The sequence below is a fragment of the Lutra lutra genome, chromosome 10, assembly GCF_902655055.1.
Source record: "Lutra lutra chromosome 10, mLutLut1.2, whole genome shotgun sequence".
Taxonomy (NCBI): Eukaryota; Metazoa; Chordata; class Mammalia; order Carnivora; family Mustelidae; genus Lutra; species Lutra lutra.
The window spans coordinates 97,926,548-98,028,917 of record NC_062287.1 but is presented as its reverse complement, the minus strand read 5'-3'; the positions used below and the strand labels follow the sequence as shown (position 1 = coordinate 98,028,917).

General features: G+C 50.8%; 5 protein-coding genes across 65 annotated transcripts; 2 read left to right on the top strand and 3 right to left on the bottom strand.

The window, feature by feature from the left end:
* Nucleotides 1–389: 389 nt before the first annotated feature.
* On the top strand, nucleotides 390–16,030 carry MYBPC3 (myosin binding protein C3). The gene is made up of 35 exons (XM_047691878.1): nucleotides 390–477; nucleotides 1,537–1,803; nucleotides 2,348–2,467; nucleotides 2,547–2,639; nucleotides 2,728–2,876; nucleotides 3,662–3,779; nucleotides 3,901–3,949; nucleotides 4,110–4,139; nucleotides 4,297–4,350; nucleotides 4,719–4,721; nucleotides 5,048–5,059; nucleotides 5,322–5,485; nucleotides 5,713–5,845; nucleotides 6,111–6,113; nucleotides 6,242–6,366; nucleotides 6,461–6,566; nucleotides 6,699–6,865; nucleotides 7,178–7,343; nucleotides 8,053–8,159; nucleotides 8,250–8,279; nucleotides 9,422–9,561; nucleotides 9,800–9,880; nucleotides 10,533–10,692; nucleotides 11,021–11,125; nucleotides 11,214–11,402; nucleotides 12,241–12,375; nucleotides 12,508–12,675; nucleotides 13,572–13,660; nucleotides 13,796–13,991; nucleotides 14,075–14,214; nucleotides 14,427–14,586; nucleotides 14,700–14,836; nucleotides 15,123–15,309; nucleotides 15,541–15,574; nucleotides 15,724–16,030. Exons 1-34 carry the CDS (start codon nucleotides 453–455, stop codon nucleotides 15,549–15,551), a joined length of 3,819 nt encoding a protein of 1,272 aa, XP_047547834.1. The 5' UTR covers nucleotides 390–452; the 3' UTR covers nucleotides 15,552–15,574; nucleotides 15,724–16,030.
* A 1,252-nt stretch (nucleotides 16,031–17,282) lies between these two features.
* Nucleotides 17,283–57,483, bottom strand: MADD (MAP kinase activating death domain). 50 transcript variants are annotated; one of them, XM_047691825.1, is made up of 36 exons: nucleotides 56,836–57,483; nucleotides 53,540–53,686; nucleotides 52,335–52,931; nucleotides 51,530–51,833; nucleotides 51,003–51,134; nucleotides 50,267–50,380; nucleotides 49,519–49,599; nucleotides 47,925–48,103; nucleotides 47,414–47,649; nucleotides 47,080–47,236; nucleotides 45,796–45,899; nucleotides 45,514–45,704; nucleotides 44,882–45,135; nucleotides 44,495–44,634; nucleotides 43,587–43,688; nucleotides 42,036–42,095; nucleotides 41,576–41,678; nucleotides 41,011–41,197; nucleotides 40,761–40,911; nucleotides 40,255–40,461; nucleotides 38,440–38,493; nucleotides 37,373–37,464; nucleotides 36,717–36,800; nucleotides 36,198–36,356; nucleotides 33,021–33,129; nucleotides 32,676–32,738; nucleotides 32,324–32,444; nucleotides 32,116–32,221; nucleotides 29,188–29,298; nucleotides 27,443–27,550; nucleotides 23,212–23,376; nucleotides 22,910–22,982; nucleotides 22,670–22,776; nucleotides 20,496–20,565; nucleotides 18,570–18,616; nucleotides 17,283–18,256 (listed from the first exon to the last, which is right to left on the bottom strand). In XM_047691825.1, the coding sequence occupies exons 2-36, from the start codon at nucleotides 53,599–53,601 to the stop codon at nucleotides 18,152–18,154; spliced, it is 4,935 nt and encodes a 1,644-aa protein (XP_047547781.1). In that variant the 5' UTR covers nucleotides 53,602–53,686; nucleotides 56,836–57,483; the 3' UTR covers nucleotides 17,283–18,151. The 50 variants fall into 50 exon arrangements, with proteins under 50 accessions (XP_047547781.1, XP_047547782.1, XP_047547783.1 ...); XM_047691826.1 differs by having other exon boundaries at nucleotides 36,720–36,800; XM_047691827.1 differs by having other exon boundaries at nucleotides 36,729–36,800.
* A 145-nt stretch (nucleotides 57,484–57,628) lies between these two features.
* On the bottom strand, nucleotides 57,629–71,352 carry NR1H3 (nuclear receptor subfamily 1 group H member 3). 11 transcript variants are annotated; one of them, XM_047691881.1, is made up of 10 exons: nucleotides 71,214–71,352; nucleotides 64,359–64,439; nucleotides 63,662–63,850; nucleotides 62,974–63,240; nucleotides 62,522–62,730; nucleotides 62,236–62,415; nucleotides 61,994–62,093; nucleotides 59,055–59,168; nucleotides 58,747–58,841; nucleotides 57,629–58,545 (listed from the first exon to the last, which is right to left on the bottom strand). In XM_047691881.1, the coding sequence occupies exons 2-10, from the start codon at nucleotides 64,399–64,401 to the stop codon at nucleotides 58,399–58,401; spliced, it is 1,344 nt and encodes a 447-aa protein (XP_047547837.1). In that variant the 5' UTR covers nucleotides 64,402–64,439; nucleotides 71,214–71,352; the 3' UTR covers nucleotides 57,629–58,398. The 11 variants fall into 11 exon arrangements, with proteins under 11 accessions (XP_047547837.1, XP_047547844.1, XP_047547839.1 ...); XM_047691888.1 differs by having other exon boundaries at nucleotides 64,359–64,434; nucleotides 71,214–71,344; XM_047691883.1 differs by having other exon boundaries at nucleotides 71,160–71,330.
* ACP2 (acid phosphatase 2, lysosomal) lies at nucleotides 71,337–79,107 on the top strand. Its single transcript, XM_047691893.1, has 11 exons — nucleotides 71,337–71,583; nucleotides 72,176–72,271; nucleotides 72,583–72,669; nucleotides 73,703–73,855; nucleotides 73,972–74,070; nucleotides 74,152–74,241; nucleotides 74,695–74,827; nucleotides 75,579–75,661; nucleotides 75,783–75,889; nucleotides 76,004–76,179; nucleotides 78,181–79,107. Exons 1-11 carry the CDS (start codon nucleotides 71,470–71,472, stop codon nucleotides 78,312–78,314), a joined length of 1,272 nt encoding a protein of 423 aa, XP_047547849.1. The 5' UTR covers nucleotides 71,337–71,469; the 3' UTR covers nucleotides 78,315–79,107.
* Nucleotides 79,108–79,190: 83 nt separating this feature from the next.
* On the bottom strand, nucleotides 79,191–102,129 carry DDB2 (damage specific DNA binding protein 2). Of its 2 annotated transcripts, XM_047691890.1 has the most exons (11): nucleotides 101,995–102,129; nucleotides 101,742–101,898; nucleotides 100,463–100,596; nucleotides 99,889–100,080; nucleotides 83,970–84,115; nucleotides 82,607–82,706; nucleotides 82,329–82,506; nucleotides 81,699–81,841; nucleotides 80,102–80,266; nucleotides 79,915–79,960; nucleotides 79,191–79,612 (listed from the first exon to the last, which is right to left on the bottom strand). In XM_047691890.1, the coding sequence occupies exons 2-11, from the start codon at nucleotides 101,866–101,868 to the stop codon at nucleotides 79,563–79,565; spliced, it is 1,281 nt and encodes a 426-aa protein (XP_047547846.1). In that variant the 5' UTR covers nucleotides 101,869–101,898; nucleotides 101,995–102,129; the 3' UTR covers nucleotides 79,191–79,562. The 2 variants fall into 2 exon arrangements, with proteins under 2 accessions (XP_047547846.1, XP_047547848.1); XM_047691892.1 differs by lacking the exons at nucleotides 99,889–100,080; nucleotides 101,995–102,129 and having other exon boundaries at nucleotides 101,742–101,986.
* Nucleotides 102,130–102,370: the final 241 nt, after the last annotated feature.

Genomic DNA, 102,370 nt, shown 5'->3' with positions numbered 1-102,370 from the left:
TCCTACGCGGTGGGTGCTGCTACCATCATCCCACTTTATGGACAAGGGAACTGAGGTCCAGAGGTGAAGGAAGGGGCAGTGCCAGGACTCGGGGCGGCCCGGCCCCAGGATCTGTGTGCATACTAATCCATCCCACCATTTCTCCGCCAGGTGGACATACAGACAGGCTGTGGGGTACCCCTGAGGCTCACTAAGCTTTAGGGGGCAGAAGCCATCATATTGGACTAGAGGGGGAAGGGATGGGAGCTATCGGGGAACAATGTGGCCCCGCTATCTCCCTGGAGAGCCTCGCTCCCTGGAATTTGTCTATATTTAGCAGGTGGCCAGGCAGGAGGCAGATAAGAAATCCTGGGGAGGGGGAGGGCCCTTTATATAGTGTGGGGGGACGGTCCTGCTCAGATCCTCTTCGGGTGGCCTGTGTCTGCTCCATTCCTGGTGTGACCTCTCTCAAGATGCCTGAGCCAGGGAAGAAGCCAGGTAGCTCCAGGCTTGGGGTCGGGGCCGGGTGTGGGGCAGGGAGGGCCGGGACAGCTACAATTGGGACGCAGGCTTCAGAGTGAGTTCCCGAGAGTGGGGGCTGTCTTCCGGGTCTTTTCCTGACTCTTAGTTTCTCTTTTCCATCCTTCTGATAGAGTGAGGGCAAACCAGAGGACCCTTTCCCTGTCCCCACCCCATCTCTTCTGTAGCAAGATTAGGCCCGGCCTTGCCTTTTGGGAAAAGGCTGCCACAGGCAGAAGCCCGAGTTCAGTGTAGACTTGAGCCCATCTCGCTGAATGCTCTTGAGCAGGGCCATTACCTCTCCCGGCCTCAGTTTCCCTCTCTGTACAAGGAGGCGTTGGGCTGGTTCTCTCTAATTGTGAGACTCTCTGCTTTACGAGCCTGCACCCCTGCGGCCCCCACACCAGGCGGGACTCCCACATTGAGGTGATGCAGCCCGTCTGTTCTGGGAGAGGATGGTTAAGAGGCCCCAGGACCAAGGGCATCCTGGGCCAAGGGCAGAGAAAGTCACAGCCCAGGGACCGGGTCCTGGCCTGTGCTCTTACAAGGTCATACAGGGCAGGGATCCAGGCCCCCAGCCCCTCCCAGGCCAGCTTTATCTCAGTTGCTGATTCTCAGCCTGAGGCCCTTGGAGAACATATTTAGCCACATTCAAGTAGGCCGAGTATCTGCCCCATGCTAAGGGCCCTGGATTATAGGAGAGAGAGGGGGCTGGGCTCCCCCCTGCCCACCTTGGCAGGGACTGTGGGGTATCCAGAGACACATCTAGTAGAATTCTTGTGTGGAAGTTAGGAACACAGCTCTGGCTCTCCTGCGGCCTGGCTGTGTGATCTTAGATAAGTCACTTAACCTCTTTGAGCCTCAGTGTCCTCATCTGAGAAAATGGGTATAATAATTGCATCTACTTCACAGAGCCATGGGACCATTCAATGAGGTGATACATTAAAGTGTTTATCACCATAGTTAAGAGGAGAGGCTGCAGGGGCGGGGTGCATGGGACAGTCAGGGGATCCTGCAGCCTCCATGGGCTTGTCTCAGTCTCAGCCTTCAGCAAGAAGCCGAGGTCAGCAGAGGTGGCCGCCGGAAACCCTGCCGTGTTCGAGGCCGAGACAGAGAGGTCAGGAGTAAAGGTGCGCTGGCAGCGAGGGGGCAGTGACATCAGCGCCAGCGACAAGTACAGCCTGGCCGCCGAGGGCACGAGGCACACTCTGACTGTGCGGGACGTGGGCCCTGCGGACCAGGGGTCCTATGCAGTCATCGCCGGCTCATCCAAGGTCAAGTTTGACCTCAAGGTCATAGAAGCAGGTAAGACCCTGGCCAGCCTTCCATGAGGTTTCAGCATCTGGTGGCAGCCCTGCCACCTCCCCATGGCCCAGGGTATAGGAAGTGCTTTTCCACTTTCTTGCCTTTGCTTTGGCTGTGCTGTCTGCCAGGAATGCCCTCCTCCTCTTTTCTGTAGCAAGACCTCTCTGAAGGCTCCCATGCAGCTCCTTGGCCTGTTCCAGCCTTGGTGGAAGTAGGGGCAATTCAGGGATGACTAAGGCACAATGCCCTCAGGACACCTGCTCACAGATGGGGACTTGGCAGCTGTGTGTGCCGGCAGGGAAGCCCTGGTTGCTGGGGGTGTGGAGGGAGTCCCAGCCCCACCTGGGGATGGAGAGGAGGGTCGGAGCTCCGAGCTGCTGGGGCCGACCCGCCAGGACGTGGGCACAGGATCTGCAAGGGGGAGGAGAAGGCGAGATGCATACTGCTGATTCCATCAGCCCGCAGAGATGGAGGGGGACCAGGGACAAGAGGAGGGCTCTCTGGTGAGAAGCGGCCCCATGACCGCTGCCCCTGCCCCTTCCAGAAAAAGCAGCGCCTGCACCGAGCCCTGCTCCTGCCCCTACCCCTGCTGAGGCTCCTGGGGCCCCCGGAGAAACCCTGGCCTCAGCCACTGAGGAGAGAGGAGGCTCCCCGAGTCCCGAAGGTGAGAGGGGCGGTGCAGGGGAGGCCAGGGCCGGCGGATGGGGTGTCCCAGCACAGTTCTTAAAGGCCACCACCCACAGGGTCAAGCTCAGTGGTCCCTGATGCCTCCGGGGCCCCTGATGACCCCATCGGCCTCTTTGTGATGAGGCCACAGGATGGTGAGGTGACCACAGGTGAGTGTGGGCTGAGGCACCCGGGGGTGGGCTGGGGAAGGGGACAGCAGGGCATCCCCCCAGCCCAGCCTGTCGGCCCTCTGTGTAGGTGGCAGCATCACCTTCTCGGCACGTGTGGCCGGAGCCAGCCTCCTGAAGCCGCCCACGGTGAAGTGGTTCAAAGGCAAGTGGGTGGACCTGAGCAGCAAAGCGGGTCAGCACCTGCAGCTTCACAGTAGCTACGACCGCGCCAGCAAGGTGGGCCTGCAGGGCACGGGGCTGGAGGCACGGGGCGGAAAGAGGGCAGGGGGCTGCTGGGAGGCCCCAGAGACACAGGCAGTGCTGGGGGTCACCCTGACACTGAGGGCACACGGGACGTGCAAAGAAGAAACCTGGGGAGGCTGGGAAGTAGGTTGGAGGGCTGGGGGTACATGGGGAGAACAGGGAGGCCCAGGGGACCTGTGGGACCTGGGGGGCTCACAGGGCATGATCATTTCATGGGGGTGTATAAAGCTAGAGGCAAGGAGCTCAGGAAGGCTGGGGGTGAGCATCAGCCAGTGAGGATGAAAAGCCCATGGATAGATGTGTGTCAGAGCCCAAGCGGCCCTTCATTATATATAAGAAGATACCAGAGCTTGAGAGGTTGTTTTTGCTGGTCTGAGGTCACTCAGAGCCAGGCCTTGAACCTGTGCTTTGACTCCCTGCTTCTGCTCCTTCTCCCACTCTTCCACAGTCTTGGCCCAGGCAAGTGGGCTTCTGGCAGGGCAGGGCCAACATGTTCAGTTGTGTGGATTGTGCACTGCACAAAAGTGCCTGATCTTAAGCGAATGTCATTTGCCTTGTAGGCATCACAGATTTATATTTTATCATCACCCTGTGCCAGCAGATGGCAGTCATGTCTTGAAAAGGGGTTTCCTATTTACACAAAACCCTCTGGGTTAACTAAACCCTGGGGGCTGAGAACGTTGGTGGCCACGCCTCCTTCAGGAGTGAAGGGACTCCCCTTCTGGCCCCTGGTCTCTCCTGACACCTCACCTCCACAGGTCTACCTGTTTGAGCTGCACATTACAGATGCCCAGGCTACCTTTGCAGGCGGCTACCGCTGTGAGGTGTCCACCAAGGACAAATTTGACAGCTGCAACTTCAATCTCACTGTCCATGGTGAGCGGAGCCTGGCATCTGTCCTGGGATCAGGGTCCCCATGGGTCCTGTCCCCCATGTCTGCCCCCATGCCTGCTCCCCTGAAGCCCCTTCCTGGACTCACCTCCCTCTCTGCCCCCAGAGGCCGTTGGTCCTGGAGAACTGGACCTCCGATCGGCCTTCCGTCGCACGTGAGTGGTTCCCTCTCCTCAGGGCCCAGGGGAGGCCAGCGCTGGGGTCTGAGGCCCCTTGGGGTCAGGGCTGGGAGGGATGTGGGGGAAGATGAAGTTGATAGGCTTGGGGGACAGCAAGCTCTCCTGGCCAGTGAGGAACTTGTTCTAACCCCCACAGGAGCCTGGCAGGAAGTGGTCGGCGGATCAGGTACCCTGTCCCAGCCCCTACTTGTCCAGAACACAGACCTGGGAGCCCCCATCCAGCCAGTGCCCCTTCCTCCCTCAGTACCTCTCCCCACCCCCACCATCCCCAAGCCCATTCCAGTTGGCTCCACTGCAGCCTTACTGGATGTCCCTCTCCACAGTGACAGCCACGAGGACGCTGGAACTCTGGACTTCAGCTCACTGCTGAAGAAGAGGTGAGCCCCTGGGCAGCAGGGCCTAGCACAGACAGCGAGGCCCCAGTTCAAACCCCAGCCGTGCGATTTTCCAGCTGTGCGGCCCTGAGCTGGTCCCTGAACTCTGAGCTGGTTTCCTTGTCTGTCGGACGGGACCGTCCTGGTGTTGGGAAGAGCAGAGGGCTCTGCGGACACTGTACCCCGTGAACTCACATCCTCACGGGGTCGCCCACAGCCCCCGACAACTTGAGTCTATGATAGCTCAGCTCAGTAGGCTCCGGGGGACCCAGAGAAGCTGGGAACAGCTCCCCCAGTCCCCCCAGCTGACTGTGTGTCCTCTCCCTCTCTCTCCCGGACCCTGCGTTATGGCTGGTGCTGCTGCGGCGCAGAGAGTAAGCTCCGCGGGTGGGTGCTTCGGGCGGCAGGGGGCTGGTGGGACTCTGTGTCAGGCCCCGGCGAGAGCCAGGGCTGGGACTCACACAGACCTGGTGAGGAGCCCCACTGACCAGGGCGTCTCTGCACCTCGGGTTCTCCTGACACCCGCCTGCAGAGCTCAGGAGGAACAAGCAAGGCCACGTGTTTGGGGCAGTGTAAATGAAGGGACAGGGTGTGGCAGGGAGGGAGGAGGCTAGGGCCCATGGGCTGGGGCCCCAGGTCCCTGTGGGCAGGTGGCCCACGCCTCTAACTGTCCCCTGCTTTTCTGCCCTGCCTGGAGCAGCAGTTTCCGGAGGTGAGTGCCTGATGAGGCCTGCACCCCTGTCACCCACCTTCCGCAGGGACGCCCCCACACTGAAACTCAAGTCCAATGCCAGCTCAAGTGGCACCACCAGAGGGGAAGGCGCAGACGGCCTGGGGCCGCTAGGGCTCCTTGGTTGGGCCCCCGGGGAAGCCCTGCCCCAGGGGAGGGTGGGGTGGGCCTCCCTCCCCCTGTGGCCCGCCCCCCCCCCGCCCCCCGGTATCCCTTGAGGACTCTTGGTGGGACTGGGATGCAGGGACTCAAAGCTGGAGGCCCCAGCCGAGGAAGATGTGTGGGAGATCCTGCGGCAGGCGTCCCCGTCGGAGTACGAGCGCATCGCCTTCCAGCATGGGGTCACCGACCTGCGGGGCATGCTCAAGAGGCTGAAGGGCATGAAGCGGGATGAGAAGAAGAGCACAGGTGAGCCCGCCCCTGCGGCGCAGAGGAGAGGCTGAGCGGCACACACGGGGCAGGGTGGGGTGGGGGAGCTCAGCTTAGCAAGGGACCACAGCGGAGAGAACAGGGGAGGTAGGAGGGGGTGGTGGGAGGACATAGCTCTCTGGCACAGCCACCGGCTCCCAAGGTGGGTGTGAGCCTTCGGGGGTGCAGGGCGGCGGAGCAGTGGGGACAGTGACGGCGGTGCTCAGCCTTTCAGAAGAAGCTGGAGCCGGCCTACCAGGTGAGCAAGGGCCACAAGATCCGGCTGACCGTGGAGCTGGCTGACCCCGATGCCGAGGTCAAGTGGCTGAAGAATGGACAAGAGATCCAGATGAGCGGCAGGTGCGGGGGGTGGGGTTTGGGGTGGGGGCAGGTGCAGGAGCTCAGGGGCCCTGGAGGCTCCCAGCCTGCTCTCCCTGCCTCTCACTGCCGGTGTTCTCTATCTCTGCTGGTTCCTGCTCTGTCTCTCCCCGTGTCCTTCTTTCTGGCTCTAACTTCCCGTCTTTCTGTTTCCAATCTCTGTTCCTGTCTTTTTTTTCCTTTTTTTTTTTCCCTTCATCTGGCTTCTCTTCCCCGGGATGCTCCCGTGACCCCTTCTGCTCCACAGCAAGTAAGGCCGACTCCTGGAGGGAAGGCTTGGGGTGGGGGCACGGGACCCCAACAGGGGGTTGGACGGGGCACCCGGGGCCCAGGGGGTGAGTGTGGCTGAACCTCCATGCCCCGCGGCCCCGGGCCCAGGTACATCTTCGAGTCTGTGGGGGCCAAGCGCACGCTGACCATCAGCCAGTGCTCGCTGGCGGATGATGCGGCCTACCAGTGCGTGGTGGACGGGGAGAAATGCAGCACCGAGCTCTTTGTCAAAGGTGGGCCGGCACCCGGGACCCTGGGAGCCTGCAACCAGGGTGGGGGGGGGCAGGGCTGCAGAGGACAGACTGTCATGTTCTCCCCACGGGACAGAGCCCCCCGTGCTGATCACTCGGCCCCTGGAAGACCAGCTGGTGATGGTGGGACAGCGGGTGGAGTTCGAGTGCGAAGTGTCCGAGGAGGGGGCCCAGGTCAAATGGTGAGTGCCAAAGGTCACTTGTGTCCCAGGACGGGGCCGGGTCAATGGGGGCATGGGTGGGGCCGGTTGGGGGGGCACACTGGGGGCCTCCCTGGAGGAGGCCACAGCGCTTCCTGCCCACCCACCGGCCAGGCTGAAGGATGGGGTGGAGCTGACCCGGGAGGAGACCTTCAAATACCGGTTCAAGAAGGACGGCCAGAGACACCACCTGATCATCAACGAGGCGACGCTGGAGGACGCCGGGCACTACGCGCTGCGCACCAGCGGGGGACAGGCGCTGGCCGAGCTCATCGTGCAGGGTGAGGCCGCTCAGCCTCAGCGCCCGCCCCGGCCGCAGACGGGAACCCGGCAAACCCAGGACGGTGGCCCTTGTGACCTTGGGCCAGTCACCTGGCACACACGGAGCCTCACCATTCTCCTCTGGAGGGTCCCGTGGGCCTGGTTAGCGTCCCCCCACCCCCCGAGACTCCCCGTGGGCACTGTACGACCCGAGGCACGCTCGTATCACACCCAAGCCTGCGCATGCGTGTTCCTCCATGTCCGCGTGATCGCCGCGGGGATTCACGCCCACACCCACCGCCCCCAGCTCACAGCTCTGCCCTGCCCCCCAGAGAAAAAGCTAGAGGTGTACCAGAGCATCGCGGACCTGACGGTGGGCGCAAAGGACCAGGCAGTATTCAAGTGTGAGGTGTCTGACGAGAACGTGCGGGGCGTGTGGCTGAAGAATGGGAAGGAGCTGGTCCCCGACAGCCGCATCAAGGTGTCCCACATCGGGCGGTGAGTGTGGGGCCTGAGCCCCATCTCGGAGGGGGCAAATGGGGGGGGGAACACTGAGACAGAGACAGAGAGACAGGGAGAAACAGAGAGAAGAGCAGACAGAGACAGTGACTGAGAGAGAGACACGTAGAGAGATAGGGGAAAACAGAGACATAGAGAGAGCTAGAAACAGAGAGACAGAGATGGACAGAAAGGCAGACAAGCAGACCCAGGACAGAGACTGCAATAGATAAAGAGATAGAGAGGGAGACAGAGAGACAGAAGCATACAGAAGGGAGTCTTGCCGAGGCAACGGAAGTGGTGAGAGAGACAGGCTGGGAGCCCCCCAGCCTCCGACCCCCAGCTCATGACCAGGGCAGGGCAGGAGGCCACGTGGACGCCAGCCCTGGCCAGGGGCCCTCCCTCTCTCCCACTCTCTTACTCATGCCTCTAGCATCTGGGTTGGCCCGTGCTAGGCCCAAGGTCACAGAGATTAGTGAGACCAGCCCCTGCTCAGTCTCCAAGGGCCCAGCCAAGGGGCACTTGTATATTGTCCACCTCTGAAAACAAGTGAGGGACTAGAAAGTCAAAAATAGAGAAAGAAAGCATTTAAAATGCCAGACCACCACTGAGCTAGGGGTGGGGCAGGGGCCCTTGGAGCCCTGACTATGGTGAGGCTGCTGGGGGGCGGGTGGCCTGGGAGGCCCCCTGAGCCCCCACTTCTCGGCAGGGTCCACAAACTGACCATTGATGACGTCACACCTGCGGACGAGGCTGACTACAGCTTTGTGCCTGAGGGCTTTGCCTGCAACCTGTCGGCCAAGCTCCATTTCATGGGTGAGCTGGCACCTGGCTGGGGTGGGGGCCTGTGGCTGGGCTCTGCCTTCGCTCCCCGCCCCGTGCCACTTGCTCTTCTTTCTTTCACAGAGGTCAAGATCGACTTCGTACCCAGGCAAGGTGAGTGTCGGGACCTCTTCCCTGGGCCCCCTCCACACATGTCCCCTTCCAGTCCCAGACAGTGGGAAGAGTGAGGAACCTGGAGTGGGGACCCCAAGACCCAGCCCAGCCCTACCACTCACAACCATGGGCCAGTTATAATCTCTAGAAACCTCAGTTTCCTCATCTCTAAAGTGGGACTCCTAAAGAAAAAAATAATAAAACAAAGTGGGAATCCTGACAGGGCCTCCTCCATGGGGGCAGGAAAGATGAGAAAAAAAGATGTGAGATTTCATTATTAAGTCTTTCTGCCTTTATTTTATTATTATTATTATTATTATTATTATTATTATTATATTTTAGAGGGTGGAGGGGCAGAGGGAGAGGGAGAGAGAGAATCTCAAGCAGGCTCTATGTCTGGAGCCCGACTCAGGGCTCCATCTCCACCATGAGATCATGACCTGAGCCGATAGCAAGAGTCACATGCTTAGTGTGCTGAGCGCCCAGATGCCCCAAATCTTTTCTGCTTTTAGACATACCCCTCCCGCTTGTAGATTAAACACCCATCAGGCATTTAGAATCCTAACGTCAGGAAAACAGTCTGAGGCTGAGGCATGCTCGAGGTCAGTGTTTTCCAAATTAAGTTCACGGACTAGGTTACTCCATCTTAACAGGGTTCCCTGGTGAAGTAAGTTTGGGAAACACTGAACACTTACTCGGCCTCTTGCTGATTTAGAAGGTGTGCTAGCATGTCAAAGGCTCTAGAAAGTCCCGTGGTAAAAAAATGTGCTTAACTTTGTTTAATCCAGGGTTTCCTACTTGATTTGGCCATGGAAACATCTTTTTTCTTTCTTCTGGCGGGACATTGGTGTTCCCCCTGAACACAGTGTGAGAAATGCTACAGCAGGCGACCTGGGGTTACAGACCTACCCAGGAACTTCCTGGCGGGGGGGATGGAAACGTTCTACATCTTGACTGAGGCTGAGGTGTACACATTTGTCAAAACCCGTCGAGCTGTATGCTCAAACGCTGGCATTTTATTGTGTGTAAATTATACCTTAGAGTGACTAAAAATCAACAACTAGGGACACGTGCTCCTTCCAGGATCCCCCACTTTCAGGGGGCTTTCTCTGACCTACGCCATCTTCCTCCCGCCCCCCCAGAACCTCCCAAGATCCACCTGGACTGCCCGGGCCGCAAGCCGGACACCATTGTGGTTGTGGCTGGGAACAAGCTACGCCTGGATGTCCCTATCTCCGGGGACCCTGCTCCCACTGTGATTTGGCAGAAGAGCATCCCACAGGTACTCCCTCCTCTACTTCCCCATCTGCCAAATGGGTGCGTGGGACCAAAGGATGTTGGCATCTGTTCCCCACCCACATGGGCAGGGCCTACAGCTAGCTGGTCCCTGGTGGGAGGTGGGCAAGGTGGGCAGCAGAATGGGGGTGGGCAAAGGGGAGACAGAAGGGCTGCTGGGCAGGGATTCCCTCCAGGCCAGGTCAGCCCCTACCCCCACCGCTTCCCTCCTGCTCTGTTTCCAGAAAAACAAGGTCCCGGCAGGGCCAGCCCCTGACGCCACAGGGGATGCTGGTGCCAGTGACGAGTGGGTGTTTGACAAGAAGGTGAGTGCGGCTGATGGTGGGCTCAGGCTTGTTGGCCTTCTGTCGTTTTTTGCCCACACGGTTTCCACCCTTCAGTGAGGTCTCCGTGAAGGCACCACATCTGGCTAGCTGTGCTCCTGCCTGGGCATGGTCTCTGGGGGACCCTCGTGCCTCAATCAGGCACAAGTTCCCTTAACATTGCTGGGACACCCTCCTGCCTGGGGTGTTCCCTGGCTCCCGTCTTCGGGGGCTGACCTTCACTTTGTACTTCTTCCCAACCAGGCAGTGGGTTTCCCTGTAAGCCTAGCTGCCTTGGCACCACTCAGGTCAGCTCCACCTACCTGAGTCCTTTCAGGACCCTCAGCTCTGTAAGGTCATGTTATTCCCATTCAGCAGATAATAAAACCGAGGCACAGAGAGAATAGGTGATCGCCTGAAGTTCCACGGCAAAGCTGGAGCTAGAGCCCAAGCGCCTCACCCCTGTGCTTTGCCCCCAGCAGGCCCCACATTAAGGTTTTTGGACTAGGCGCTCACATGAGTGGTTTCCACTCAGGCTGCATTTACTCCCCGGACCCTGCTCTGAGCTCTGTTCCTACCTCGGGCCATTGCAGAGGCTGTCAAAGCTGCGGGGTCCGACTGGGGCCCTTTTCCCCAAGTTCCCCTCCCCCCCCAGCTGCTGTGTGAGACCGAGGGCCGGGTCCGCGTGGAGACCACCAAGGACCGCAGCATATTCACCGTCGAGGGGGCAGAGAAGGAAGACGAGGGTGTTTACACTGTCACGGTGAAGAACCCCGTGGGCGAGGACCAGGTCAATCTCACAGTCAAGGTCATCGGTGAGGCTGGCTGGCCCAGGGCCAAGAGGGGAAGACAGAGGGGCAAGCAGGGAGGGCCCATCCATTCACTCAGTTACGCCTTTGACAAACATCATAGGGCGTGCTCTCAGCTCCATGGAGAGGACTGGGATTAGGACACAGGGTGAACATGGGCAGTGGGGAACCTTAATAAAGCATCAATCACAGGCTGGTGACATGATCAGAGCCACATTCTAGAAATGTCCGTGGGGCAGAGGAGGCAGGCACTAGCTGTTGGTTGGGGTGGTGAGGGAACTAGCAGCGCTGGCCCTAGGACTGGGGAAGGGCTGATGTGGGTTCCCCCCCGCAGATGTGCCAGACGCCCCTGCGGCCCCCAAGATCAGCAACGTGGGTGAGGACTCCTGCACGGTGCAGTGGGAGCCCCCTGCCTACGATGGAGGCCAGCCCATCCTGGGTGAGTGGAGGGCATAGGGATAGAGCCGAGGGCTGGGTTGCGGGGGTGTCCAGGCTCCAGACCAGAGCTCCTGCCTGGCCCTCCTCAGGCTACATCCTGGAGCGCAAGAAGAAGAAGAGCTACCGGTGGATGCGGCTGAACTTTGACCTGCTGCGAGAGCTCAGCCACGAGGCCCGGCGCATGATCGAGGGCGTGGTATATGAGATGAGAGTCTACGCGGTCAACGCCATCGGCATGTCCAGGCCCAGCCCGGCCTCCCAGCCCTTCATGCCGATTGGTGAGGCTGCCTGGCCTGGCATGGCGCACGCCCTCCCGGGTCAGGCTACTCTGTGGGCGGCCACCACACAAGACCACATCAGGGTCCCCTTTAAGCCTCAGTTAGGGCTAAGCCTCTTCGTTTCACAGATGGAGAAAGTGGGGTTCCCAGCAGTTAAATGACTTGCTCAAGGTCACCTAGCCGGTAGGTAGGGGTGGAGCCGAGACTCACACCACTCTGACTGCTGGTGCCTCTCAGGCCTCACTTTCCACATCTATAAAATGGGAATGATGACAATATCTACTTCATGGAACTGCTGTTAGGATGGCATACAGCAGGTGCTCAATACATTTCAATGGACCCCTCTTCCTTGCTCCCTTCAACCAGGGAGGGAGGGTGATGCCTATGGGGAGCAAGCTGCAGGCCTTTCCCTTAAGGGACTGACTTCCAGTTTGCTTAACTCTTAGTGGACTCATCTAACCCCCACAGTGCCAGGAAATTCCCCGTTTTAGGCCAGTTTTTCCCGAAATGCTACATTTGTAGCATTTCCTCCATTGTCTAAGGAAGTGGCTCCTTGTAAGCATGTTCTTTCTCTGGGGTATCTTTTCTGATTTACAGCTCTCTTGTGCCCGCTCCCACCGCTCATGCCTTTAAGCCTGTGCAGAGACAGGTCTTTTGCGGGAGCGGAGCTGTTTCTGGCAGGGCTTGGAACCCAGACAGCACGGGGTGGGGGGGAGGCCGGGGTAGGGGGAGCGCCCCCGTGGGGCCAGTGGTCACTTGGGGGGCTGGGTCACGGCCCTTCGGTCTTCCTGGTGGTGCAGACCCAGTGGGGCCCCTCTCGGACTCTCCCTGTGCCTAGGCCCCCCGAGCGAGCCCACCCACCTGGCGGTGGAGGACGTGTCGGACACCACGGTCTCCCTCAAGTGGCGGCCGCCGGAGCGCGTGGGAGCGGGCGGCCTGGACGGCTACAGCGTGGAGTACTGCCGGGAGGGCTGTGAGTGCCCCGGGCGCAACCGCCCCTGGGCCACCTCCAGGCCCGCCGCCCCTCGCTGGGCCCCAGACAGCCTGGGGTGGGGCGGGAGCGGGGGTGCGGGGGCTGCGATGCCGACGCTGCTCCCCCAACCAGGCTCGGAGTGGACCGCCGCCCTGCAGGGGCTGACGGAGCGCACCTCGATGCTGGTGAAGGACCTGCCCACCGGCGCGCGGCTGCTCTTCCGTGTGCGCGCCCACAACGTGGCGGGGCCCGGAGCGCCGGTCGCCACCAAGGAGGCTGTGACGGTGCAGGAGATACTGCGTGAGTGGCCCCTGTGCAGTCACGGGACAGACCTGCCACGGACGGCCTGGCCCTTTGGATCGGCGGAAGGAGGGGCACATCCGGAGAGCTCCTGCCGGGAGGAGGGGACAGGAGAGCCTTTCTTCATGTCCCAGGCCCAGGGCAAATATTCGGAGAGGGCTCCCTGCGGTTTTCTGGGACGGGGTCTGGGACAGGAACATGTAGGCCGTCACACCATTGTCCATGAGCTCTGTTCTATGAGCCTCTCAGTTCAACGGGTATTGTCCCTGTGCCCCTGACTCGGTATCAGATTAACCCCTCTGGGATCCGCTTCTCATTCCTCTATTCCCAGCAAAGGCTCAATCACGTAAAGATTGGAAAGAGGCAGCAGCCTGGGGTGCAAACAGCCTGGGGGATAGGGTAGAGACCAAGACCCTGCATTCGCATTCTGGCCTGTGACTTGCTAGCTGTGTGACCCTGAACCACTGGCTCACCCTCTCCGATCCCTGCCTCTTATAGGGTGGTGAGGCAGAGGTGGAAGCAGGGATTTTTTTTTTTTTTTTAAGATTTATTTATTTATTTATTTATTTGACAGAGATCACAAGTAGGCAGAGAGGCAGGCAGAGGGAGAGAGCGGAGAAAGCAGGCTCCCTGCTGAGCAGAGAGCCCGATGCGGGTCTCGATCCTAGGACTCTGGGATCATGACCTGAGCCGAAGGCAGAGGCTTTAACCCACTGAGCCACCCAGGCGCCCCGGAAGCAGGGATTTTGAAGACCCTCTGGGGCTAGGGTTGGGGGATCTAGGGGAGGGGCATTTTCCTCTCTGCAGCCTTCTGGCCCCGCCTCCGAAAGGGAGGAGCTGTGGCGCTTCTGGGGCGGGGCTTTCCCCTTGCTGAGCCGCCCACTCGGTACCCACAGAGCGGCCACGGCTCCAGTTGCCCAGGCACCTGCGCCAGACCATCCAGAGAAAGGTTGGGGAGCCCGTGAATCTCCTCATTCCTTTCCAGGTAGGGCCGGCCACCCTCCCTGTGCCCCCCCGTGTGTCATCTATGCCTAGCGGGGAGACGTGTCTTGGGGCTGACCAGACCCTGAAATGCCACCCAGTCGTGCCAGGCTCAGGGGTGAGCTGTCCCTCCCCACAGGGCAAGCCCCGACCTCAGGTGACTTGGACCAAAGAGGGACAGCCCCTGGCAGGTGAGGAGGTCAGCATCCGCAACAGCCCCACAGACACCATCCTGTTCATCCGGGCTGCTCGCCGCGCCCACTCTGGAACCTATCAGGTGATGCTGCGAATCGAGAACATGGAGGACAAGGCCACGCTGTTCCTGCAGATTGTTGGTGCGTGGTGCTGGGCCCCTCCTCTAGGGTGGGGGGGAGTCCCCCCAGCAGGTGGCACCTTCCAGCTGGACTCTCTCCTGCAGACAAGCCAAGCCCTCCCCAGGACATTCGGGTCGTGGAAGCGTGGGGTTTCAACGTGGCTCTGGAGTGGAAACCACCCCAGGATGATGGCAACACAGAGATCTGGGGTTACACAGTACAGAAAGCTGATAAGAAGACCATGGTGAGTCTGGGGTTCTGGGCACCCCATATAGACCCTCCCTAGGACCACTCAGACTCCCTCCCCTGACCTTAGAAAGGGTCTGCTGCTCATCCTCCCTGTTTGACCTGGTTCCCGCCACAGATGGGGTGCAGACACCAGGGGCCCCCAAAAGAGGCCCCTGACGGGTAGTAGGGCCAGGCCCCAGAGAGCTTCCCTTTCCTCCACACCCCCAGGAATGGTTCACTGTCCTGGAGCATTACCGCCGTACTCACTGCGTGGTTTCAGAGCTCATCATTGGCAACGGCTACTACTTCCGGGTCTTCAGCCATAACATGGTGGGACCCAGTGACAAAGCCGCCACCACCAAGGAGCCTGTCTTTATCCCCAAACCAGGTGCTGTACCTTTACTCCCACTCCCAGGAGGAGCCAGGGCAGGGGGTCGGTAGGAGCAGGGAGGGGGCCTCGTGTGGCGTGACACTCTTGGTACAAAGTCCTATCACCAACAGGCATCACATATGAGCCACCCAACTATAAAGCCCTGGACTTCTCTGAGGCCCCGAGCTTCACCCGCCCCCTGGTGAACCGCTCAGTCATCGCCGGCTACAACGCTATCCTCTGCTGTGCCGTCCGGGGTAGCCCCAAGGTAGAGAGCTTGGGGCCCTGAGCCAGGCAGACTGAGGAGGCAGGGTTCAGAGGCTCCAACTTCCTTTGGTCCTCTCCCCAGCCTTTCCCTGCATTCTGTCTCACGGGGGCTCACAGCGAGGCTCCTCTCCCTGAAGAGGGCCTTGGCAGTCTCCATTGGCTCCCTGGTCATTCCCTGCTTGGGCATCACGTGGACCCTAGTGGGAGCCCGTAGAATAGAAACAGGTTCCCTCCAGGCCTCCCGTCAACCTGAGACGGTCTGCCTTCCTCCCATGACCTGATTATAGCCCAAGATTTCCTGGTTCAAGAACGGCCTGGATCTGGGGGAAGATGCCCGCTTCCGCAGGTTCAGCAAGCAGGGAGTGTTGACGCTGGAGATTAGAAAGCCCTGCCCCTTCGACGGGGGCATCTATGTCTGTAGGGCCACCAACTTACAAGGCGAGGCACAGTGTGAGTGCCACCTAGAAGTACGAGGTGAGGAGCCTGCGGGACCAGGGCCCAGGGTGGCAGAGCAGGCAGGGAACCAGCTGGGACTCTGCTGGCCTGGCCCCCGCAGCTGCTCTGGCTGAAAGAGCAGTGACCCCATTGCGTCCAAGACGGGCACTGGCTTCTGCTGCCACAGCTGCTCCCTTGGGAGGCTGGGGGGACATGTAAGGTGCTGGGAGGGGAAACACACATGTGGCGTGGCCTCCTTCTCCCCTGCAGTGCCTCAGTGACCGGCTGGCTCCCCAGAGGCCAGGTACGTACTCCCAAGTCACCCTGACGGCCCGGCCCAAGTCAGAGGCCAAGCCCTGGCCCTTGGTTTGGGGGCAGCCATCGGGAAACGGAGGCGCAGGTGCCTCTCACAGGGCTCAGTCCAGCACATTCATAAGAGAACCCGTCTTGCAGGCACCAAGGGATGCCGGCCGGTGTCCCGGGAGCCTGGAAGGACACTGCCCAAGCCGCCTTCCTGCTGTTGGCTGTGTGTGCACGAGTGTGTATCCGGGGCTGGGCTGGGAAAGCGTCAGTGGGGTGGCGCCAGGAAGATGAGCAGGGGGTGCTCCGCACAGACAGAACGCCTGAGTTCCCCCTGGAAGTTCTCAGGTCTTTGGGACAAAAAGTTGGTGGGCTCGGGAAATGGTGGTTGGGGACAGGCCTTTCTGACCTGCCACATCTTCTCAGTGGATAAGGGCAATAAAAGATGAGTGCAGTCACAGCTGGCTCTTGTCCGAAGTGTTTGTTTTCACAAAAAGCACAGGGAAATACACTTGACCTTCCGAGCAAACTGAGGCAGGTGTTCTGTCCTCCAGATGAGTTAAAGGAGGCTGAGAGGGGAATCCCAAATTCATAGAACACTAGAAGAAACCTCCGTCATTCCCGCCGCGTACGTTCTCCCAATGAGGAAAGGAAGGGGCAGTGACGAAAGTGCATTAGCAACAGAGCGGTAACTCCTGCCTGGTACCTTGTGCTCTGTACGGTCTTTGACCTGCTGACCTGTGCTCACAGCAGCCTGGATGTCAGGTGGAGCTGAACTTCAGCGTGGCTCTGTGCCCATATGGCCTGGAGAGAAGCTGCCCCAGGCTGCCCTGGGGTCCCAGTGCACAACAAGCCCACGACCCTCCCACACCTGTTTCCCAGTAGGAGAGGGTGGTCCTGTCCAGCATGAGATACTGGGAACCAGGGCCTTCCTCTGCTCCTCCCTGCTGGGAGCCTAAATCCAATCACCAGTTTACTTTTGGGAAGGGGAAGCCAAGGGGTCTGAGATGCCCTAACAGAATGTGGACAGTCTCGGGTGCCTGGGTGGCTCAGTCAGTTACGCACCTGACTCTTGATTTTGGCTCAGGTCAGGACCTCTGGGTGGGGAGACTGAGCCCCATGTGGGGCTCCGTGCTGGAGGTGGAGCCTGCTTCAGATTCTCCTCCTCCCCCCACCCCTGCGCCGCTCGCTCTCAAAACCAGCGGTTGGTCTTGCCTAGAGAGTGTCAGAAGTTTCCCAACGGCACAGAGAAAAGAATTCCAGGGAGGCTGGTCCTAGGGTTGCTCCTGTCAGAGTTCTACTCAACCCAAGGCACTGTTGGCCAAGAGCTCAGAGCCCGGGGCTCCAGGCCCGGTGGGACTCCCTGGCCAAGTCACAGCCCCGCTCGACCCCGCCCATGAGGGGCCAGGGGAGCATTGGTTCTCCTTCACAGCCATGGCTGCTTTCTCCAGTGGCCACTTCTTAGCACAGCCACTCCCTGTAGGGCGAGGGGGCAGAGGGCAGGAAGCCCCTCTCCTAACCTCTCCGAGTGAGGGGCCCTGCTGGGTCAGTGGGGTGCGAGGCTGGGGCTTCCACATATCAGGACTCGGAGGGGCATGATCTCATCTCTCTCCTTCTAGGCCTGACGGGCCTTTCTGGAGTCCAGGGACAGACCTCCTCAGGCCCGGGCCGAGAGGAGGCATCGTTAAATACAAGGCAGTCAGGAGCCCAAGGAGAGCTGAGGATATTTATTTCACATTCACACATCTGTACATTTTCTATAAATAATGTAGCGCTGAACTATGTACAATCATCTCTTGCCCACACCCAGTGCCAGGAGATGCTGCCTGCAGACACTGGCTGTGTACACTGACCTTGGCCCCATTCCACCCTGCTTCCTGGGCATGGTAGCCAGTGGTCGCTGGGACTCTCCCAGCCCAACCACTCTGCTCTCTCAGGCCAAAGGCAAGGCAGACCTTAGGGAAACTGCTGCTCAGCAAAAAGGAGCCCCTCGGTGCCGCCCCCCCTGCCTGGCAGGGGCCACAGCGGGCAGCAGCCACCAGCCTGGGAAACGCATAAGGACGAGGCAGGCTATCACTCACTATGCCCCCCCGTGACTCTCCCTGCCTTTCCCTGCCCACCTCTTGTCTGGGCGGACAGGCCTCAAGCTTCCCTCCCTCGGTACTGAGTGGGACTTCGCCCAGCACCCAGTCATGCCGGATCCCAGAGGACAGAGAGCCAGAGCGCTGCACTGGAGGGTGAGAATGCCAAGGATGAGGAACTACAACACGACTCTCAGGGACACGCAATGGTGGGCTCCTACTGTACTCAGAGTGCTTAGAAGCCACTGGCCCAAAAGACAGACAGACATCACTCTTGAGCCCTGAGGGGAGAGTAGACTGGTCTCCTGGGAATGGAGAGGGAGCAGGTAGAGGAAACCAGCGGAGCCCTGTGACAGACACTAAGACACGCTGAGACACACAACTGTGAACCAACTAAGCCACGGCTAGGGGCCTGCAGAGAACACACGCGCAGCATTGTGTCCTTGCGAACAGAAGACGCAAGGGCACCCCCTGGACTGGGGGGCTCTCAACCCCTCCCATCAGCTCGAGACGGGCCGGGGCGGGGTCCTGAGGTCTTCCTCCCTGCTGCGGACTGCAGCCACGTACGAGAAGAGACACAACACAGAGTAGCAGATCTCATGGGCCTAGAGGGGAGAGGAAAACCAGACCGATCAGATTCCTGAGACTCCGACATCACCACGTGGGGAGATGTGCCCAGCAGGAAACTGCCCTCACGGCTGGCCGGTGGGACAGGGCATCTGTGTGCGTGGGTCTCTCCCAGGGCTGAAGACTTGTTTTGGCTTCAGCTGAACCTGCGGCATCTAGACCAAGCTCAGCTCTCCAGCCATCCCTAGTCGGCCTGCCCCTGTGCCCTCGGCGGGCCCGCCCCACTCCTGTGGGAAGGTCCCCAGGGAGCCCTGCGCAGACCGGCCTGCCGGACTTGGGGGGCACACTCACCATTGGTGTCTTGTACTTGTGGCTCACCACTTCTTTAATTTCAGGAACTAAAACCGGACGGGCAAGAGACAAAACAGAAAGTTCAAAACTAAGAGCGATAGTGCCAGGATCCCCCAGGCGGCAGCGCCCGGCACCGGGGTCCCCTTTCCCACGGTGGCCTGTCCCAGTGGCTGCAGCGGCTTCTGCTCTGACTGCTCCTGCCCAGCCGCTGCCAGGTGAGAGGACATGGCCCCAGACTCCTCGGCCAGGCCTGTGCGCTCTGTTGTGGCTCCCTGCTCGATGGCTGCGACTCTAGCCACTTCTGTGAGAGCCTCAGCATGGGAGCAGGCTGGCCTTTCACCACGGCCCCGAGGAGCTGCTGTGGGGTGTCCCCCCCGTGTCGGCCGGGTGAAGAGAGTCGTCTCTAGCCTGTGCCATCACCTGAGATGCCCGAGAACTCCTCCCCATTACCAGCCCGACACTCTGTTTGTGTTAAGCATGGTTCCCTGTACTCCCAGCCCCTACACAGAGCATCCTGAGGCTGGATGGAGAAGTGGCATGACACTAACACCCAGCAGACTTGTAAGCGTCCTTCCCTGAGTGGCAGGAGAGGCCCAGGCCTGCCTGTGTGAGGGAGAGCGTCAGAGGGCTCTGGAGCAGACACACCGAGCAGAAGACAGGCGAGTACAGCACCCGGGGAGGGAGGTGACAAGGACCATCAGGCAAAATACACACATGTCCACAGCCCAGAATGCAAGACTAAGTCACCCCTGCCTCAGCCATGCAGGGGTTCTGCTTGGCCAGAGGAAGGAGGAAGGGCCCATGGGGCTCAGCCATCCTGATGGCCCCTGGAGATGGGAGCAGAGGGGCGTGGCATCCCCCTGGGGGCCAGAAAAGGTAGGATGAGAGTTGGCCACACCTTTTTACTGACCCTGGGAGGTAGGACTTGGGGGGACCCAGGGTTACCAGGGGGTAAACTCATCATAGGTAGAGCAAGAAGCCTGGGTCCTTCTCCTGAGTTGAAAGATTCCCCCAAACATCTCTCTGGCAGAAGAGGGAAGGGAGCACACAGGGGAGAAAACTCAGAACCAGTGAGCCAGCACAAGGGGGGAAAGGGGAGGCTGGGAGGAAGAGGGTGGGGAGAAAAGGGATGGGACAAACTGGCCAGTGAGCAGCTGGTCTGCTTGAAGGGAGCCCATCCCACCCACAGCGGGGCCCAGGCAGGGTCCTGCGGGAGGCAGCACGAGCCGAGGTCACTTTACCTGCTGGAGAACGAAGGTTTTCATAGCAGCGATGAGGGGCACAAAAGAATGAAGCACAAACACAGCAGGAACTCAAAGCCCCAGGGTGAGAACCCACTACCCCACCGCTCAGCGGCAGCACCTGGCTGCGGGGAGGCCGGCTCCCAGCCTCCGGCGACAGCTGCCCTGCCTGCCTCGGAGGCCCATGGGGCTTCCCTGCCCTCTAGAGTGGCTGCCCGGCCCCCACATGTCCCTCCTCCAGCATGGAGGCCAGGTGGATGCCAGGGGGGCACTGGGGTGGCTAGAGGGAGCCCTGGGCTGCTAGGAGGAGCTCAGCAGGCGACATGAACACAGCAGAGCTTGAAAACTGCCCGTCTGCTCTGCCCCAGAACTTTCTGACCACCAGCTGGCCGAGAAGGGGGGGGCGCCCGCTCACGGAGCCTCCACCGGAGCGTCTCTGAGCTCTAAACCCATCTAAGGCCACTTGCTCTTCTGCGACCCCTTCCCTAGCAGCCACCGTCTCTCTCTTCTTTCTTCCTCCTTCCCTGGCACCTCGAGGCTTCCCTTTGTTTCCCTGTCACTCCTAAGCCTCCTGACCTCTCTGCAGAGGCGCTTCTTCTCTCTGCCTCTAGTCCCTCCTCTGGAGCGCCGAGGTTTGAGTTACTGCCATGTGAGTCCAGACCTAAGAGCAAAATAGTGTAATTACCAAATTCCTCCAGGACAAAGACGCCTCGGACTGTATTGCACTTTTTAATGTGATTCAGCTCTATGAAAACCTGCAAGAGAGGGAGGGAGGGCGGGGTCAGGCCCGGAGGCTCTCCCCCTGCCCACGGCTGCCCGCTCCCCCAGCTACAGCCCCGCTCCCCGCACAGAAGACCTAGTTCCCAGAGGGAGGGCCGCAGAATCCACACACACACAACTCAAAGCGCTAAGAAGCGAAGACAGCAGAAAGGGCATGTACCTTCCGCTCCTGGCCGGAGGAGAAAGCATGGGAGAGAAATGAAGGCGTTAGTTTTAATGGTCAGACCCCACCCGAAGGCCCCTCTGCTGTCCTGGGCTGCCCGCCCATACCCTCTGCCCAGGGCAGCGCCTGGAGGACACGGTGCCCCGGGGGTCTCCCCCGTCAGCCCATCAGCTCTCTACCCTTCCATGCATCCTCCTCCGGCGCAGAGGGCTGGCACGGGCGCAAAGCTCCCCTCGGACTGTCCTTGGGGTGGGAGGTGTTGATATCGTCCTTGAAACAAAATCCAGGCTCTCCCAAGAGGTACGCGGCGAGAGAATAACGGCTATCGCTTGGGAGCACCGACTGCGAGTTCTACAATCCTATCTGCGAGCCTCACATCCATGTGGCCCAGTGTGCAGCACGACCCTCGTTTTACAGAGGAGGACACAGGATCAGGCAATCTATCTGCCCACGAGTAACGAAGCTGGACTCTGAGTCCAAGCACATCCTGACCCGGAAGATCCGTTTGTGACCCCGCCCTGGAGGACTTCACCAGAGGCCAATGCGTCCTCAACTCCAACGGACCCCACGGCCGTTCTCCTGTGATCAGTCAGGGCCTGACTCCCCCTCTCGGCAGGATCTCTCTTCTAGGGCAAAGCCTTAAACTACAGACCAGCGGCTTGTACCTATCCATGGACTGGTTAGACACTGGGCCGGTCCAGGCGGGGGGACCCAGAAGAGGGCTGGCCGCTGTTTAACAAGACCTCCTCTTCGGAAGGTGAGGCATCAGGGGAAGCCACAGCCCTACAAGGCGGTCAGAAGCCTGTTCCCCAAGAAGTGCCGGCACCTTCGTGCTCCAGGAAAGAACTTCACTAAATCTCTCCCCGGGCTGACCCTAAGGTCTCAGGTATGCTATTTAACATACTAAAGTCACAGGCAGGAAATATACTGCTGGAAATAGACTGCCTGAGCAGCTGTTTCCCACCACACCAAAGCTGCCCGCTTGGGTTCCTGAAAGAAACTACAATGGCAAGGGGAGGAAGAAAGCCACGGAGTCCAGAGGGCCACCTCCCCCGAGGGTGTGCGGCCTGGCCCCGGGGCTGTGGTGCTCACACACTCAGACCTGGCTCACAGCCTCAAGGGGAGGAACCAGGATGTCAGGGAAGGGGTAGGGAAGGCACTTGTGTGAAGAGTCAAACTGGGAACGGACCTGGGATGACGTGCTGGCCTCAGAAAGGAATTAGCTTAAGGACTGTCCACTGAGAGAAAAAGTAACACTGTGTTAAAAGACCAAGAGAAAAAAAAAAAAGTCAGCTCCTATGGTGGGATCACAATGAGAGAAAGATGGACTCTGAAGTGCTCCCCAGCCAAAAGAAGGGGAATGGGGCCTGTGGAGCAGGGGACAGAGTGGGGACACTCAGAGGAATGGAAAGAATAGGAAGAAGAATCAGCGGGAGAAATAGGCAAACACACATACTCCAGGTAAGACAGACACGAGCTCCACACACGCACACGCACGCGCACACAAGCTTCGTGCACACCAGAAACACGTGAGGAGATCAGCTGGTCTAGACTCTCAAAGCAAAACCACCAAGCAGAAGCACACCCTGGGAACAAGGGAAGGCAGACACTGCGAAGAAGGGCCAAGTGAGACGCTCCCACTCACACTGCGCTGGGTCTAATGGACGGAGGCAGCCTAGCCACCAAGGCTCCCTCTCTTTCCCCGCCTCCCACGGAGGCTCCTCCTGCACCTTCCGGGTGGTGGCCAACGTCACTGCGCCCTCCCTCTGATTTCTTTCTCTGGTCCAGCTGCTCCCATCCTCCCACTAGCCCCGAAGGCCCAGAGGCTCACTGGGAAAGCACTGGGACCTGGACACTGAGCCTTTCTGTGGATGGAAGAACAGGGCCAGGCAGCCGCTGCTGCCCCTCCCACCTACCTGGCTGTGCATGAACTTGAGATTGATCCCTTCTAGGGTGACCTGCAGCAAGCCGCCCTCACCAGTCTTCATGTCCTGCACAGGGAACTCGCCACCCAGTTCAGGGCCTGCGGTGGGGGAGGAGGTCGTCAGCTAACTGGGGCGGGGACCCCGGGCCTAAGCTCCTGGTTAGGCCTCTGACCCTCAGGACGGACAGAACCAAGCAGAAGGCCCTTGCTCGGGGAGTCACTGTCTTCTCACCGGGTTTGATGCTCTGCTGTCGGGCCGCGGCTCTCTCCATGCTGTCCTTCACGCAGTAGTACAGTTCCCGACACTGCGGCACGGGGGACAGAACATCCCGTCATCCGGGCCTCCCAGGGTCCCCCTGCTCCACTCTCTACCGTCAGCCAGGGCCAGGCCACGGAGACAGCCTGCCGTGTCCCACATGACAGCCGGACATAAAGGGGGCTCTCAACATGGATCATCGAATTTTAACTTCCTTGAAAGAAACTCAACGCTTCGCCCTCAGCACCCACCCCCGCCCGGACGGAGCTCCTGGGTACCTTCTTGGTATAGAACTTGTTGAGCTGAGTCTCAGAGCCATTTCTGCGCCACAGGCACAGCACCTTAGTCTTGGGGCAGTAGGTCATGTTGATGAGCTTCTCATACCACCAGCGCTCGTACACCGTCCCAATGTTACTCCGCAGGACCACGCAGTCATCGCACACCTGCGGAGGCCAGAGGGAGCCTCAGCGGGCCTTGTCGCCTGGACTCTCTGTCAGTCCAGGCTGCACGGCCCTGTCTCCCGGGGGAAAAGGATAGGACGGCTGGTCCTGGAAGCAACCCCACGGTCAGCTTCTCGGCCTCCCGCTTACCGTCTTCCTTTGCGGGGACACAGATATTGACCTGCCAGATGTACTGTCCGCTAGAAAGGTTACTGAAACAAAAGGAATCATGGAGAGGAGCCTGTGGGCAGGGAAGGAGGCGCAATCGGTGCTTCAACTTCCACTTCAACCCACGTCTGTCACCTCTTCTATGCTCTCAACTTAAGAGGATCTCATGCCGCCACGTGCCACCCTTAGGAATGATCTCTGTGGACGCGCAAAGGCAGGAGACTATGGCAGGCTTAAGCAAGGAGGGAAAAAGGGAACCAATGATTTTCTAATACTGGTTTAGCTCTAGTTCTGCACAAATCTTTTAAATAATTAATCACGTAAGTGACGCACGGGCAATGCTTATTGCAAAAAATATAATATAGGGAGGTATAAATTAAAAGGCAAACTTCTCCTTCACATTCTCTTTTTAATATTCTAAGTCCTTTTTAATTAACTAATTAATTTATTTTGAGAGAGAGAGTGTGTATCCGTGCATGCAACTGAGCGTGAGTCAGGGCGGGGAGGGGCAGAGGGAAAGGGAGAGAATCTTAAACAAGCTCCACATCTGGCGTGGAGCCTGATGTGCAGCTCGATCTCATGACTCGAGCCAAAATCAAGAGTCAGACAGATGCTCGACTGACTGAGCCACCCAGGTGCCCCCTTCACATTCTCTTCTTATTCAACACTCTCCCTCTCAGAGCAGACTGCGTTAGGTTCCCTGCTTCCCGTTACTTAGCTGGGTCACCCTGGACGAGCTGGCCGCGTCTGCATTTCCTCATATGGAGATGAAATAAGTCAATATGCATAGAATTCTTTGGACAAAGCTGGGCACACAGGAAGTCCCTCTAATTAGATGCTATAACATTATAATTATAATATAAAGAAGGAACAATGATTATTACAACCCCATCGATGGTTCTCAGATCTTTCTCCACACGGGGACCCATTTTCCCGAGCTCCTGACCCCATCTGGGCAGCTCGCGGGCAGCACCTGGATCTTGTCACGCCCAAATCGGAAGTTCGGAAGTCAGCTTTAGTATTGGGCAGAGCCTCCTTCTGAGTTCGCTGTCGCTGTTCGCCCAGCGGGCCAAGCCAAAAATGAAGGAGTGACGTGAGACTCCTTTTTTCCTTCTCACTACACTGAGTTCTGTCCATTTCACCTCAAATACCCCTGGAACTGTCCCCCTCCCCGACTCCAGCTGGGAATTCATACTTCTTTTAAGTCTAAGCTCCAAGGTCATTTCCAAGGGGCCATCCACTACTCCTAGATCCTCTGCTATGTATTCCCACACTGCCTGCCCCCGTGCATCTTCTCCCATAACGCTCATCATACTTCATGACACTTCGTTTCCTTAGCTGACTTCCCCAATGGCTTGTCAATCCCATACGGGCAACAGAAACCATGTCTCGCTTACTCATTGTTACAACCACATACCCACAGTATCTTGGCCTATAGTATGTGCTCCATAATTTAAAGTGAATGAAAAAGGAATACGCAAAACTACTGGGTTTTAGTCTACTATGTAGAAGTTACAGAGGCTCTAAAAGCCTTATGAAGAATAAGGTCATATAATAGCTGAGTAGAAACTAGAAATCTAGTCCTAGTCTGATTCTAGTTTTCTCCAGGTGAAAAATGAAGACTACTACCCCCCTTTCCATAACCCTTTAAGAACACCATGTAAAGGAGAGGGGCAGGACAGGTACTAGGACATACAATTTCTAGGCTAGAGAGATGACAGTAACAATGTACCTGACTCATCTATGCTGCTGGTGGAGATATAAACTGGTATAGTCTTTGGGATTGTGTTTGGCAGAATCTATAAAAATTTTAAATCTGTATAAGCTTGATCCAGAAATTTCACATTAAGAATCTATAATATTAAGAAGTCTATAGAAATTCTCATGTGAGGGGCACCTGGGGGGCTCAGCTGGTTGAGCATCCGACTCTTGGTTTTGGCTCAGGTCATAATCCCAGGGTCCCGGGATGGAGCCCCGTGTCAGGCTCCCTGCTCAGTGGGAAGACTGCTTCTCCCTCTCCGACCCCCCTGCTTGTGTTCCCTCTATCACTGTGTCTCTCTGTCAAATAAATAAAATCTTTAAAAAAATAATAATAAAATAAAAGGAAAGGGTGAGAATCAGCTGCCACCTCCTTATGGTGCAGATATCCTGCTAGTCCTCGGCTCGAGGAGACACCTAACCAAATTCTAAAACTTCACAGTGACATGAACTCTTCTCAGCTACACCAACACGCATGTGTCTGCTTCTGGGCAAAACGCCTGCCCCATGCTTGATAAACCACTCATTCAGAAAGCTGTAGGTGTGAAAATCAAACTCAACTAAACCAAAAGGAAACAGAATACTTGTAAAATTATTTAATTTTACTACTTTATATAGGAGTTATACTTGGTTCCTTCATTCATTTTAGAATTTAAAATACCTGGTATTTAAGAATTAAAAATTAAAAATTAATTCTAGAATTAGAAATAAAGAAACCATAGCCAGTTTCCTTTACAATCTTGGAATAAGGAAGGGTTTTTCTACCTATGACTCAAAATCCGAAGCTATTAAAAGAAAAAAAGACTAATTCAACTACATAAAAGTAAAAAGATTCTGCCAAGGGCTGGAGGGAGGGTTAAAAAAAAAAGTAAAACAATTCTGCATGGCAAAAACCCATAGGCAGACTCAAAGGACTGATGAGGAACTTCACAGGGAACAGGTCAGGCGGCCCATATCTACACCCATGATCGCGAAGAGAGGTGAGCAAATGGGGCAACAGGCAATATACACACTACCCATGAAGTATTCTTGCCAAAATACTGAATCTGAAACTCATCCAACCCCTAGATTGAACTACTAGTGTTTATAAAAAATACCAGTGATGAAGAAGCGTATTAACAACAAAGAGATGCAACCAGCAAAAAGTCTAGAACGTGAGGTACTCCGTGTGGCACATTTCTTCAATGAAAGAAATGGCAGAGTGGGAGGGGAACTGTTATATGTTAAGAGCTACTTCAGAGTCCTATCAGCCAAAGCCATCTATGCATTTTTCCCTTTGGTGCGGTGACAGCCTCTGCGAGCTCTTCCAGCGCCTGTGCATGTGTGGAGGGAAGCAGGCTCGGCCTCACGCACAGCAGGACGGTGAGCGACAGCACGGACGTGAAGAAAACCAAGGGCATGTATGTATTGACCGGTGACTCAACTATGGTACAACCACACCATGGAACACGACACAGCAGTAAAAAGAATGAGAGCCACAGGGAATACAGCGGATGATATCATTGTGACGTATGGTGACAGATGGGGACCACACTTATCATGGTGAGCACTACACAATGTACAGAATAGCCAAATCACTATGCTGTACACTTGAAACTAATTCAACATTGTACGTCAACTCTTCTTCAATCAAAAGAAAAAAAAAAAAGAACTCTCTTTTTGTACTGACATCGAGATCTTCAGGATATGCTCAATGAGAAAAGCAAGGTACCGATCAGTGGATATGATATGCTACCTTTCTGTGAGAAAAAAGAAAAGGAACTTAACTTTATATTTTTTGTGTGTTTGTATAAAATACCACTGAAAGATAAAAAGGAAACCACAGAAGTGGTTACCTACAGAAGGAAGTGGTGAAGGGGAGGGGAAATTGAGAGGAAAGGGATAGGAAAGAGAGCGAGACTTCTAATGCCTACCGTTTCAAGTTGTCCTGACTTACGGACAATGTGACTACATCATCTATTCAACACATATGTAAAAGAAATGATGGTGAATTATCCATTATATTACTTGCATAAGAGCCTGACGATGTAATGATAAGTGGATCATGAAGATGAATGAGATTAAGTGGGAGAAATATTCCGGTATCCGGTCTAGGAGTTCCCTGTGACTCTCAAATGTTCCTGTGAGACATATGAACATTTACCTCCATGAAGAAGATATCTCCATTTGTGTCTGTCCCTGCATGTACCACAAATGTCTGCTTCTTCATGTGCCGGCTGCCACTGGACCGGATAGCGAGATCACGTCCATTCTGAGGAAAGAGAGATCTGTTAAGGACATCGGTAAATCTCTCTCACAGAGCTCTCTGGGCCAAGAATTCCGCCCCCATCCCCCACTCCAGCAAGTAAATTCCTATCAGCTTACTTAGCACAGTGCCATCTACTGGCCACAGGCCACGAGCGATGCGTTCTCAAACTTTTTGGCCTTGGGACTCCCATACCTCTTAAATATTATTCATGACTCTGGAGAGCTTAGGTTTCTGTGAGTTATATTTATAGATATTTACCATATTAGAAATTAAAACTGAAAAAAGTAAATATTAATTTTGAAGTCATTAAGAATTCTAATAATACACCCATTACATGGTAATATAAGTAATTTTTTAAAATAACATATTTCCCAAAACAAGCAAAAAAAAAAATGAGAAGACTGGCACTCCTCCACATTTTTGCACATGTTTGTTTTTTAAAAATATCTGGATTCTCATTTCTGCTTCTGCATTCAGTCCACTGTGTTATGTTGGTTTGGTTGAGGTATGTAAAGAAAATCTGGTCTCACAGACATATATTTGGAAAAGGGAGGAGTGTTTTAATAGCTTTTCTGGATAAATATGATTATTTTTCTTTGGTAATTATAACAAAACTTGAGAAGTAACAGTTTGTCATTGTTGCAATATGAAATCTGAAAACCCATCAATGAACATTTTGTACTTTGTGGCATGAAATCCTTTTGTCTACCTTGCATTTTGATGGTATCTTTACTCACACTTGAATTTGTAACACCACACGATGGCCTTTCAGAACTATGGGTTTAAGGAGTAATGTAGCTCTTCTAAATATTGACACATTTCATTAGAGAGTATCAAAAAATCACACTGATTAATATCATCAATCTTGTCACAAAAGCCTTTAAATATCAGGAAGCTTCAAGCTTACAAGTCTGCCAAATAAATACCCAACTCCGAACAACCAAAGTTAGTCAATCCTCCTAGTGAAAATTATGTCCCATGAACGAAGCTGGCAGTTCACCTTGCAACTCAAACTGTTACGATCACTTTTTCTTGAAACAATCATATTTTGCTCTGCAGCACAATACTTCCTGTTTATTTCTCATTTGGTCACATAAAATATTAAAAAGATGTATCATCAATGATCAGATTGGTAAAATTAATGATTTGAATGCTTTCATCGAGAACATTCATAAGTGCAACTATTTTTCTTTCTCTTTTTTAAACTGAGAGTGCCCCCTCCCCTCCAATGGCTCCCAGCACGGCTTAGTGCCACTGCCTTCACTGTGTGAAGGTTACCAGCAGTTTTAGCCATCACTGCTTTTGTACCATCAGTGCAAATGTCAACCCAGGGCAAAAAGGCAAAGATTTTAGTACTATTATGAAAATAGTTTTCGGCTCATGGATCCTTAGGAGTCCACAGACCACATGCAGAAATGGCTGCAGCAAGATGGTTCAGTACAGAGAATCCTGTCACAGAACAGAGGGACTAACGCCTCATCTAGACTCAAAGCCCTATTTTCAAAACTGGGGATCTTAAAAATATAGACGCCAACAAATGACCCGTGGGGAAGCCTCTGCATTAGGTGACAAGGCCCCAGCCTGGAAGGTGACAAGTGCCAATGGGAGGGGAGCCTAGGGGACGGCCCAGGCATGCTTACCAGGTTCGCCAGCTGATCAAGCACTTCGTTGATTTGCTGGCTGTACACAAGCCCAATATGTGACTTTCCCATTAGGCGCCTCACCTTCTTCCGGATGTCATTTTTATTTACCTGCGAAGCCGAATGGGATCTTAATGAGGGCTCTGCTCTCCTTGCAACTGACATAGACATGTCATGACACAGACATAGACATGACACAGAGGGGAATGTACGAGCAAATTCCCTACCATGTGAGACAATTCTGAGTCTACATCACTGAATATGAGAGAAAACATTCAACTGTTCTGCCAACAGGCTGGGAAGGAAAACCCTGGCTGTCCCAGGGTGGCTGCTATAGATAAGTAGCTTTTAGAGCAGGTCTGGTTCAAATGGACTGGGGTTCAAGGAGACACTTCCTCCCTATCCCCAACTGTAACACTGAGCCCTGACAGGGCCGTAAGAACCCCTGGGACTCCTTGGAGTACAGTTCAGAAACGAGACTTTAGAGGAGCAACATTCTGGCTCGGCTGTAGCAGAGACATGTTCCCGGGGTTCAGGATCACCACCCTTTCCCAACCAGAGTTCACCGGGACCCCTGGAGTTCACCAGAGAAGAGAGATGAAACAAACTAAGTCAGCCTGTCAGGTGTTTTCTGTGTCGGATCAACTAAACCCTGCATGTTTAGAGAGGCTGGGAGAAACAGAAGAAACCCAGGGACTCACTCTCAAAACAACTCTCTTCTACCCATCAACCCCAAACTTATGCTTCCCTTTCAAAGCAGGACTCTTCTATTTGGTAACATAGTTCTTCCACAGCTATAACAAGTACAACCGAGTCAACCCAGAACTTGCCATTAATTTTTAACGAATAGCTCTTTTTACACCTATGGAAAAATCTGGATGATAAAGGGCTAGTGCTGAAAAATGGAATTCTGACTATCCTAAGATTTTAGAAACTATTTTTTAAATTCATTGTATTCTGTACGGAGTTCTACTGGCATCCTAAAACTACTTAGCAAAGGAAGCCCATTTAAAATTCAAAATAGGGGGTGCCTGGGTGGCTCAGTCGGTTAAGCGTCTGCCTTCAGCTTAGGTCATGATCCCAGGGTCCTGGGATTGAGCCCCATGTCAGGCTCCCTGCTCGGTGGGGAGTCTCCTTCTCCCTCTGCCCCTGCTCATGCCCTCTCCCTCTGCTCACATAAATAAATAAAATCTTTAAAAATAAATAAAAAATGAAAATAAAACTCAAAATAAACAGGGTGCTTGGCTGGCTCACTTGGTAGAGTGTACAACTCTCTTTTTAAAAAGAGTTATTTATTTATTTATTTTAAAGATGTATTCATTTATTTTTGAGAAGGAGCACACAAGCATGTGTGAGTGGGGCCGGGGTGGGGGAAGGTGGGCAGAGGGAGAGAGAAAGGGACAGAAGCAGACTTCCACTGAGTGGGGAGCGCGATGTGGGACTCGATCCCATGACCCTGAGGATCACGACCTGAGCCAAAACCAAGAGTCAGACGCTCAACTGACAGTGCCACCCAGGTGTCCCTGTTTGAGAGAGAGAGAAAGAGGTGGTGAGGGGGAGAGGGAGAGGGAGAAAGTCCCACGCAGACTCCAAGCTGAGTGCAGAATCAGACACAGGGCACGATCCCACAACCCCACAATCACCTGAGCTGAAACCAAGAGTTGGATGCTCAACTGACCGTGAGACCCAGACCTCCCAAGTGTTCCACTCTTAATCTTGGGCCTGTGAGTCCCAGTCCCATGCTAGGCACAGAGATTACTTAAAAATTTATTATTTATTTTTTATTTATTTTTAAAAAATATTTTATTTATTTATTTGAGAGAGAGAAAGAGCTAGAGAGAGCACAAGCAAGGTGAGGGGCAGAGGGAGAAGCAGCCCCCTTGCTGAGCAGGGAGCCCAAAGTGAGGCTCGATCCTAGGACTCCAGGATCATGACCTGAGCTGAAGGCAGACACTTAACTGACTGAGCCACCCAGGAGCGTTCCAAAAAATCTTTTTAAATAAGAAAATAAGGGGCGCCTGGGTGGCTCAGTTGGTTAAAGTCTCTGCCTTCGGCTCAGGTCATGATCCCAGGGTCCTCCGATCGAGCCCCGCATCGGGCTCTCTGCTCAGTGGGGAGCCTGCTTCCCCCTCTCTCTGTCTCTCTACCTGCTTGTGATCTCTCTCTCTCTCTGTCAAATAAATAAATAAAATATTTTAAAAATAAATATATAAATAAAAAAATAAAATTCAAAATGAACAAACGGAATGGAATCACCAATCATCTTTACAACATTCCTCAGTACAACAGCCTGGCAGCTTTAGACAAACAGTATGTGTGAGCTGTAGCGACCTCACATTTTCTTTTTCTTTGCTTTCCTTTTTTTTTTCTTTTTAAGATTTTATTTATTGGGGCTCCTGGGTGTCTCAGTGGGTTAAAACCTCTGCCTTCAGGTCAGGTCATGATCCCAGGGTCCTGGGATCGAGCCCCACATCAGGCTCTCTGCTCGGCAGGGAGCCTGCTTCCTCCTCTCTCTCTCTCTGCCAGTCTCTCTGCCTACTTGTGATCTACCTGTCCAAAAAAAAAAAAAAAAAATCTTAAAAAAAAAGTTTAAAAAAATTTTTATTTATTTATGACAGAGAGAGATAGCGAGAGAGGGAACACAAGTAGGGGAGCTGGAGAGGGAGGAGCAGGCTTCCAGCTGAGCAGGGAGCCTGATGTGCGGCTCAATCCCAGGACTCTGGGATCATGACCTGAGCCGAAAGCAGATGCTTAACGGCTTAACGACTGAGCAACCCAGGCTCCCCGAGACCTCACACTTTCAATCAGGAAGAGAGACCTAGTAAGATGCTCTGACAGCTTCCCAACTGCCCCAGAATTTAGGTCATAGGAACAGGGCTTGTCCTTCCAGCATCAGCAGTAGCTGGGCACAAGCAAAGTCGACATTACCTTCATCAGTAGCATGTAGGAGATGAGGTTGTGCAAAAGCGTGGCCAGCAATCGATCTTCATCATCCTCTAGGCGCTTCCGGTCATGTTCTCCCAGGGACAGGTACCTGAGCAGGAGACCAGAGAAGTCAGCTCTTAGGCAGGAGACCACAGAACTAACTTGGAAGAGGCTGAATTTGCATTTTTCAAGCATTCACTAAGTCTCATACCTGTCAATCATTTCCTGGGGACCCTGGTCCATACCCATTCCTTCTCTCTCCAACATCACAGCATCTAAGAACGCGTCTTCCCAGAACTGCATTTGGTCCCATAAAGTAGAACGTTCTTTGCCTGTGTGGAACAGAATCTTTCTAGGGGCTTATTTAACATATAAAGAATACAGCTGCCAAACCAAAGGAAAGAGTAAGCTCTAGAAAAAAGGGACAAATTCTAGGACAAAGCAAATGTAAGCCTCTCCACCCAAGAACTAACATTCCTGCCACCAGCCCCAGCTCCTCCAAGTGAGGCCCAGCCCCTCCCAAGGAGGAGGGATGAACACAGCACACAAAGAAAGGTGGTTACTTATAGAAAAGGTCTCCATAGCCGCATCCTCTAACTGGTCCCACATCGATCCTTTGTCCCTTCCTGCCAATTTGTGAGCAGGAAGAACCATGGTTGCAAGAAAGGAAAGACAGACAGACAGAAAGACAGAGGCTGTTGATTAAAACCAAAATCTAGTCTCTTCCAATGTTCACCTACTGCCTTTTCCAGACCCAATAAGTCACCTTCTGCAGATATAAACACACCCTCAAACATCAGCACTGAGATCAGCCCAGAGCTAAGCAGCTACATGTTCAGCGCTACCCTCTTCCCCAGCTGAGTCCAGCTTCCTTCCAGTGCAAGAGGCCTTCCCAGTCTGTGTCTCACCTAGGAGTCCCTCGTAGAGATAGACTCGCTGGCTTACATCCTCAGACGAGCGAACTGGGCTGCCCACCAGCTTCTCCTGGACACTTGGCTTCAAGCTGTGGGCTTTCCCCTACAAAGAGGTGACAGGTTAGCTGCCCAAGGTACCAATGGTCAGGGCAACGTAAGCCACATAGCGCATTAAGAGGCCCACACACCCATTAACCTCTGCTAACAACATGCACTCAAGCAGTCCTGCTTGTGCTCGATGCTCGCCTCAAGGACTGGACCAGATGTCAATCTGATAATGCTATTTTCTGCTATTGCCTCCTACAACATGCAATCACATTTACATTTTCCTTGTCTTTACCCTAGAGTCTCTGTAAGACTCTTTGATCTTTTTAAATGAATAAATAAGAAGTGAATCCTCTGTAGCAGCATGATGCAACAGAAGAGGACACTGGTTTTGAAGACAGACTGACCAAGATTCAGATCCCTGTCTCTTACTAGCTGTGTGACCTGACGCGTAAAACTTAGCTTCTCTGAGTCTTGTTTTCCTCACCTGTAAAAGGAAGGGTATAATATATCTACCTTGTATGACCATTACGGGAATTAAATTAGAAAATACATATAAATGCCTGGTACACGGCTGGATGGGATAATGTTAATTTCCTCTTTCCTACCATCTCTTAGAAATATCTGCCCCTTAGAAAAATCACTAACTTTACCTGCCATTTCTGCAATATTAGACTCTCTATTCATTCAAAAAAGATTTCAAATGGGTAAGAGGCAAACTTCATGCCCATTTCATAATTCATGCAACAGCATAAGCAGAGAAGCGACTGATCAAAGGTTATGAGGCAACACCTAATTAGTGTGCTACACGCCAGTCTCTGAGTTCATAGCCCAATTCTTTGTTCAATGGATCATACTGACTTAATATAACTTATTTCTTGCTAAAACAGCCTTCTTTTTTTGAGCCAAGAAATTTAGATAATTGCCCTTGGCAACTCAACTGTACAGAAACAGCCCTTGCCCACCGGCAAAGAACAAGCATGAATTTGTCCCAGGATGGTGCCAGGAAAGGCCACACACAGCTGAATGGCTTCTTGCAAGACCTCTATCCCATAATGTCTATCTTAACATCCAGAATGGAGGCACACTAGAAGGATTTAAAATACTCTCATTAAAACTTCTATTTAGACTCAAGGAGAGTTAAGGTCCATTAATTCAAATGGCTCTGATGACTCTCAGTCCCATTTTCTACCTTTGCTCAGGGATGTCATTTGCCCTATTAGAAACACATACTCAGAAAGCCCTGAGGGTGGGAATGATCACTGGTGTTAAATACTTCATTTCATTTAAATTTCATCCTCCCTTCTCCCCACACACCAAAGATAAGGACCTTTAAGCTCCTATAAGGAATACCATTCTAAGGGCTCCTGAGTGGCTCAGTAGGTTAAGTGTCTGCCTTCAGTTCAGGTCATGATCCCAGGGTCCTGGGATCAAACCTTGCATGGGGCTCCTTGCTCAGAGGAGAGTCTGCTTTTCCCTACCCCTGCTCACGATCTTTCACTCAAATAAAAATTTTTAAATAAATTATTATTATTTTAAAGATTTTATTTATTTGACAGAGATCACAAGTAGGCAGAGAGGCAGGCAGAGAGAGAGGGGGAAGCAGGCTCTCTGCTGAGCAGAGAGCCCAATGTGGGGCTCAATCCCAGGACCCTGAGATCATGACCTAAGCTGAAGGCAGAGGCCTAACCCACTGAGCCACCCAGGAGCCCCTAAAAAAATTAACAAAAAAGGATATTCATTTTCAACTCTAATAAGGTGACAAGTGTATCAGAGTGCTTAATGCTGCCTCAAGAGCCTTGCATACACCAAAATGCAGTGCGTCTAAAGGCAAGGACTAAACAGAATTACTTTAATTCCAACTGATCACTGCCTTTTGGTAGGATGTAGGGCAAGTTCTTTTTTTGCTAAGGCTTTGTTCCCCTCACCTGTCAGAAGAGATGAGTACAGCAACATGCTGAACTCCAAACTTCTTGAGAGTGAGAATGTCTTATTCACCCTCTTTCTTTACAGAATACAGCACTTAGTGAATCACTTAATAAATATTTATTAATGAATGAAAATATCAAATAACTGTTAGAAATATGAGAAAATAAAATGTTATTTTATTTATTTTTTAAAAGATTTTATTTATTTATTTGTCAGAAAGAGAGAGAGCACAGGTAGGCAGAGTGGCAGGCAGAGGTGGAGGGAGAAGCAGGCTCCCCGCTGAGCAAGGAGCCTGATGCAGGACTCAATCCCAGGACTTTGGGATCATGACATGAGTTGAAGGCAGCCACTTAACTGACTGAGCTACCTAGGCATCCCTAAAATGCTATTTTATTTTATTTTTTTATTTTTTAAGATTTTATTTATTTGACAGAGATCACAAGTAGGCAGAGAGGCAGGTAGAGAGAGAGGAGGAAGCAGGCTCTCCGCGGAGCAGAGAGCCCGATGTGGGGCTCGATCCCAGGACCCCGGGATCATGACCTGAGCCGAAGGCAGAGGCTTAACACACTGAGCCACCCAGGTGCCCCTAAAATGCTATTTTAAAGAGCTATATAAAAAGGGGCACCTGGGTGGCTTAGTCAGTTAAGCATCAGCCTTCAGCTCAGGTCATGATCCCAGGGTCCTGGGATTGAGCCTTGCATTGGGCTCCCTACTCAGTAGGGAGCCTGCTTTTCCCTCTCTCCCTGCTTGTCCTCTCCCTCTCTGTCAAATAAATGTCTTAAAAAAAAAAAAAAGTGCTATATAAATAGAGTAGTGACCAGAATAAAACCACACTTTTGGCAGAATGACACAAAATGAGAGCGGTCATTGCCCTGACATTGCCATGAAGACATCTACCACCTTGTCTAACTGTAAATATGGGAATAATTGCTACATAGGATTTGAAGCCCTAATGTGTCTGAGAGGGGAACCCAACTCATCAGTGATCCAGGAAAGGGTCCTTAAAGCCCCAGATTGTGGAGTAAAATAACTCTGAAAAAAGCCTTAAGAAACATTTTCTTTGAAGCCAAATACATGGGGATAATCCATTCTTTACTTCCTCTTTTCCTTCTAATTGTCCCTAATGTTTCATTCTTTTCTAACCCACTCCCCTCCCGTGAAAGAAATGACCTCCTTTTGTTAGTAAACAAAACTTACAAAGATGGTGCTGGTAGCAGAGTTGGTCTCAATTTCACTATCAGACAAGGTGCCCCGAGAGCTGGCCAAGTGGGCACTGCCCTCACCGCCTGGCCCATCGCCTGCGTTGCTGCTCAGGTCACTGTCTGCTCCAAGGGTCTCTCCAGAGCTATTACTCACCTGGAAAGGAAAGAAAGGTAATAAGGGATATTCCCCAGCAAAGGACTCCCAGAAATGCACAGCTGTCAGAGCTCTCTACTGCCATCAAAAACAAAACAAAACAAAACCAAAAACAAACAAAGCACTGCACTTCAAAGGTGTGTCAGAGAGCCTCTGCTAGTACCTTCTTTACAAGATGAGAAGCCCTGGGTGAAATCTCAGGGTCTGATCCCGCGCACACAGACCTATGCAGGGTGAGCATCTCCACCGTGAGAACCAAGCTGACATGAGACTAAGAGCCTCCAAAGGAGAAATCAGCCTCCTTTCCCAAAGGGGGACTCACACCCCACCCACCACGATGCCAGTGTGGTGTTCCCCTACCACGGTGCTAACTTCAGAGTCCTGACTTGAGCTTCGGATCATAACGGCTGGACTCACACCAATGACAGAGTCTGGATCAGTCCTCTGAAACGACACGGGGACTCGGACACATTAGAGGAGGTGTCCCACCCACTCTGTTTTCCTAAGAAATAATGTACCGTCTTCCTTCTCCTCAACCCCAACCTACTATCGTCATCCCTAAACAGGTCATGAGACGTTTATCTTTTTCCTCAATATAAAATACAAATGACTTGCATTGATGAAAAATAATAAACACTAAAGAAATACATGCTCGCTATAGAAAATACATGAAAATACATGAAAGAATGTGGAAACAGAAATAAGCCATAAACCTACCACTAACATGAATCACTGGTAAGGTTTTAGTATACTTCCTTTCAGTCGTCTCTACAAACATTCTAAAAATAAAATGGGAATCATACTGCACATAGCCTTGTAAAACATTTTCCCATGTCACTAGATTTTTGAAAACACAGTCTTTAGTAGATACTAACGTAGGATTACATACGTATACTACACTTATTTCATCATTCTCCCATCACTGGGCATGCATGTTGTATTTTTTTTTTTTTAAATTGAAGTATTCTGAGATAGCAAATTTAATGCTCACAATTCCCAACAAGGTTGTCACAAACCTGGGAACCAGATGTCAGGCTCACGCCACTGTCCGCGCTGATCTGGGACTTTTTCTCCTCGGTCTCAAAGATGGGTTTGATGACTTCGGGCCCTGGGTAGGGGAAAACCTCTGTCACTCCACACACAAAGGCAAGGGGCAGGCTGGTGAAGGGAGTGGGACAGCACACAGCCAGGTCACACACCTCAGCATGTCCCAGTCACCTTTCCAGGGACTGCCCCCACATCAGGCCCCACTGGAAGAAGTCCCCAGATGCCTTAAGAACCAAGTAGGACAAATGAAACCTGGCCTCAAGGGATTCTGCAGCCATCTCCACAACCTGAGAAAATTCTCAGCAAATCATTCTAAAACAGAAAGCTCCCCAAATAAATGTCTAAACCACATTCCCCCATACTCAAGAGTCGGAGCTTCACTGGCATGTGAAACCAATTAAGGGTCCCCAGGCCACTCAGTGCTTCCCCAACAAATGTGTCTAAAGGAGCTAGAAAAGGACAGGCCCAGCGAGATACAGAAACACCAGCTGTTTCCATGGATACTGACTACCCCAACCCTACATGTCTCTACGTTTGAGATAAAAACCACCCTCATTTTTTCCCCACCCACCCACAGTGGTATGGCAGAAGGACAGAATGACAGAAAGCAAGAAAGCGTGCCTAGGCAAGCCGCCAGAGAGAGCTGGGAAGCTACAGACTCAACATGGAGGGACAGCAACCATCTCTGCCAACTGCGCCCACAGGCCTTCTCACGGGTGAGGGGGTACCAGCCAATGAGGGGCACTGGAATAGGCAAACATTCTCCCCACCGACTCCGGAGCAATAGCGAACCATGTTCTAAGGGACTTTATGCAGTAGATGCCCTGATTACAGCCTGATTGCTATGAGGATGGGGGGAAGAAGCAGCCTACGAGTCACGTACCTGTGAGTCCCATACCACCTACCTGCTTTCATTCCAAATACCTCCCAAGAGCAAATTTGGGGTGGGGCTGACAAAGGGAGCCTGCCCCAACTGGGCCTGGGGAGTTGGCAGGTATGGGAGATTTGGGAACGGGAAGGGGCATTTGTTCCTTACTCTGTTTTTCCAAAGCTTTTTGCTTTTTCACTTCCTGGTGCTTGTTCCACAATTCTACCCCAGATGCAATGTAAGCAGGAGAGAAAGACAGACAGAGTCAGAGGCTGGTCAGACAGAATGGAAACCCACCACCCAAGCTGATTCAGTCTCAGGCACAGGATTACAAATCAAGAGATAAAAAGAGATCTTCGTTGGGGGGGGGGGGGGAGTTAAAAATCAAGAGATCTAGTGCCTTCCATCCCCACTCATGAACTAAAGACTCTAAATTCCTAACCTGAAACAGAAAGTGGTAGGAAGAACCCTGCGGAACACTGGAGATGGCACTGCCTTCACTCACGCTCCTCCATCTTGGTGTGAGGAAACTGACACCTCTGGAGGCTGGAGCACTTTGCTCAAGATCATGTCACTTAAGACCAGTTTAAACTTCCATCACGCCCTGCTATCTCTGCCAAAGGAGCTGGGCAACAAAAATTTTTAAAGATTCCAGACAAGACAGATGATCACCTCAAGCAGCCAAGGGGTTCAGAAGCATGAGCACCAATCTGTGTGATTTGCTAGACCAGATAGAGGCCACTCAGGCAGGCAGTCAGTATCCCTCCTTGCCTCTACCCAAAAAATCTGATTCACCCTCAGAATCAGCGTCTGCTCTGCCAAGTGACCCGTTCTTAGCCAGTCATGGAGAAAAACGCTTCCAGTAAAGGTGACAGAGAACATGAAATACTCAAGAATAGCATCTTTGTTGGGGTAAAGAAGAGAGAAAACTGATGATAGATTCTTTTCCTGGAAGAACCTGAGTATATCTACTTAATCAGATCTCCTAGTTTCCCAGATGAGGAGGTAGAGACCCTGAGAGAGGAAGTGGTTTGCCCAAAGTCTCATTCCCAGCTGGAAACAGATACGGGACTAAAACCCCAGGCCTTCAGACTTGTGCTTGGGGGCCTTTCCTAAAACGTCACATCAGGCAGGAGGAAGGCAGGGGTGATGGCCTCTAGGACACTGTTCTGCTGGCTTAGAGAAGGGAAGCTCCCCAACGAAGGAAACTGGTGCTTCATCCTCATTTATGGGAACATAAAACAACTGCTAATGGTGTGGCAAAGAAGGACCCATTAGAAGCATACTGCCCGCAGAAACAGAATCAGAAAAAGAAAGGTGCACGACCTAGATGACTCAAGGTCAAGTACAGAGAGAATCAAATGCAGGTGCCACCCAGAGAGCTCACTAAGGCACTGCCTTAGCGGGAATGGAGAAACATTCCACATAAACAAGCTCTTTATCAAGTCCAGGAAGGAGAGGGTTAAAGAAAAGCTGATTCAGAAAGCTATACCTTGAGGTCTAGAGCCCAGGGAAACGGGGTTGCTGGACACTCCCCAGAGAAGCAAATTTGAGGGTAGTGTCATGGCTGGATGGAGGTAAACTGGCCCAGATAATCATAATTTTACAGACTAAAGATGTTCTATAAACTTCCTTACAGCTTCCAGGAGCTCACATGGCTCTCCACTGTGAAGAAATCCAGACATAAATAAAAAGAGGCACCAAGAACAGAGCTCAGACTCCCTGTACTTAGAAGGCCTCACTGGCCTTCTAAGCAAAACCTCCTTCCTTCCTCTAAGATGTAGTTTGGGGTGTGTGTAAAGGTGGCGTAAGGGATAAAGAAGTACAAAGAAACACATCAGAAATGGACGCAGACCTGTCTCCCTCTCTAAAAAGCAAAGCATGGGGAAAAGAAAGGCAGGATTCTGGATGAATTGAAAGGAGGGAGAGGTATTTAAGAAGCCACAATCCTCCCTCCACCACACCAAACACAGTGATACATACCAACAGATGCTACAAAATTTTCTTCCTTTAAACTTCTGGTGTCTAGTTCTCTGGGACCCTTTCCTGCAGCACTTGGTGCCCGAGGTCCCAGCTGGGGAACTCTCAGCTGTGCCATCGCCTTTGGGTCCCCCCGCCCGGCCAGGCCAGGATCCCTGCCGACTGGGGTATTTACACTCTCTGTTGGACTTCTCTTCCGCTTGTCTGGTTCTAGGAAAAGATCAAATAGAGGAAGAGGTTGAAACAGACAGAGTGAGTGGTAATCAAGCTATGGGAGTGAGGTGAGAGAAGACAGTCTACAGGAGGATGGAGAACGGAAAAAATGCAAGGAAAGAAAAGTGGATGTCTTATTTTTCGTGACTGGAAAGTACCCACTATAGACAAACATTCATTAAAAAAATAAATCCCAAAGTCTGATAGGAAGCAAGCTTGACCCTGAGGAACTTGTAAAAGAATGAGTTCCCTTTCCCTGTAATCAGTGGGAGAGCTGTGGACGGCGCTGGCCCTACCTTTGCTATAGTAGTGGGTCTGGGCAATCTCCAGAAGCCCAAAGATGCTGGCCATGCCCCCCAGACCCGCGTGGGCGTAGGACTGCTCCAGGCTGAGCACCGTGCACTTGAGCAGGTCTAGCATCCCCTTGTATACCTTCCGACTGACCTCCTGCAACGATAAGCCAAGGCCTAGAGTTGGCAAAACTGCCCTCGGTGTCCAGGTCCTTCTTCCCACTGATGCCAGCTCCCCTCGCCCCCAGACACTGACCACGTCGGGGATGGCATCCTGCCGGGCATCGTCCTCTGACTGCACTGAGCGGTTCAGCTTGCTCAGGACAAAGACTCGCAGCTGCTCGCTCTCCAGCAGCCGACGCACCTTTTTCATGTTGAGCCAGCCAACGCCCTGGCCATCCAGCACGCTGTGGACCACCTCCTTCAGGAACTGCTGGTTCTCACTACGGGGTCCACACACCACCTCTGTGGTCATCAGCTTCTGTGCGGAGCACCCCCACCACCCTGACCCACCGGCCTTCGCCAGACTAGATGCTTGCCTCCAGGGGCGGAACACAAACCAAGTCTCCAGACGTCCAAGTCCCCTGCACCCCCTGCCCCCCTCCACCCCCCCGCGTACCCAGCACTGCGGTTCCATTCTCCTCGCCGGCGTGGGCTACTACCGTCGTGTGGGGAGTCAGTCAGAATGGGCAGTGCGCGCGAGAACGGATTTCGTCTGCCCAGCTGGGAGGTGCTCTCCCACTCCTGAGCAACCCTAGAGGGCGGCACAGGAATTGCTACCTCTATCGCAGAACTCTGAAAACAGCCCAGCCATTTATTACCTAGAATTGCTGGATCGACCCTGAGGTGATGGAGGCTCTCTTTTCACTGTTGGGCTGTGTTTAATAACAGATGACTTCTGGTCCACTAAGGCCCTCCTGTTTCCTATAGCCAGGAAGGTAGGAATGATAGACATCACTACTGTGGTCCCGCTGCCTGTCAGCACTGCCCTGGGGAGCCATGTTCCACACCCACTCCCCAGAAGGGCTGGGCAAGGGTGGCCCCGGGCCATCACACATAGGTCGAAACCAGCCATGGCAATGTGGAGGAGGTGGGGATGGAGACTCAGGCCACTCCACATGCACCAGCAGCGCCCCATGGGCAAGCACGGGCATCACGGGGGAGGGGCAAGGCAGGTCACTCATGGGACACTGCTTGCTCCGTGCAGAGGATGGCCCTCAGGCAGGCACGGAAGATGCTAGGAAAGAAAAAGATCATGCACAGCTCACGGGCAAGACCCACCTTCACCACTCCCGGGGCCGGCTTCAGTAACAATCTCCATTAGAGTATTTAGCCCAAATACTGGGACACAAAATACACAGTTAGTAGGTGCACCGTGATACCACAACCCCTGTTCCCCTCAATGGAGCTGTAAGTCAGACCACCTGAGGATTCTCCCAAAGCTTAGTGCACATAACCTTAGTTCTCAGGCACCTCAGAGCTGGAAGCCAAGAGATCAGGAAACCACCAAGGCTCTAGGAAAGACCGTCCTTAAGGCTATGGTCTCTAAAAGCCAGGGGCAGGGTAAATGACACAAGGGACCTTCAGGTACTGAACAGGCACATGCATGAAAGAGGGACTGCTGGTTTTCATGAAACATCTCGCATGGGGGTCCAGGGGGCCTGCCAGTAGGCCAAGAGAGGAGACCCATCTTGCAGATACTTTCATGCGAAGTGGGGTGGGGTGTGAGGACGGGAGGCGGATGGGAGCGAGAAGGGCAACAGATGAGTGAGACGTCCGCATGCGATGAAGGCATTTCAACCGCTTTCCTCCCCAACTACATCGCATGAAGCCAGTGACTAACCCTTTTCCTAAGCTACTGAGTTGTGTGTGGATTTGTACCACAGTGCTAGTTAGCCCCCTACACCTCTAGCTATCACGTCTCTTTGCCCTCCTACCCTATGTTCCCATCCCCATCAGAGAACACTCCTTCGATTGCCGGAGTTTTTAATCACTGGGGAGAGAAGTCAGTTAAAATATATACAGAGCTCTTCTCACTATGCTCTCTACTATAATATTTCAGCCCAGCGGCGCCTGGGTGGCTCAGTGGGTTAAGCCGCTGCCTTCAGCTCAGGTCATGATCCCAGGTCCTGGGTTCGAGCCCCGCATCGGGCTTTCTGCTCAGCAGGGAGCCTGCTTCCTCCTCTCTCTCTGCCTGCCTCTCTGCCTACTTGTGATTTCTGTCAAATAAATAAATAAAATCTTTAAAAAAAAAAATATTTCAGCCCAATAGCTAGAGAAAACAAACAAACATCAAGAGAGTAAATTCCGAAGAGCCCTTCAGACCCTCCAAGCTCACAAATGAAAATCAAATAAGGTCCTAACTGTTCTTAAAAGCCAACCAGTACTACCTGGCCCACCCACAGGGCTTATCGACGTGAAGCCAAAGTGAGAGGCTTCTTGGCTCTGTAAAGAGTGCCAGGCTCTCGCAACCATCCCCTGGCGGGCCAGCTCCCTGGGATGGAGCCCTCCTCTGCTCATGCAGCAAGAAACCGGCAGATGACTGGTGGCAGCTCATGACCCCCGTGTTCATTATGGATCCCCCCAGAAGCAGTTATCGCACAGCCGCTGTTACCCTAAATGACACAGCAGGGCCTCCTCTCCAGCTACAAAGACCATTCCCATCTGAAAACCAATCAGAGCCCATCATGTGCAGTGAAAGCCATAAGAAGCGGTATGAGGGGCCACAGCCAGATCAAATGAGCCGTCATACACAGGGTTCCTGACAAGCACCCATAGGCCTGAAATATCTCCCGGAGAATCCTGGCTCGGCGGAAGGAGGGCTGCAGTTACCTTTCAGACTGGGGAAGGGTGTGGTCTTCTCTCGCGCACCTTTGGTGGGCAGTGTGAGGTTTGAAAGACTGAAGCTTGTACTGTGGTTTCGATACAGGCTGCCTGTCAAGGGGAGGGTGTGAGAGCGATGAGTTAGGAGCACAGAGAATCAAAGCTGATGACTGTACCATCATCTCCATCTTCTTCCTTTTCAAGCATAGCCCCGGTACCTCTGATCTACCACAGAAAGGACCAAGTCTATAATTTAGGGCAACCAAAGGGGCAACTGCCAGGATTGTTCAAAACCCAGTGACAACTTTCTCTGACCACCTCCCATGGTAACAGCCAAGTCTCTCACCAACCGCTAACTCGGTGTGAAAGCTGACTTTATGCTCTTTTGGTCAGAAGTTGATGCTACCCTTAGCTGGCTTCTGAAAAAACTCAGTCATAATTATTCCTGATGCCGGCTCTCTCTGGTCCCTGGCCTGTCCTTAATCTTTAACGGACACCACCCTGCATTTCCGGCAATATTCTCTAGGCACAAAAGTCAACCTCATATACATTCCTCATACAGATTTCCAAGTGTGTTCATGAAAAAGTCCTTCACCAGGCAAAAAACGTATTAGATACAGAACCCAAATCCAACTTGACCATTGTATTTCCACAAAATATATGACGTTTAATACGACTCTCAGTTGACTGCTATCTTACCTGAGATAGACTGCAACCTCTGGAGAGAGAGACTAATCTGTCCTTGTCCTTTACTGTCCTCCCTTGAAAATACCTTATTCACTGTCACCCGAACAAGCTGGACTGGGGCTCGATACCAACAGTCCAGCCCTACATCTGAGGTTCTAAGCAGCACCCACCATGGCCAGGCTCTACTGCAGACCAAATGGGACAGAGACAGGAGAGCTGAAGGCACTTACTGGCAAAAGACATGATGCCCCCGAAGCCCTCGGTGCTGTTGTTGGAGATGGTGGAGGTGGGTGAGCTTGCGCGAGAGTCGGACTCTGCCTCGGAGTCGCTTGCCAGTTTCAAGCTGTTGGGCCGCAGCAGCTTTTGAGCCCTTGAATGCACAGTGGCACCTGTGAGCCCCAGGCAAGGGTACCTAGTCTTGGGAGTGTGGGCCTGACCTGCACTGCCATCATGGCTCCCTTCCCACAACTTGTATATGCCTAGATCAAAGCACCAGCCTGGGACGGAGGGCAACCAGAGCATTTGGACTTCTCTGACTTTCTGATTAACCCTCACCCGGGGTCCACTGCAGTGAGGTCCTTCAGTCACCCATCTAGAAGGAATCCCCAGGCTCTCACCGATTGCCATTGACATGTTGGCTGAATCGGGGAGTGTAACTTTCCCCCTGCTCATCATCATCTTCCTCAGGGGGAAGGCCATACTGGGGCTCGAAGTATGGATTGTCATAGGTCCGCCGGCGCACTGACCCCTCTCCAATTTCCGTCTGGCGCCTGTCCGTGTTCGATTTGCCCATGCTGGGAGGCACGGCAGAGAGGGGCTTGGAGACGCCTACTGCTGCCTTATCGTCCACCTCCGTTGAATCGGCAGGTTCCTAAAGGGCACATTAAATAAAAAGTAGTCACCTGGCGCCCAGCAATACCTTCCTGTATTCTCAGATTAGCAGGGCCAAGCCAGGCCTATCAGGTTCCCATCTCCTATCCTAAGGGAATGAGAGAGAGAAGATCTCTGTGACACTCCTGGTGTCTGTGCCCACAAACTATGCAAGGGGGGATCTTAGCTAAGTCCTGAACAAAGCCCAGTGAGCTCTTTCTGTGTCTCCTAGGCTCTACGCGAGGAGACCCATGGAGAGGAAGACAGGAAGAATGTGAAGCGGCAAATTAACAGCTTCCGCCTTGACTTTCTGACAGAGGTGCGGCCCACGTGCCCAGTAACAGCTCGCACTCATCCACCCTTCCAAGTCGCCACGCACAGCACTAGCTCCATGGATGACGGTGCTGGGGCTACTGCTGGCGGTGGTACTGGAGCTGGAGCGCAGTGGCGGGTTTTCCTGAGAGTTCTCGCTGTCCGGGCCCGCTTCCTCGGATTCCTTCTGGTTCTGCAGCCCATCGATCTCCACCTCGCTGGCATCCCCCAGCGCCGCGTGCGTCAACGGATCCACATCTGCCGAAACCCAAGGGGGCAGGTACAGACGGCACAGTCCCAGAGCCCCAAACCCTGCCCGGAGCGAGCCATTGTCCCCAAGTAGACTTACTGGGAGTATCACCATTGATGTCACACTTCATCATTTCACTGACAAAGTCACCAAGGGAGGAGTAAGAAGAGCTTGAGTCATCATAATCCATACTATCGCTGCCACTGCAGAGTGAAGAGCCCAAAAGTAGAAACAAAAATAAAAATACAACGGAAGGAAGGGGAAGGGAAAAGAATCAGTGATCAGCATTAGGAAAAATAAAAAAGCAAGGACTCTCATACACACACACGCGTGCGCGCACGTGCGCGCACACACACACACACAGAGGAGTATTACTTAGCCATAAAAAAGAATGAAATCTTGCCATCTGCAACAACATGGATGGAACCAGAGTATAATACTAAGTGAAATAAGTCAGGGAAAGAAAAATACCATATGATTTCACCCATATGCAGAATTTAAGAAACAAAACAATCAAAGGAAAAAAAAAAGACAAACCAAGAAAGAAATTCTTAGAATTTTTTTTTCAAGGTTTTTATTTATTTATTTGATAGATCACAAGTAGAGAGGCAGGCAGAGAAAGAGAGAGGAGGAATCAGGCTCCCCGCTGAGCAGGGAGTCCGATGCCTGGCTTGATCAACCCAGGACCCTGAGATCATGACCTGAGCCAAAGGCAAAGGCTGTAACCCACTGAGCCACCCAGGCGCCCCCAGAAAGAAATTCTTAATACCGAACAAGCTGATGGCTACTGGAGGGGAGGAGGGTGAGGGGTGAAACAGATGATGAGAATTAGAGTACATTTATCACAATAAGCACTGACTAATGTGTCGAATTGCTGAATCACTGTATTGTACACCTGAAACTAATATAATGCTTTATGTTAACTACACCGAAATTAAAATTAAATCTTTTTAAAAAGCGGGGGGAGGGGGTGCCTGGGTGGCTCAGTTGGTTAAGTGTTCAACTCTTGATTTCGGCTCAGGTCATGATTTCAGGGTCGGGGATCAAGCCCCAAGTTGGACTCTACACTTAGCAGAGTCTGCTTCTCCTCTTCTCCCTCTGCCCCTCCATGTGCTCTTTCTCTCTCTCTCTCAAATGAATAAATAAATCTTTAAAAAAAAAAAACAAAAAAAAAAACCTTGGGGAAAATAAAAGAGGAGTACTCTTAACTTGAGGCCAGGAAACAAGATAAAATAAAATAAGTAAGCTAACACAAAACAATTAACAAAAATATAACCATGGCTTCAAAGACCAATATCTAAGTCCTATGAGGCTTTGCCACTGTGCTCAATAAAGGCCAGTGAGAGCCTCCTTTGTACCTTAAAAATCAGTTCTGCCGCTCACCTGTCATCAGTGGGGTCAGAGTCAGAGTCGTGCTCTGGGGGCACGCTCAGTGCCTCGGCCAGCTGGGAGTTGCTATCATAGACTCGATAATGGATAGGCTGCAGCTGATGGGCATACCACTTTGGCTTGTCACCAATCAGGGCTGGATCAAACATGTCTACCCAAAGAGAAAGAACAAAGTTAGCAACAAGGAGAAAAAAAGACAAGAGCATAAAAGAAAGATAGGAAAAAGTCTAAAGCCAAACGGGAATGGAAGGGGCAGGTCAAAGCTGAGAAAAGGCAAAGGGAAGGGCCATCAGGGGACAAAGGGAGAAAGTGGGGCAGGTGCGCTCACTGTTGTGGATTCGCTGGAAGGCGTAGTTGGTGGGGTTCAGGATCCATTCTCCGAAGTACTCCACGGCCTGAGTCCTGGCCAGCTTCTCAGCAAAAGGAGTCTGCCGGGGACGTGAGGCTAGAAAGGAGCCAGCTTGAAAAGCTACCACGGGCCGAGGGAAGAGACGCAGGGTACGTGTGTGCATCTGGAAGCCCTGCAGCACGTTGGGGGAGTTGAAGAAACGGACCATGGCCACTCTGGGGAAGAAGGGGATGGTGAGATGATCCGAGTCCCACACCCTGCACCATAAGGACGGCTGCAGTCCGAGGTCTCAGACCACCTCCCCAAGCCAGCACTTCACAGGGAGAAGGATCTTAAACAAGCATTGATCTCTTTGCACTCAAGGTCTAAAAGGCCTGAGAGTATGAGGAACCAGTACTTCTCTTTGCTTGCACTAAGGTGGCACATGCAGCTACTGATAGAGCAGAACCCAGCTGAAGAGCACGTGATTATCCAGTCAACTTGGTCGTACCTCGTTGCAACATCCACAGAATCCACATCATTGCCATAGATGAGTGGGTTGAATTCAGTGGAAGGTGTGGACTGCAGGTCGTTAGAAGGCCTTCCCAAGAGAAGGGGGATCTCTTGGCCTTCATGGAATTTCTCCAGATTGAGGATGGGCTGGGTGTTGAGACTCATGCTGGCAAGGGCCTGCGGAACAACAGGAAATCCCCTATAGAGCGCAGATTCCTGGGTTGCTAGGAAGTCATCTCCTAGGAAAGAGTCTTTGACATAAAAATCCAAATACTCTAACCTTCAGAAGATAATCTGAATTATACAGGCTTTCAGTTTAAGCCAACCTGGCTCAAGGCAGCTTAATCAAATACGGAACCCAGGGCAATAGTTTCCAAATTGATTTTAGTCATGAAATGTTTTTCAGTCTAGACCAGCAATGCTTCTTAAATATTAATGATCACAGGAGTCACCTGGGAATGTTGTTAAAAATGCAAATTCTGGTTCAATATATCTGGGGTGATTCCACACTTTTAACAACCACAAGCAATGGTAATGCTCCTGGTCCGTGAATCAAATTTCAAGTAGCAGGGGTAAGAATACAGGATTAATGAGCCCAGGGATCTTAACTCCTATAAACATTTGAAGTACAATTCTACATATCAACCTCTCCATCTTATTAGTCATACTTAAGCAATCAGCAAGAATGAAAACACAGCAAAGGCAGGCAGAGAACTTTCTCAACTTGCAATCCTCACCAGTCCCGGCAGTAACAAGACACCGTATTACATCAGTAGGGATGAAGCAAGTGAGAGGGAGAGGGATGCTACAGAATGACCCATTTGAGCCCAAACAGATATCTAGAGGTACTGCTGAGCAGCTAAGACAACACGGAGGTTCCTAAAGACCCTTCGAATGAGAACAAGGAGTCCTATAAAGAAATATGGAGCTGTCTACTGGTGGTCCTACATAACACACACAAGAGGAAGAAGGAATGGGGCCCTGCCACATGTTACCTTCAGGTACTGTGCTCGGCATGCAGAAGAGGAAGAAAATCAATCAATGAAAAATGTATTGAAAGGATTACTCAAAGAGAGGAATTTTTGAAGAAAGCATTCTACGGGGACCTAGGGATCAATTCAAAAGGAAAATATGAAAAGAGTCAGATTGTCCAAATGACTAGCTCCTTCCTTACAAGACAGAAAGAATGCTCTAAGGCCATAAAGAATGGCAGACATGAGGGGCGTCTGTGTGGCTCAGTGGGTTGAATGTCCAACTCTTGGTTTCGGCTCAGGCCATGATCATAGGGTTGTGAGATCGAGTCCCACATTGGGCGCTCTAATCACTGGGGAGTCTGCTTGAGATTCTCCTCCTGTGCTCCTCCCCCTCCCCATGCACACTCTCTCTCAAAATAAATCTTTAAAAAAAAAAAAAAATCTAAAAGCCCTTTTTGAGATTCATCCTGATACCCAGAAATTGAACACACCTCTTCTTAGCTAAGAAAATCTAATCCACTTGACGTCTGAAAGGAAAGTGGCTCTTAGAACAGCTACAGCCTCCAGGCCGCCCTAGAGTAGCCACGGCTCCCTTCCTTTTCTTCTCTCTTCACCCACCTGCTTCAGATGCTTCTTCAGCTCTAATGATTCTGGTTCTGGCAGGGCTGGGAGCACTTCTGCATTGGTGGGGGCAATCACCTGCACCAGAAAAACAAAAAAAGGCATGACCTTGGAATTAATTGCTCAGGAGTTACTCTTACATAGAGGAAGTAACAAAAGTAGTAAGTTGTATACACGGTATTTTCACCCATATGTGAATATGTATATCATGTATCCACATATATTTAAAATACACACATATGTAAATAAAAAGAAATACACCCTGGTGTTACTGGTGACTATCTCTACATGCTAGGGCTGTGGTTTTTATTTATTTATACTTACTTGGATTTTTAGTTTTATAACAAATACATATAAGGGTTCCTGCTGAAGTCTGAATGTACTCATGCCACAGAACATTAATATGCATTTTAAGTCTGCATTGAAAGACACTTTCTCACTAGAAACCATAGCCCAGGAGAACCATCAGGTGAGCTACACTGTATGTCGTGTTCCCACGATCACAACGGCCTTACTGCTCCCAGATGCAGGGCAGCACTTCACTCCGGCAAAACTAAATCTGACACTCCTTTGAATTCTAACCAGGGCCTATTAAGCCAATAAAGCAAAAGCTAAGCATCTAAAAAAATTTTTCAATGAGTCACACAAGAGAAATCACCTAACTGAGGACCTTCCTGGGAATAATCTAGAAAAAGAAAACACAATCCTATTCTAGAATCTATAGTCCCTCGGCCAAGAACCTCACCCTATTGCTGTCCAGATCCACTAGCCATACGTCATCAGGCATTTTGAAGTCCAGTTTGTAGAGGAAGAAGCTGGCAGGGACCCCAATGATGTACGGAGTTGGAGCCAACAGCAGCTGTGGGAAGAAAAAAGAGGGTAAGAAACAAAAACTAAATCTATTTCGATCACTTAAAGAATCAGGATCCTTTTAGATAAGGAAATCCAGGTCCATAATCTCTTTTCCAAAACTCTTGAGGGTAGGTGTGTTTCTGTATTCACAATTTTTCAGATTTTAGAGAGGTAACAGTGTATATTCTGTACATTGTGTAACACCTGCCACAGTGTAGCCAGAAACCTATAATTATTAAATTTTTAAAAAATTTTTTCATTTATTCATTTGCTGGGGGGCTTGAGCAGGGAGGAATGGCAGGCAGAGGGAGAAGCAGGCTCCCTACTGAGCAGGGAGCCTGACATGGGGCTTGATCCCAGGACCCTGGGATCATGACCTGAGTGGAAGGCAAATCCTTAACCAACTGAGCCACCCAGGGGTCCCAACATTTACATGAAAGTAAAAACCAAAAATAACAAAAGTTTTGACATCAAATCAGTTCCAGTGAGGTCACGGTTTACAGACATATAAGTTATAATAAGGGAAGGAAGATGAGTACTGATTTACAACTTCTCGGCACTGATCTCCCTCAGAGCTGGATAGAGCTGGAAAGTAGAGGTGACAAAGCCAGAAAGCACCTGAAACTCACCTGTTCTGCCGATGCCATGCAGGTGGGCAGCAGTGGGATTACAGGAAACATATACTCCAGTGGGTAGATCATCGCCACAAATGCCATCACAGACATGGAGAGGGCATTGTAGTCTCGGGACTGTAGCACCACCTGCCGCAAGCCATCCCACAAGGATCGTTCAACAGCAAGAATAACGGGGATAAGAAAACAGCTTCCAGCGCTACCATTTAATTTCCATCTCACCACGCCTAGAGCCCTACAAGCACAGCTTTCACAGTGATCTCTGCCCCATGCCTTATCTTCCTGGTTCTTGTTCCCCCAATTACAGGACCACTCATTGGAACAGAACTACTGATATTTCCAGAGAATTAGGTCAGTTCAACTGAGTGGCAGACCCTCTGAATACATTCCACTGAGAGTACCTTAATCCAGCTCACACCTAGAGGGTGCCTGCTGTATACCTGGCATATGTTACCTTCTAGGGACAAAAAGATGAAAAAGATGTAGGCCCTGTCCTTAAAGGTCTAGAAAGCTGGCTCTCTCACCTTGTGCTCTAAGAGGATGCAGGTTAGCACCTGAAGACAGGCATCCACACCCAGAAGTTCCAAGGGAAGGTGCAGTGGGAAATCCACCAGGGTGAATCGAGAAGGGTCTGGAAGAGCAAAGGTCAGAGCTTGTTGGAGCTCCTGGGGTAGGACCTCAATGTCTACTCGCTTCTGCCCAGAGACGGGCACTGGGGAACGAAGCAATCGATAGATCCAGGCCTCAATCTCTCGAAGGTCATGCAGAAAGGCACTTGACTTCTCCTCCACTAGCAATGATCCAGTAAAGATGCGCCACATAGTGTCCCTGAGGAGCAGACAGCAGGAAACAGACACATAAGCACCAGGAGCTGATACCCTACTGCAACACAGTACAGTAGCCACACGGTAAAAATGATGATATCGGAAAAGCCCGATCTTTGGGCTCAGCTAGGGCTGGAGGGTATGTACAAGAGAACAAATGTAAAAATGTATACATAGGAGGACTTATATTCCTGCCTGCATGAAACATCGAACTCCAAACATTATTATGTTAGGAAGTCTAACTCTGCAGCACTTTTCCCTTAGAAAGGACTAATACAATATGCTTAAAGAGGTGTATAAAGGACCGCAGGCTATGTTTTTTAATGATTGACTGATTTCTTTCTTTTAACAAAAGTTTATTCTTAAACGTACAACACGGTCTAAGACAACACTCCGTTCTAGCCATACAAAGGACCTCAGGCTTCAGAGGAAATTTCCTGCCCCTCACAGACCGACCCATCTCTAACTGCTTCCCTCTCTTCTGAGTGTCAGCAGCAGACTGTACCTTTGTATGCCTCGAGGGATGCCCAGTTTCTTGCCCAGCAGCCGCTCGCTGCAGCGGTCCACAAGACGTTTGAGGGTGTACAGACATTCTCGGAAGGTAGAGAAGAAGGGATAGTGGCTGAGCACACACAGGGATGTGAGAGTGCTGTTGCGTGAACGGCTCCCTGCCTTGGCCCGGGGTTTGACCCGAGGAGACTGATTCACATCGGGGGCGGGGTCAGCACTGGGGGGCTGCAAGGACAGGCCAGTCTCTGAGGTCTCAGTGCCAACCTCTTCTGATGCACAGGTGGCACGGGGTCCTTCCTTCCCACGTGACCCTACCCCACCTTCCCCCTTTTCTTTAGGCATACGCTTCTGGAAGGAGCGGTAGAAGTTAACACAGATGCCATAACGAGTGACTCCAGTGTCCTTGTCAGTGAGGGTGAAGACGAAAGAAGTGTCATCCCGCAGACTCATGCGCCGCTGCCGCACACTCAGACAGCCCTCGGGCTGGCAGAAGAATACTACATCTGGGGGCAGGGGAAACTCGGAGTGGTCCTCCAAGGGGTACCGCCGTAGTAATTCAGGAGTCTGGGCCACACTATCACTGCTCGGGTGCCTGCAGAACATAAAGACAAGTTCAGCAGCCTGAAGGGATAGGATGCCATTTCAGATTTCACCACAGTCCAGAAATGAAACTCAAAATGCTATTTTGGATAAAGTGACCTAACTGCGGGACCTTGGAAAACATGGATGTGGTTTGCAGCATTCAGCCGGTAGGGTAAATGAGATCTGTACTGTCATGAAGATACCGATCTTGAAATGCAAAGAAAACTGCAGCAACAGAATTATTACTAACGCCTTCAGATGATTAGCACTTTAAAAGGTGTATTAGCTAACGAACTACCAACAGAGGGTACGTAGGTAAAGAGCACAGCCTACTTTTCTTTTTTACAAAATCGGGAAACTGAGGTGTACAGAGTACATTTGCCCAAGAACACAGGGATGCTAGATAAGAGCAATTTTGCTCTGTCTCTGCTCCTCTGGGCCAAGACTCTCAATCCACCTGACTGCTGTTCCCACAACTGGCGCCAGTGCACCTGTCACGGTAAAATAACAGGGGAAGAGTGAGGAATGCAAAACAATGTGGGTGTCAGGAAGGCAAGTAATTACACATGTTGTGGTCACTGCACGTGACAAGACAAAAACCAGTCTCCTCTTAGTTACCTGGCCCCTACGATCACTAGATAATCAAGTAACCGAGGACAGAGCTTCTTCTTTTGCACCATGGTTCCAAATTCACCAGTTCATCTCAGAGAAACTTCAAGGCACCACACAAGGAGTCAATGTTCCCAGGAGGAATTCTGATGTTATCTGAAAATTCAAGTCCAATAGGAAAAAAGTACTGATAAAATCCACTGCTGTGCCCAAGGGACTCATCCCCCTCAGCTTTATTTCAGCCAGGGTCAGAGGTCAGAAGGGCTTCTGTTTTAATCCTAAAGATGGGAGAACATGACACTTTTCCTAGTCCAGAGCTTGGTCAAGGCTGATGAACTTACAGAGCCAAATGTCAAGAAGTAGGATAAATAATGGCTCACCTCCCCCATCCCTACAAAGCAGCTCATTTCCAGCCTCACTCCTGATGCTCTGTTTCTGAAAAAACAGACCCCGTTAGTCTCATCTGGATTCAGTCATTCTGATAACAAAAACTAAGTCACTTTTAGGACAGCTCCAGGGTATCAGGATCCAACCAGACTCTAATCAGCACTAATCTGTACTCCTACCTCTGGATGAAAACCTAATTGTTTTCTGCTCTAACATTCTGCATTCAGCTTCATGTGAAACTACCATAAAAACCGTATACTTCATGCACTCAGACAATAACAACAAAGGGCTACTCTACTCTGTGCACTCTCAGATGAAGAAAATCTATGTCCCAATTGCTTCCCTAAACCATTTTTTTCTTCCCTCTTCAAGCAAGAAAGGGGCCCACGGGTTACCGCTACTAGCTCTGCCCTTGGTGCTGAATCATAGTCTTTCTCTATTCTAGCCCCAGGACTGGAATCAGGGATACAATACACACAGATGAGACTTTGTCCTTGTACCTCTTACACAAATGAAGAATTAGATGCAGAAATAACAGAATTCCTGCAAGAACAGGGAGAGGTGCTCAGAGGAATTGTAAACCATAGTCCAAAAAGCGGGAAAAGCTTACATGGTCTTAATTATAATTTATGTCCTATTAGGTCTCCATACACTTCTCTAAGCAAAATGTTTCACTCCACTACAAGGCTATCTTCAGTGCATACAGGATTCTACTTCTATACTCCACACATGGTCACACTAAGACCTCCTTTGCTACACACACAGATATTCCCATTACACTACATACACACACGCCACTCCCATGCACTCCCACACCCAGACATGCATAATCCCTGTATGCTTAAGGCTCTATTTGATTTAGATAATGAGTTCTATCTTTTTCTTCCCTGCTTAATAATAAATAGACTGCTCCGCAATACTCTTGAATCCTCAAAATACTGCTCCCTCCCTTCTCTTGCTCCCAATAGAGGAGCTGCAGGTAATAGGATTCGGTATTGTCTCCATAGCGACCCAGGCGCCCAGGACTATTTATAGCATAGCCACAGCCCCTCCCCTGCTCCGTGACCACAGAGTGCTAGCAGCTGCTACTCCAGAATCGTCCAGGGCCCATAACAATTCATTCTCCTTGAATCTAGAGACACTTCTTCCACTGACAGCACCTGCTAATTATTACGTTATCTTCTCCCCATCTATTTTTAGTTTATACTTTGTTCTAACTTCTGGATTTTGAGAGAGATCTCTTCTTTCCATGCAACCCAAACCGAGTTTACGCATGCCATATGCTCATTTCTAGGTTATCATTACCACCCAAAAAGTCCTTTGGTTCTCTCCAGTGCCATGGAGTCGTGAGCAAACTGCAGAAGGTGGGGCACTGTTATAAAGTTGATCTCTGGTCCTTGCAAGCAGAGTAAGAAAGGCGGGGGAATAGAAAAATGAAAAGGGACATGTGTAAAAAGTGTAATTCTTTAATTATATGAAAATTGCTTAGGGCGAGAGCTGATGTGTCTTAAAATAAAAAAGAATTTATGGGGCCAGAGCTCAAGGCTAAGCCTTGAAATCTATGTTTACACTGAAAACCAAGGGCTTTCCTGCCAAAATTTCAACAATCACACCTGAAGTGTCTTCTACTAAATATATTAGGGCATCAGGCCTCTAGCCTTGGTGGGATTTTAGCCCTGCCACTAAGAATCATTTGATAAAGCTCAAGTCATTATCATGCTCTACCATGTCTATCTCCCTCCGGAACTACAAGGACCCTGAGATCTTGTGACTAATCAGCCCTAGTGACAGGATAGATTTTTAGCCACACTTCATATCTCATCAACAGCCACTACCTCTGGTTATTCCGATTGCAAAGATAGGCTTTCCTCCACATTCTCTCCCCTTCCTATAAAGACTAACATCACCTATAACTCACATCCTGTCTTCATATCAACCAGACTCAGGCTCTGCCTTTTGCCTCAACCATGTTTACTAATAGGGAGTCCCTGGTTCTCAGCTCCTATGTTCCAAAGGCATCAAACGCGTACCTATCTGCTTCCCCATCCACTCCATCCAGACAGCAGATTTAGAATCCACAGACGTTTAAGTTCTCTATGTCTTTTCAGCCTACAAATGGCCAGGTTTAGCAACGCTTTGGATTAGTCCCTCGTTTGGGGCAGAATGTCATAGTAAAACCACAGGAACCGGAGAGCGAGATGACATCTTTGCTGACGTTAGCACAACAGAAGGCTCTCTCCCCTCCTACCCAGGCAGTGACCTTGCAAGCGCATCAGCACAGACCGGTCAGCGTGGGGGAGAACGAGAGCAATAAGGCAGGCAAAAGGCAGGGTTGGAAAAGAGGCGAGGACAGGAAGAGGAAGAATTTGAAGATGCGCGAGGATGGGGAGGGAAGCAGTTGCAGAAAAGATGAAATGGCATCTCGATTCTCTAACAAGCCAGTTTTGAAAAACCAAAAAAAAATTTCTTTTTTCAAAAAAACCAAACATGATCTCCAACCCGTGATCAAATATAAGGTGCACACGGCGCGCGCGCGCCAGGTGCTTATCCCGGCTCCGTCCTCGGCAAAACAGCTCTGCCCGCCCCCTCACCTGCTGGGCAGTTCTCCCCCGCCCACGCCCCGAACCAGCGCCACCCGCCAGCCGGGGCGGAATCGAGTCCAGCCACCGCGAGCTGAGCCCAGTCCTGCAGCCCGCACCTCTTCCGCGGCTCCGAGCGCGCCCTCCCTTCTAGCCCCGCCTCCTTCCCTCGGGACCCCCCCCCGGTCCCCCTCCAGACCCTACGCCCCCCATCTCCTTTAGGGCCTCTCCAAAGGTGGCTTCCCCCTAGAACCCCTGTTTCCTCTCAAAGTCCGTCTCCCCCGGGGAGCCCCGTCCCAAATACCCTCCCAGGACCCCCTGTGGCCCGGACCTTCCTACCTCCCGTTCCTAGGGGAACCAGCCAGGCCCAGCCAGACTGCCCCCGGCAGCGGAGTGTCGGAAGCTCGCCGGCTCCAGCGCGGCTTCGAGCGCGCGCCAGTTCCGTGTCTGCACCGGGGGGCGCGTACCACTCGGAGCCAGTGAGGGAGGGGGAGGTTGAGGGGGCCGGGGGCTGTACCACGCACCACCGGGGGGGTGGTGGACAGGGCTGCACCAAGCCGAGGGCTGAAGGGTGGAGCTAACCTCGGGAGAAAGGCGGCTACGCACACACCTATCCTTGTGGGAGTGGGACGGCGATGGGGAACGCTGGGCCAGCCCAGTGCCAAGCGTGCCACGGGGAGGACCCAAAGGAATACATTTTGTCTAGGTTGCACGAAGAGATTTTAATTTCACATGGTAATAGAGCCTATTTCGACGAGATGTGGATTAATCTGGAGGCGGCTTCTCAAGATAACACTGCTCCCGAGACTCTCTGAGCGTCCCCCACACCTCACCCTCCCTCCCCCCGCTAGCGGTTTGGAAGTGCCCAGCAGCCTGGGCTGCAAAGCCGGCTGCCCCGGAGGTGGAGCCTACCAATTCAGGGACGGCGGGGGGACCGATGCCGGAAGGCGCGGCCTCCGTCTCACCTACACGGGAGCGCGCCGAGCGAAGGGGGCGTGAACCGTGCCGCGGTGTCCGCTGGGAAACGGAGTCCAGCCCTTCTGACAGGCCCGAACGGCAACGGGGCAGCCTCCCCATTCCACAGGGCCTGGGGCCCTACCTAGAGCACGGACTGTTGTGCCCTCCTTTTTAAAAAATTTTTAATTTTTTTTTTAAAAGGTACCAACGAGGCATTATGGAGGCGCGTGGGAAGACAGGTGCATGGCTGGGGTGTTAGTTCTGAAAATTCACCCAAGCTCCTCCTCAGAAAAGACAACCCGATCCTGCCTGGATCATTAAACGAAAAGGGCATCTAACCCTCAGCATTTCATTCACCCTCATGGGACTAGTAAGAGGAGGTCCCCTCTTACTGCCAAAGCTGTCACTCGTGACTTGTCTCCCTCTTCTGCGTCTGGAGGCAGATCTTAAACGACGGTTTCCTCCTCTGTGGCCGTGCCCCCACCCCAACCCAGAAATGGTTTCGCTCATCCTATCTTCCTTTTGGTCTTTCTGTACAAAGAGCGCCAGGCCTATCAGTGAGGCAGCCCCGAGGCATTTATGGCCAAGCCACAGAGTGACAGCAGAGAATTTCTCTGGGGGCCCTGTGGGGAAAACAGGAAGTGGTGGAGACAGGACGGGAAGGGCCTGGGAGAACCTTGTGCAAAGTGGCCCCAGGTCCATCCATTTGGTTGGGGCAGTACAGGATTCAGATGGAGCACAGTTTCAGCAGGACCCTCCACTGCCCAGCAGCCAAACTCCCAACCCTTTGACTCTCCTTTAATGTCACTCGAGGATCTCCTTTGCCCAGCTCTGAGTTATGTTTGCCCTTCTCAGTCTGCTTCACTTCGGAAGCAGCCGGGCGCATCAGCCTTCCAGCCCAGAAAACAGAAGATATGGGGGTGTGGGTGGGGGGAGGAAGAGCAGTCATTCGTGCACATCCCAGATCTCAGAGAGCAGCGGGGGAAGCTTTTTGTCCTGCAGGCGCAGTGCAAACACTTGCTCTGAATGGACACTGCTCAGTGTCCGGAGGCTCACCAGTTTCATTAGCATCCGTGGGAACATCAGTCGGTCCTGGGGGAAGGAGGGGACAAAGTACAGTTTCTGCCTCTCCCCAGGGAAGGGGGCAAGGGTAGGGGAATTGTGAGAGAGGTAGCGAATTGTCTGTGCAAGATGTAGTCAGGGAAGGATTCTTGAAGGGAAAGTAGGTGTGTCAGGGGATGAGCCTCTGGGGAGGAGGAGAAGAGGGGAGGGGAGACTCATGGGGAGACTCACATGGGGGTGGTGGATGGAGACGTAGGCATGCAGGGCCTCCACATATGTGTGTTGCAGCCTCTCTACCTGGAGCTGGTCCTGCACGTTGGGCCGGTCTATAGGTCACCAACAGAGTTGAGGAGCAGGTCTGGCCAGGGTCTTAGTTCTATACCCCAAATCACAACCCCCCAAATAGGGACATACCCCACCCAGCCTCTCCCAAAGTAGCACAGCAAGGGTTTCCACTTCCACAATTCCTGCCCTAGGGGGCCTGCAGCTCTGCTTGGTGCAAATCTCTTGCTCCTTTTCCCTCCTGCCCCTCCTCGCACCTGCAGAAAAGATGCTGATGGCAATGAGCAAAGCAAACTCAGCATCATTGAGTTGCAGTTCGTTCATGGCTCTGGAGAACTCGAAGATGGGGTTGATGAACTCCACCTGCAGCCCTGGGGAGGAAGAAGGGAGGCTGGGGCACGCAGCACAGGCAGCAGGAACTTCCTTCTCTCCTCCAGCTCCTCAACTTAGGGGAACTGTTAGGAAATCACTAAGAAGTCTCCCGGGGCTCTGCCGGGTAACATTAGGCAAGTTTCTTAACTTTTCTAAGCCTCCTCTGTGACCTGGGAATCCTATCTGAATGTATAAGACTGCTGTGATGGTGAAACCATAAAGCAGGCAAAACATGTAGGGTTGTCTTGGCACACAGGAGGTGCTGGATTCAATGATAATACTGCTGTCACTGGAATTCTCTAGAAATAGAGGCAAAGCTTCTTTCTGTTTACAAAGAAAACTTTATCACTGGCAACTGGCCTTACTTATTTGAATACCAGAGATACATTTCATGTTTCATGTCCCAGCAGGAAGACAGCAACATGGTCGAGGGCAGGGGCTGTGGCATCACATTGCCTGGGTCTGAGTCCCGGCTCGACCATTTATTAGGCTGTGTGACCTTGGGTAAGTTATTTAAGTTCCCTGAGCCTTGGTTTTTCCATCTGTAAAATGGGGATAATAATAGTACTTCACTGGGTCCTTAGAATGGTAACTACTATTTGTTACCATTTGTTAAATAAATAAATGAATGAATAAACTCAAAACATAGAACCAGTCTTCTTGCTGAGGAGAGTGAAGTTCAACAAACCGTGACCTACAGTCATGACACCTAAAGAACACTTCTCCCATCACTAAGTCTCCTCGCCCCACCCCACCCTGTCCCGGTCGGTCTGCTGTCTCTCAGCAGCCTTCTGCTAACTTTTCCAGGCGACGCTCCCTGATTAGTCACTTCCTGTACTTCTCCCCTGATGTTTATCAAGTGTCTGTTGAGACAGTTGAGACACTGAATGGACAAGAGCCATTTTATAAAGCCTTTCTTGGAGGGTTGTTGAGCCTCAAAATGTGCTGAACGGCCCCTTTGTACAGAGAGGATGAGGAGGTTCTGGAGCTGGGCCATGCGCCCTGCCAGCTCCGCTCCTGGTCACTGAGCGAGGGCCTCCGCTGCTCTTGGTCTGCATCCTGAGCTGCCCACCTCGTGCACACACAGCAGTGGATGCAGAGACGGACGGAGACCTGACAAAAGACAGCCCCTGCCCCTCCTCCCCAAGACCTCGCTGACAGAAGGAAATGAGAGGCAAACAGGATGGCAGCAAAACTGCTCACATCAATGTATCGATAACTAGGTGCCGATTCAGACAGCACGAGTCTGCAAGTGCTGAAGGAACGCCCAGGCAGGGGAAGGGCAAAGCGTTCAGAAAGCAGGGTGCTGGGGCGCCTGGGTGGCTCAGTAGGTTAAAGCCTCTGCCTTTGGCTCAGGTCATGATCCCAGAGTCCTGGGACCAAGCCCTGCATCGGGATCTCTGTTTAGCAGGGAGCCTGCTTCCACCTCTCTCTCTCTCTCTCTGCCTGCCTCTCTGCCTACTTGTGATCTCTGTCTGCCAAATAAATAGATAAAATCTTTAAAGAAAGAAAGAAGGAAAGAAAGAAAGAAAGAAAGAAAGAAAGAAAGAAAGAAGGAAAGAAAGAAGGAAAGAAAGAAAGAAAGAAAAGAAAAGAAAAGAAAAGAAAAGAGAAAAGAAAAGAAAAGAAAAGAAAAGAAAAGAAAAGAAAAGAAAAAGAAAAGGAAGGAGGGTGCTAGGAAGGAGGCAGCGGCCATGCTTTGGAAGGATGGGGATAATAAGCATTTGGGGACCAGGCAGATAAAGGGAGCTGGGCTGGGCTTTGGGAAAGCTGGAGAAAGTCATCAAATTGCCCCATCAGGTGTCTACACATGCCAGCAGCACCCGGGGCAACTGATGGCCACAGAGCTAGGGTTTAAGGGAGGCCTTCCTAGAAAGCTCACGGGCGGGCCTGTGCTGGAACAAGAGGCACGTGAGCTGCTCTCTCACCAGAAACCGAAGACTATGAGCTCTGCCCTGGAAACCAGGGCCTACCAACTCCAAGAATGAAGTCACTGCTTCAGCCCTAGTTCACAGCCCCACGCCCTCAGGTGTTCAACTCCTCAGTCTCCTGTTAAGTCGAAGTTCTAGTCCCTCCAAAACCCTCTCAGCTTCCCGTGCTTTTCCACCCCCACTCCCATAACACAAACGTTACTGGCAACTGAATATGAGGAAGCCAACACCACTTAGCCCGCAAGCAAGTAGCAACGAGCAGCACTGTGTGTGCACTAATTCTTGGAGAAAACACTCCGGGGTACAGCACGAGGATGGGAGTGGTTACTCTTATCCTAAAACTGCCCTAAAATTGCCATGTTCCAACATGTATTTTAGCTTTTCAGAAAAAGCAACTGAAGAAGAGTGGCGGGCGGGGGGAACAGTCCACACGATCCTTAAAGAGTACAACCAAGTTCATCAGTAAATACTAAAAGGCTCATTGCAGCGGTTTTCAAGCTTTTTCCCTCGCTGTGGTATCGTTTCTTCAAGCAAAACATTATGCAGAAGCACAGTATTAAGTGGGGTTTCTTGTTTGGCTACAGAGAGGATGAAGGACAGTCTTGTACCTCTCTGTTCCTCCTCTAAGGGGACACTTCTATGGAGCCCCAACCCCCTCGGGCTCCCCGAAACACTGAAAACCACTGGCCAAATGCAACAGAGGTCAGATGTCTCTTTGCAGCAGCTGAGAGAGGCCTACCACAACTCCAACTTTCTGTCTTGGAAAAACAAGGGGATCCTTCCCCATACAGCAATGCAAAAACCCTGGGCCTGTGTCTCTGTAGTCACTATGAGCCCAGTGACAGAAAGTGTCTTTCCATCCAACCCAATCCTTTTCTGACCTAAGTTCTTACCTGCTTTGGCAAAGTCTTCCCGGTTATAACTGAAATCCTTGAGGAAGGTGATACTCTCACTCCCAGGGTTGTACCTCCGAGATGTCTCCAGAAGCATCACCTGCACGCAAGGAGCAGACCTTAAACAGGGACTCAGAAGGCTGGTCTTGGCACGGGGCCCCTGTGCTCCCCACCTGGCTGTCTGGAAGTGTGGGAGACAGTCCCGCCCGCTTCTCCCTTCACCCCTCGGCCTTGCCAGCCACCTCGATCGCAGAGGTCTTCAGCAGGGCGATCTGGTCCTCCCGGCTGAGCTGCAGGAAGCCAGGTAGCTGTTTGGCAAAATCAACAATCTCCTGCACAGAGACGATGGCCAGCTCGGTGAAGTGGGCAAAACGCTGCTGACGGGCCTCCCGGCTCTGGGGATCTGGTGCCATGGGCCAAGGCTACCCAGCAGGGCAAGGACGGAGAAAACGAACTACCCTGAGTCAGCTATCAAGAAGCCGGTGGGTGCTCTGGGCACAGCCACCTCTCCCCGGTTCCCTCGGTTACCGTGACTCGAAGCCGGTCAGAAAAAGAGCGTCTGTTACACTGCTGCTGGGCAGCCACCAGCTTCTCAATCATGCCCCGCTGCTCGGGGCTGAGCTGGGGCAGGACTTGGGCGGGTGAGGACACCCTTGGGGGCATGGACATGGCCTGAGCCTGCTCCTCCTCTAGCCGCTTCAGTTTCTTCAGGCGGATCTGCTCTTCTGACAAGACACCTAAGGACAGGGTTGGACATGAGGAGGGGAGAAGAGGGGGACACAAGAAGCAAAGATGGGACAGAGGGGTAGTTTGAGGCTCTAGAAAAGCAGAGAGCACTGGGTAAAGTCAAGGACGAGATTTTAACTCATACTTAGAGACCACGTAGGAAGACCCTGTAGGCTCAGCTGCCTGTCCACTCTCACACCCCCGCAGCCCTTTCCCATCATCCTCTCCCCCGACTCCTGTCCCCAGACACTCACATTCCTCCCGCATGCCAGCATGCCGGCATTTTCGAAGACGACACTCCTGACATTTGCGACGCATGTAGGTGTCCATGGGGCAGTGGCCCCCACTGTGGCAGACATAGCGCGCCCCTTTGATGACACTGCGGCGGAAGAACCCCTTGCAGCCCTCACAGCTCAGCACATTGTAGTGGAAACCGGAGGCCTTGTCCCCACACACACTGCACAGCTCGTTCCCCAGCATTTTGGGGGCTGGCCCCTTTTTCCGCTTTTGTGGACGGAGCTCTGGAAACAGAGGAGAGACTTCATGTTCTTCTCCAAGAAGAAAACCCCTGGTGCCCAGTTGGCCACTGCGCTGAGCACTCAGTGAACTTCATCCCCTTCAGTGTATGCTGTCTAGTCTGTTATGACAAAGTAGCTCTCATGTGCCAAGTGCTATTCTGACCTAGGTACTGCCTGAACCCTTTACATGCACTGATCCTCCCAACTGTAACAGATACGTACTATTATTATTTCCATCTTACAGATAAGGAAACTGAGGCTCAGGAAGGCCCAAGGCAGAGACAAAATTCACATTCAGATCACTCAGGTCTAGTAGAATCCAAAGCCTTTGGACTTAACCATGGTCTCAGAAGGTAAACAGCCCTATGGTACCCCTCCCAGATCCCGGGGGCCCCTTCCTCCTCCAAATCCAACAGCTCCTCACCTGTAGACTCTGGAGGGGTATCCACCCCAGGGAGCAGGACTGCAGGCTCTGTTGCCTCCAGCCCTGCCCCCAGAGAGCTCCCACCGGACTGGGGAGTGCTGGCTTCCTCCCTGAGGATGCAGGTGTTGCTTCCCAGCGCCTGGCTGCTGGCATCTTGTGCATCTGGCTCCCACAGCTCCGCTGCAGAGTCTGAGCCCCGAAAAAGAGGCACAAGGGGGTCTCAGGTCCCTCCCATCCACTTCCTTAGCGTCCTTCTGGGAAATTGCTCATTTCTCTCTACCCCTAGAGGGCAGCAAAATGTTGGCTCAGGCTTCAGGACCCTGGGGTTTATGTGGGCTCTAGGGCTAGTCTCTTGTAATCCCCTGCACCTCAGTACCTTAGATGAGGATGTTAACCTTTGTGCCCTTGAAGGGCTGACATGCATCCACTTCAGAGGTCAGACAGAACTCTTCAAAGCCAGTGCTGGTAGGCACCAGACAAGCCAGCTCTCCCCAGCAGCAAGCCCATATTGAGAAGGACCAGCACCAGACCCAGCATAGAGGTAGTCTGGGCAGAAGGAGGCAAGCAATACCGAGAACAACTCTGGACTGCTCTCCAGGGGACAGTTGAAGGCAAGCAGTGAAGGAGGCTGATTCCCGAGGGAGGAGAGGAGCTGGGATCTGAGCTCAGAGGAGAGGGCTGGAGTGAAGACGCTTACCAGGAGAAGCATCAGGCATGGGGGCCTCCAGCCACAGGGACATCTCTTCCTGGAGCCCTGGACATTACCAAGGCAGCTGTCCTGCAGGAATGACCGAGGTTACCGTCTTCAGAACTGGGGTCCTCTTTGGCCTCATCAACCTTCTCCTCCTGATCCTACGAGTACTCATATACCCACCAACATTTTCTTGCTGTGTATGTATATATTGGCCTGTGCTAAAGCTTTATACGCCTTCCTCTAGATATGCCTATGATGTCATGACTATTCATAAACCCATTTTATAGACGAGGAAACTGAGGTTCAAAGAGATTAAGTAAATTGCCTATAGCAACACAGTTAGGCAACGGTAGAGCCAAGATTCCAACTCTGGTCTGACTGCAAAGTCTTAGCTGTTGGCTAAGGTGCCCACCTTGCCACCTTTTCTCCCCCAGGGACCCCTCCCGGCCATCACAGAGTGTCTGGGCACATCTGCCCAGCTTCTGTCAGAGCCCCTTCCCCTTCCTCCAGCACTGAGGACAGCCAAGTTGGCCAGGACTAGGGCATGGGATTGAGGCTCACTCACCCAGTAAGACTCACTGCTTGTTAGATAACTTCACTGCTGTCACTTTCCAGCGTCCCAGCACAAACCTCCTACCTCCAGGAGTTGCTCCATTTCACAGCCAGGACGCCCTCCCCCAGAACCCCTCAGGAATTATTCTGGACCCAAATAGAATCCTTTTGCTTCCTGGGCTGCCATCACCATCATCATCCTTCACTTCTCCCCAGAGACCCCTAAGATCTACAGGGTACCCACCCACTCCCTCCCAGACTCACACAAAGAGCCCCAGGCTAGTGCTGAGGAGCAGACCCACCGAATCCCCAGGCCACCAGACTTCCCAGCTGGGGCAGTCTCTGGAGCCCCCTTGCTGGGAGGGGAGGGCGGTGCAATCTCCTGTCTGGAGACCTTGCACTGGGAGCCGGAGCTGAGCAAGTGAGGGACCGGAGCCCCAGGGAAGTAATGTGGGGAAAGGCTGAGGGGAGGGACTGCCAAGGGGTCGGGCCACTTCTCCTTCCTGCTAGGCAGACCGGAGACGACTGACTAGAGCCCTAGCCGCCATCCCCCACACCCACAGGGCAGCTTCCCCACCATGTTGACTCCTCCCCAGTGCTACCGCCTGCCCCCTCAGTCCAGCCTCACCCCTGCCCCCCCTGCCCCCAACCACGACAGTCCCATTTCTCTGTAGACCCGCCCAGTTCCACATCTCTCCCCTTCTGCTCCTCACCCCAGTGGCTCTTAGCTGCTCTTACAGAAGGACTGCCTCCCAGGCACCCCCTACCCCAATCCCGGCAGCCTCCAGAGTCACCTCGTAGAGCAAAGGTCCCGGCACTGCCTGGAATTGCAACACTGAGCCTCAGCCTGCTTTCCCAGCCTCCCTCCTCCTCCCCTGCCTCTGGGAAGGGCCAAAAGCTCTCCCCACTAGTCCCAGGCCTCAGCCAAATTAGTATAATAACTCCAGGGGTGGAGAGGCCAGTGCTCATCCAGGGAGTCTCCGAGTGGTGGTTTCCTGCAGGGGGCCACCAAGATGTGAAGAGGCCAGGAGAGAAGAGCAATGGCAGGGCTGGGATGGGGGTGGAGGCAGAGATGACAGGTGACCTAGGTGCCAGCCCAGGATGGACCTGGGATGGTATGTGGGTTCTCACATCTGGGAACCATTCATCTGAAGTGATGGCAGGTTCTATCCAGCATCTACTGAGACTACTACAGCCATAGCCATCCTGCCCTGCTGCCTGGAACGTGAGATCCATCCCTGAGAGGAGATACCATGTTTTATTGATTTTATCTTCCCTGTCGCCCATGGAACAGGGCCTAGCACAGAGCAGGCAACAGAATAGGAACTACGTTACTGATTGTTAAATGAATAGGTGAACAAAAAAAAAATAATATGATCCTCTTCTACACCTGAGTTTTCAGCACTTGAGTTCTGGGCCTGGCTTTGCCTCTGCCTCTTTCTAACTGTGATCTTGATTAAATGAGTTACATAATATCTCTGAACCTGTTTCCCTACCTTTAAAATAGGGATGGTAATAATAATGGTGTTTGCCACATAAGGTTGTCATGAGAAGTACACAACGTATTACACAGCTCGAGGGGGGGGAACATAGTAAGTGTTCAAGAAAGAGCAGCAGTTATCATCCCCCTCAACCCTTTCATCTACAGGTCTTCCCATCGCCTCGAATCTGTACACTGTTAACCTTCTAGTGCTTGTTTCCAGACACAAACCCCTCACTATCTCTTTTGGTGCTTAAAGCAGCCCCAGGAAGGAGGGAGGGCAAGTAACAGGAGCACCATTTCACAGAGAGCCCTGAGCTCATGGCAAAGCTCCTGCCAAGACCACACACAGTGACCAAGCTGCGGTCAGAATCCAGATGTCCTTGCTCTAGTCCCTGTGCTCTTTCTTTCTTCTGTGTCAGAGTCCAGGAATACTCTTGTCTGCACTCTACGGAGTCCAGTGGCCAGTGGAGCACTGAGACGGAAGAAGCGAGGACTGGTGGGCTGCAGTGGGAGCGACAGGGAGCCCTGGGGATGCTTCAGTCCAGATGTGGGAGGCAAGGAGCTGAGGTTACTGCTGGTTGTTCACCCGCTGCCCTGCTCCCAGTTTCCTGCTCCCAGGCTCTTCCTGTTTTGCTGTGAACTCCAGTTCCCATGGGCCCCACATTAAAGGACAGAAGGACAGAGGGCCAGGGCAGGCAGCCAGAGGGACTGAAACAGATGAACAGGGCACCAGGGAAGAGATGAAAAAGGGAAAGAGTGGACAGAGGGTGTGGAGGAACAGGATGGGAGAAGGACAAGGAAAGCAGAAACAGAGAAGGAGCATGGTGAGAGATGGGAGGAAGCACAGGGTGGGGTGGGGGAGTAGGCGGAGGTGGGAGAGCAGAGACTTGAGAAGACAGCAGGCTGCCTGGTGTTGCAAAATCTGCCCATGTATTCACTTTCACATTTCAGAAAAGCCCCTCCAACACCCCCCATCTCAAAGTTCTGCCTCCAGTTTTAGCTCTTGTTCCGTCTTTTCACAAGGTCATCCCCTCATAAGGCCACCACCACCCTTGTCTGAGCATCTCTGAGTCACGAGCACAAGGCTCTCCATTCCTCTTGCATGTGTTCCTTTCCTGATTTTCACAAGGCCCCAGCTGTCCTGGGAAAGTAGACACCAGGGACTCCAACCCCTGGGAAACTGCAACCATCCTGTCCCAGCACCCACACCATCCAACCGGTTCCCTTCTCCACCTTCCCCCACCCCCAGAAGTACAGCCAGAGATGCCACTGCAGCACCTCGTTACGAGGAACATGGGACGGCACGTGCTCTGGGCCTTGATGACCTATCTTCTGGGGGCTGGAAAACACCTCTCTCATCCACTCCTGATCCTTAGCTCCCTCTCCTGACACCTTAGTCAGCCCAGGACTCTGTGACCACACTCGAGCCCCACCTGGAGTCCTCTTGACCCAGGTTAGCACCAGTTGCTCAACGAACAGGGCGCCATCTTCCTCCAAAGCAGGAATCAGTTCGCTTTATCTCAAGTGGAGAAGGAGGAAGCATCAGCAGCCCTTTACTGCCAGAGCCAACCCTTCAAGGTTACAGGGGTTCAGGAGCACTGTCTCCCCCTGTCCCCCCACCCCACAATGAAAAGGGAAAGGGTGAGGAAAATGAGAGACAAAACCTGCTGGCACTATCTCACAGAGTTTCTGCAGGCCAACTGCTGGGACTTCTCTCCCAAACAGAGCAAGTAGTCAGACGATCAGCAGCTGGGGTCACATGTCTCACTCTGCCAGACCCACCCCCACAGAATGGTCCCACCAGCCCACAGGTGTTAGGCACAAAGCCTCCCAGTGCCGTGGGGCCTTTCCTAGGTTTCTTTGGCTCTTGGGGGATCCTAGAACCTCTGGGGATCTTCCAGGTCCTATTTGTGAATCCCTAGAACCTAGAACCTAGAACCAGAGGCTTTTCCTTGCAGCAAGGGGAAACTTGAAGGAAAAAAAGAGGAGCATTCACCAGTTCACAGTCATACATGAAACTTGAAAATTCCCCTGAAAGTATGTGAATTCCCATGAAGTAGGCCACAAGGTATGGTCTGGAGGGGACAGACTGGGGAAACTGGTTCTTGCTCCCTCCTTTACCATTATGGAAAAGATGCAGTGTGGGGGTCATCTTGCAGGGCACTTAAACAACTTCTGCCCAACCTCCAATCCAAAGACAGAGAAGAACCCAGGAATTTCTGCTTCCCAGGCCTACAAGTTCAGAGATGATATACCAGGTGAAAAGGAAAAAAGTAACATCTGTTACTACATACATTTATCTTTACATGTGTTATTTTATTTATCCTCGTATATAACCCTAGGAGATAGTCACTAGCAAGTGGGCCAATATCAAATCTGAACACAGGTATAACAGGCTCAAAAGCTCAAACTCATCATCAAACAAACACAAAACACCTCACTCCATTACACAAAACTGCCTCCCCAGATGGAAAAAATGGTTAACTCACCTGGACTTAGGTTTGCTTCTGACAACACAGGGTGGAACAGTGGTTTCCAAATCTGGTCTCATTTTCAGAGATTCTAATTTATTTGGTCTGGGCTAGGCCCCTGTATCTATCTATCTATCTATCTATCTATCTACATGCCTAGTTTTTTGTATCTATAGTTAGGAACCAAGGCATGGAGACCACAGAATCATCTGGTAGAAAATATGCAGAAGCTGGGGGTCAAGAAACCAGGGCTTAGCTCTTGATTCCACCATGTACTTCACCCTTCCTGGATTTGTTTTCCCTACAGAAATGAAATAATATCTGCTCCATCAATCCCTCCTACATAGGATACTTGCAGGCACAAAGGATACAGACATACTTTAGCAAGTGGGAAGAAAAGCAAAAGATGAATTTGTTCTACTCGTGAAAATTTAGTGAGCCCAAGATTTACATTCTGAAATCATAAAGGTCTGGCTACATTGCAAGAAGAGTAAGGGATATATCAGAAGAAACATTCAAGAATGCCCACTAATATGCAGAATTTTGCCCGTTAGCTGTGCCCCCATTCAACCCCACCAACGTGAAAAGGTTTCCTTTGTCAGAAATCTCTATTGAAAGTATTTGGGAACCACTCAGTATAGTTTAGCAATGCAGTTGGAGTGGCCTGCACGAAGCAGCCCATTTTATTTATTTATTTATTTATTTATTTATTTATTTATTTATTTATTTAAAAGATTTTATTTATTTATTTGACAGAGAGATCACAAGCAGACAGAGAGGCAGGCAGAGAGAGAGAGGGAAGCAGGCTCCCTGCCGAGCAGAAAGCCCGATGCGGAACTCGATCCCAGGACCCTGAGATCATGACCTGAGCCGAAGGCAGTGGCTCAACCCACTGAGCCACCCAGGCGCCCCAACGAAGCAGCCCATTTTAAAGACTAATTGGGAATCAGAAAACTTGAGTTTTAATCCCTTCTCCTAAATTCTGTGACCTTGGACAAGCTCTTCTCTTCTGGTTTTGTTTCCTTATCCTTTTAAGTAAGGGCAGTAGGTTAGATTGGGGATTCAGAGATGCTGACTTATGGAAACTACTGACATTCTTCATGAACCCTAGAGATCATATGCAAAATTCCATTTGTGTGTGTGGACATTTTTCCGGAAGGTGGGGTGGGGGTGGTAAATTTTCATCTGATTCATAAAGGTCCTTGTGACTAAGTAAGATTAACAACTATTGGGCGCCTGGGTGGCTCAATGGGTTAAAGCCTCTGCCTTCGGCTCAGGTCATGATCCCAGGGTCCTGGGATTGAGCCCCGCATCCGGCTCTCTGCTCAGCAGGAAGCCTGCTTCTCCCTCTCTCTGTCTGCCTCTCTGCAAACTTGTGATCTCTCTCTGTCGAATAAATAAATAAAGAATCTTTAAAAAAAAAAGAAAAAGATTAACAACTATTTGACTACCCATACTTCAGATCTCAATTTCTATTCACTCCTCCATAATAACTCTGTAAGGTATACATAAGTAATTGGATCCGAAGTCCTAGGGCAAAATTATGACCCTGCTTTCTCCCATATAGTGCTGATCAGGTTTTATTTCTCCAACCATCTTTAGTGATTTTACTTCCAGTGGGCAGATCTGATCAAAACATTCCAAGGGTCTAGAGATTCTGGAGCTGTGAGTCACGCCCAGCTCAGTCACAAAGCCATGAAGCCAAATTGGCTGCACCTGGATCCTAATGGCCGATGCCTGGAGGGTCTCTGATTCTGCGGAAACTCCACTTACTCCCACTTTATGATATGCTCCTTCCCCTTATCCCTATATATCTACCTCCCTATTGGTCTGAAATTCCTCCCCTGTGGATTCACTGCTTTGGTTTTTCAAAGTCTGAACATACTGTGCAACCCACTCGTTTTGGAGGAAGCATGACACCTTCCCAGGCATCCAAAACTCGGAAGTGGAAGGATGGGAGGGCAGGGAAAAAACTGTAACGGAAAGTGAGAGAGCTCCTGGAGCTTTGCTCAAAGGTACGAGCTGTAGGCTACACTGGGACCAACCTCAAGGACATAGGGAGTCCAAAGAACTGTTGACACGCTGTGCCCTGCACCAAAGGGAGCCTCCCCGGGGCAAAGGGCCAGGGCCAAGGCTCAAATTCCACCAGAAGGTAGGGGCGTGGAGCGGGGTGCCCTGTACTTCCAACCCTTGCCTGAACTCTGCAGCGGCTCTGGCTCTGAGCTCAGGCCCAGCGGCACCCCGGCCCGAGGGGGCGCTCGCTCTCCCAGCCAATGTCCGGCCACAGCAAGGCGCCACTTTGTTATTCGGTCTCCCTGGCGGGGGCCAACCGAAGCTCGGGGTTCTCTTTACCAAGACGAGGTCCTCAGCATCTTCTACCGCGCGAGGTTGCGCTACACTCCCACGCTCCTCCGCCGCGGCCGCATCGCGGGCTTCCTACACGCATTCCCTCCCAAATTCCTCCTTCTCCCACCATCTCTGCCCCTCCTTTAGCAAGATGGCGGCGAAGGCACTTCCGGCGTGTGTCCTGACGGGTGCGTCCGGGCGGCAGCTGGAGGTGCCACGCAGCGGGTTCCACCCTCTTTCTGCAGCATAGTCTCTAACGGTGATGGCGGGCAGACAGTTTGCGTGGAGCGGGGCGGCTCTTCTCCAGCTCCTTCTTGGCGTGAATCTGATAGTGATGCCCCCCACCCAGGCCCGGAGTCTGCGCTTCGTTACCTTGGTAATGAGAGATGGGATGTCCTAAGGACTCGCCAAGAGCTGGAAGGGCACAGGCCCGCTGTTAGAGGGAGGGGCGGGGCTTGGGCTGGTGTCGGGGTCTCTCCAGGATCATGAGCGGGTTTAGGAGGAGACCCCCGGCCTGGAGGGTAGGTGGCCCGGTTTGGAATTGAAGTGGAGCCCCAGTTATTTTCGGGAGGCAGGCAGGGTGTAAGTAGTTCTGTATCAGGGCATAGGTCGGGTGAGTCTGTCTTGGGAAAGGGATATGATAGAACGAATGGTCAAGAGACTCACCCTTAAGCCTTTGGTGATTTCCCCCCAAATTCTCCCACCACCTGCATTGCATTCATTTATCTTTTCCTTTTTCACCTATATCTTTGGCTTCACCTATAGTCTCCACTGGCGTTGTGTTGGCCAAATTAGAATCTCTAGAACCTGTTCAAAGTTAGTGACTTCCGAGCTGGGGTCTTTTGCAGTGGGCAGAATTAAGGCTTCACAGAAGGAGTAGGGCTTCCCTCCCCAGCAGGGCAAAGGTGGGCCCTGTGTCCCCATCGAGGAACCTTCTGACCTGGAGGCAAACTATTTTCTTTCCTCAGCTATACCGACATGGAGACCGTTCACCAGTGAAAACATATCCCAAGGACCCCTATCAGGAAGATGAGTGGCCTCAGGGGTTTGGTCAGCTAACCAAGGTGGGTCAGAGGCCAGGCCCCCACTCTGGGTGTGCTGTAGCATGAGTGACCTCAAGAGCAGGCCACAGAACTTGGCCCCACCGAACTGTCATTTCCCATGTGGCTGCTGACTTTGACCAGATTTCTCAACCTTACTTTTCTCTGTGCCCAGGACAGGTGCCATACACAATGGGCCACTTAATAAATGACTTCTGTGATCAGATTGACCCACTCCTACTTCCAGCCAGGGTAGATTTGGAAAGCAACACTGCCTAAGCCCTGTGGGATGTGTGAGCTGTCCCTTCCCTGTCAACCCTTGCATTTGTCTGCAGGAGGGTATGCGACAGCACTGGGAGCTGGGCCAGGCTCTGCGGCAGCGCTACCAAGGCTTTCTCAACATCTCCTACCACCGGCAAGAGGTAAGGCTGGGAGCCCAAGAGGCAAGGGGAAGGGAACCTGCTGTTCTCACCCTCTCCCCTCAAGGAGCCTGGGCCACTCTGGCCTCCTTTCATGCATTTTTGGTTACTCCTACAGGACAAGGCATCTCAGAGCTGTGTAGCACAGTCCCAGAGGCCAAGTTGCCCCTCTTTGACTCGGAAAGGGCCAAAACAGATCAAGCATCCAATCTCAGGGTTAAGGGCCTAGCGAAGTCTTCTGATTCTGTGAAATAACCTGGATTTCCCATCCAAGATGCTTCTCGAGTACCTACTAAGGGCAGAGTGCTGTACTAGCACTCTGCGTTAATGGTGCAGCACACAGATAGGATCTCCGTCTTTGCAGAGCTTAGAGTGTAGTGAGGGTGACATGATAAACCACCCAGGGCCAAGAGATAAAGAGCAGGGATCACGTGTAGAGAAGGCGTGTCAGGGAAGACCGGCCAGTGTTCCAGCTCCTTGAGGCCCTCCACCCCAGGGAGGGGGTTGGCTGTTCCTCTGGTTACTACTGTTGGCCATGGGCATCTCGATGTTATTGTTCCCTTGAGGGGCAGCTCTGTCCTGGTCTTGCCCTGCCCCACTGCATCCTCCTCCCTTTGCACAAGGAATTATCTCTGTTCCTTATTTCCTCTCCCTGATCTCTAAGCCACTTCATAAAGGGGGTATGTCTTTGGAGACAGTTTCTGCCTTCAAGGACCGTGATGTTGATAGGGAGATAGGCATCACTAGAAAACCGGACCGACAGACAGAACTGACAGCCTTAGTGACTAAGCACTTGGGACTGGGAGGGCATTTGAGCTAGAGCCATTTCCACAGGAGTTCTTCACAGACTGGGGACAGCCAGCCCCTAGCTGAGTGTTTGGACCTTTGCTGGGAAGAGGGACATGGAAGGTCAGAGAGGCGGAGACGGCCACCATTTGCTGGGTAACCATCAAGACAGGCCCTCCCGCCATGGCCCCTCCGAGGGGCCAAAGCTCCCACCCCACCCCCATAGGTGAGACTGGTGTTGTCATTGCAGATTTATGTGCGAAGCACAGACTTTGACCGCACTCTCATGAGTGCTGAGGCCAACCTGGCTGGACTCTTCCCTCCCAACGGGATGCAGCGTTTCAACCCAAATATCTCTTGGCAACCTATCCCCGTCCACACTGTGCCCATCGCTGAGGATAGGGTAAGACTGGCCAGCCCTTCCCTGGAGGTGGTGAGAGGGACGACTCTGGCCATGAGCCTGACCGTGATCCCCAACTCCTTCTCTGCCTCTGTTCCCCGCTCCCCTTCCGTCTACAGCTGCTGAAGTTCCCTTTGGGCCCATGTCCCCGCTACGAGCAGCTGCAGAACGAGACCCGACAGACACCAGAGTATCAGAATGAGAGTGTTCAGAATGCAGTGAGTGGGGCTCAGGCGGAGGTCACCACACTGGTCCTTTCCCCCAGGGCGGTACTGATCCCCTTGATCCATTTTTCATAGCAATTTCTGGATATGGTGGCCAACGAAACAGGGCTTACAGACGTGACACTGGAGACCGTCTGGAATGTCTATGACACACTCTTCTGTGAGGTGAGCCCACTTAGGGTCCCGGGTATGGCCTTTCTTCCCTCAAACCTCTGCAGGCCCAGGTGACCAGGACAAGTAGCATACCATGCCCGGATACCATTCCCACCGGGAAGGTCCAGGCAAGCCGCTTCTTGTGAAACCAAGGAATTTCCCTCATGGGTGAAAAAGAACCTCGGAGTGGGAAATGGTTTATTCTGTGTCAGCAGTTCTTGGCCCTCTCCACCCAGAAGTCTCATGGTGCCCGGCTCCATTCTGCTGAGTCACGCTTTCTGTGCCTGAGCTTCCTTTCCTGTGTTCTGTCCGCCATGTGTCCTGGTTCCAGTCCCTCAGCTTCACGTCTCATCTCCTCTCCCTCCCTCACACACACACAGGCACCTTCCCGCTGGGGAGGAGAGCTGTCCCCGGAGAGGCTCTGGCCTAGGCCTGGGAAGCTAACCTGCCCGCTGCGATACACAGCAAACACATGGGCTGGTCCTGCCGCCCTGGGCCTCACCCCGAACCATGCAGCGTCTGAGCCGACTAAAGGACTTCAGCTTCCGCTTCCTCTTCGGGATCTACGAGCAGGCAGAGAAGGCCCGACTTCAGGGGGGTGAGTGGCGGGCAGCGCGTCACTCCCCTCCTCAGGACCCTACTGCATTAAAAATCTGCTCTGGAGGGCTTCTCCCACGCTTCCTTCTCCAGCTGTCGTGCTCTCTGCTCCTTCGAAACCAGACCTCCCGTTAGCCCCCAAAGTCTCCGCAGTCCTCCGAATGCTTAGCTCCTCTGTCCCTGTAGAAGGGCCACTGTCGAGTTTGTGCGCTTCTTTTCTAGCATTCATATTCTTAAGTGTCACCTATGTCAGAAGACCCTCTGTCCCCTCCAGAGAACCACCAGGGGCCACTTTGACGAGAAGGCTGAGAGTAATACACATGCCAGTTTCCTGATCCGAGCCCCCAAGGGAGGGCTGGCTGTCACACTTTCCCGAGCCCACACGTGGCGGAGCGCCCATGTGCGGCCGCCATCTTGTGCATTCTGAAGCAAGCTTAGGATTTTATTTGCTCCAGACCGGAGTAATTGTCCAGACGCCGGCAGGGCCTTGCAGCTCCTTTATGAATTGGCAGGTCTCTGTGTCTGTGTTGAAATACGAGTATCTTGTTTTATCTTGCTTCCCTCTGTAAATGCGAAAGCTCTTAGACAACAGAGGTGCTGGAGAGTTTTCTGCGTGATTCCTATGCCCCTGAGTAGAGTTCCCTGTGCCGGTGATCAGACCCAGGACTAGTAGAGGGTGAAGGGCCACACACGGGTCTGGTCAGAAGACGAGGTAGCTGGTGCCACTGACACTGGGGACTCTTCTCCTTCAGGAGTCCTGCTGGCTCAGATACGGAAGAACCTGACCCTGATGGCAACCTCCTCCCAGCTCCCTAAGCTGCTGGTTTACTCCGCGGTGAGCTCCCGTAGTCCCCGGGGTGCGGTCGTCAAGCAAGGAGCTGGATTTCCTCTCTCTCCAGCACCTGGGGGTGGGGCTGGGGGGAGCAGTGCTGATGAGGAGCTCCGCTGTCTTACAGCATGATACCACCCTGGTCGCGCTGCAGATGGCACTGGACGTCTACAATGGGGAACAGGCCCCCTACGCCTCCTGCCACATATTTGAACTGTACCAGGAAGATAACGGGTGAGTGCAGCCACCAGTCTGCCCTCTGGAAGGGTACTCGTGTGGTGGCTGTGGGCGGCCCCAGGGCTCGGGTAGCGGCCTGCGGAGCAGCTTCCGTCTCCTGTCAACCCTCAGGAATTTCTCAGTGGAGATGTACTTCCGGAATGAGAGTGACAAGGCTCCCTGGCCTCTGGTCCTGCCTGGCTGCCCTCATCGCTGCCCGCTGCAGGACTTCCTGCACCTCACAGAGCCTGTCGTGCCCAAGGATTGGCAGCAGGAGTGCCAGCTCGCAAGCGGGCCCGCGGATACAGGTGAGCTGCTGCCTGCCTCTGCGAGGAACGTCCCAGAACAGCTTTCAGTTCCTACCCACAGGTCTCCAGAGAGCTGCTGTACCTCCAACCCTCTGACTCATGTCACTAGACAGTTTACTTCCCCACGCTGAGACCATTCCTCACCCTCCTCCTCATTCTCAGGCGATGCCCTTCCTTCTCATATCACTGAAGAAACAGGGTGTCCAGGAGAGCACGGGCTCGTCCTCCCACCAGTTCTTCCAGCTTATTTGCTGGCATAAGCCACCACCTGAGGCCGAGCTCCCACGGGTGCTCCGGGTCCATCTCACTTCCACAGAGACTTGTGGAGCCCCAGTGTTTCCTGTTTCCTGGGTCAGTCCCATCTTGAAAGTGTAACGAAGACCCGTCAGGGCCCCATCTTCCTGCAGCCGTGCTCCGTCTCTGTTCCCTGTGAAAGTGGAATCCTTTGCCTAGACTCTGGTTCCGCTTGCTCAGTGCCTGTCCTGTCAGGCTTGCGCTAGATGGCATGTGTCACCTCCTACCACAGTGAAGCCACTTTTGTAAAGGACCAGTGGCCTCCTCTTATCAAAGCCTGATCAGTTCTCAGCTTCTCATCTTTTTTTTTTTTTTTAAAGATTTTATTTATTTATTTGACAGAGATCACAAGCAGGCAGAGAAGCAGGCAGAGAGAGAGGAGGAAGCAGGCTCCCCGCTGAGCAGAGAGCCCGATGCGGGGCTTGATTCCAGGACCCTGGGATCGTGACCTGAGCCGAAGGCAGAGGCTTTAACCCACTGAGCCACGCAGGCACCCCCCTTCTCTCATCTCTTAGGGGCATGATATAATCGACTGTTCTTCTTTAGACACTTCCTCGGCTTCTCTGGCTTTTTTCTGACTTGTACGTGGCTTCCTTACTAGCTTTTTCTCCCCACAGAACAATGGATGGCCCAGGTCTCATCTTGGTCTTTCCCCATCTGTGCCCACTGCCAAGGTGATCCCATCCAACCTCCCGGCTTCACATACGACCTCTGTGTGGAGTTCCATCCTTTTATGACTCAGATTCATGACCTTTCCTCTGAGCTACAGACTCACATATCCAGCTGCTGACTTGAGGTCTCTCCAAGCTGCTGTGTCTGACACCAAACACTCTTAAAACCCAAATCCACTCTTCCTCCACGTTCGCCCATCTTCGCGAATGCCACATTCGTTACCTCCTTGCATAGGGTGACCCCGTGAGTCCTCTTGAATACCATCTTTCTCAGACCCCACATCCGGTTCACTAGCAGGATCTGCTAGATCCTATCAGCTTGACCTTTAAAATACATCCTCTTGGGGCACCTGTGTGGCTCAAGTCATGATCCCATGAGCCCCACGTTGGGTTCTCTGCTCAGTGAGGAGTCTGCTTCTCCCTCTCCCTGCCTCTCTCTTCTCTTTCCCTGTCAAATAAATAAAATCATACACACACACACACACACACATGTATATATATAATATATATACATATATGTGTATATGTATATATATATATAAAATCAGTTCATATCTCTACCCTTCTCAGAATCTTCCAGTGGCTTCCTAGGACATTGAGAACAAAATCCAGGTTCTTCCCCACAGCCTTCCAGGAGCCTCTGGTCTGATCCTCTGCTCTGATCTGTTTGCTCCTCACTTACTCTGCTGTAGTGATACTGATTTCGCAGCTGATCCTAGAAGGTGCCAAATGTATTCCCACATCAGTGCGTTTTGTACTTGCTTTCTGTCTACCCACCCCTTCCGCCCTTGTCCTAAGACCCTTTCTCTCAAATGCAAGTGTCTCAGTGAGTCCAGGTCTCTGGCCAAATTGTCACTTCCTCCGCGAGCCCTTCCATGACTGACCTACTACCTTTCCATCCTTTTCTCTTTGCTTTTTCTTTATAGCACTTGTCACTAACCTGGTATGTCCCATTGTCAGAGCACCTGGTGTCTGGTAGTCAGGTTTTTGTCGGAGGAACACTGATAAACACTTTCTCTCCCCCTCCCCCACCCAGAGGTGATCGTGGCCTTGGCTGTCTGTGGCTCCATCCTCTTCCTCCTCATCGTGCTGCTCCTCACCGTCTTGTTCCGGATACAGGCCCAGCCTCCTGGCTACCGCCACGTCGCAGATGGGGAAGATCATGCCTGACAACCACTCAGCCCCCTTCCCTCTGCCTCCTAGGGGAGGGGGGCTGGGCCCTTGCTCCTGACTGTTACTGCTCCCCAATCCGTGGACGGGAGACCCTGGCTTGGCCTCCCTCTGATGACCCCAACCTAGATGAACAAGTGGGACTCGGCTTGGCCCTTGGCACCTGTCACTCAGCATTCACATGCCCCCCTGTTCACCAAGTACTGTGTTGGACTTCGGCTTTCTCCAGACAAGATTTGCCTCCACCATGCTTCCTAAGGACCAGAAGTGTAGACAAGTAGTCAAGCTTCACTCAGGACCCGGGATTGAAAAACTGAAGGAGTTAGTGCTTGTTCTGCCTCACCCCCCACCCCCCAAACCCAGCCTTGCTCTCTCTTCCAGCCCGGAGTCTTCAGCAAATGGTTCAGAGGACACAGTCCTGCCTCTCAGTGCTTATTGTAGTGGGAAACACTGCACATCGGGGGTATGGACACTGGCCACTAAGGAACCGGATCGCCCAGAGGCCAGCCAGCCAAGTTTTCCTTTGTCCCCCTGAAGCCACTGTTAGAGTCAGACATAATGCTTCGGGCATCTTGTCAGCCTGCAGCTGGAGCAGGGCAGGAGGGTGTTGGTGCCAGGGAGGGGGCGGGGGGGGGTGTGAGTTGTGGCGCAGACCTGACACTACTATCCCTCTCAGCGAGACTGGGGTCTCTACGGACCAGAGGCCCATGCAGGTTGTGAGCTGGCCAGCTTGTGACTGTGGCCCCGAATAGGGCTAAGGTGACTTCCGGAGAATGAAAGTTCTAGACTCTTAGTGCGGTTTCTGTGCCTTTTCTTCCTTTGGGGGCCCCAGGGAGGGCTTCGGCCAGGGCAGTGCTGGAAGATCCACTCAGAAGCTCAGTTGGGTATGGTTTTATTAGCCACGTCAATCGTGAGCACAAACTGAGGACCACTACCTGATCCCTCTGTCACTGCACGTCAAAGAACAGAGAAGTCCCTTGGCCCCAGGAGAAGCTTGGCTCCAGGCTGGATACAGCAGAGACCCTTGGAGCACCTGGGGTACCAACCCCGGAGAAGTTTCTGGAGCTAAGTCCAAAGCAGTTAACATGCCAGTGTCCCAGTCCCACAGTATCCCATGCCACAGTGTCCCTGCTCCGACCCTAAGACTTGGATACCTTTGGCCCTTTAACACACAGCCGCCTCTTCACACAGGATGTGTTCTCAGGTGGCTCCAAGCTCTGGCTTGGCCCACACCTTCATTAATGGGTCTCATGTCCGCATCCCAGCTTCCTCCTGGCTCCAAATGAGAATGTGATAACCTAGGAGGAGTGAGACCAGTCTGACTTGCACCTTCCATGATCCATCTCTGAGAACTTGGGGCTAGCTCAGGGCACCTAGGACTTGGTCGGGAAATACCAGGAAACCGGGCAACAGCCAGGCATTGTCATGACCAAGTCAAAGCATGAGGCATGGAGGACCTAGGCCAAAGAGTCTGCTGTCTCCTGGAAGTCTTTACTGACTTCTACCCTGGGGTGACTGGTTAAGCTGAGGGGGGCCTGCACTCAACTTGGGGGAGCAGGGTAGGGCTTGGCCAATCTGAGATACAACCTGCTTCACTCACCCATCACAGAGGCCAGCGTGTCCCCCATGGGATTGAACTCATTGAGCTGCGGAGACAAGGGCATAAGCATCAGGAGGAGGTGAGGTGTTGGGAGAAGGACACATGAGAATTTCTGGTCATTTTTGGTCAGTTAAGGTAGGTTGAAGCCCTGTGTCCTCCCATCAATATTTGAGGGCCCAAACCTCACCGAAATGATACCAGAAGATTCTGGGTCATAGAGCTGATACATCATCTTCCCTGAGTTTCCATCAAACACATCGATCGTCCTTAATTCGTGGGGGGTACAGCTTTTGAAATTAGGATCTGGGTATCGGCCCACAACAACGAGGTTGTACCGAGGATGCCAGGTTGCCTAGGAGATGGAGAGTTGTCATGAGAGTAAATGCAGAGTATGATCAAGAGGGACATCGGAAGTATTCTTTGTCACTCTCAACTGTTAATACACTTGCCAGCCATTTAATAATGGAGATAAGACCCACACGAAACTATAAGAACAGCTTTCAAGTGCATGTGCATCCACCCTCCCAAATTTTTAACTAAAACTGGCCTCTGTGGACCTTGGGACACCTTCAGCCCTTCTCTCTCTTTCCTATTTCCTGAGATCATACCAACCAATAAATGTTTTAAGATCAGCTTGACCCAGACGTTAACCAAAGAGGTAAGCCTACAACCGAGCAAAAAGTCTCCAGTAACCAAAACCACGTAGGACATTAGTTCTGAAGGAATCCCACCGCTGTCCCTCCTGCATCAACACAAATGATGGAAGAGTTGGTCAGAAAATGGCTAGTGGCCAAGAAAGGAAAAGAAACCTATGTTCCCCAGCTTACTCTACTCAAAACAAATCTGGCGATTAGTTGGAATGACGGAATCAGATGGGGTTTTCTTAAATCACAAGGAAGTGTTGGAGGAGGAAAGACATGGTTAGCAGGAAGGACAGAGTGGTACGTGCCAGGGCTTGGAAATAAGTCACAAGTCCCACTTGGGAAGCTGGAAATTGTCCTGGCTGGATACAAAGTGGGAGGTGACACATGGATCAGTAAGAACCAACCAGTGAAGAACCCTTGTTCTTAAGAGCTTGGATTTGAGCTGAGGTACGGGGAGACACTCTAGTATTAAATGATCACTGCTGATGTTGTACTTCCCAGGCACTAGACATGTGCTGTAAGCGTATGGATTCTTCCAACAACCCTGTCCATCAGATACTGATACTCACTTTTTAGAGAGGAGGAAACCGAGATCCAAAAGTCAAGCAGCTTACCCAAGGTCTCTAACAGGGGCTGCCGGCCTACCTGAAGCTGGTGCCTCCCACCCCACCCCGTGCTATGTTAACAAAAGAAGTACAGGCATGAAACCTGGAGGCCTGGAGAGGGACTGCACTGTTAGAAAAAGAACAGAAACCAGGAGAGCAGAGGAACCACCAGAGTTGAAGCTGCCTGGGGTGTGGGCAGGAAGGAATCGGAAGACTTAAAGACTGTCAGCCTTGGGGGTTGAGGTCGGCTGCGGGGAGCCAGCAGCACACAGGTAACTGGAGGTGACGGCAAAAGAGCAGGGAGGTGGGCTGAGCTAAACAATCCAGGAAAAGAGTTTATGGGAGACAAAGAAAACCCAGCACAGTGGGATTGCAGCAGGGGGACAGAAGTTGCAGAGAGCACCGGGAGAGAAGAGGCGGCTTTGTGTGGGTGCAGGATGAGATCTGGGATTAGGGATTTTGGATCTGACCTCTCCCTACTTGGGACAGACCCGGTCCATCCCCGTGATCACAGCTCCCTGCCTCCATCACTTACCTTGATGGGCGTCAGGTGCTGGAAGTGGCGGTGAGGGTGTGGGATTAAGCTCGGGGGGCAGTCCCACTGGGAGGCTGAGTAAACCCGGAGCTCACTCTTCTGGTCAGTGGTCAGGAGCTGGGCTCCATCAGGACTGAAACAGGCTGGTAAGTGAAAAGCCCCAGAGATGAAGGAACCCCAGGCCCTTGTCATCCTGGCTGTCACAGACCTCCTCCTGCAGGAGCACCCTCTCTCCCACTCCGCTCTAGACAGAGGTGGACTCTGGACTGTGAACAAAAACATTCTAGAAACTGGGGAGCACCTGGGTGGCTCCGTGGGTTAAGCTGCCGACTCCTGGGCTCAGGTTAGTAATTTCGGAGTCCTCGCTCGGTGGAAAGTCTGCTTGTCCCTCTCCCTTTGCTCCTCCCCCTGCTCGTACGCTCTCTAAAAAATAAAAAAATTAAAAAAAAATTCTAGAAACTTAGCAGCTGTTGGAGGCAGCTAGACTCAAAGTTTCCAAGACATCTACTTGGCTGATGTTCTCAGGGTAGAGGTTTAACCTAGCAGCTCCTAAGCGTCGAGAAAAAAAAATAACCAGAAGCAGTTGGACAGGCAGGGTCTGCAGGAAGGATGAAGTCTGGTATATCACACCTGCGTTGACGGGATGGCTATGCGGCAGTGAGTGGAGGAAGCTGGATTTCCCTCTAACCTGGCGCAGGTCCCAGATTTTCACTGTTTGGTCTACGGAGGCTGTGGCCAGGAACCAATCACAGCATGGATTCAGGGCCACGTGGGTCACTTTCTTTTTGTGCATTCTCAGATTCCAAAGCTGCAGAGAAGGGCTCGGTTCAGATGGGGCGCAGGGAGGCCCAGGGTTGGGGGCAGGGGTAAGGGAGAGAACGGGAGGACCTGGGCTCCAGAGAACGCACCTCCCTGCCGTCCATGTTCAGCAGGATCACGTGCCCCACATTGTCTCCCGTGACCACCATTCGGCTTCTGGCAGACACATCCAGGCTGCAAAACCAGACGCTGGAGGGAGAAACTGTGCTGTAAGATTGCTAGGGACAGAGGCAAGGTCCCTTCCGTCACTGTTGCAGTTCTGGCGTCTAATGTACCAGAGCCGTCCCATCAGGATTTGCCGAAGGCATAACCGTCTTGCCACAGACTCCCAGAGAGGAGCCCTCGGACTTGTCTACCAGCCGTCAGAGGGGATGGGGTGACGGAGCTCCGAAATGTGTCCCTTGACTCAGCCAGTAAGAGTCCTTGAAGCAGCCACAGCTCAGAGCCATAAGGCAAGTCCCCAGGCTAGCCTCCCGCTAGAGCCCTGGGTTCTGAGGAGGACTTGTTTATTGCTTTCTCCCTTCTCTACCCTTTGGGCCAAAGGAGATGACAAACCAAATGGACTGCCCAGCTCTCTTTCCGCAGGGCTGGTGAGAAAGGAACTTCTGCCCCCTTCTGAGCACTTAGGGAAAAAAAGCACACACAACCTCTGTCCTGCTCTTTCGTCTCTCTGACTATTTGAGGATGAAGGGATTGGGTTGGGATTGCTTCAGGGATCCTAAAACCTGGCCAGGAGAGCTCAGGTTCATATTCTTTTCTCTCAATACTCAAATCCTTGCTATAGTGCCCACAAACCTACAAATGTCTTTCAGAGGGAGGATTTCTTGTGGAAGAATAACGTGGAGCAGAGTCTACCCATCTCTGCCCTGACCTGTGTGGGACCGCCCAGGACAGCGGCCAGTGCCGTTAGACCCCCTCACACACACCCTGGACTCTTTAGAGAACAGTAAGAGTCATGTCTCTGCTAGGAATCCAAGTGACAAGCATTTTGTCATTTCTCTAGTCACTTGCTCTTGGGGCATCCCATGGGCTCTGTGGACATGACTGTATCCCTTTCAGCTTCCCTCAAGGAACTGGTTGCATCATTACACCCCAGTGACGTGACGGGAATGAAATCTTAAATTCTTAGTTCCTGCTCCAATCTTTAAGTGGCTTTCCCAGCCATTGCCATGTGAACTAGTGAGAATCAAGGTCTAGAACGCTTTATAGAAGAGCCAAAGCCCTTCCCTTGCTGGGAAGAGCGGAGGTTCTAGAGCCCCTCATTGAAGCAGTAATGCAACCGGAAAGCAGGAAGAGCAACTATGGAAAGTCTCAGCGGGAAGGGTGGGATGTGGCTTCCCCCCAGCAGTTCCCCATGTGCCAGGCATGGGGAACACACACGAGACCCGGGTGCTCTCACCAGAACTACACTGAGAGCCCAGACGCCCTTTCCCTCCTAGTGAGGCTACTCACTTGCAGGTGTCTGAGCTGGCAAAAACTCGGATAGTGTTGCCTTTAAAGTCTTGCAGCCTAGTTGTTCCCTCCATTGAGGAGGTGAAAAACTGGTTGGTATCAAGAGGGTTAAACTTCAGCCCAGTGATGCTCCCTCCAGCTCCAATCTAACACAAGGAAGAGAAAAGCCAGTGAGTGACAGTCAGCCCAGGTGGAGGACGAGGCCTGGGCGCACGGGCTCTGCAGACCAGAGAGCCGGGCGGGCAGCAGGTATGGCCAGGCCAGCCGAAGGGCCTGGACACGGTGATGTGTTCCAAGACGCTCTTTTCTTACTCAAGATTTTAGTTTTAAGTAAATTGTTAAAAAAAAAAAAAAAAACCTAAGCTACGGTACATTTGGTTGTTTTCAGAATACAGTTCTATGAATTTGAACACAGAGATCTGAATAACTACCACCCAAATTGGGACACAGAACAGTTCCATCCCCTCAAAAAACTTGCTTGTGCCCTCCCGGCGTGGTCACACCCCCGCCCCACCTGTAACAGCTTGGCCACCATGGCTCTGCTCTCCATCATTATGCTATGGCTTTGCCTTGAACGGAACGTTCTAGAAGTGACTCCCACAGTTTGCATCCTCTTGCGACTGGCTCCCTTCATCTGACTCAGCATGGCGCCCCCGAGACACGGCCAGGTTGCTGTGTGTACCCATTGCTCACCCATCACATTCTCCTGCTGGCCTTTCCGAAACAGGGATGCACCACAGCTTACTTACTATTGCCCGGAGCTCTTTAGAAGAGCCCCAGCTCGGAACAAGGCCTGGATTAGGAGGGCAGGAGTCAGATCTGAGCTCCTCCCTAATTTTTCCAGACATCCCCGACAATGGTGATGAAAACGATCATGATAACATCAGCAACGTCTCCAGCTCTTACGCTGCTGCTCTCCCAGCCTCACAGACTCCCCAAGGTCTTTGACCCAGCGCCCGCTTAGCTCACTCAACACGCTCACTGGCACGTTCCGTCCCCTATCCAAAGCAGTCTAACCAGTGCCTGTCGTCCGCCTAACCCTCTTCTGCTCCCAACACCTGAGTCCTGTGCTCACCCGGGCTTCGTGGGGTCTGTTCTTAAACCTGTATATGCCCGTTGTACTTTTTGTTGTAATTATGTAATTTAATTAAACATGTAACTTAATTACATGTCATTTATTAACCATTTCATAAAAATGATAAACTTTAAACATTTCAATGAAACATTTAAACATTTAAACATGTTAAGTTAATTAAACAGAAGAACTACGTGCAAAAAGGAAGAACGCTGTTATTTCTATGAGAGTCATGTTGAACGCTTTGGAAAAACCAGATGAAAAATGAGTTGTTAAAAATGATAGTTGTCAAATTAAGCAAGGGTGCGATACTTATAAACACGTAGCATGGGAAATAAAACTTGAAGAAGAATCTACAATCAGATTTCTTTCACAACTGCCTTTAAATTATGTCTTCACGGGGCCCTTGGGTGGCTCAGTCAGTTAGGCTCCTGACTCTTGATTTCGGCTCAGGTCATGATCTCATGGGTTGTGGGATTAAGCCCTGTGATGGGCTCTGTGCTCAATGGGGAGTCTGCTTGGAATTCTCTCTCTCTATCCCACTCGTACACTCTGTCTCTCTCTCTCTCTCTCAAATGAATAAATAAAATCTTAAAAGATTTTTTTTTAAGTGAGGGGAGAAGCAGAAGGAGAGGGAGAAGCAAGACTCCCCACTGAGGAGGGAGCCTGATGCAGGGTTTGATCCCAGGACCCAGAGATTATGACCTGAGCCAAAGGCAGATGCTTAACCATCTGAGCCCCCAGGTGCTCCAATAAATAAATCTTTTTTTTTAAAGATTTTATTTATTTATTTGACAGAGAGAGAGAGATCACAAGTAGGCAGAGGCAGGCGGCGGGAGGGGGGAAAGCAGGCTCCCTGCTAAGCAGAGAGCCCTATGTGGGACTTGATCCCAGGACCCTGGGATCATGACCTGAGCCGAAGGCAGAAGCTTAACCCACTGAGCCACCCAGGCACCCCCAATAAACAAATCTTAAAAAAAAAAAATTTTGTCTCCACTTTTAGGAAAAGGGAAACTAGACCCTATAAAAAGTACATTATGGGAGTGATTTCTGTAAAACCAGGTGAGCCCTCATCAGTGGACCATGACGCCCAGAAAAGGACTGGTCCTATGTCAGAGCATCAGTAGTAAACACATACATAAACATTTTAAGCTAAAATACATGTGTGTTCTTTCTAGTAAGGGCTGACTTAAGTGGTTACGACCAACTCTTTCATTGAGAAGGAAGAACAAAACCAGGGCAAGGTGTGATAACCAAATACACTGGAAACTTCCAATACCAGAGATGATGGCTAGCTCATCAGCCTTCTGTTGAGAACTAGAAAAGGGAAACAGAATCAGTATCTCTGAAGAGAAGCTTTTGAAGTCAATGAGCGCTATGAAGGCATCAGGGACTTGAAGGCTGACATCCTAGAGAGAGGAGAAGCAGCAGGTAGGCCTGACTTTGGATGCCGCCTTTCCCCTTGAAGCCTATGCAGCCCGGAAAGATGTGATTGGGAAGCAGAGGGAGCAAACTGCAGAGAAGCTGAATGGAAAATGGTAGGTGGCTCCAAGGCTGAGAAGCTGGGCTGAGGTTTTGCCAGTCTTGCAGGGTAAGAGGAGGTCTGGGGAAAAAATCCAGCTTTTAGTTAGGATCCCTGACATGCTAGAGATAAGAGCAAACTGGAACTAGTCTGACGCTCACAAAGACTGAAAAGTCCAGATTCAAATCATTTCTTTCTTTCTTTCTTTTTTTAAAGATTTTACTCATTTATTTGTCAGAGAGAGAGAGCAAGAAAGAGGGAACACAAGCAGAGGTAGTGGGAGAGGGAGAAGCAGGCTTCCCGCTGAGCAGGGAACCAGATGTGGGGCTGGATCCCAGGACCCAGGATCATGACCTGAGCCGAAGACAGACACTTAACTGACTGAGCCCCCCAGGTGCCTCCAGATTCAAATCATTTCAATTTCACTGGATGAAGATGATCTGGTTCCATCCTACCTGCCTGTCAGAAAGAAAAAAAAAGTCTCTGGAGGAAAATATCACCACTCAAAACTTCAAATTATCTCTACAAGTTTTCATATGCAATATGTGGCACTGAATCTAAAATCACCCAGCATATCAGAAGATAAGGCCAAATAACCAAAAACTAAGGAAAAAACATTTGAAAGACACAGGAGATCCAGATATTAGAGTTATTAGATACAGGCTTGAAAATAATTGTGATTAATTTATTTAAAAAAAAAAAATAGACCTGGGGCGCCTGGGTGGCTCAGTTGGTTAAGTGTCTGCCTTTGGCTCAGGTCTCCATCCCAGGGTCTTGGGACTGAGCCCTGCATTGGGTTCCATTGCTCATCAGGGAGTCTGTTACTCCCTGTCTTTCTGTCCCTTCCCCCACTCATGCTCCCCACCAACCCTCTCGAAAAACTGACGAAGGATTTAAACAGACATTTTTTTTAAAGACATGCAAATGGCCAGGAACATGTGAGCAGATGCTAAGCACCATTAGTCACCACTAGATACTATTTCACACCCCTCTGAGGGAAATGATAAAAAAGATGGACAGTGACAAGATAACCCCTGAAAGGAGAGAAAACACTTGCAAACTAGATCTAATAAGAAGTTAATATCAAAAATATATGAGGAACTCAGTAGCAAAAAACAAATAAACAAACAAAAAAACCCCAAATAACCTCATTAAAAACTGGTCAAGGGACCTCAATCAACATTTCTCCAAAGAAGACACACAAATGGCCAACAGGTATATGAAAACGCGGTCAACATCACTAATCCTGACATCAGGGAAATACAAATCAAAACCACAATGCTATCACTTTACACGTGTTAGAATGGCTATTATGGAAACAACAAAAGATAAGAGGTGTTAGCGAGGGTGTGCAGAAAAAGGTACTCTTGCACTCGGTTGATGGGAATGTAAATTGGATGGGGCCCTGTGGAAAACAGTATGGAGGTTCCTCAGAAAATACACCATATGGTCCATATGAGTCCCACTTGTGGGTATAGAGTCCAAGGAAATGAAACGAGCTTCTTAGTGTGTTATCTTCCTTCCTGTGTTCACTATAGCTACTCACAACAGCCCAGGAAAGGAAACCACCTCAGTGTCTGCTGATAAATGAAGGGATAAAGAAAATGTGGTATGTATGTATGATGGAGTATCATGGAGCCCTCAAGGAGAAGGGAATCCTGCCATTTGTGACGACCAGGGGGAAGTTTCACTAAGTGAAATAAATCAGACACAGACACTGCACGATCTCAATTATATGTGGGTCTACAGATGTGGAATTCATAAAAGCTCAGAGTAGAATGGTGGTTGCCAGGGACTTGGGGATGGAGGAGATGGGGAGATGTGGGTCAAAGGGTACAAAGTGTCAATCATGCAGGGTGAATAAGTTCCAGAGATCTAATATATAGCGTGGTGACGTAGTTAATAATACTGTGTTGTGTATGTGAAATTTATTAGGAGTTGATCTTAAGTGTTCTCAGACAGACACACAAGGTAATATGTGAAGTGATGAATGTTAACTAGCTTGACTGTGGTAATCATTTTTTTTAAGATTTTATTTATTTATTTGACAGAGAGAGATCACAAGTAGGCAGAGAGGCAGGCAGAGAGACGGGGAAGCAGGCTCCCCACTGAGCAGAGAGCCTGATGAAGGGCTCAATCCAGAACGCTGGGATCATGACCTGAGCGGAAGGCAGAGGCTTAACCCACTGAGCCACCCAGGTGCCTCAACTGTGGTAATCATTTGCAATGTACCCATGTTAAAATTCACCCTATATGCTTTAAATATGTGCAGTTTTTAATTGTCAATTGTATCGCAATAAAGCTGGAAAAGTGTTGTTTAGGATATGGAGAAATGGGAGCCCTCCTACATTGCTGATGGGAATGTGAAATGGAGTAGTCACTGCGGAAAATGGTTTGACAGTTCCTCAAAAACTCAAAATTACCGTATGCCCCAGCAATTCCGCTCCTACACATATACCCAAGAGAAATGAATATGTATGTTCACATGAAAACTTGTATACAAATATTCCTAGAAGCATCTGTAATAAAAGAAGGCTAAAAATCAATGCCTCAAAACATCCATCTCAAGAAGTTGTGAAAGTAACAGGAAAAGAAAGTAGGAGAGGGCTGCCTGTGTGGCTCAGTCAGGTAAGCATCTGACTCTAGATTTCGTCTAGGGTCATGATCTCAGGGTTGTGGGATCGAGCTCCACGTCAGGGTCTGTGCTCAGCATGGAGTCTGCTTGTCCCTCTCCCTCTGCTCCCCCTGCTCTCTCTCTCTCTCTCCAAAATAAATAAGTAAAATCTCAAAAAAAAAAAAAAAGGAGAAAAAAAGAACAGAAATTAATGAAACAGAAAACAAATATACTGTGAGAGAATTAACCAACAAAAGTTGGGGGTGCCTGGCTAGCATGCAAGAGCATGCAACTCTTGATCTCAGGGTTGTGAGTTCAAGCCCCACACTGGGCATGGAGCCTACTTTAAAAAGAAAAAAAAAAGTCAGTTTAACGCAAGACTAATAAAATTGATAAATCCCTGTTGAGACCGATCAAACGGAAGTTACCAATAACCAATGTAACAGATCAAAAAAGGGACATCAATATAAATCCTAGACATTTTAAACAATTATAAGAGGATATAACTAATCTGATGCCAATATTAAAACTTGGATGAAATGGACAAATTCATTAGAAAAATGCAAACCTGCCAAACTGACAGAACATGAAAGAGAAAATCAGAATGGTCTGAGACCTATTAAAGACATTGTGGGGGGGTGCCTGGGTGGCTCAGTGGGTTAAGCCTCTGCCTTCAGCTCAGGTCATGATCTCAGGGTCCTGGGATCAAGCCCTGCATCGGGGCGGGGAGGGGGGTGGTCTCTGCTCAGCAGGGAGCCTGCTTTCCCCCCTCTCTCTCTGCCTGCCTCTCTGCCTACTTATAATCTCTCTCTCTCTGTCAAATAAATAAATAAAATATTTAAAAAAAAAGAAGACATTGCAGTTACAACTAAAAACTTTCTTGCAAAGTAAATTCCAGACCCTGATAGCTTCACTGTTGAATGTACTAAACATTTCAGGAAGAAATAATATCAGTCCTTTTTTTTTTTAACTTTGTTTAAAAAACTTTGTTGAAAAGTTGCAAAAATTGCACCAAGAAGTGCTTTTCTGGAAAAAAAAAAAACACCTACTTTTTTGGAATCGTTGAAAATAAATTGCCAACATGATGTCCCATGGTCCTCAAACACACTACTGTGTATTTCCTGTAAGAACATGCTTCTGGGTAACCACAATAAGACCATCAAAACTTAGGGATATCCAAAGTGGTTCAGACTCATAGAAACAGAAAGTGTAATTGTGGTTGCCAAGGCCTGAGGGAAGGGGAAAATGAGGAACTTATTCAGTGGGTACAGAGTTTCAGTTTTACATGATGAAGTTCTACAGTTCTGCTCCAAAATGACATGAATACAGTTAACACTACCATACACTTAAAAATGGTTCAGTGATAAATGTTATGTGCTTTTACCACAATTTTTAAGAAGCAGTATTACCTGCTAGAGATATAATTGGAAAGGTTAAAAAAAGGGGTGGGAGAAGAAAATTTAAATTAAAAATTTGAATATGAAACTAAAATAAACATAGAAAAATCACTTCACATAGGGGTGCGTGGGTGGTTCAGTTGGTTAAGTGTCTGTCTTTGACTCAGATCATGATCCCAAGGTCCTGGGATGGAGCCCAGCCTAGGGCTCCCTGCTCGGCGTGGAACCTGCTTCTCCCTCTCTCTGTGCCCCTCCCCACCACTCGAGCTCTATCTCAAATAAATAAAAATTTTAAAAAATGAATCAGTGTAACATCACATTAGCAGAATAAAGGGGGAAAACCATATGCTGATCTCAAGAGATACAAAAAAGTATTTGATGAAATTCGATTATCATTCATGCTAAGAACTTCTGGTATCTTCTTTTATTTAGAAGTAAAAGGGGGAACTTCCATAGTCTGATAGAGGATATTAAAAAACAGACAAGTTTTAACACACAAACATGCTCCTCTGTGTGTACGTAAGAGAAGTGAAAACAGGTGTTCAAGCAAAAACTTGTACGTGAACATTCACAGCCGTTGTATTCATAAGAGCAAAAGGTGGAAACAGCCCAAACATCCATCAGCAGACGAATGGATAAATAAAGTGTGGCATATCCATATGACGGCCCATTATTCAGTTATAAAAAGGAATGAAGTGCTTATACAAGTTGCAGCATGGATGAAAATTGAAAACATTATGCTAAATCAAAGAAGCCAGACCCAAAAGGGCAAATATCATGTGATTCCATTTATACGAGGTACCTAGAAGAGTTGACTTCATAGAGACAGAAGGCAGATTAGAGGATCTAGAGGAGGGTAGTAGAAAGTCATTGTTTAATGGGTACAGAGTTTTATTTTGGGAAGATGAAAAAGTTTTGTAGACGGTTGGTGGTGATAGTTGTGCAGTGTGCTTAATTGTACACTTAAAATGGCTAAAAAGGGGGTATGCCTGGCTGGCTTAGTTGGAAGAACATGCAACTGCTGATCTCAGGGTTGTGAGTTCGAGCCCCATGTTGAGTGCAGAGATCACTAAACAACAACAAAAAAACCTTAAAAATGGTTAAAATGGTAAATTGTATGTTAGCTGTATTTTACCACAATAATAAGTAGAAGAAATCATACTTAATGATCAAATAGAAAAGCCTTCTATGACCAAGCACAAGACAAGCATGTCTGCTATATTTAACACCAACAACGTACTAGAGGTCTTGCCAATGGAACAGGGCAAAAAAGAAGTATAAGAATAGTAAAGAGAGAAACCAAACTCTCCTTATTTGTAGAGGACAAGATTGCGTAGGAAAAAAATTTTAAATCTTCAGATAAACTATTAATATTAGTAAGTGTGGATTTTTGCTTCCAACCATGATGGAATGTCCTATCCTCCTGCGTTAAACCACCGAAAAAATGGGACACGATACATGAACTAGGTTCTCAGACATTGGACAACAGACAGCACAAGACAGGAGGGAAAGAAAGGAGAGAGCCCTGTGACTGCCCCAGCTTGACTGTTTGGAGAGCGTCTTCAGGATGCAAGACAGGGAGGAACCATACGGCCCAGCAATCTCACTGAGCTGAGGAGACAGAGTTTTAGGAAAGCCAACACAGCAAGAATTAGTGGGAAAAATCTGGGGAGGAGAGAGACACACAGAAGAAGCATTCTGGAGAGTTTCACAAGGGTCCTCTCAAGTCTTTGGGGGAGTATTAATGTATCCGTGTGTCTGAGGAAACTACCCAAGACTGGAGGAGGGGACGGAGAGAAACATCATACATTGGTAGGGGAGAAATCCTCAGAACAGTCTGTGTTCTCATGGTCAGGAAAGGGAAGACTTAATATACAAAACATCGAGTCCTTGGGTGCCTGGGTGGCTCAGTGGGTTAAGCCTCTGCCTTCCGCTCGGGTCATGATCTCAAGGTTCTGGGATCGAGCCCCACATCGGGCTCTCTGCTCAGCAAGGAGCCTGCTTCTCCCTCCCCGTCTGCCTGCCTCTCTGCCTACTTGTGATCTTTCTCTATGTCAAATAAATAAATAAAATCTTAAAAAAAAAATTGAGTCCTCAGAAGGGTATTGCCTCAGGGTGAGAACAGGTTATATCTATGGGCTGCCTTAAACCCATTCTCTTTGGGGTAAAACCATGCTCACTGGGGTCTCCAAGATGTCCATGTGCTAAGCCATGGACCCTGTGAACAATAAATACACTAGATGACAAAAGGGACTTTCTTGAGATGGGAAGTTTACCTTGGATTATTATCTGGGTGGGATAGATATAATCAAACTCAAAATGGTCTTTATAAGAGGTACCCAGGAGGAGTCAGAGGCCGAAGAGAAGGTAATGGAAGACAGAAGCAAAAAAATCAGGGTGATGTACTTTGAAGACAGAAGAAGCAGCCATTGCCCAGCAATTCAGTCACAAGAAGCTGAAACACACAAGCAAACAGATTCTCCCCTCGGAACCTTGAGAAAGAACTAGCCCTGCCAACACCTTGACCTTAAATCCAAAAAAAATGATTTCAGACTTCTGACCTCCAGATCTCCAGAACTGTAAGAAATAAAATTGTGTTCTTTTAAGACACCAAGCCTGTGGTAATTTGCTATAGAGGCAATAGGAAACTAATATAGTAACTGGATTAACAAAGCTTAAAGTAAGCCTTGAAGGTATCAAACTGCTTAGAAGTAACTGCATCCCAGAACAAAGCCCAACACTACTTAAAAGAATACAACACAGGGGCGCCTGGGTGGCTCAGTGGGTTGGGCCGCTGCCTTCGGCTCAGGTCGTGATCTCAGGGTCCTGGGATCGAGTCCCGCATCGGGCTCTCTGCTCAGCAAGAAGCCTGCTTCCTTCTCTCTCTCTCTCTGCCTGCCTCTCCGTCTACTTGTGATCTCTCTCTGTCAAATAAATAAATAAAATCTTTAAAAAAAAAAAAAAGAATACAACACAATCCAACATCCCACCATGTACCATTCACAATGTCTGGCACCCAGTGAGAAATTACCAGGCATGCAAAGAAGCATGAAAATAGAACTCATAACCAGAAGAAAACATAATGAGCAGAAACATCCTCAGAAGTGACACAGATGGGGGCGCCTGGGTGGCTCAGTGGGTTAAAGCCTTTGCCTTCGGCTCGGGTCATGATCCCAGGATCCTGGGATCGAGCCTCACATCGGACTCTCTGCTCAGCAGGGAGCCTGCCTCCTCCTCCTCTCTCTCTCTGCCTGCCCCTATGCCTACTTGTGATCTGTCTGTCAAATAAATAAAAATCTTTAAAAAAAAAAAAAAAAGAAGTGACACAGATGATAGAATTAGCAAAAATATTAAAATCGCTATCACGAATGTACTCTATATGGTCAAGAGAGTAGAGGAAGTAGTGAACATGAAAAAAGAAATAGAATATATTTAAGAAGGCCCAAATCAAACTTCTAGAGATGATACACAACATCTGAAAAAAAAAATACATCTAATACAGATTAGATAATGCAGAAGATTGTGAATATGTAAGACAGCAATAGAAGCTATGCAAAATAAAATGGGGGGGATTAAAAAATGAACAGTTTATCAATGACCTGCAGGACAGACAATACCTAATAGCCTAACATATATATAACTGGAATCCCAGAAAATAAAAGGGGGGGGAACTATTTGAATAAATTATGACCTAAAATTCTCCAAATTTTAAAAAAAGATTTTATTTAATTATTTGACACAGACAGAGAGAGATCACAAGTAGGCAGAGAGGCAGGCAGAGAGAGACAGGTAAGCAGGCTCCCCGCTGAGCAGAGAGCCCTATGAGGGGCTCGATCCCAGGACCCTGAGATCACGACCCAAGTCAAAGGCAGAGGCTTAACCCACTGAGCCATCCAGGCGCCCCAAATTTTCCAAATTTGATGACAAACCCAGAGATCCAAGAGGTACAATGAACCCCAAAGAGGAGAAACATGTAGAGAAATACACCAGATAAATCACAATCATTTTTAAAGCAGCCAGAAGGAAAAAAGAAAGGAAAAAGTCATGTAAAGAGGAACATAAGAATGAGAGAAGACTTTGCATCAGAAATCATCTCCAAAGTAGTAAAAGCAAGAAAACAAAAACAAAAGCCTGTGAACCGGGGTGCCTGGGTGGCTCAGTGGGTTAAAGCCTCTGCCTTCAGCTCAGGTCATGGTCCCAGGATCCTGGGATGGAGCCCCACATCTGACTCTCTGCTCAGCAGTGAGCCTGTTTCCCCTTCTCTCTCTGCCTGCCTCTCTGCCTACTTGTGATCTTTCTCTGTCAAATAAATAAATAAGATCTTGAAAAGAAAAAGTCTGTGGACCTAGAATTCTATACTAGCAAAGATATCTTTTCCCCTAAAAACGACAAACAAAGGAAAAAAACGGTATCACCAACCAACCCACATTATAAGAAATGTTGAAGAAAATTCTCCAGGCAGAAGGAAAATATTACCAAAAGGAAATCTAGATCACACAAAAGAATGAAAATCACTGGAAATGGCAAATATGTAAATATTAAAGTTTTTCTTCTCATTTAAAAAAATCCTTAAAAGATACCTACCCTACAACACAGTCATTCCCCAACTAGGTAGCTACTCAAGAAAAATGAAAACATATATCCACACAAAGATGGTATATAAATGTTCATAACAGCTTTATTTTTATTTGAAAAAAAAATCCAAATATCCTTCTGAAGGTGAATGGATAAACTGCGGTACGTTGTTATAATGGAACACTACCGAGAAAGAAAAGAAAACCCAACTGATACATGTAAAAATGTAGATGAATCTCAAACAATTATACTGAGTGAAAGCCAGGGAAAAAAAGAGGTCTATATTGTACTATGTCATTTACAGAAAAGTCTAGAAAATGCAAATTAACCAATAGGGTTAGAAAGCAGATTAACAATTTTCAAAGGTAGGGAGGGGTGGATTGCAAAGGGGTATGAGGAAACTTTGGGGCTGAAAAAAAGACACAAATAACCCATACTGAGAATGTGTAGGTATCACTAAAGATCCTGTGGACATTAACCGGATAGTAAGGAAATACCAAGAACAAATTCATGTGACTAAATTCAACAACTTAGGTAAAATGGACAAATTTCTTGAAAGGCAAACTGCCAAGCTCATTCACAAGAAACATAGGACCTAAAATGCTCCATAGCTAGGAAAGATATTGAACACATAGTTAACTCCCCAACAAGGAAAACTCCAGTCCTAAACACACTACAAAAATTTTAAGGAAGAGATACTATCAATTTACACAAAGAATTCCAGAAAATACAAGAGGTAGGAAGGAATACTCCTAACTTTTTTATGAGGTCTGCATTAGCCTGATACCAAAGGGATTACAAAACACAAAAGGGAATTATAGGATATTGTTAGTGGTCGTCTGGTACATGATCTTAAACTAGAATATCTGAGATAATAAGTAAAATACAACAGATTCTAGGGTAGAATATTTACGCAAAAATCTAAGTAGAGGTTTGGGTGTGTGTAATAGTGTATACACACAGAGAAAGAGGTCCCAAATGGAGATTTCAAGTAATTTTTATTCTTCATGCTTTTCTCTGTATTATTTGAAATTCTGAGAAGCATCGATCATTTTACAAGAAGAGTAAAACCAAGTAATCTTCATTTTGAAAATGTCACACGTGTTTCCTTGCCAAGGGCCTGAAAGATGTAAAGATCAGAGCCAAGGTCAGAGGACTAAAGAAGTAACAAAATGAGGGGCACCTGGCTGGCTCAGTCAGTGGAGCATGTGACTCTTGATTTTGGGGTCGTGAGTCCAGGCCCCACGTTGGGCACGGAGCCTACTTAAAAATATTTTTAAAATTTAAAAATTAAAAAGAAAAAAAGAAGTAGCAAAATGAGGCACTGCTGCTCCTTCAGTCCCTGTTCTCAAATCAACTTTCTGTTAGTATCTGGGGGGAAAAACAGAGAGGTCTCCAGACTACCATACCCTTCTTCTGCTCCCATCTAGCCTCTTGCTGGTCACAAAGTTCAGATGCTCAGGCCAATCTCTACCATGCGTGAGGAAATGTCACTTAAAGTCACAGTATACTAGAGAGTGGTATGAACCCAAAGCAGCCTCAGCCTGGTACAAGTTTAAAGCAGACGTCATTCCCCTTTTGGTCAAGAGGCTTTCCTCTAGGACACCCTTAGGCTACTTCTTAAATCTCTCTATTCCCATGTCCTAGATTCCAAGGGGAAAACAAAACAAAAATCTCTTCCTGTCTGAGCTCTGGGTTTTGACTTCAACTTAAAAACTGCCCCTTCTGGGGCGCCTGGGTGGCTCAGTGGGTTAAGCCGCTGCCTTCGGCTCAGGTCATGATCCCAGGTCCTGGGTTCGAGCCCCGCATCGGGCTTTCTGCTCAGCGGGGAGCCTGCTTCCTCCTCTCTCTCTGCCTGCCTCTCTGCCTACTTGTGATTTCTCTCTGTCAAATAAATAAATAAAATCTTTAAAAAAAAAAACAAAAAAACTGCCCCTTCTGGTGGTCACCTGTCTCACCAGCGGGGCAGGAAGCCAAGGTCTGTTCACAGCATTCCTCTGGCTGCCTTTCTTCAGGCCTCACGCACCTGTTTTTTCTTTTTCTTTTTTTTTTAAAGATTTTATCACAAGTAGGCAGAGAGGCAGGCAGAGAGAGAGGAGGAAGCAGGCTCCCTACTGAGCAGAGAGCCCGATGCGGGGCTCGATCCCAGGACCCTGGGACCATGACCTGAGCCTAAGGCAGAGGCTTTTAAGCCACTGAGCCACCCAGACAGCCCAAGCACCTGTTTTCTTGAACATACATCTCATCCCAAGCCTGTCTAACCTGGCCTTTTCTGATGGCTGCTTTGAGGAAGCACTTAAGAAAAGTCATCCTGGGTTCACCCTTGGCCTCATCTATCTCTTCTGTTCCATTTCTGGTGATATGCCCCAAAGAACTGAAAAGTGGGGACTTGAAGAGATATTTGCATACCCATGTCCGTAGCAGCCTTGTTCACAAGAGCCAAAAGGTGGAAGCAACCCAAGTGTCCATCAGCAGGTGAATGCGGAAGCAAAATAGATGGATCAAGTGGGGAATTATTCAGCCTAAAAGAGGAAATTCTGACACCTGCTACAACACAGATGAAGCTAGAGGACATTATGCAAAGTGAAATAAGTCAAAGGATAAAAATTGTGTGATTCCACTTATGCAAGATACTGGTGAGCGTGTCAAAACCATCAAGACAGAAAGTAGAATGGTGGTTGCCAAGGACGGGGAGACGGAAGAATGGGGAGTTAAGTGTTTAGTGGGTACAGAGTTTCACTTTTGCAAGATGAGATTCTGGAGACTAGCTACACAAGAACTCTAATGTGCATAAGGCCGATGAACTGCACACTTAAAAATGGGTAAGAGGGTACATTTTTTTTCTTTAAAGATTTTATTTTTTTATTTATTTGACAAAAAGATCACAAGCAGGCAGAGAGGCAGGCAGAGAGAGAGGAGGAAGCAGGCTCCCTGCTGAGCAGAGAGCCCGATGCGGGGCTCAATCCCAGGACCCTGAGATCATGACCTGAGCCGAAGGCAGCGGCTTAACCCACTGAGCCACCCAGGCGCCCCAAGAGGGTACATTTTTGATGTATTTCATCACCATCTTTAAAGATCAGAACATTTCATGTAAAAAAAAAAAAAATTAGGACTTCAGGCTTCATTTGAATAAATCAGATCTGATACCATCATTGCACCTAGATTCTTTTTTTTTTTTAAAGATTTTATTTATTCATTTGACAAAGATCACAAGTAGGCAGAGAGGCAGGCAGAGAGAGAGGGGGAAGCAGGCTCCCTGCTGAGCAGAGAGCCCGATGCGGGGCTCCATCCCAGGAGCCTGGGACCATGACCTGAGCAGAAGGCAGCGGCTTTAACCCACTGAGCCACCCAGACGCCCCAAGGGACCTAGATTCTTACACATTAATCGTCTCCGGTGTACCTCTGACCCACCCCCTATCATTCTTTTTCCTGTTTGGCTTCTCTAAGCATGTGAGTTTGTGGCTTCTGCTCTAAACACAGAAAGCCACTTATGACCGTACAGCCCTCCACTGTTAGCCCCCTGCCGGGCAAACTAAGGTCTTCTCTTTGGTGGCGGGGTCAGCACCATCCTGCCTCAGCAACTCATGATTAAATACTAACCATGCCTAGAAAATGCTACGTCAAACTGCCCCAAACACACTCTGCCTTTCCTTTTTCTCTCCATTTACCTAATTATTGTTCTTCCCCACTCCCTACTCACCCATGAGCCTTCTCTCTAACTCAAAAGGGGTTCTTCCTTCTCTCACGTTCTGCAGCATTTAGCATCGGTAGTGTCAATTACCTTGTATGTATATCCCATCTTCCCAGTTACACTTCAAGGCCCTCATTTGTTCAACAAACATAAAGCAGCAGTGCCTGGGTGGCTCAGTGGGTTAAACCTCTGCCTTGGGCTCAGGTCATGATCTCAGGGTCCTGGGATCGAGCCCCAGATCGGGTTCTCTGCTCAGCAGGGAGACTGCTCCCCGCCCCCTGCCTGCCTCTCTGCCTGCTTGTGATCTCTCTCTCTGTCAAATAAATAAATAAAATCTTAAAAACAAAACAAAACAAAAAACAAATATAAAGCAGCGACTCGAGGCCAAACCTTGTTCTGGGCACTAGGCATATGGTGGTGAACCAGAAAGGCAAGGTCCCTCTTAATGTGGAACTTACTTTCCTAAGACATTTGTATGGGCAGAGACATACAAATAAGTAAAACATTTCGGGTACTGATAAACATTGTTCAGGGGGTGGGGAGAGTGAGGCAGGGTAAGGAGAGAGGGAGTGAATGAGTGAAGCAGAGGCTCCTTTAGACAGAGTGGTCAGCGACGGCTGTTTGAAGAAGTACATGAAGCCAAGACCTGAGTGGTAAGGGGGAGCCAGCCATGAGAAAAGCATGAGAAAGAACACCCCCGTCAAAGAGAACAGCAAGTGCAAAGACCCCATTTTAGGAATAGAAATAGCTAGTGTGGCTCAAAGCCTAGGAAGTGGGGAAAGACAGTAGTAGGAGATGAGGCCAAGAGTTAAGAAGGGCTCAGATTCTGTTGTGTGTGATAACTTACAAGAGGGTGATCAATATTTTATACCTTCTAATGTTTTAAGGGCTGGCACTCAAGGCAGATCTGAATAGCATTACCATTTACTCGTTTGAAAATACCCCGTTCCTTCTGATCCCAATCATCTCCTCGTTCCCCGATAACTTTTCTTTCCTTCCACAAATACTTCTTCAGCACTACTGACTGGTACAGGGAACTGCTCACCCCTTTAATGAAGGTAGGTTTGTCCTTTATGCCAAAGTTCCAGAGCATGATATCTCCCCCTTTGGAACCCACAGCCAGGGTGCTGGGGTGAGTTGGGTGCCATGCCAAGGATGTGGCCCTCCTGTCAAAGGGGGCAGCCTTTTGGAATATCCGGTAAGAAGCCAGAGAGTGCAGAAAGGCCTGCTGGAGACCCTGACACAGAGGAAGAAAAAAAAAAAAAAAGAATTAAGTTGAATTAAAACCCAAGTCCTGGGTAAATTGCCAATCTCTGCCTCCTCCATAGATGAGCTCTAGGGCCAAGTCCTGCCATCAAAGAAAAACTAACCGCCTGGCTCTGCAGGCAACATGCATGAACTCATCTTGGAAAGCAAGGGGGCAGAGTGCATTCCAGATGAGACCTTTACGGCATAAGACTTCTACCTGGCTGAATGCCCAGTAGGTCAGTCCCCAACACAGAGGTGATCTGACCATTCTGACAACCTGCTGAACCAACCCAGTATCTAACCTGAGAACATCCCCATAATGAAAAGGTACCAGGCAACCCCTGGAGCACTTCAGCCAGGAAACACCTCACCTGCTGCAGTGATGGCCAGACAGCGTTGCCTAGCTTATGGTGGTGGAGGGCCCTGACGATGCTGCTTGGTGGCGGGACCTGCAGGCTAGCCAACCCCGCCCAAAGGCAGCCTGAGTCAAATCTTCTGCTAGAACCTGCCAAGCAGAACAGACACATATTTTCCTCTCTCTTCTCACGCACACAAGAGTTTCCTGCTGAAATCTCAGAAAGCAAGCCTTGTTTTTTCATGCTGCACAGCCAGTCTCTCCCATCACCTCCTGAGATCTTTCCATGGTCTGCTCACTCTCATTCAGCACAAGAAGTAAAGTAAGGATTCAGCCCCTTGCCCCAAACACTCTCTGAAATAGTAATTTTGAAGTGGAAACTAAATAGGAAATCATAGGAAACCAGACCCTTTGCAGGGTTTCTGAGCAGGGAGCCGAAAAGACACACAGGAATAAAGTTTATGCAGAACTCTTCCCAGTGGGCTGGGAAACTCATGCTATGGTTGGGTGACAATTTTAAAATCACACATGATACATAATAAAAGGGTTTTAGGATAGCACAGTAGAAGTGACTGAGGAAAGAAGTATCTTTAAATCCTGCATTAAAATAATGTAGAGGTGACAAGTTGTTGGCCCCAAGTCCAATCTGCTCTTTTGGAAACCAGCGGATCTAGAGGGTCTGGTGGCTAGAAATTAACTAAGCTGCTTTTGGAGAGGTAGATCCACTTAGAATAGGGATAAAGATGTATTTGAGGACCTGGTCTCTATGAATCTGGTCTCTTGACGACCCATTCCTTCTTTTTATGGACAAAAAGCACTTCAGCAACAACCCCCTGCGCCAGTCTTTTGTGTTCTCCCACACTCCTTATCGCCCCAGGTTCAAGCCCCAATAAACCTCAGAGACTGAGTTTTCTAAGGAAGGAAATTGAGGGTTCTTACAGAGGAAACCAAGGACACACAGCTAGCAACCATGACTATAGAAATTCAGCACACACACCACCAGGCAAGGTAAGGTTATTTTAAGCAGTCCTCGTGTGTAAAAATCCTGGGACAAACAAGAATTGGAAGGTCCCTTGTGTCTTATGTAATGGAGCTCATCTGCCTCTCCCCGTCACCTGAGGGGGGTTAAGCCCAAGCCCTGATGTCAAAGGAAGGACCTGCAGAAAAATGCACAGCCCGAGGCATCCAAAACTTGGGACAGCCTGGAGAAACCAGTAGCACCCATCCCCCACTCCAGCCTCCTGCGTGAGAACCCCAAAAGGCGGAATTATTAAAGCAGCAGGCGCAGGCAGTACCAGGGCCCTTCACACAGAGCTTCTTGGCCTCGGGCTCCAGCTCCCGGGGGCTTCTGCTCCTCTTGCTCTTGGGGCGCACAGCCACCTCGGGGGTCTTCTGGGTTTCTGGGCGTTTCCTAGGAGCCATCGCGTCCTCCGTGCGAAAGGGTACTGTGCCCTACGCCGAGATCGTGGAGGGAAGATTGTGAAGCCCCTGGGGAGAAACAAGGCGGGGACCAGGGAAATAAGCCAACTTCCCGCCAAACAGCCTCACCGCTTTCAATCTGGCTTCTAGCTCCGGCCCCGCCCCTCTTGGAGACGCCCCGCCCCTCCCGCGAAGAGTGGGGCACGAGAGGGGAGGAGCTCGGGGGCTCCCTAGGGAAACGGGACGGAGCCTACGTGCTGGGCCAAATTGTGCCCGTCAGCTGATCTGCCAGAAATAAAGATGGCCGCCACCGCGAGGCCACCCAATTTGAAGCCTCTTCAGAATCCGCTCTGCCCGGCCTCCGCCGGTTCCCCAGGAGACCAGGTACCAATCAAGGCTTCGGCTCCGCCTCCTCTAACTTTTAATTGGTGTTCAGGCCCTCTCGGGCTTTAGGATTGGCTGTTTCTGGCGATAGAAAGCTTTGTAGAAAGCTACCCGCCCCTCC

Excerpts from the sequence above, each read along its gene's own strand:
- MYBPC3 (XM_047691878.1), top strand. The coding sequence starts at position 453 with ATGCCTGAGCCAGGGAAGAAGCCAG. Across the intron at positions 14,587-14,699 it reads TGTCTTTATCCCCAAACCAG|GCATCACATATGAGCCACCC; the intron begins GTGCTGTACCTT and ends TATCACCAACAG. Across the intron at positions 14,837-15,122 it reads CCGTCCGGGGTAGCCCCAAG|CCCAAGATTTCCTGGTTCAA; the intron begins GTAGAGAGCTTG and ends ACCTGATTATAG.
- MADD (XM_047691825.1), bottom strand. The coding sequence starts at position 53,601 with ATGGTGCAAAAGAAGAAGCTCTGTCCTCGGTTACTTGATTATCTAGTG. Across the intron at positions 44,635-44,881 it reads CAACATGTCAATGGCAATCG|GGCTCAAAAGCTGCTGCGGC; the intron begins GTGAGAGCCTGG and ends TGTGCATTCAAG. Across the intron at positions 22,777-22,909 it reads ACAGCAGAGCATCAAACCCG|GCCCTGAACTGGGTGGCGAG; the intron begins GTGAGAAGACAG and ends CCCCCACCGCAG.
- NR1H3 (XM_047691881.1), bottom strand. The coding sequence starts at position 64,401 with ATGTCCCTGTGGCTGGAGGCCCCCATGCCTGATGCTTCTCCTG. Across the intron at positions 62,731-62,973 it reads TGCTGGCATGCGGGAGGAAT|GTGTCTTGTCAGAAGAGCAG; the intron begins GTGAGTGTCTGG and ends CCCTGTCCTTAG. Across the intron at positions 58,842-59,054 it reads CATCAGCATCTTTTCTGCAG|ACCGGCCCAACGTGCAGGAC; the intron begins GTGCGAGGAGGG and ends GGTGACCTATAG.
- ACP2 (XM_047691893.1), top strand. The coding sequence starts at position 71,470 with ATGGCGGGCAGACAGTTTGCGTGGAGCGGGGCGGCTCTTCTCCAGCTC. Across the intron at positions 75,662-75,782 it reads AGCTGCTGGTTTACTCCGCG|CATGATACCACCCTGGTCGC; the intron begins GTGAGCTCCCGT and ends GCTGTCTTACAG. Across the intron at positions 76,180-78,180 it reads AAGCGGGCCCGCGGATACAG|AGGTGATCGTGGCCTTGGCT; the intron begins GTGAGCTGCTGC and ends TCCCCCACCCAG.
- DDB2 (XM_047691890.1), bottom strand. The coding sequence starts at position 101,868 with ATGGCTCCTAGGAAACGCCCAGAAACCCAGAAGACCCCCGAGGTGGCT. Across the intron at positions 84,116-99,888 it reads AACCTACCTTCATTAAAGGG|ATTGGAGCTGGAGGGAGCAT; the intron begins GTGAGCAGTTCC and ends TCCTTGTGTTAG. Across the intron at positions 82,707-83,969 it reads GCCAGCTCAGACACCTGCAA|CGTCTGGTTTTGCAGCCTGG; the intron begins GTGAGTAGCCTC and ends TTCTCCCTCCAG.